At 41.9% G+C, this 135,652-nt stretch overlaps 2 protein-coding genes across 2 annotated transcripts; both read left to right on the forward strand.

The window, feature by feature from the left end:
- Nucleotides 1-19,070: 19,070 nt before the first annotated feature.
- LOC121454767 (secretoglobin family 2A member 2-like) lies at nt 19,071-22,301 on the forward strand. Its single transcript, XM_041662187.1, has 3 exons — nt 19,071-19,125; nt 20,795-20,982; nt 22,260-22,301. Exons 1-3 carry the CDS (start codon nt 19,071-19,073, stop codon nt 22,299-22,301), a joined length of 285 nt encoding a protein of 94 aa, XP_041518121.1.
- A 38,745-nt stretch (nt 22,302-61,046) lies between these two features.
- On the forward strand, nt 61,047-113,456 carry Asrgl1 (asparaginase and isoaspartyl peptidase 1). The gene is made up of 9 exons (XM_041662188.1): nt 61,047-61,150; nt 61,403-61,498; nt 87,757-87,899; nt 88,425-88,625; nt 103,809-103,951; nt 104,437-104,594; nt 106,385-106,503; nt 109,561-109,671; nt 110,720-113,456. The coding sequence occupies exons 1-9, from the start codon at nt 61,047-61,049 to the stop codon at nt 110,929-110,931; spliced, it is 1,287 nt and encodes a 428-aa protein (XP_041518122.1). The 3' UTR covers nt 110,932-113,456.
- The last annotated feature ends 22,196 nt before the right edge of the window (nt 113,457-135,652 follow it).

The following is a 135,652-nucleotide window of genomic DNA, read 5'->3' on the forward strand; positions in this document are numbered from 1 at the left end:
CGGCTTGGGCATCTGGGAGCCACTCTAGGTTCAAGTCTCTTGCCAACCATAAGGTGGCTCCCTTAACTAAGAATTGTGCTTCCGTGCTCCCCTATCCAACCTTCCTTTATCCCAATCCTCCTTTTTCCTCAAGTTCCCCCATTCTCCCATTCTCCCTTTTCTCTCCCCATCTCCCCTTACCCCCATCCCACCCCACCCCCAAGATCTCAATTTTCTCCCCGGCAATTTTGTCTACTTCCCATAGCCAAGAGGACAACTATATGCTTTTCCTTTGGTTCACCTTCTTACTTGGCTTCTTTGGGATCACCAATTGTAGACTCCGTGACCCTTGATTATGGCTAGAAACCAATTATGAGTGAGTACATCCCATGTTCTTCTTTTTGGGTCTGGCTTACCTCACTCAGGATAGAGTGTTCTATTTCCATCCATTTGCATGCAAAATTTGAGAAGTCATAGTTTTTTACCGCAGCATAGTACTCTAATGTGTAGATAATCCATACTTTCTTCATCCATTCTTCCATTGAAGGGCATCTAGGTTGTTTCCAGATTCTGGCTATTACAAATAATACTGCTATGAACATAGTTGAACAAATGCTCTTGTCATATGATAGGGCATCTCTTGGGTATATTCCCAGGAGTGGTATTGCTGGGTCCAGGGGTAAGTTGATCCCAAATTTCCTAAGAAACCGAAACACCGAATTCCAAAGTGGTTGCACAAGTTTGCATTCCCACCAGCAATGGATGAGGGTTCCCCTTCCTCCACAGCCTCTCCAGCAAAGGCTATCATTGGAGTTTTTGATTTTAGCCATTCTGACAGGTGTAAGATGATATCTCAAAGTTGTTTTGATTTGCATTTCCCTGATCGCTAAGGAGGTTGAGCATGACCTTAAGTGTCTTTTGGCCATTTGAACTTCCTCTGCTGAGAATTCTCTTTTCAGTTCAGTGCCCCATTTTTTAATTGGGTTAATTAGCATTTTAAAGTTTAGTTTCCTGAGTTCTCTATATATTTTGGAGATCAGACCTTTGTCTGTTGCGGGGTTGGTGAAGATCTTCTCCCAGTCAGTAGGTTGCCTTTTTGTCTTGGTGACAGTGTCCTTTGCTTTACAGAAGCTTCTCAGTTTCAGGAGGTCCCATTTATTCAATGTTTCCCTTAAAGTCTGTGCTGTTGGGGTTACACATAGGAAGCGATCTCCTGTGCCCATCTCCTGTAGGGTACTTCCCACTTTCTCTTCTATCAGGTTCAATGTGTTCTGACTGATAGTGAGGTCTTTAATCCATTTGGACTTGAGTTTTGTGCATGGTGATAGATATGGGTCTATTTTCATTCTTCTACAGGTTGACATCCAGTTATGCCAGCACCATTTGTTAAAAATGCTTTCTTTCTTCCATTGTATACTTTTGGTTCCTTTATCAAAAATGAGGTGTTCATAGGTTTGTGGGTTAAAATTCGGGTCTTCTATCCGATTCCATTGGTCAACTTCTCTGTTTTTATGCCAGTACCACACTGTTTTCATCACTGTAGCTCTGTAATAGAGTTTGAAGTCAGGGTTGGTAATGCCTCCAGAAGATCCTTTATTGTATAGGATTGTTTTGGCTATCCTAGGTTTTTTGTTTTTCCATATAAAGTTGATTATTGTCCTCTCAAGATCTGTGAAGAATTTTGATGGGATCTTGATGGGGATTGCATTGAATCTATAAATTGCCTTTGGTAGAATTGCCATTTTTACTATGTTGATCCTCCCAATCCAAGAGCAAGGGAGGTCCTTCCATTTTCTGGTATACTCCTCAGTTTCTTTCTTCAATGCCTTAAAGTTCTTGTCCAATAGATCTTTCACTTCCTTGGTTAGAGTTACCCCAAGATATTTTATGCTGTTTGTGGCTATCGTGAAAGGTGAAGCTTCTCTGATTTCCCTCTCTGCTTCCCTATCCTTTGTGTATAAGAGGGCGACTGATTTTTTGGAGTTGATCTTGTATCCTGCCACATTACTAAAGGTGTTTATCAGCTGTAAAAGTTCTTTGGTGGAGTTTTTGGGGTCGCTTATGTACACTATCATATCATCTGCAAATAACGAAAGTTTAACTGCTTCCTTTCCAATTCGAATCCCCTTGATCCACTTATGTGGTCTAATTGGTATTGCTAGAACTTCAAGCACTCTATTGAAGAGGTATGGCGAGAGTGGACAGCCTTGTCGTGTTCCTGAGTTTAGTGGGATGGCTTTAAGTTTCTCTCCATTTAACTTAATGTTAGCTGTCGGCTTGCTGTATATAGCTTTTATTATATTTAGGTATGACCCTTGTGCCCTAATCCCTCCAATACTTTTATCACAAAGGGGTGTTGAATTTTGTCAAATGCATTTTCAGTATCTAATGAAATGATCATATCATTTTTTTCTTTCAGTTTATTTATATGATGGATTACATTGATAGATTTTCGTATGTTGAACCAGCCCTGCATCCCTGGGATGAAGCCTACTTGATCATAATGAATAATTTTCCTAATGTGTTCCTGGATTCGGTTTGCCAGTATTTTGTTGAGGATTTTTGCATCGATGTTCATGAGTGAGATTGGTCTATAATTTTCTTTCTTGGTTGAGTCTTTGTGCGGTTTTGGTATCAGAGTAACTGTAGCTTCATAAAAGGAATTTGGCAATGCCTCTTCTGTTTCTATATTGTGAAATACATTAAGGAGTATAGGTATTAGGTCTTCTTGGAAGTTCTGGTAGAATTCCGCATTGAAACCATCTGGTCCTGGGCTTTTTTTGGTAGGGAGGTTTTTGATAACCTCTTCTAATTCTTCGAGACTACTAGGTCTATTTAGATTGTTCACCTGGTCCTGGTTTAACATTGGTATATGGTACTTATCTAAAAAACTGTCCATTTCCTTTACATTTTCCAGTTTTGTGGCATATAGGCTTTTGTAGTAAAATCTAATGATTCTCTGAATTTCTTCTGTGTCTGTGGTTATGTCCCCCTTTTCATTTCTGATCTTATTAATTTGCAAATTCTCTCTCTGCCGTTTGATTAGTTTGGATAGGGGTTAGTCAATCTTGTTATTTTCTCCAGGAACCAGCGTTTTGTTTCATTGATTCTTTGTATTGGTTACTGTGTTTCTATTTTGTTGATTTCAGCCCTCAGTTTGATTATTTCCAGTCTTCTACTCCTCCTAGGTGAGTCTGCTTCTTTTTTTTCTAGAGCTTTCAGTTGGGTTTTAAGTCTCCAATGTGAGCTTTCTCTGTTTTCTTTAAGTGGGCAATTAGTGCTATGAACTTTCCTCTTCGGACTGCTTTCATTGTGTCCCATAAATTTAAATATGTTGTTTCTTTACTTTCATTGAATTCCAGGAAGACTTTAATTTCTTTATTAATTTCTTCCTTAATCCAGGTATGGTTCAGTAGTTGACTGTTCAGTTTCCATGAATTAGTAGGCTTTCTGGGGGTAGCATTGTTGTTGAATTCTAACTTTAATCCGTGGTGATCTGATAGGACACAGGTGGTTACTAATATTTTTTTGTAACTGTGGATGTTTGCTTTGTTACCGACTATGTGGTCGATTTTCGAGAAGGTACCATGAGCTGCAGAGAAGAAAGTATATTCTTTCCTATTTGGGTGGAATGTTCTATAGATGTCTGTTAAGTCCATTTGATTCATTACCTCCATTAATTCTCTTATTTCTCTGTTAGGTTTCTGTCTGATTGACCTGTCCATTGGTGAGAGAGGAGTGTTGAAGTCTCCTACTATTAGTGTGTGCGGTTTGATGGCTGCCTTGAGTTTTAGTAATGTTTCTTTTATGTACGTGGGTGCTTTTATATTAGGGGCATAGATGTTCAGGATTGAGACTTCATCCTGCTGAACTGTTCCTGTTATGAGTATAAAATGCCCCTCTCCATCTCTTCTGATTGATTTAAGTTTGAAGTCAACTTTGTTAGAGATTAGTATGGCCACACCTGCTTGTTTCTTAGGTCCATTTGCTTGATAAGCCTTTTCCCAGCCCTTTACTCTGAGTAGGTGCCTGTCTTTGTGGTTGAGGTGTATTTCTTGTAGACAGCAGAATGTTGGATCCTGTTTTTGTATCCAATCTCTTAGCCTGTGCCTTTTAATAGGTGAGTTGAGTCGATTGACATTAAGTGATATTAATGACCAGTGGTTGTTAACTCTGGTCATTTTTTTAGTCGTAGAGTTTGTGTGTTTCCCTTCTTTGATTTGTGTTGGTGAAGGGTCTCTAGATGTCTGAGTTATTGTGGTCATTGTTGGACTCCTTGGTTAGTGATTTTTCCTTCTATTACTTTCTATAAGGCTGGATTTGTGGCTGCATATTGTTTAAATTTGTTTTCATCCTGGAAAATTTTATTTTATCCATTTATAGTGAACGAAAGCTTGGCTGGGTATAGTAATCTGGGCTTGCACCCATGGTCTCTTTGTTTCTGAAGTACATCTATCCAGGACCTTCTGGCTTTCATGGTTTCCATGGAGAAGTCAGGTGTAAGTCTGATAGGTTTACCTTTATAAGTAATTTGACTTTTTTCCTTGGCAGCTCATAATATTCTTTCCTTATTCTGTATGCTTTGTGTTTTGATAATTATATGGCGAGGGGATGTTCTTTTTTGATCCAGCCTATTCGGTGTTCTGTATGCTTCTTGAACCTTCATAGGTATATCTTTCTTTAGGTTGGGAAAGTTTTCTTCAGTAATTTTATTAAATATATTTTCTGGACCATTGAGCTGCACTTCTTCTCCTTCTTCTACTCCAATTATTCTTAGGTTTGCTCTTTTTATTGTGTCCCATATTTCCTGAATATTTTGTGATGAGAGTTTGTTGGACTTGCTGTTTTCTTTGATCAGAGTGTTTATTTTCTCTATGGTATCTTCAGAATCTGAGATTCTTTCTTCTAACTCTTATATTCTGTTGGTTATGCTTGTTTCTGTAGACTCTGTTTACTTAAATTTTCCATGTCCAGCCGGCCCTCTGTTTGTGTTTTCTTCTTTGCCTCCATTTCAGTTTTCAAGTCTTGCACCGTTTCCATTATCTGTTTGATTGTTTTTCCTTGGTTTTCTAGGGTATCATTCACTGATTTATTCAATTCTTCAAACTTTCTGTTATATTTCTCATCCATTTCTATAAGGGCATTTTTTACATGCTGTTTAAGGGCGTCAATCACTTTCATGAAGTCAATCTTTTCTACTTCTTCTTGATTAAGGTGTTCATATCCTCCCATTGTGAGGTCGCTGGTTTCTGGTGGCTTCATGTTGCTTTTCAGCTTGTTGGGCGAATTCTTGCCTTGGCGTCTACCCATCTCTTCTTCCAAATGCTCCCTTATGGATCTTCTTTACCGGATCAGGTCTCCTTGCCTACCCAATGCTGGCTCTCCCCAACGTTGTCTCTCCCCAATGCTGGGTCTCCCCAAAGCTGGGTCTCCTGGCGCCGAGAGATCAGGCCTCTGTGCTGATGGGCAGGTGGCAAACAAAGTGCCTACCCTGCTTGGTGCAAGTAGGCCATAGAAACAAAGAGACTCCCGCCCACTTGGGTGCCCCGAGGATTGGGACCCAGTGCCCAGACATGCTGGGCTGGGTGATGTTATGTGCAGAAAGAGGGCAGTTGGGCATAGTCGGGAGGGTTCTGGATGGAAGCTGGGTGGGCTAGGATGAAAGAGGAGGTATGCAGGGTGTGGAGGCCCTGCACAGAGCTCAAGAAGGATAGGGGGCCAAGGAACCTCTGAACTCCCCTTCCCAGGCTGGCACCGCGGGGCCAGAAACTCACCCCAAGGCTGGGTCTCCTGGCGCCGAGAGATCAGGCCTCCATGCTGGTGGGCAGGTCGCAAACCAAGCACCTACCCTGCTTGGTGCAGGCAGACCATAGAAACAAAGAAACTCCCGCCCACTTGGGTGCCCCGAGGATTCGGACCCAGTGCCCAGACAGGCTGGGCTGGGTGATGTTATGTGCAGAAAGAGCAAGGTTAAAGTCCTTAAAATAAAAAAGGAAGAAAGAGAGTAGTTGGGTGTGGTGGTACATACCTTTAATCCCAACACTTGGGAGACAGAGGTAGACTGACCTCTCTGACTTCAAGGTATGGTAGCACACACCTTTAATCCCAATGCCTGGGAGGCAGAGACAGACAGATCTCTGTGAGTTCAAGGATAGCCTGGTCTACATAGGGAGTTCCAGGACAAAGATACACAGAGAACCTGCCTCAAAAAGCCAAAAGTTAAAAGTAAAAAATAAAAGAAATAAAGGTTAAAATAAAGCCACATAAAGGTGAAAAATACACAGAGACTCTTGATACTGTATGTTATTATACTCTCTTTTAATTGTTTGAATGCTTAGGAAGAATTAACAGCTGATAAAAGATATTTGCCTATAAATGCTGCTGAATTAATACAAGATTGCTATTTTGAAAATACCTTGACTTCAAATTGAATTCCAAAGGTATGTTACTTTGGAGAAGAGATTTTGCCTTTGTTTCCACAGGAAATGAGAGGCTGTGAATTCATTCTGAGTTAAGAAAAATCAGGTTTGATCAAAAAGACTACCTGAGAAATCTCTGGCAGGAACAGATGGCCCAGATGTCTGAGTTCTACATCCAGAACAGATTCAAGACTGCTGCCTGAGATGATCAAGTCTCACAGGATACTCCAGTCAGGACTTGATCATAACTCTAAATTTCCTTTAGGTCCCCATAAAATTATCAGTGCCCCCAACCAGCGGGAACTAGCCTGGAATACTATGCCCACATTCAAAAAAAAAATGGACTATGGATATTTTCCTTTGTTAAAAAAAAATATGAGGGGAAGTGGTGTGAGATAATTAATTACCTGTTTTCTGTCAGTCATGTTTTAAATAAACACTGATTGGCCAGGAAGGAAGTATAGGTGAGTCAACCAGACAGGAAGTAGAGGTGGGGTGATGATAGCAGGAGAATTCTAGGAAGGAAGAAGCACTTTCCCTAGTCCTGGCCCATACAGCGAAGAAGCAGGATGTGACCTGCCCACTGAAAAAGGTACTGAGGTATGTAGCTAACATAGATAAGAACAAAGGGTTAATATAAGTTACAAGAGTTAATAAGAACCCTAAGCTAATGGGCCAATCAGTTTATAACTTAATATAGACCTCTCTGTGTGATTTCTTTGGGGCTTACTGGCTGTGGGAACTTGGAAGACAGAAACCCTGACAAGCAGCCCCTCCTGTTACACTAGCAGACTGGTCCTATGATGAGAATAGGATGGTAAAGTCTCCTACTATTAGTGTGTGAGGTTTAATGTGTGATTTGGGCTTTAGTAGTGTTTCTCTTACATACCTTTTTATTTGTGGAATAGAAGTAAAGTTTTGAGATTTCCTCTTGATGTGTTTCTCCTGCAACAAATATTAAATGTCTTTCTTTGTCTCTTTTGATTGATTTTAGTTTGAAGTTTATTTTATTAGATATTGAGATAGCTATACTAGCTTGTTTCTTAGGTCAATTTGATTGGAAAGTTTTCCAACCCTTTACTCTGAAGTCTGTCTTTGAGGTTGAGCTGTGTTTCTTGTATTCAGTGGAAGGATGAATTCTGTTTTGGTATCCAATCTATTAGCCTGTGTCATTTTAGAGGTGAGTTAATTCCATTTATATTAAGGACTATTACTGACCAATGATCACTAGTTCCTGTTATTTTAGTTTTCATTGTTGGTGATGATATTATGTGTGTTTTCACCTTCTTTGGGATTTGCTGCTATGAGATCATCTATTGTCTGTTTTTGTGGATGTAACCTAGCTTCTGTGGTTTGGAAGTTTTCTTTCTAGTACTTTGTGTAGGTCTGTGTTTGTAGTTAGGTATTGGGTAAGTCATGTATTGTCATGGAATATATTGTTTTCACTGTCTATGGTGAATAAAAATTTTGCTGGGTATAATAGTCTGGGTTGACATTTGTGGTCTCTTAATGTCTGCATAATTCTTGATCAGGACCTTCTGGCTCTCATTATTTCCAGGTGTCATGTATAATTATGATAGGTCTGCCTATATATGTTACTTGGCCTTTTTCCTTTGCGGCTCATCATACTCTTTCTTTATTCTGTACATTTATTGTTTTGATTATTGTGTGGTGAGGGGGATTTTTGGTGGTCCAGTCTATTTGGTATTCTGTAAGGTTCTTATATCTTCATATGCATATCTTTCTTTAGGTTGGGAAAGTTTTCTGTGTTTTTTGTTGAAAAGATTTTCTGTGCCTTTTAGTTGAACTTCTTCTATCCTTATTATTCTTAAGTTTGATCTTTTCAAGGTGTTCCATATTTCTTGAATATTTTGTGTTAAATTTGTGTTAGATTTAACATTGTCTTTGACTGATGAGTCTATTTCCTCTATTGTATCTTCAGCAATTGAGATTCTGTCATCCATCTCTTGTTTTCTGCTAATTATTTTTGTATTTGTGGTTCCTGATCATTTTCCCATATTTTCCATTTCCAGAATTCTCTTAGCTTGTATTTTCTTTATTGTCTCTTTTGGTTTTCCAGTATTGAATCATTTATTTCATCTGTTTAATTGGTTTTTCTTGGTTTTCTTTAAGGTATTTGTTGATTTCTTCAATTTTTTATTTGTCTTTTCCTCCATTACCTTGAGGGAATTTTTTTATTTCCTCTTATAGCCTCTGACATTTTTCTAAATATATTTTTATACCATTTTCTTTTGTTTCATCTATATTGGAATGTTCAAATCTTGCTGTTATAAAGGAATTAGTTTTTGTTGGTGTTGTGTTATTCTTTGTGATATTGAGTGTGTTTTACATGGTCTACCCATCTTATTCTATGATTGATATGGTTGAGGCTGTGTCTCTGGTGAGCAATCTTCCTGGTGCTAATAGATTCAAGGATCAGATGGTTGTTCCTCATGGTGCAGTTGGGGCCATGATTCCAGTCACCTGGAGTTCACTTGGCAAATTTTTGTGTGTCATTCCACATTTTGTTTTTTTTCTTTTCTCTTTCTTTTTTATTACTTTATTAATAAAAGGAATCAAAATTTCCACTTCATTCCCTCCTCCAACTTCCCTCCCGCTCCTCCACTCACCCTCCCCTCTCTCCCTCCAGTCTTTTTTTTTAATTTTTAAAAAATTAAAAATAATAATTTTCACTGAATTTTAATTTCTTCATCACTGACCGATCATGTCCTATCCTTGCACAACTATTTTCTTTTTTGTTGTTGTTGTTTATTTTATTTTTTTTTAGTTGTTGCAAAAAAATTTCCCATTTCCCTCCCCCTCCTCGCACACATAGCCCCCTCCTCCCACTCCTCTACCCCCACTCCATTCCCCCTCCCTCTCAAGAATGAAGAGCAGTCCAGATTCCCTGCCCTACAGGAAGTCCAAGGTCCTCCCACTTCTATCCAGGACCAGGAAGGTGAGCATCCAAACAGGCTAGGCTCCCATAAAGCCAGTTCATGTATTAGGATCAAAACCTAGTGCCATTGTCCTTGGCTTCTCATCAACCTTCATTGTCCGCCACATTCAGAAAGTCCGGTTTCATCCCATGCTTATTCAGTCCCAGTCCCACTGGCCTTGGTGAGCTCCCAATAGATCAGTTCCACTGTCACAGTGGGTGGGTGCACCCCTCGTGGTCCTGACAACTTTGAGATACCATCTTACATCTGTCAGAATGGCTAAAATCAAAAACACCAATAATAGCCTTTGCTGGAGAGGTTGTGGAGTAAGGGGCACACTCATCCATTGCTGGTGGGAATGCAAACTTGTGCAACCACTTTGGAAATCAGTGTGGCGATTTCTCAGGAAATTCGGGATCAACCTACCCCAAGATCCAGTAATACCACTCTTGGGAATATACCCAAGAGATGCCCTATCATATGACAAAAGCATTTGTTCAACTATGTTCATAGCAGCATTATTTGTAATCTCCCTCCAGTCTTAAGAAAGGGCTGGATACCCTGATCTGTGGGAAGTCCAAGGCCCTCCTCCTTCCATCCAAGCTTAGGAAGGTATACATCCAAATAGACTAGGATTCCAAAAAGCCAGTACCTGCAGTAGAGACAAATCCCAGTGCCATTATCATTGGCTTCTCAGTCTGCCCCAATTGTCAGCCACATTAGAGTACTACGCAGCAGTAAAAACCAATGACATCTTGAATTTTGCATGCAAATGGATGGAAGTAGAAAACACTATCCTGAGTGAGATAACCCAGATACAAAAATATGAATATAGTATGTACTCACTCATTAGTAGATTCTAGCCATAAACAAAGGACATTGAACCTATGGTTCATGATCCTAGAGAAGCTAAGTAATAAGGTGAACTCAAACAAAAACATATAGATCCTCCAGGAAATTGGAAGCAGACAAGATCGCCAGGCAAAAGTTGGGAGCATGGGGGTGGGATGGAGTAGGGGAAGGGGAGATGGGGAGAGATAAAAGAAAAGGGGAGGGTTGGGGAGAGCTTGAGGGAGTAGGATGGTTGAGATGGAGGAAGGACAGATATGGGAGCAGGGAAGAAGATAACTTAATTAATGGAGGCATTGTGGGGTTGGAAAGAGGCTTGACTCTAGAGGGGGTCCCAGATGTCCACAGGGATGTCCCCAGCTAGGACCCTGAGCAGTAGAGGAGAGGGTGCCTGAATTGGCCTTGTCCCATAGTCAGACTGATGATTACCTTGAATATCACCATAGAACCTTCGTCTGGCGACAGATGAAGATAAAGACAGAGACCCATATGGGAGTACTGGACTGAGCTCACAAGGTACAGTTGAAGAACAGGAGGGAGAATATGACCAAGGAAGTAAGGACCACAAGGGGTTGATCCACCCATTGACACAGTGTGCCTGAACTAGTGGGAGCTCACCAAAGCCAGTTGGAATGGGACTGAATGAGAATGGGATCAAACTGGACCCTCTGAGTGTGGCTCACTTGGCATTTTTAGAGGTCTCTTGGAGCTCCTGGGGGTCACTCTATAATCCAGGTGGTTGTTTGGCATTGCTCTCATGGAGATAACTTGCTTGGGCCTGCTCCCACCGAGGTCACTGGCTCAGGCCTGGTTCTGTGGAGATGGCTGACTTGGGCCTGTTCCCATGGAGGTCGCTGGTTTGATCCTACTTTGGCAATAATAGATCTAATCATCATGTTAGGCTTCCTCTGAAAACAGACAAAAGCAGGTACAGAGACTCCCAGCCAGACATTATGCAGAGAGAGAGAGAGTCTAAACTAAAAAATCCATAAGGTACCTTCCCCAGGAGATCGGTGTACCCATTAGAGAAGGCAGAAAGATTGTAGGAGTCAGAGGGGATGGAAGACACCAGGAGAACATGGTTCACCAAATCAACTAAGCAGGGCTTAAATGGACTCCCAGAGACTAAAGGAGTAAACATGGAGCCTGTATTGGTCAGATCCAGGACCTTTGTATTTGTGTTATGGCTGTAAGCTTGGTGGGGTTTTTCTGTTTGTTTGTTTGTTTGTTTTTTTCTTTCTAACCGTGGGAGCAGATGTATTTCTGATTTTTTTACCTGCTTTGAGATTCTTTTACTCCTATTGAGTTGTCTCCTCCAGCCTTGATATGAGGAGTTTTGCCTTGTCTTATTTTGTTTTGTCCTGCTTGACTATCTTCTTTTGGAGACCTGTTCTCTTCTGAAGAGGAAAGAGAGGAGGAGTGGATCTAGGGAAGAGTGGAGATGGAGGGTAGCTAGGAAGAGTGGAGGGAGGGGAAACTGTGGTTGAGATGAATTGTATGAGAAGAGAATCTATTTTCAATAAACAAAAGTGAAAAAGAACTTCACTGTTCCATCATAGAAGTGTGATTTGTTAGGTCATGATTATGTCAGTTAGGCTGAGTTACACACTTCAGAATCTGTCCATCTATCAACCTATACAGAATACTGCTTATAATTTATATTTCATCTGTCCATTAGTCACTATGTACAAAGAGTGTTAAAGCATTTCAGAAGTGTGGTACCTTGCCACTGTGCTTTGAAAATATTAACAGGAAAGTAGCACACACAATTTTCATAGGAGAAATTACACATTCTATCAACAAAAGCATTTTTCTTTTGAAAAAGAGAAATATCCAGTAAGCATAGATCAAATTCCACTCTCCTTTCTAAATTAATGATTCAGTTCATTTACAAGTATGGCTAAGTTTTGCCTATTTTTTTGTTGTTTTTGTTTGCTTTTTTGAGACAGGGTTTCTTTGTGTAGCCTTAACTCACTCTGTAGACCAGAATGGCCTTGGAGAGCCACCTGCCTCTGCTTCCCAAGTGCTAGGATTAAGGGCTTGCACCACCAGTGCCCCCACTCTGGTTCTTTTTTCTGTAGATTATAAAGCAGAAGCAGGAATTTCAGTGGGATCCTGTCAATTTGATGGTAACTAGATATATTGACCTTAAATATTTTACCTCTTCTTCCTTCCTTCCTCCCTCCTTCTCCCTTCCTTCCATTAAGATGTATATGCTGCACTGTTCAGGTGCAGGTCAGAGGACAACTGTGTCAGAACTTTCCTTCTAAGGTCTGTGCCTCAGGTATTGAGCTTAACATGGTCATACATGGCCACAAATACCTTTCTTTATGCACCACATCATCTCCTTGGCCCCACTTATTTATCTTAACTGAAATTTTATTAAGATTGGTAGGAGCAAAAGTCTTGGAAATATTATGACAAGAGTATTGCCTGCCATCTCTGTTATGTCTATTTATTTATTGGGTGCTGGAGCAAGCACTTCATCTCTGAACTATATTCTAACCAGATGCTTTTTATCATAAAAATGTTCAAAGCACTATCATGAAAATGTGCAAAGCACTATCATGAAAATGTGCAAAGCACTGAGAAAAAGTTCCATGGAGATGTCTCCTACTGTTAAGTGTTGTATGGCATTTTGAGTGGCCAACTCTACTCTTGTGTCAGCGTCTGAGGTCTTTGAGGAGTCAGAGAGCAGGACAGCACCACTGTAATGTCAAACCTTATATCTTTCCAAAGACTCTGATTCTCTTTAAACAGAATCTGTGACTTAATTATCTTAGCAATGTGGTTTTAGAGTATCTGAGACATATACCTGACCCAAACATGTGAAGGAAGCTGGACACCTGCAGTTTCTGACCTACATTTGGAAGCCTGAGACTTCTAGAGAGAGAAAAACTCAGACCAGAAGCACAAGAATCCTGGTCTTTGTGGGTCCTCTCGTTGTCTCATTAAAAGGCTCTACAAACAAGATTTTTATTCACCTGGTGACCCTTGTTCACTCTCAAGAGTATGACCTCCACCAAGTATCCAGGTAAAAATGATGTCACAGTTCCTTCAGAGTGGGGTGGGGTACTTTTAGAATGAAAATCATTTAAGTGTCTTCCAGCCCAGCAGATTACAGGCCATGGACATAAGACTGGGACATCAAGTAGAGCCCCTTTACATCCTGACCAATGATGCAATGGCCCATTTGTCTTTCAGGGCCTTTACTTGACCTTACTTTACTTGCCCGGAGGCTCAGCTTTGGGCACCCAGCTGTGAATACTTGTGAAGGAGAGCTCACGTACACTTTCTGGAGAAGTTAGCTGTGTTCTTGGCAACTTGTTCTGTTGAATGATGGAAAGAACAACATCATTAGTCATCACACAGCAAAGCACACTCACAGAAAATCAAAACACACAACCTTCTTGATACTCATGCTTATTTCTGTTGTTTTGGTTTAACTGTTTAATATATCAGCCAACAAGTGTTCAGGGCTGACCATTGCTATTAAATAACCAATTGGTGTGTTCTTGCCTGGGGAAGACTATTTCTCCTACTCTCAGCATTCCTTAGTTACCTGTACTTCTTTGTGCAGGGTTGAAGTCTCATGCCTTTCCCTTGACCACTTTTATTGAATTTGTTCTTTGACAATTTCATTTATTTCTATATTCCATTAAGATTAAGCTCATCCCCACTCCCCACCCCTGTTCTCTACAGATCCTTTTCTCACATCCTTGTCTCTTTGTTTTGTTTGTGATCCACAGAGTTTAACCAGGATCATCTATGTGACCCTGAGTTTGGAGATATCCTCTGGAGCTTGATGGGCTACCAATGATTCATAACAACTGTCCTTCCTCTAGAATCTACCAGAATCTACCATTTGTAAGGGCTCTGTGAACTCGGCCATGATGCATGATTGACTTGATAGGCAGTCATGTTCAGGTCCTAGGCAGGCCACCAAATCTGTTATGAGACCATGATTGAAATGGCCATGTCATGCCTAGAAGATATCATTTCTCCTTTCTCTCTATATTCCAGCTGTCACATTCTTTCTGTGCCCTCTCCCTAATGTTTCCTTCCAGAAAGGGGGTGATATAAATATCTTGGTTTTTGATACATACTCAACTGTCACTTTTTCTTGGCACCTTAAGCGAGTGATTGTGAGTGGTTGTATTCACCACCATGCACTGCAAAGGGAAGCTTCTTCAATCAAGGATAGGGGTAGAATTTACCTAGGGATAGGAACATAATGAATCATTAGAAGCCAATTTGGGTCCACAGTAATTTAGCTAAACAGCAATAATGAGTTCTTGCCTGTCTAAGGCCTCCTTTCCCATGTGATTTTGAGCAGATTTATAATGCTAGGGATGAATTCCCTCTTGTGAAGGGAGCCACAAATCCACTCACAGAGTCATTGGTTCTACACCTCTAATAAGAAAGCTTTTGTCAAAAGCAATCCTTAACTTTATCTGCAGCTCTCATTTTTATACAGCATTCCTAATTTAGAAAGCCACCCTTTCCCTTTAGAATTTCTATTGTTTCATTTCTTTGTGAAGATGCAACACTTGATGCCCTCCCCTAACTCTGGACTCACCATTCCTTTTTGCTCTCAACACTTCATCCTTTGCATATTCCTTCCTTCTCTATACATTACATTTTTAAATGAGCTGCAAAAAAAAACCCAAATACCTTAATCAAGAGCAGAAATGTAGATATAACAAAATTGATCTTAAATTTGTATCAATAAACCAAGATTTATATCAATGTAAATCTCTATAGCATATTTCCCTTTAAATGTAAACAAACATTTATAAGCAATATTTGGGAATTTGGGTATAGTTTTTTCCAAACTGCTTTATGCTTTTTGTTGAGAGAACTAATTTTAGGGGTGCGCATGTGACCATTTGGGGTACCTTTGTCCATCAAACCACATTAGTCTGGAAGGAATCCACAGGTTCTCATCTTCTGTGAAAACAAAAGAAGAAGCTCTTTTCCAAAGCAACTTGTCCTTAGACCCAAATTTGAAAGTCAAGATACCTTAAAAGTACAAATGTTGGTTTAGTTTAGCAGCCAATAAAATGAAATGTCTCTCTGTACTTAGCTCTTTCACAGTCAAAAAATTCAAAGAAAACACATTAATACATATAATCCAGTGTTTCCATCTTTACATGGCTTATTTTTCTTTACCCCTTTAATCTATAACTGTACTCTGTGTCTTTAAAGACTTTGTTTTAATTTTTAAAACCACTTACTTCTTTTTATAATTGTCTATATTTTTTCTTTTCTTCCCAAAGCCTACATACATTTATCCAACACAGTGGCCCATTTAGAGGTATTTTTTATCTGAACTTGTCTCTATTGTGTATTTGTAATACTTTTTTGACCAGGGCTGCTTTTAAAATGCAAAGCCACAAGGCTAGAACTAACACAGCTTTACCTTTTGGCTCTGCCCAGTCCAACATGGGAGAAATCTGTCCACTGCCTCTGAGAGTGCCCGGGGGGAGCCACGCTCACCACCTCAACTCTGGCAACCAGCTTGCCCAAGATACCCCCACGTAACTTGCAGCACATTGCCTACAAACACATTCAATGCACAGCCTCCTGAAAGAGAGTCATTTGAGATATTTTTAAAGAAGCCACATAGTTTTTACGTCTGTGCTTTCCACCAGCAAACAGAGCAAGAAGCTGATTAAACCCTGTTTTGTTTTGTTTTGTTTTGTTTTTTTACTTCCTGAGCACTAACAGCACACTTTGCTGTGTTAGATAAAGACTTTGTGGTCAGGGAGAGAGTAGAGATACCATTTACCATGATATGCTCTAACCTGGAATCAAAAAAAAAAAATCATCTAAGGTCAGAAGCCTGATTTTGAAACACAGCCAGGGCCAAGTGCCACCTTCTGGCTGATTCCCCTTGGCACCCTCACTGAAACTGAACTTTGCCCAACTTTCCTGGGCCAAGTGTGTGTGGTTAAACCTTTAATCCCCTCACAAAGTAATAGTTTATTTAATTTCTTGGGTGCCTATCCTGACATACTATCCAGTTAGTCAGGGTTGTTCTTCCATTTTAATGACAATAATTTTCTGTGAGCCATAAGGGGAACAATGGTGTGAGGCTTTTATTTTGGTCATTCAAAGATGGGGAGATGAGGGCACTGCTGTCAAGGTCTCCTTCCAGCAGAGCGACAAATATCTGTTAGGATAGATTTGCTCCCCACATCCCCCCACTCCCTGTATTCATATCTGGAGATATATTATTGCTAGAACTACATGATGGCTGCAGTGCTATTGGCTTATCACGTGTGTAGAAGCCTGCTATACTTCCTACCTACGTTCCTCAAACACCATTAGCTTCAGTTAAAGAACAAACTTGTGTCAGAGAAACGATCTCAGGTGCAGACAAGGTGACAACTGGTGAATAGTGCGGATATAGATCTTTCACTCAGGTAATCGAGCCCTCAGTTTAGTAAGTTGAGCAAAGCAACAAGAGCACATTCCTCCTCCAGTGTGTAGGGCTCAGCTTCAGGTCTAGTCCTTTTACCTTGACTTCTTTGCATGCCAAGAATCTTGCTTTCCTCCATCTTCAACTCCATTTTCTTAATCCTTCAAGTGAAAGGTCAAAATTTTCCCCTTCTGAATTTTTATAAGTCTTAATCAATATCTCTCCCCTCAGACAAGCTTCATATGAGATAGTCTTACTTTCGTTTATTTTTCAAAATAAACAGAATTTATTTGTTAATTTTACTTAAAACATGAATAATTTCTCCCTCTTTCTCTTTCTTCCTAATCCTTCCATTCATCCCACCCTATTTCCTTCCCAAATACACTGGGACTAGGGACAGTGTTTGTGTATAGCACAGTAAGACCTGAAACACACAATCAGATTTCAGTTTTCTTCGTTCCTGCAGCTCGTTTATTCAGTCACATCCTGTCCCAACTGTCCTTCTTCTCTGTAATTAGAACTCTTTTCTGACAAGAATAACTTTCAGTTTAAACTAACTTTTATTTAATATACAGAACAGTGGATTGCATTGTAGTAGGCTTAGGCCTATTTATTCTTATTTACCTACTTCAGTCTTGGTATTTGGCTAATAATGGTTGCAGAGAATATGTTTTGTTTTATTTTCACCCTATTAATGTCTAATTTTATTAATTTGGATAATCTCTCTTCTTCTTTCTTTAGTTTGACTTGTGGTTTGTCAATTGTGCTTAGATTCTCAACCATCTCTGATTATTTTACATATTCTTTTATTTTCTATTTCATTACTATCCACTTCAACTTCTATTATTTCTTACTTTGTACTGGGTTTGGCTTCTTTTTTTCTTGAGCTTTCAGTTGTATAATAGATTATTTATTTGAGAACCTACTGAGATTTTATTGTGAGCACTTATACCTTTTTCCTATGGACTATGGACTATGTTGGGCATACCCCAGAGGCTCTACCGTGCAGAGCAATGATCTACATTTGTTTCTAGGACTATTTGAATTTCTTTCATGATTTCTTCAATAATTTGTTGCCAGATTAAAAGTGTTCAGGGCTGGCACAGTGGCTCAGAAGGTTGACCTCTTAGGCTCAATTTGAGCCCCAAAATCTACATAAAAGTGAAAAAAGTGAAGTGATTCCACAAAGATGTTCTCTGACATGCACACATGTGTGCTGTGTCGTGCATGGATCACCCCAGACACTTTTTTTGACTAATGCTATAATAATTACAGATGTGCATGCCATCTGTTGCAATCCATTATATACTCACATGATCTAACTGGATTTCATAGCAATTGGTTTGTTTGTTTTTATTGTTTTTGTTTACATATTTGTTTGATTTTTAATTGAGGGGCCATGATACTAATGTCATAATTTCAGAAGTGAGAAAATCCCACAAATCAGTGGTTATATAAGGAATGTGTGAAGGTTACTTACATGCTGAAGCTGCTGTCCTGATAAAACTTCAGCAGAGGTTTATCTATACTCACTTTACCATGGCTAAAAGGGAGCTCAGAAAGACAGAATAGCTATTCCATTATAAGTCATGGTAAGTCATGAGCAGATGCTATCCCCAGGATTTGAAGTCACATCTGCATGAACCACAGGTCACTAATCATATGCCATCATCCCTCCCCCCCATCATGCAACAGGGATCCCAAATAGTTGACAGTGTCCTTTGATTCAGGAGAAGTAAAACCCTCGATCTTTAACACAAAAGGAGAAATACGTTTAGCTATCTGGAATGAACAGTGAATGTTCATCTAATAAAATGACTCTCCATAAGACTCTTCAGTAAGGATCTATGGGCAATAAACTTCCTCTAGAATTCAAAGAATAGAGGGCCAACAGGAACCCTGCTTACAAAAGGATATGTGGTTGTGCACTGACCCTAGCCACTGGACCCTTCAGAACAAGTGTAAACAAAATGAAGCTGTTTAAAATTAAAAAATAAAAAAGAACAAGAAAAGGGCAAAAGAGAAGAAAGATGAAAAAGGAGAAAAAGGGAAAGAATCAAAGGAGTGGGAAGAAGATGAAGAAGAATACAGAAGATGAAGAGGAGCAAACAAAGGAGAAAGGGTATGAAGGGAAAGAGAATATCATTTCAAAAATCAAACTACAGTGCTGTCCAAAAAAGGAATTTTGGAAGAGCTCGGGAAAGGTCACCAATTGTCATTCTTAATAATTTGTTTCCTTGTTTCATTCTAACAAATCATAGGCTTCCTTGGCTCTGTTTCATGTTCTCTCGTGTTGTCTGCTACAATGCCACGTTGCTCTTATGACTTGCATTTTTATTTCCTGGGTGACACTAAAGGGCCTGCCCAAGAAATAAATAGCAGAATGCTGAGCTCTCAACTGCAGAAAGTTCCCTGATCTCTATCTTGTACCAAAGACCAACCCACAAGGGCTTCCTCAACATGAAGCTGGTCCTAGTCTTCTTGCTGGCCGCCATCCCCATTTGCTGCTATGCCAGTAGTGAGTTCTGTGGAGGGGTGGGTGGTGAGTTCTATGGAAGGTTGGGCAGTGGGTTCTGTGGAGGGTTGGGCGGTGGGTTCTGTGGAGGGTTGGGCGGTGGGTTCTGTGGAAAGGTAAGAGGTGATGACTGTGGAGGAGTAGGCAGTGGGTTCTGTGAAGGCTTGAGAGGTGGGTTCTGTGGAAGGGTGGGCTACATTCAGACCACACACTGTTTCTGTTCTTCAGGAATAAGTCCTAGTGCCTCAGCTCTAGAAGTTGTCAACAATGCTACAAAGAGTCTGACTCAATAGCCCTGAAACTCAACACTAGTCCAGATAGTCAAAGAGCCATCACAGATGCAGCGCTGGGGCTGTGTGTGATGTGTTACTACCACACAGGAGGTCCCAAGGAGATGACAGCTCTCCTGAAATCCATGGCAGGTCATGGATTTGGATACGAGATATTTTACTGAAAATGGGAAAAATATGAATGACATTGGACATAAATGTGTTTCCTAAAAATTGTACATAGGAATCTCTTTAACTGTGGAAGGAGTTACTTCTCAAACTGCAGCATGAGACCTAGTAGTAAACAGTTTCTGAGCCACAATACAGACAGTCAACGCTTGTTCTGACCCCTTCACATTGGGCCACTTACATCCTAGTCCTGCTGGTAGAGAGGAGAGTTCACATTCCCCAAGTCCACTTGAAGTAATGACTGAAGTAAAGCTTTGTCCCTGAGAAGGTAGTCAGTACAAACAGGTCACAAATCTAGACATTATATAATTTGTTTTGTTTAAGTTGTCTGCTTCAATTATCTGAGAGGCTGGTGCAAAATGACAAGAAGGTGGAGTTCTCAGTTAACTTTATAGGAAAATCAGGGTTAAACTTGACCTCTTTCTCTTCCACTGGCTGAACAATGATATCACTTCAAGTACAAGAGTTTATGGTTATGATACTTTTGATGCAGATGATAGAGTTAACAGTGACAATGGCTAATATTTATAAACTACTGTAAAATACTTCATGGGGTTTACAGAGTAGCACTAAGATGCATCATGGCTACAATTAAGAAAGACACAAACAGTTCACTGTGACCCATCAGAACAAAGCTTCTCATTTCTTGCGTGTCATTGCTGACAAAGGTCAGCGAGGTTTGATGTCCCTTGTTGTCTTGTTAGGGGCAAGTTTTTAGGAACTAACGGAATCTTGCAGTCGGCTTCCATTTTCTGCATGAGGTCACTTCAAGTACCAGAGTTTCTGTTTAAGTTGCTCTGTGACTCAGATGCTAGAGTTATCAAATCAAAGTGGATACTCTTCTAGACATGATAGTTATAGGATGTCTTAAAGTATTCCACACTGTTCTTAAAATATTAACAAAATGTGGCAGGTTTTGTCCAAACAATGACCCCAAATGCTTACCATGCCCACCACAATGGCCTGCGATCTCTTCAGTGTCCTTCACAGTGAAGGTTGTATGAGGGTTTGTCTTCTTTGTGCTGGGATGTCAGGCACAGAGTTTGAAGTTTCTAAGTGGAATCTTGTAACCTGTATTTTCTCTCCAAGATTTGGCAGTGCCCATCACCTGTGCATATCTGTGTCTCTACTAGTACTCAACAAGATGTTTGTGATGAGAGGTGACCCCTATTGAGTTCAGACCTCCAGTGATGAATGCCATGTCTTTCCAGGTTCTGGCTGCCATGCAATGGATGACGTCATTGCAAAGACTATTAACTCATCAGTGTCTGTGGCTGAGTATCAGGGCGTGGTTAAGTTATATGCACCTCTTTTTTATGACCAAAAGGCTGTGGCCAAATTGAAACAATGTTTCCTGGACCAGTCTGAGGATACTCTCAACAATGTTAAAGTGATGGTGGTAATTATCCATTTCCCTTTTTTGCATTATATAAATATACATACATATATATGTATTATGTACATACATATATCTTATATATACATATCTGTATATACTTATGTATTTTATATATTTATTTATACTTATATACATACACACATATTTATATATACATATTACATATTTCCACTAAAGAGGAAAATCCAGGTTCCAACTTTGTGAGTAATAAGGTCCAAGCAAACATTGTCTGTCTACTATTTTTTAATGCTACAATTTGATTTACTGGTGACATTTTGTTCAAGAAAGCCATTGAAAGACACAGCTGTTATTCCATATAGTTTTCAGGATTTTAAAATAATTAAAGAAAAATCAAAAACGATGGAGATCACCCTCTTATCCATTACCTCCCAATCACACAAACACACAAACAAACACACATCACATACACATAAGCATATCATGACACAGAGAAATACCTCAAATTCTGTAGTCAGAGAAAAATACACTTGACTCTCAAGTAGCCCTGCTTTGTGTCAGTGACCACGAGCCCTTCCATTTTACACCAATCCAGAGCAAGTGCAGAAAACCCCAGTATAAGAACATCGTGACTAACAGTCTCTTTTTTAAAAAATGTCAGTGGAATAATATAAAACCTTGTCAAGCATAAAAATGTAGCTCCAAGAATTCATCTAATGTGTCTCTGGTCCCATTTTAGCATCCCACACATGCCAAATATTAGAAATCTGCCCAGTTTTAACTAAAATCACAGGAATACATGGGGCCTGAAAGTACTGATGAGGGCTCTCTATTTGCTTCTAACAAATCTCGTTTTTTAGAACACTGAGGAATTTTTAAAAACCACCCTCTTCTGTTAAGCAAGGTTTCAATTGAGCGAGTGGTAAAAGAATAGTAGCAGAGCAGATCAAACTGAGGGTCATCAGATACCTTCAGCCACAGAGACCTCTAGCTTCAGAGTGGGTATAGAATGAATTCCTATGGAAACGGCTCGGAGGGGAGAGGTTGGAAATTAGAGGGAAAAGGTAATCAACTTAAATCTTGGACGAAAAATGCAAAACCGTAGGTTTGTTACAGCTGTTGTTTTCGTGGCTTTTTGTCTCTTAAATGATAAAACACATGCACCTAATCGGATTTTTTCTAGAAGCTTTCTGGAATACTTAATAGTAATCGAAAATGCTGAAAAATAATATTTAAAACAGCCAAGAATTTTTTTCTTTTCAATATTGGGATCTCAGCCAAAGATCATAATGTAAGTCACTTCCTCATTTATTTTTCAGGATGCTGTATACAACAGTAAAGACTGTCCACAGTCTGCCTAAAAGTTCTGCGAGACCTTTGGTTCACAGGAATGAAGAGAATGATCATGAGCCAGCAGCTGATACCACAAATCATAACTTTTCTTTCTTGAATTTATCTTTCTGTCTATAAAATGCAAGACTATTATTGGAATCTCAAAGGCATTTCTTTCTACTCATTAAATTAACTGCAAATACTGATACTTCTTTTGTGTGATCTTTTAAAACTGGGGGCTTAAGAGTCCTGCTACCCTCCACTCTAGGACACACACCCACAGCTGCCTCCCGCACAACCTTAAAGTGAGACTAAGAAAGGAGAGTGTGTGTCCCCGGATATTCAGCCCCCTCTCTGGAGAAGAAAGGAGAGTGTGTGTCCCTGGCCATTGAGTCTCCTGTCTGGATAAGAAAGGAGAGTGTCTCTCTCTGGCCATGCAAAGGCCCCCAAGGATGTTCAATTGTACCATAAGGACATATGTTCATAGCAGCATCGTTTGTCATAGCCAGAAACTGGAAGAGCCTAAATGCCTCTCAGTGGAAGAATAAAGAAGATGTGGTACATTTACACAATAGAGTATTACACAGGAGAAAAAAAATGACCTCTTTAAGTTTATAGGTGAATGAAAGGATCTAGCAGAAATCATATTGAGTGAATTAACCCAGACTCAGAAAGACAAATATAATATGTACTCACTCATAAGTAGCTTGTAGACACGGAGCAAAAGAAAACCAGCCTACAATTCACAATTCCAGAGAAGTTAGACAAAAAAGAGGCCCCTAAGAGAGACATATATAGATCCAAATAGAAAGTAGAAAAAGATAAAATCTCCTGATAAATTGGGAGCATGGGGATCACAGAAGAGGGTAGAAGAGAGGATGGAGGGAAGGAGGGGAGCAGAGAAAAATGTGTAATGCAATAAAAACAATAAAATTTTATTTAAAAAACAGAAAAAATGAACAAAATCTTAAACACATTTTTTCAAAAAAAAATGTCACAATATCTTATTTCCAATTAAATTTCTGAGCTATAATGCCACACCAGCATGGTACTGGTATGAAAAGGGATATAACTAACAGAACATATTAAAAGAGTCAAAAATAAAACATTCAGTGACAGCCTTACAATTACTGTGTATGTGAGAAGAAGAAAAATAATGAATTTGGGCTCAGAAAATTGCATTATTTGTATAGAACATCAAACAAGACTAAGAAACCACATTCCCCAAAAAGTCATTTCAAAATATAACAACAACCATAACATAAGTCCTGAAATAGAAACTAATAAGAGGAAAGCAGAGGAAATAGTGACCCAACCATAGCCTCCTACAGTTCAGGAAGTTAGACCAAAACTGACATACAGAATGACTTGAAGTGTTTATTTTATTTTATTATTTTAAAAAAGAAAACAAACTATCTTTTTTCATTATACATACCAAACCAAGTTCCCACTCCCTCTCCTCCTCCCTTTCGCTCTCCTTATGCCCCTACCACACTGGCATCCAATCCTCAGAGAGGGTAAGGCACAATGCTTTGGGGAAGGTACAAGGCCCTCTGTATTATATCTAGGCTGAGCAAGGTGTCAATTAAAAGAGAATAGGTTCCTAAAAAGCCAGTACAAGCAGTAGGGATAAATACTCGTGTCATTGCCAGTGGCCCCTCAGTCTGCCCCAGCCTTACACCTGTCAACTGCATTCAAAGGGACTAGATTGGTCCTATGCTTGTTCCTTCCCAGTCTGGCTGGGGCTGGTGAGCTCCCATTGGTAGACAGTTTCAGTAGGTGTACCATCATGGTCTTGACCTCTTTGCTCACACTTCCATTCCTCCCACTCTTCAAACAGACTTTGGGAGCTCAGTCCAGTGCTCCGAAGTGGGTCCCCATCTTTGTTTTCATCAGTTGTTAGATGAAGGTTCTATGGTGATATTTAAGATAATCATCTGTCTGACTACAGGGCAAGGCCAGCTCGGGCACTCTCTCCTCTATTACTTAGGGTCTTAGCTGCAGTCATTCTTGCAAATTCACGGTAATTTCTGTAGAACCAGGTTTCTTGCTAACCCCATCATTGCTTCCTCAATCAAGATATCTCTTTCCTTGCTCTCATTTCTGTCCTTCCTCCATCTCAACTATCCATTCCCTCAAGTTCTCATTGCCCCTTTCCTTCACCCCTCCTTGATGGAGGAAGGTCATTGGTTAATTAATAAAGAAACTGATTGGCCCTGATAGGTTAGAACATAGGTGGGTGGAGTAAACAGAACAGAATGCTGGGAGGAAGAGGAAATGAGCTCAGACGCCATGCTCCCCTCCCCCGGGCAGATGCCATGAAGCAAGCCACCAGGTCAGACATGCTGAATCTTTCCAGGAAAGACTGGTGCTACACAGATTACTAAATATGGGTTAAGGCAAGATGTGAGAATTAGCCATTAAGAGGCTAGAACTAATGGGCCAAGCAGTGCTTTAAAAAATACAGTTTGTGTGTTGTTATTTTGGGGCATAAGCTAGCCAGGCAGCCAGGAGCTGGGTGGCAGGAACACAGCCCACAGCTCCTTCAACACCTCTTCTTCCCCTTCTACTCTCAATTTTACCCCACTCATACATTCCCATTTTGTCAGGTGATCTTGTCTATTTTGAAAGAGGGAGCAGAAAGTTTGAAAGAGTTGAAACCAAAAGGAATGTGCTATGAATAGCTGCAAAAACAATATAAGAACAATGGCAATATCAATGGACAAATTAACAGGGAAGGGAGAAAACTCCCTCATCTAGACAGGCAACCAATGCCTGCTGGGAAGGAAGGAGAATTAGTTACTTTCCCCAGAGATGAGCCCCAATACAAAGAGGTCAGACCTGAAACTATGCACAGAAACAACAAAAACAGACTCACTAAGGAATGTAAAAGTTAGTAGTGGCCTAGATGTCACCTGATTTAGTTGGGTCTGATTGCTGCCTCGACTAAACTTCAAAACTTTAATTGAATTTTCATCATAATCAGGCATAAAAGTAAAAATAATTTATATAATTAGAGAACCATTATAAAACAACAAATTATGCTTCCTGAAAATCAATTACACTATCATTGATTACATATTTAATATATGCTAATGCTGTATGAGACGAGAACAGGGAGCCTCATAGAATTTCAAGGAGCATGAAGAAGAAGAAAGTGGCAAGGAATGAAGGTTGTAGAAATGTCAAGAAAAAACTGCTGAGGGAGAGTCACTGTGCCTGGGAATTCAAAGAAGCTCAAGGTAAGGGCCAGGAAGGTACATCAAGTGTGGACTTGAGGAAATGGAGATGATTTTAATATTTCAATTCAAAATGACTTAGATGCAGCAAGAAGAAGGGAACTAATAAGGAGTAAAAGGCTCAAGCAGAAAACTGTGGGCGGTCACTGGCTACAAGCTCCGTGGAGACCAATTCTTGTAGACATAAGAGTTGAAGGAAGAGATGGGAAGGTGCAATGCAAGAACTTGTCCAACATCCTAAAAAGCAACATGGTATCACCAGAACCCAGCAGACACACAACAGGGAGACTTGATCATCCTAACCCAGATGATACAGAAGAAAACAACTTTAAACATTACTTAATGAAAATAATGGAGACCTTTAAAGAGGAAGTGAAAAACTCCCTTAAAGAAATGGAATAGAAGACAAACAAAAGGCTGGAAGAAATTAATAAATCCCTCAAAGAACCCCAAGAAAACCAAGAAAAAACAATCAAACAGATAATGGAAAGAGTTCAAGATTTGAAGATTGAAATAGATGTAATAAAGAAAAGACAAACCAAAGGAACTCTGGAAATGGAAAATCTGGGTAAACAAACAGGAACTACAGAGACAACTATAACCAACAGAATACAAGAGATACAAGAAAGAATCACAGGCACTGAAGATTCTATTGAGGAAATAGACTGATTGGTCAAAGGAAACAGTAAAACCAACTAATTATTAGCACAAAACATTCAGGAAATCTGGGACACCATGAAAAGACCAAACCTGAGAATAATAGGGGTATAAGAAGAATTCCAACTCAAAGGCACAGAAAATATATTCAACAAAATAATAAAAGAAAACTTTCCCAACCTAAAGAAGGATATACCTATGAAGGTACAAGAAGCTTACAGAACACCGAATAGATGGGATCAAAAAAAAATCCCCTTGCCATATAATAATCAAAACACAAAACATACAGAACAAAGAAAGAATATTAAGAGCTGCAAAGGAAAAAGGTCAAGTAACATATAAAGGAAAACCTATCAGATTAACACCTGATTTCTCAGTGGAAACCATGAAAGCCAGAAGGTCCTTAGTGTTGCAGACACCAAGAGAACATGGGTGCAAGACCAGACTACTGCACCCAGCAAAGCTTTCATTCACCATTGATGGAGAAAACAAGACATTCAATGACAAAAACAAATTTAAACCATATCTATCCAAAAACACAGTCTTGCAGTAAGTACTAGAAGGAAAACCACAACCCAATGAAGCTAACTACACCCACAATAACACAGGTATCTGATAACCCCCCACCAGCATAACCCAAAGAAGGGAAACACACAAACACTACTACTGAAATACAACCAGAGCTAACAACCACTGGTCATTAATATTACTTAATATCAATGGTCTCAATTCACCTATAAAAAGACACGGGCTAAGAGAATGGATATGTAAACAGGATCCAGAATTCTGCTGTTTACAAGAAACACACCTCAACCTCAAAGACAGACACTACCTCAGAGTAAAGGGTTAGGGAAAGGTTTTCCAATCAAACGGACTTAAAAAACAAGCATGTATGGCTATTCTAATATCTTACAAAATTGATTTCAAACTAAAATCAATCAGAAGATATGAAGAAGGATATTTTATACTCATAACAGGAACAATTCATCAAGATGAAGTCTCAATCCTGAATATCTATGCTCCTAATTCAAGAGTACCCACATATGTAAAAGAAACAGTACTAAAACTTGAATTGCACATCAAACCCCACACACTAATAATAGGAGATTTTAACACTCCTCTCTCAACAATGGACAGGCCAAAAAACAGAAACTTAACAGAGAAATAAGAGAACTAACAGATGTAATGAATCAAATGGACTTAACAGATATCTATAGAACATTCCACCCAAACACAAAAGAATATACCTTCTTCTCAGAAATCCATAAAACCTTCTCTAAAATTGATCACATTTTCATTAACAAAGCAAACACCCACAGATGCAAAAAAAATGGAGTAATCCACTGTGTCTTATAAGATCACCATGGAGTAAAGTTAGAATTCAACAACAATACTGCTCCCAGAAAGTCTACAAACTCATGGAAACTGAGCAGTCAACTACTGAACCACTCCTGGGTCAAGGAAGAAATAAAGAAAGAAATTAAAATCTTCCTTGAATTCAATGAAAATGAAGACAGAACATATCCAAACATATGGGACACTATGAAAGCTATACTAAGAGGATATTAAAATTCTAAATAACCCAATTAAAAAGTGGTGTACTGAACTAAACAGAGAATTCTCAACAGAAGAATTTGAAATGGCCTAAAGATACTTAGGGACATGTTCTTCTTCCTTCGCTATCAGGGAAATGCCAATCAAAACAACTTTGAGATACCATCTTACACCTGTCAGAATGGCTAAGATCAAAAACACTAATGATAGCTTATGCTGGAGAGGTTGTGGAACAAGGGGAACACACATCCATTACTGGTGGGAATACAAACTTGTGCATCCACTTTGGAAATCAATGTGGCGATATCTCAGAAAACTGGGAATCAACCTACCTCAGGATCAAGCAATTCCACTCTTGGGAATATATTCAAAAGATGATCAATCATACTACAAGAGCAATTGTTCAACTATGTTCATAGCAGCATTTTTTGTAATAGCCAGAACCTGGAAACAACCTAGATGCACCTCTATGGAAGAATGGATAAGGAAAGTGTGGCACATCTGTACTTTAGAGTACTACTCAGCAGTAAAAAAAAAAAGACATCTTGAACTTTTCATGCAAAATGTAGAATTAGAAAACATTATCCTGAGTGAGGTAACCCAGACCCCAAAAAATGAATATGGTATGTACTCACTCATAAGTGTATACTAGTCATAAACAAAGGGCAATGGGGTTATAGTTCAGGACTCTAGAGAAAGTTCAGGACCCTAAGTAATAAGGTGAACCCTCTAAAAACAACATATATAGACCAACCTGCAAATTAGAATCAGACAAAAATTTGGGAGCAGGGGAGCCAGGGAGTAGAAGAAAGGGGAGAAGAGGGGTTGAGAAGAACCTGAGAGAATGGGATAGTCAAGATGGAGGAAGGACAGATATGAGAGCAAGGAAAGAGATGTCTTGATTGAGGGAGCCATTAGGAAGTTAGTAAGCAACCTGGCTCTAGAAAAATGCCCAAGAACCCACAGGGATGACCCCAACTAAGACTCTAAGCAATAGCGGAGAAGATTTCTGAACTGACTTTACCCTGTAGTCAGACTGATGATTATCTTAAGTATCACCATAGAACCTTCATCCAAGAACAGATGAGAACAGAAGCCATGACCCACATCGGAGCACTGGACTGAGCTCCCACGATCCAGTTGAAGAGTGGAAGGAGTGAGAGCATGAGCAAGGAATTCAAGACCGTGAGGGGGTTATCCACTGAGACAGTTTGCTTGAACTAATGGGAGCTCAACAACTCCAACTGGACTGGGAAGGAACTAGAATGGGAACAACCAAGCCCCTCTGAAAGGGGTTGACAGCTGGGGCAGACTGAGTGGCCACTGATAGTGACACTGAGATGTGTCTCTACTGTATATACAGGCTTGATGGGATCCTATTCTCTTTGAATGTAAACCTTGCTCAACCTAGATGTAGTATGGAGGGTTTTGGACTTTCCACAAAGTGGGGTGTATGGCACTCCATTAGGGTTGGAGGGGTGGGGTGGGAGGGTCTGTGGAGGTAGAGGGAGGGGACTGGTAGGAGGAGAGGCAGTAGTAATTTGGATTGGTATTATTTTTAAGTAATAATAGAAAAGAAAACTGTGGCTCTTGCACATGGATCAGCAGCAGGTTCACATGGCACACACTAAAGTCAAGGCCACAGGGCTCCTCTCTAGCCATGCAGGACCATCTCTGGGCATCAAGCTATGGAAGTAAATCTGGAGCCAGGACACTGGGTTTCTGTGATTCTCTTGGTTCCTGGTAATCACTGGGGATTCATCATAAATGCGTATCTCAATTATCTAAAATAATGGGGAGCAGATGACACATACATTGCACCCATGCCTTTACAATCATCATCCTAAGAATGTTGAACACTGTAGCTCATTTATGTCCCACAACCCTGTGCTTTTTGCCTATTTAAAGGAGCAGAGAACAGACAGAGGCGGAGCGGCGGCGCGGCCAGACGCGGCGGAGCCGGCCAGACGCGGCGGAGCAACACCGCATACAGGAAGAGGCTTTCGGGGACCGGCGCAGCGGCAGACCCAAGCGGTGGGGACAGGCATGCAATAAGGAGAGCAGATCGCCCTACTACAATTGAATCAAAGAGGTAGGCCTTTGGTTGGCCAGGTCACTGGCACAAGGGGAGCCGGGTCCTGTCCTGAAGATACTTCGGAGGGGTGAGAGGGTTCTTGGCCTGCAGAAGGAACCACGAAAGAGAGTGAGGGCATTTTGTAAGCGGAGCCCTTGGCCAGCAGGGAAACCTGATCCGGTTTTTAAAGGACCCATTGGATAGGATCAATAGGAGGAGATGGGCAGGCGCCAAGGCAAGAATTCACCCAATAATCCGAAAAACAACATGAAAACACCAGAACCCAATGATCTTACAACAGAAGTATTTGAACAACCTAACACAGAAGAAGTGGAAAAAATCGACTTTATGAAGATAATAAAGTCCCTTAAACAACATGTAAAAAATGCCCTTATAGAAATGGATGAGAAGTATAACAAAAAGTTTGAAGAAATGAGTAAATACGTACATGATACCCTGGGAAACCAAGAAAAAACCATCAAACAGGTAGTGGAAACAGTTCAAGAATTGAAAACTGAAATGAAGGCAAAGAAGAAAATACAAACTGAGGACCAGCTGGATATGGAAAATATAGGCCAATGAGCAGAGTCTACAGAAACAAGCATAATCAATAGAATACAAGAGCTAGAAGAAAGAATCTCAGATGCTGAGGACACCATAGAGAAAATAAACGAACAGATCAAAGAAAACAGCAAAGCCAACAAATTCTCAACACAAAACATTCAGGAACTATGGGACACAATAAAAAAAACCAAACATAAGAATAATAGAAATAGAAGAAGGAGAAGAGTCACAGCTCAAAGGCCCAGAAAATATTTTCAACAAAATTATGGAAGAAAACTTTCCCAACCTAAAGAAAGATATTCATTTAAATATTCAAGAAGCATACAGAACACCAAACAGACTGGATCAAAGAAAAACATCTCCTAGCCACATAATAATCAAAACACAAAATATACAGGTTAAAGAAAGAATATTAAGAGCTGCAAAAGAAAAAGGGCAAGTAACTTATAAAGGTAAACCGATCAGACTTACACCTGACTTCTCTATGGAAACTATGAAAGCCAGAAGGTCCTGGATAGAGGTTCTGCAGAAGCTAAGAGACCATGGATGCAAACCCAAACTACTATACCCAGCCAAGCTATCATTCATTATCAATGGAGAAAACAAGACATTCCAGGATAAGAACAAATTTAAACAATACGTAGCCACTAATCCAGCCCTACAGAAAGTAATAGAAGGAAAATCGCAACCCAAGGAATCCAACACTGCCTACAATAACCCAGGCATCTAATGACCCTTCACGAGCACATCTCAAAGAAGGGAGACACACAATCTCTACTACCAAAAGCAATAAGAATAACCGGAGTAAACAACCACTGGTCATTAATATCACTTAATATTAATGGGCTCAATTCACCTATAAAAAGGCACAGGCTAAAAGATTGGATACGAAAACAGGATCCAACATTCTGCTGTTTGAAAGAAACACATCTCAACCACAAAGACAGGCACCTACTCAGAGTAAAGGGTTGGGAAAAGGTGTTTCAAGCAAATGGTCCTAAGAAAAAAGCAGGTGTGGCCATACTAATTTCTAACAAAACTGACTTCAAACTAAAATCAATCAGAAGAGACCGAGACGGTCACTTTATACTCATAACAGGAACAATTCATCAGGAGGACGTCTCAATCCTGAATATATACGCCCCCAATATAAAAGCACCTACTTATGTAAAAGAAATATTACTAGAACTCAAGGTAGACATCAAACCACACACACTAGTAGTAGGAGACTTCAACACACCTCTCTCTCCAAGGGACAGGTCAATCAGACAGAAACCTAATAGAGAATTAAGAGAATTATTGGAGGTAATGAAGCAAATGGACTTAACAGACATCTATAGAACATTCCACCCAAATAGGAAAGAATATACCTTCTTCTCTGCAGCTCATGGAACCTTCTCAAAAATTGACCACATACTCGGAAACAAAGGAAACCTCCACAGATACAAAAAAATATCAGTGTCCACCTGTGTCTTATCAGATCATCACGGATTAGAGTTAGAAGGCAACAACCACGCTGCCCCCAAAAAACCGACAAGCTCATGGAAACTCAACAATCAACTACTGAACCACACCTGGGTCAAGGAAGAAATCAAGAAAGAAATTAAAGTCTTCCTTGAATTTAATGAAAATAAAGGGACAACATACTCAAACCTATGGGACACAATGAAAGCAGTGCTAAGAGGAAAGTTCATAGCACTAAGTGCCCACTTAAAGAAAACGGAGAATGCATACATTGGGGACTTAACAACACACCTGAAAGCTCTAGAAAAAAAAGAAGCAGACGCACCCAGGAGAAGTAGAAGACTGGAAATAATAAAACTGAGGGCTGAAATCAACAAAATAGAAACACAGAAAACAGTCCAAAGAATCAATGAAACAAAAAGCTGGTTCTTGGAGAAAATCAACAAGATCGACAAACCCCTATCCAAACTAATTAAACGACAGAGAGAGAACACGCAAATAAATAAGATCAGAAATGAAAAGGGGGACATAACCACAGACACAGAGGAAATTCAGAGAATCATTAGATCTTACTACAAAAGCCTGTATGCCACAAAACTGGAAAATACAAAAGAAATGGACATTTTTTTAAATAAGTACCATATACCAAAGCTAAACCAAGACCAGGTGAATGATCTAAATAGACCGGTTTCTCGCGAAGAATTAGAAATGGTTATCAAAAATCTCCCTTCGAAAAAAAGCCCAGGACCAGATGGTTTCAATGCAGAATTCTACCAGAACTTCCAAGAAGAACTAATACCTATACTCCTTAATGTATTTCACAATATAGAAACAGAAGAGTCATTGCCAAATTCCTTTTATGAAGCTACAGTTACCCTGATACCAAAACCACAAAAAGACCCAACCAAGAAAGAGAATTACAGACCGATCTCACTCATGAACATCGACGCAAAAATTTTCAATAAAATACTGGCAAACAGAATCCAAGAACACATAAGAAAAATTATCCATTTTGATCAAGTAGGCTTCATCCCAGAGATGCAGGGCTGGTTCAACATACGCAAGTCTATCAATGTAATCCACCATATAAATAAACTGAAAGAAAAAAACCATATGATCATTTCACTAGATGCTGAAAAAGCATTCGACAAAATTCAACACCCCTTTATGATAAAGGTCTTGGAGAGAATAGGGATACAAGGGTCCTACCTAAATATAATAAAAGCTATTTACAGCAAGCCAACAGCTAACATTAAATTAAACGGAGAAAAACTCAAAGCCATCCCACTAAAATCAGGAACACGACAAGGATGTTCACTCTCTCCATACCTCTTCAATATAGTGCTTGAAATTCTAGCAATAGCAATAAGACAACATAAGGAGATCAAGGGGATTCGTATTGGAAAGGAAGAAGTTAAGCTTTCGTTATTTGCAGATGATATGATAGTGTACATAAGCGACCCCAAAAATTCTACCAAAGAACTCCTACAGCTGATAAACACCTTTAGTAATGTGGCAGGATACAAGATCAACTCCAAAAAATCAGTTGCCTTCTTATACACTAAGGATAAGGAAGCAGAGAGGGAAATCAGAGAAGCATCACCTTTCACGATAGCCACAAATAGCATAAAATATCTTGGGGTAACCCTGACCAAGGAAGTGAAAGATTTACTTGACAAGAACTATAAGTCTTTGAAGAAAGAAATTGAAGAAGACACCAGAAAATGGAAAGACCTCCCTTGCTCTTGGATTGGGAGCATCAACATAGTAAAAATGGCAATTCTACCAAAAGCAATCTATAGATTCAATGCAATCCCCATCAAAATCCCATCAAAATTCTTCACAGATCTGGAGAAGACAATAATCAACTTTATTTGGAAAAACAAAAAACCCAGGATAGCCAAAACAATCTTATACAATAAAGGATTGTCTGGAGGCATTACCATCCCTGACTTCAAACTCTATTACAGAGCTACAGTATTGAAAACAGCTTGGTATTGGCATAAAAACAGAGAAGTCGACCAATGGAATCGAATAGAAGACCCTGACATTAACCCACAAACCTATGAACACCTGATCTTCGATAAAGGAGCTAAAAGTATACAATGGAAAAAAGAGAGCATCTTCAACAAATGGTGCTGGCAAAACTGGATGTCAATCTGTAGAAGAATGAAAATAGATCCATATCTATCACCATGCACAAAACTCAAATCCAAATGGATTAAAGACCTCAATATCAGTCCGAACACACTGAACCTGATAGAAGAGAAATTGGGAAGTACTCTACAGCACATGGGCACAGGAGAACACTTCCTACGTATAACCCCAGCAGCACAGACATTAAGGGCATCATTGAATAAATGGGACTTCCTGAGGCTGAGAAGCTTCTGTAAAGCAAAGGACACTGTCACCAAGACAAAAAGACAACCCACTGACTGGGAGAAGATCTTCACCAACCCTGCAACTGACAAAGGTTTGATCTCCAAAATATATAAAGAACTCAAGAAACTAGACCGCAAAAGGCTAATCAACCCAATTATAAAATGGGGCACTGATCTGAACAGAGAATTCTCAACAGAAGAACTTCAAATGGCCAAAAGACACTCAAGATCATGCTCAACTTCCTTAGCGATCAGGGAAATGCAAATCAAGACAACTTTAAGATACCACCTTACACCTGTCAGAATGGCTAAAATAAAAAACACCAATGATAGCCTTTGCTGGAGAGGTTGTGGAGAACGGGGTACTCTCATCCATTGCTGGTGGGAATGCAAACTTGTGCAACCACTCTGGAAAGCAGTGTTTCGGTTTCTCATGAAATTCGGGATCAACCTACCCCTGGATCCAGCAATACCACTCTTGGGAATATACCCAAGAGAGGCCCTATCATACAACAAAAGTATATGCTCAACTATGTTCATGGCAGCATTGTTTGTAATAGCCAGAACCTGGAAACAACCTAGATGCCCTTCAACGGAAGAATGGATGAAGAAAGTATGGAATATATACATATTAGAGTATTACTCAGCAGTAAAAAACAAGGACTTCTTGAATTTTGCATACAAATGGATGGAAATAGAAAACACTATCCTGAGTGAGGTAAGCCAGACCCAAAAAGAGGAACATGGGATGTACTCACTCATATTTGGTTTCTAGCCATAAATAAAGGACATTGAGCTTATAATTCATGTTCCTAGAGAAGCTAAATAAGAAGGTGAATCCAAAGACAAACACATAGGCATCCTCATGAATATTAACCTTCATCAGGCGATGAAAGGAGACAGAGACAGAGACCCACATGGGAGCACCAGACAGAAATCTCAAGGTCCAAATCCGGAGCAGACGGAGACGGAGCACGAGCAAGGAACTTAGGACCACGAGGGGTGCACCCACACACTAAGACAATGGGGATGTTCTATTGGGATCTCACCAAGGCCAGCTGGCCTAGGTCTGAAAAAGCATGGGATAAATCCGGACTAGCTGAACATAGCGGACAATGAGGAATACTGAGAATTCAAGAACAATTGCAGTGGGTTTTTGATCCTACTGCACGTACTGGCTTTGTGGGAGCCTAGGCAGTTTGGATGCTCACCTTACGAGACCTGAATAGAGGTGGGCAGTCCTTGGGCTTCCCACAGGTCAGGGAACCCTGATTGATCTTGGAGCAGATGAGGGAGGGGGACTTGATCGGGGGAGGGGGAGGGAAATGGGAAGCGGTTGTGGGGACGAGGGAGAAATCCTTAATAAATAAATAAATTTTAAAAAAAAGGAGCAGAGAACATCAAGTCCACGAAGATATTCTGACTGAGTTCTCACACATGCACCTTCTCTCTTCAGACAGTGAGGGGAAAGGGCTGCAGACCTCTCAAAGACCAGAAGCAAGCTCCACCCACATCTTCCAGGTGTCCTGGGAATGGCACAACAACTACCTAAGACAACAATTCCTGTAGTGAGAGGTTTCTGTCCTCTGGAGCTTGCCCCCTGTTTTAATGAGTATATGTTCTGTTCCTAAATGCGGCACAGCAAAGGCATCCCTATAGCTTTAATTGCAAACACTCAAAGATTATTCCTTTTGCTTACAAGATTTTTAATAAAGAGGTTTAAAGTTGTAAAACAAATTATATTTGTTTTACAACTCTCTTTTGTGTAAGTTTTTTCTATAATATACAACTGGCTTGAATTGATGAGTTTTCATTTTTTCACATTCCATTAAGTATGACAAGTACTTTCAGTTGCCAAAACTGCTACTGTGACTATTTCTTAAGTCATCTATGAGCCAATGGACACATAAATGTCATTCTCATGTCACAACCTTTATTCTCTCTGAGAAAATGAGTTTCTCCAGAGTACTACCTTGATATTTCCAATTGCACCAGGCTTTCTTCTAGAAGGTGCCCTGTAAATACTTGGCTCAGGATGTGGGACATTCTGTGGCCATACCACCCTGAATGTCCCCAGCTGTGGCAGGATGTTTAGACATTGAGGAGTGCTAGAATTCTCTAGTTTCAGATCATATTTTGAAGCTTGAAGACCACTGATTGTAGGGTGGGGGTAAACGGCACTGTTATTCTGCCATGTTTTGCACCCTATATCTCTAATATTCTCTTTCTGGAACAAATTATTATCATTTGAATCCTCAGAGATAAAAGTACCAACAGGAGCCATGAAAATTAAAGTCTCTTCGGGACACCTGCACCTCATATGGGGTGCTTCTAAAATGAATGAGAAGCCTCTAAAGGGATTTCAGTAGATGTCAAGCTGAGTTCATTAAGGTCTGAGGCACCATGCATGTCATCATTAAGTCTTGGGCAAGAACAAAATGTTACATTTTATTGTCAGAATTCATGCTTGACTTTGAACTAAGGACTCTGGCCGTGAACCAGGAGATGAAAGCACACACCTAGGTAAACACGTGGCTCCTTTCTGCCCTCTCCTAAATGAATGTTGGTCTTGGCATCCTCTGCTCCCTTTGACTGACAGGAAAAAAGATGTCAGGTATAATCCTGATATTAAATAGTGCACTCATTAAGAATTGTCTTGAGCCAGAGAAATAGCTCAGCTTGTACTGTGCAAATGAAAACTGCTTTCAGATTCCATCTCACCACAGTCAGATGACTGTCATCAAGGCATGAAATAAAATGAAATTATGGCCAGGATGTGGGGAAAGATTAATCTTTATTCAATGTTAGTGAAATGACAAACTGGTGGAACCATTATGAAAGTTCATGTGAAGGCTTCCTCACAAATACTATGAATATCAGTGTGCAGGCTTCCTCACAAACACTATGTCTGTCAGTGTGTAGGCTTCCTCACAAACACTATGACCGTCAGTGTGAAGGCTTCCTCCCTAAACTGTAAATAAATCTACCATATGACCCAGCTATCCCTCTCCTGGCCATGTAGACTGGAAGGGTCTACAACCTACTCCATTGCCCACTCATTGCTGCTCTGTTCACAATAACTAGGAAATGGAAATAACCCAGATGTATACAAACTAATGACTGAATCATGACCATGTGGCGCTTATGCACATTGAAATTATATTTTGTGCAAATTTTATTTGGTGAAAAGAAAAATAAAATTTTGAGCTACCTAGGCCAGAGTGGGCCTAGGAAAGCAAGCTCCATGGGAGTGGGAACAAATCTAGCCCAGGGACATTTGCAGACCAGGATTGAGCCAGTGACCTGGGCTAGAACAAACCTGAGACAGCTAACTCTACAGAAATTCCCTCAAAGAAATGGAGAAAAAGACAAACAAAAAATTGGAAGACATCAGCAAATCCCTTAAAGAAAACCAAGGAAAAACAATCAAACATATGGAAAAAAACTATCCAAGACATGAAAACTGACATAGAGACAATAAAGAAAGCACAAACTGAGGGAATTATAGAAACAGGAATCATGAGAAAATTATCAGTAACCACAAACACAAGCATGAACAGCAAAATACAAGAGATGGAAGAGAAAACCTCAAGCACTGAAGATACAATAGAGGAAATAGACTCATAAGACAAAGAAAACATTCAATTTAACAAAAGCTTAACACAAAACATCCAGGAAATATGAGACACCATAAAAAGGACAAAACTAAGAATAATAGGTATAGAAAAATGTCTAACTCAAAAGCACAGAAAATATATTTAACAAAATCATGGAAGAAAACTTTCGCTTTTCGCACGACCCAGCACCCCCAGCACCCCTCCCCAACCCTGCCCTGCTGTATGCTAGGACCAGTGCTCAAATACAGTCTTAAGCTCCTAAACTAAGGCGACCCACCCAGAGCGGTGAGTGCCTGCCAGCCGGGCAGGCCTCAGGGTCCCCTGTAAGGGAGCTGGGCACCTTCAGCTCTGGCACCAGGCTTCCTGCGCACTCCTGAATACCACCCCCCCCCCCCCCGCTCCATTCATCCTGTTGGCCCTGGATCATTGGGCTACCGGCGGCCCTGTTTAGTTGCTGAGGAATCCCATCAGGACGGATGAGTGTGTGCTACCCAGGGTGGACTGTCCCGGAAGAGAGCACAAACCCCCGCCCCCAGCTCCTTCTGCAGGGCTGTCTTTCTTTCACACGACCCAGCACCCCCAGCACCCCTCCCCAACCATGCCCTGCTGTATGCTAGGACCAGTGCTCAACTACAGTCTTAAGCTCCTAAACTAAGGCGACCCACCCAGAGCGGTGAGTGCCTGCCAGCCAGGCAGGCCTCAGGGTCCCCTGTAAGGGAGCCGGCACATTCAGTTCCAGCGCCAGGCTTCCTGAGCGCTCCTGGATACCACCCCCCCCCCCTTGCTCCATTCATCCTGTTGGCCCTGGATCATTGGGCTACTGGCAGCCCTGTTTAGTTGCTGAGGAATCCCATCAGGACGGTTGCGGAGGAATCCCATCTGGACAGGAACGGTTCCTGCTTCTACACTGAAGAGATATACCCTGAGAGTCAATCACAGCAAAGACTGGACCAAGAGACCAGGCCTCTCCTGGCTCCATTTGAAGGAAGAGATGGGAAGGCGCCAATACAAGAATTCCTCCAACAATCTGAAAGGCATCATGACACCACCAGAAACCAGGGATCCCGAAATAAGAAGAATTGTACACCCTACTCCTGAAGAAATAGAAGAAATCGACTCAAAAGTGAACTATATGAAAATAATAGAGGACCTTAAACAGGAGGTGAAAAACTGTCATAAACAATTAGAGATTACAAACAAAAAGGTAGAGGAAATGAATAAATCGCTCAAAGACACGCAAGAAAACCAAGAGAAACAAGAAAAAGCAATCAAACAGGTTAGGGAAGCGGTTCAAGACATGAAGAATGAAATGGAAGCAATGAAGAAAGCACAAACCGAGGGAGAATGGAGATGGAAAATCTGGGTAAACGAACAGGAATGACAGAAACAAGTACTAACAACAGATTACAAGAGATAGAAGAGATATCAGACACTGAAGATACCATAGAAAAAATAAACACACTGATCAAAGAAAACAGCAAAACCAACAAATTCTCATCACAAAACATTCAGGAAATTTGGGACACAATAAAAAGACCAAACCTAAGAATAATTGGAGTAGAAGAAGGAGAAGAAGTGCAGCTCAACGGTACAGATAATATACTTAATAAAATTATAGAAGAAAACTTTCCCAACCTGAATAAAGAGGTACCTATGAAGGTTCAAGAAGCATACAGAACACCAAATAGGCTGGATCAAAAAAAAACATCCCCTCGCCATATAATAATCAAAACACAAAATATACAGAATAAAGAAAGACTATTAAGAGCCGCAAAGGAAAAAGGCCAAGTTACTTATAAAGGTAAACCTATCAGACTTACACCTGACTTCGCTATGGAAACCATGAAAGCCAGAAGGTCCTGGATAGATGTACTGCAAAAACTAAGAGATCATGGATGCAAGCCCAGACTACTATATCCAGCCAAGCTTTCGTTCACTATAAATGGAGAAAACAAAATTTTCCAGGATAAAAACAAATTCAAACAATACGTAGCCACAAATCCAGCCTTACAAAAATTATAGAAGGAAAATCACTAACCAAGGAGTCCAACAATGCCCACAATAACTCAGTCATCTAGAGACCTTTCACCAGCGCAACTCAAAGAAGGGAAACACACAAACCCTATTACTAAAAAAGTGAACGGAGTTAACAACCACTGGTCATTAATATCACTTAATGTCAATGGGCTCAACTCACCTATAAAAAGGCACAGGCTAAGGGATTGGATACGAAAACAGGATCCAACGTTCTGCTGTCTACAAGAAACACACCTCAACCACAAAGACAGGCACCTACTCAGAGTAAAGGGCTGGGAAAAGTCTTATCAAGCAAATGGACCTAAGAAACAAGCAGGTGTGGCCATACTAATTTCTAACAAAGTTGACTTCAAACTTAAATCAATCAGAAGAGATGGAGAGGGACATTATATACTCATAACAGGAACAATTCATCAGGACGAAGTCTCAATCCTGAATATCTATGCCCCAAATAGAAAAGCGCCCACGTATGTAAAAGAAACATTACTAAAACTCAAGGCAGACATCAAACCACACACACTAATAGTAGGAGACTTCAACACTCCTCTCTCACCAATGGACAGGTCAATCAAACAGAAACCTAACAGAGAAATTAGAGAATTAATGGAAGTAATGAAGCAAATGGACTTAACAGACATCTAAAGATTATTCCACCCGAAGAGGAAAGAATATACCTTCTTCTCTGCAGCTCATGGAACCTTCTCGAAAATTGACCACATACTCAGTAACAAAGCTAACGTACACAGTTACAAAAAAATATTAGTAACCACCTGTGTCTTATCAGATCACCATGGATTAAAGTTAGAATTCAACAACAATGCTACCCCCAGAAAGCCTACAAACTCATGGAAACTGAACACTCAACTTCTGAACCATACCTGGATTAAGGAAGAAAAAGAAAGAAATTAAAGTCTTCCTTGAATTCAATGAAAATAAAGAAACAACATACTCGAACTTATGGGACACTATGAAAGCAGTGCTAAGAGGAAAGTTCATCGCACTAACTGCCCACTTAAAGAAAACAGAGAAAGCACATATTGAAGACTTAACAGCCCACCTGAAAGCTCTAGAAAAAAAAAGAAGCAGACTCACCTAGGAGGAGTAGAAGATTGGAAATAATCAAACTGAGGGCTGAAATCAACAAAATAGAAACACAGAAAACAATCCAAAGAATCAATGAAACAAAAAGCTGGTTCCTGGAGAAAATCAACAAGATTGATAAACCCCTATCCAAACTAATCAAACGGCAGAGAGAGAATACGCAAATTAATAAGATCAGAAATGAAAAGGGGGACATAACCACAGACACAGAGGAAATTCAGAGAATCATCAGATCATACTACAAAAGCCTGTATAACACAAAACTGGAAAATGTAAAAGAAATGGACACTTTTTTAGATAAATACCATATACCAAAGTTACACCAGGACCAGGTGAACAATCTAAACAGACCTGTTGGTCGCGAAGAATTAGAAGCTGTTATCAAAAACCTCCCTACCAAAAAAAGCCCGGGACCAGATGGTTTCAATGCGGAATTCTACCAGAACTTCCAAGAAGAGCTAATACCCATACTCCTTAATGTATTCCACAATATAGAAACAGAAGGGTCATTACCTAATTCCTTTTATGAAGCTACAGTTACTCTGATACCAAAACCACACAAAGACTCAACCAAGAAAGAGAATTACAGGCCAATCTCACTCATGAACATCGACGCAAAAATCCTCAACAAAACACTGGCAAACCGAATCCAAGAACACATTAGGAAAATTATCAACTATGATCAAGTAGGCTTCATTCCTGAGATGCAGGGCTGGTTCAACATACGAAAATCTATCAATGTAATCCAGCATATAAATAAACTGAAGGAAAATAACCATATGATCATCTCATTAGATGCTGAAAAAGCATTCGACAAAATTCAACATCCATTTATGTTAAAAGTCTTGGAGAGATTAGGGATACAAGGGTCATACCTAAATATAATAAAAGCTATATACAGCAAGCCGACAGCTAACATCAAATTAAATGGAGAGAAACTCAAAGCCATCCCGCTTAACTCAGGAACACGACAAGGATGTCCACTCTCTCCATACCTCTTCAATATAGTACTTGAAGTTCTAGCAATAGCAATAAGACAACATAATGGGATCAAGGGGATTCGAATTGGAAAGGAAGAAGTTAAACTTTCGTTATTCGCAGATGATATGATAGTGTACTTAAGCGACCCCCAAAACTCCACCAAAGAACTTTTACAGCTGATAAACAGCTTTAGTAATGTGGCAGGATACAAGATTAACTCCAAAAAATCAGTCGCCCTCTTATACACAAAGGATAGGGAAGCAGAGAGGGATATCAGAGAAGCTTCACCATTCACCATAGCCACAAACAGCATTAAATATCATGGGGTAAATCTAACCAAGGAAGTGAAAGATCTATTTGACAAGAACTTTAAGGCATTGAAGAAAGAAATTGAAGAGGATACCAAAAAATGGATGGATCTACCTTGCTCTTGGATTGGGAGGATCAACATAGTAAAAATGGCAATTCTACCTAAGGCAATTTATAGATTCAATGCAATCCCCATCAAGATCCCATCAAAATTCTTCACAGATCTGGAGAGGACAATAATCAACTTTATTTGGAAAAACAAAAAACCCAGGATAGCCAAAACAATCCTATACAATAAAGGATCTTCTGGAGGCATTACCATCCCTGACTTCAAACTCTATTACAGAGCTACAGTAATGAAAACAGTGTGGTACTGGCATAAAAACAGAGAAGTTGACCAATGGAATCGTATAGAAGACCCGGATTTTAACCCACAAACCTATGAACACCTCATTTTTGATAAAGGAGCTAAAAGTATACAATGGAAGAAAGAAAGCATCTTCAACAAATGGTGCTGGCACAACTGGATGTCAACCTGTAGAAGAATGAAAATAGACCCACATCTTTCACCGTCCACAAAACTCAAGTCCAAATGGATTAAAGACCTCAATATCAGCCCGAACACACTGAACCTGATAGAAGAGAAAGTGGGAAATACCCTACAACAGATGGGCACAGGAGATCGCTTCCTATGTATAACCCCAGAAGCACAGACATTAAGAGCAACATTGAATAAATGGGACCTACTAAAACTGAGAAGCTTCTGCAAAGCAAAGGACACTGTCACTAAGACACAAAGGCAACCTACTGACTGGGAGAAGATCTTCACCAACCCTGCAACAGACAAAGGTCTGATCTCCAAAATATATAGAGAACTCTAGAAACTAGACTTTAAAATGCTAATTAACCCAATTAAAAAATGGGGCACTGATCTGAACAGATAATTCTCAACAGAAGAAGTTCAAATGGCCAAAAGACACTTAAGGTCATGCTCAACTTCCTTAGCAATCAGGGAAATGCAAATCAAAACAACTTTGAGAAATCATCTTACACCTGTCAGAATGGCTAAAGTCAAAAACACCGATAACCTTTGCTGGAGAGGTTGTGGAGGAAGGGGTATCCTCATCCATTGCTGGTGGGAATGCAATCTTGTGCAACCACTATGGAAGTCAGTGTTTCGGTTTCTTAGGAAATTCGGGATCAACCTACCCCTGGACCCAGCAATATCACTCTTGGGAATATACCCAAGAAATGCCCTATCATATGACAAAAGCATTTGTTCAACTATGTTTGTAGCAGTATTATTTGTAATAGCCAGAACCTGGAAACAACCTAGATGCCCTTCAATGGAAGAATGGATGAAGAAAGTATGGAATATCTACACATTAGAGTACTACTCAGCGGTAAAAAACAATGACTTCTCGAATTTTGCATGCAAATGGATGGAAATAGAAAACACTATCCTGAGTGAGGTATCCCAGACCCAAAAAGATGAACATGGGATGTATTCACTCATAATTGGTTTCTAGCCATAAATAAGGGTCACGGAGTCTACAATAGGTGAATCTAAAGAAGCTAAGGAAGAAGGTGAACCCAAGGAAAAGCATATAGTTATCCTCTGGGCTAAGGGAAGTAGACAAAATTGCCGGGGAGAAAATTGGGATCTTGGGGTGGGGTGGGTTGGGGGTAAGGGGAGATGGGGAGAGAAAAGTTAGAAGGGAAGGAGATCGGGCCTTGGGAAAGCAGGAGGATTGGGATAAAGGAAGGTTGGACAGGGGAGCACGGAACCACAATTCTTAGTTAAGGGAACCACTTTAGGGTTGTCAAGAGACCTGATCCTAGAGGGGCTCCCAGGTGCCCAAGCTCAGGTCCTCAGTTAGTTCCTTGGGCAGTTGAGAATAGGGAACCTGAAATGACCCTATCCTTGAGCAATACTGACGAATATCTTGCATATCATCATAGAACCTTCATCTGGTGATGGATGGAGATAGAGACAGAGACCCACACTGGAGCACTGGACTGAGCTTCCAAAGTCCCAATGAGGAGCAGAAGGAGGGAGAACATGAGCAAAGAAGTCGGGACCACGAGGGATGCACCCACCCACTGAGACAGTGGAGCTGATCTATTGGGAGCTCACCAAGGCCAGCTGGACTGTGACTGAAAAAGCATGGGATAAAAGTGGACTCTCTGAACATGGCGAACTATGAGGGCTGATGAGATGCAAAGGACAATGGCACGGGGGTTTGATCCTTCGTAATGTGATGGCTTTGTGGGAGCCCAGCCAGTTTGGATGTTCACCTTCCTAGATATGGACGGAGGTGGGAGGTCCTAGGTCTTACCACAGGGCAGAAAACCCTGACTGCTCTTTGGACTGGAGAGGGAGGGGGAAAGGAGTGGGGGGAGGGGAAGAAGGGTGGGAGGAGGGGGCATAGAGGGGGAGGAGGATGAGGGAAATGGAAGGCTGGGAGGAGGTGGAAACTTGTTTTTTTTTCTCCTTTTCTCAATAAAAAAAAGAGGTACGCATGATAATATAAGCAAAGAGTTCACGACCATGATGGGGATACCCATAGAAACAGCTGAGCTGAACCAGTGGGAGCTCACCGACTCCAGACTGACAGCTGGAGAACCAGCATAGGACCAAAGTAGTCCCTCTGAATGTGGGTGACAGTTGTATGGCTGGGGCAGACTGAGGGGCCACTGACAGTGGGACCCGGATTTATCCCTACTGCTTGAACTGGCTTTTTTGGAGCCCATTCTCTTTGGAGGGATATCTTGCTCATCTTAGATAAAGTGGGGAGGCCCTTGGTCCTGCCTCAAAGTGATGTGCTAGACTTTGTTGACTCCTCACAGGAAAGTCTTACACTCTCTGAGGAGTGGATAAGTGGTGGGGTAGGGGAAAGGTGGGGTATCAGGAGGAGGGGAGGGAGTGGGAACTGGGATTGGTATGTAAAATGAGAAAAGATTGTTTTTAAAGAAATAAATAAATTTAAATGTAATTTATTTGTAAAAAAAAAAAAGAAAAAAAAGAAAACTTTCCCAACCTAAAGAAAGATATGCCTATGAAGACACAAGAATCTCACAGACCATGAAACTGACTGGATTCAAAAATAAGTCCCCTCGCCACATAACAATCAAAACACTAAACATACAGAGGAAAAAAAGAATATTAAGAGCTACAAAGGAAAAAGGACAAGTAAAATATGAAGGCATATCTATCAGAATTACACCTGAGTTTTCATTAAAAACAATGAAAGCCAGAAATTCATGGTCAAGCGTTATGGAGACATTAAGAGTCCACGGATGCCAACCCAGACTACTATACCCAGCAGAACTTTCAATCACCATAGAAGGACAAAACAAGATATTTCATGACAAAACCAGATTTAACCAATACCTAGCCACAAACCCAGCCCTAAACAAAATACTAGAAGGAAAACTCCAACCAAAGAAAGTTAGCAACATCAACAAAAACACAGACAATTGATGGTCTCACAGCAGCAAATCCCATAAAAGGGAAAAATGCACAAATTGAAATCACCAACAATGAAAACTAAATTAACAGGAGATATAGCAATCACTGTTCCATTTAATATAAATGGACTCCACTCACCTATAAAAAGGTACAGGGTAACCAATTTGATACAAAAACAGATTTCATCTTTCTTCTGCATACAAGAAACACACCTCAACCTCAAAGACAGACATCATCTCAGAATAAAGGTTTAGAAAAAATATTCCAATCAAATGGACCTAAGAAACATGTGGGTATACCCATTCTAATATCTAGCAAAATAGAGTTCAAATTAAAATCAATCAAAAGAGACAAAAAAGGACATTTTATATTAGTCACAGGAAAAATCCATCAAGAGGAAATGTCAATACTGAATATCTATGCCCCAAATACAAGGGCACCCTCATATGTCAAAGAAACACTTCTAGAGCTCAAATCATACATTAAACCCCACACACTAATAGTGGGAGACTTCAACACTCCACTTTCACCACCGTACAGGTCAGTCAGGCTAAAAATGAACAGAGAAATAAGGGAAATAACAGATGTTATGACTCAAATGGACTTAACAGACGTCTATAAAACATTCCATCCAAATAAAAAAGAATATACCTTCTTCTCAGAACCACATGGAGCCTTCTCAAAAATTTTCCACATACTCGGTAACAAAACAGACCTCAACAAATAAAAAACAATGGAATAATCCCTTGTATCATATCAGATCATCATGGTTTAAAATTAGAAGTCAACACAATACTAATTCCAGAAAGCCACAGACACATAGAAATTAAACAGTGCTCACCTGAATAATCAATTGGTCTTGGAAGAACAAAAAGAGAGAAATAAAAGATTTTCTAAATTCAATGAAAATGACCACACAACATACCCAGATTTATGGGACACAACGAAAGCAGTGTTAAGAGGAAAGTTCTTAACACTAAATGCCTACATAAAGAAGCTGGAAAATCCCACACAAGAAAATTAACAGAACATTTGAAAACTTTAGAACAAAAGAAACAAACTCACCCAAGAGACCTAGATGGTAGGAAATAATTAAACTGAGAGCTGCAATCAACAATAGAAACAAAAAATACAATACAAAGAATCAATGAGACAAAGGAACAGGGGTATATAGCAACAGTCACGGAGGAAATCCAGAGAATCATCAGGTCATTTTTCAAAAACCTGTACTCCACAAAATTGGAAAACTTAAAGGAAATGGACAACTTTCTGGAAAATATCACTTACCAAAATTAAATCAAGAACAGATAAGCAGCCCGGCAGTGGTGACACATGCCTTTAATCCCAGCACTTGGGAGGCAGAGACAGGCGGGTCTCTGTGAGTTCGAGGCCAGCCTGGTCTACAAGAGCTAGTTCCAAAAAAGCTATGGAGAAACCCTGCCTCAAAAATCAAAAAAAAAAAAGGGACTGTCCCGGAAGAGAGCACAAACCCCCGCCCCCAGCTCCTTCTGTAGGGCTGTCTTTCTTTCGCACGACCCAGCACCCCCAGCACCCCTCCCCAACCCTGCCCCGCTGTATGCTAGGACCAGTGCTCAACTACAGTCTTAAGCTCCTAAACTAAGGCGACCCACCCAGAGCGGTGAGTGCCTGCCAGCCAGGCAGGCCTCAGGGTCCCCTGTAAGGGAGCCGGCACATTCAGCTCTGGCACCAGGCTTCCTGCGCACTCCTGGATACCTCCCCCCCCCTTGCTCCATTCATCCTGTTGGCCCTGGATCATTGGGCTACCTGCGGCCCTGTTTAGTTGCTGAGGAATCCCATCAGGACAGTTGCGGAGGAATCCCATCTGGACGGGAACGGTTCCTGCTTCTACACTGAAGAGATATACCCTGAGAGTCAATCACAGCAAAGTCTGGACCAAGAGACCAGGCCTCTCCTGGCTCCATTTGAAGGAAGAGATGGGAAGGCGCCAATACAAGAATTCCTCCAACAATCTGAAAGGCATCATGACACCACCAGAAACCAGGGATCCTGAAATAAGAATTGTACACCCTACTCCTGAAGAAATAGAAGAAATCGACTCAAAAGTGAACTATATGAAAATAATAGAGGACCTTAAACAGAGGTGAAAAACTGCCATAAACAATTAGAGATTACAAACAAAAGGGTAGAGGAAATGAATAAATCGCTCAAAGACACGCAAGAAAACCAAGAGAAACAAGAAAAAGCATCAAACAGGTTAGGGAAGCGGTTCAAGACATGAAGAATGAAATGGAAGCAATGAAGAAAGCACAAACCGAGGGAAGAATGGAGATGGAAAATCTGGGTAAACGAACAGGAATGACAGAAACAAGTACTAACAACAGATTACAAGAGATAGAAGAGAGAATATCAGACACTGAAGATACCATAGAAAAAATAAACACACTGATCAAAGAAAACAGCAAAACCAACAAATTCTCATCACAAAACATTCAGGAAATTTGGGACACAATAAAAAGACCAAACCTAAGAATAATTGGAATAGAAGAAGGAGAAGAAGTGCAGCTCAACGGTACAGAAAATATACTTAATAAAATTATAGAAGAAAACTTTCCCAACCTGAAGAAAGAGGTACCTATGAAGGTTCAAGAAGCATACAGAACACCAAATAGGCTGGATCAAAAAAAAAAAAAACATCCCCTCGCCATATAATAATCAAAACACAAAATACACAGAATAAAGAAAGATTATTAAGAGCCGCAAAGGAAAAAGGCCAAGTTACTTATAAAGGTAAACCTATCAGACTTACACCTGACTTCTCTATGGAAACCATGAAAGCCAGAAGGTCCTGGATAGATGTACTGCAAAAAATAAGAGATCATGGATGCAAGCCCAGACTACTATATCCAGCCAAGCTTTCGTTCACTATAAATGGAGAAAACAAAATTTTCCAGGATAAAAACAAATTCAAACAACGTAGCCACAAATCCAGCCTTACAGAAAATTATAGAAGGAAAATCACTAACCAAGGAGTCCAACAATGCCCACAATAACTCAGTCATCTAGAGACCTTTCACCAGCGCAACTCAAAGAAGGGAAACACACAAACCCTACTACTAAAAAAGTGACCGGAGTTAACAACCACTGGTCATTAATATCACTTAATGTCAATGGGCTCAACTCACCTATAAAAAGGCACAGGCTAAGGGATTGGATACGAAAACAGGATCCAACATTCTGCTGTCTACAAGAAACACACCTCAACCACAAAGACAGGCACCTACTCAGAGTAAAGGGCTGGGAAAAGGCTTATCAAGGAAATGGTCCTAAGAAACAAGCAGGTGTGGCCATACTAATTTCTAACAAAGTTGACTTCAAACTTAAATCAATCAGAAGAGATGGAGAGGGACATTATATACTCATAACAGGAACAATTCATCAGGATGAAGTCTCAATCCTGAATATCTATGCCCCGAATATAAAAGCGCCCACGTATGTAAAAGAAACATTACTAAAACTCAAGGCAGACATCAAACCGCACACACTAACAGTAGGAAACTTCAACACTCCTCTCTCACCAATGGACAGGTCAATCAAACAGAAACCTAACAGAGAAATTAGAGAATTAATGGAAGTAATGAAGCAAATGGACTTAACAGACATCTATAGATTATTCCACCCGAAGAGGAAAGAATATACCTTCTTCTCTGCAGCTCATGGAACCTTCTCGAAAATTGACCACATACTCGGTAACAAAGCTAACTTACACAGTTACAAAAAAATATTAGTAACCACCTGTGTCTTATCAGATCACCATGGATTAAAATTAGAATTCAACAACAATGCTACCCCCAGAAAGCCTACAAACTCATGGAAACTGAACACTCAACTTCTGAACCATACCTGGATTAAGGAAGAAAAAGAAAGAAATTAAAGTCTTCCTTGAATTCAATGAAAATAAAGAAACAACATACTCGAACTTATGGGACACTATGAAAGCAGTGCTAAGAGGAAAGTTCATCGCACTAACTGCCCACTTAAAGAAAACAGAGAAAGCACATATTGAAGACTTAACAGCCCACCTGAAAGCTCTAGAAAAAAAAAGAAGCAGACTCACCTAGGAGGAGTAGAAGATTGGAAATAATCAAACTGAGGGCTGAAATCAACAAAATAGAAACACAGAAAACAATCCAAAGAATCAATGAAACAAAAAGCTGGTTCCTGGAGAAAATCAACAAGATTGATAAACCCCTATCCAAACTAATCAAACGGCAGAGAGAGAATACGCAAATTAATAAGATCAGAAATGAAAAGGGGGACATAACCACAGACACAGAGGAAATTCAGAGAATCATCAGATCATATTACAAAAGCCTGTATAACACAAAACTGGAAAATGTAAAAGAAATGGACACTTTTTTAGATAAATACCATATACCAAAGTTACACCAGGACCAGGTGAACAATCTAAACAGACCTGTTGGTCGCGAAGAATTAGAAGCTGTTATCAAAAACCTCCCTACCAAAAAAAGCCCAGGACCAGATGGTTTCAATGCGGAATTCTACCAGAACTTCCAAGAAGAGCTAATACCCATACTCCTTAATGTATTCCACAATATAGAAACAGAAGGGTCATTACCTAATTCCTTTTATGAAGCTACAGTTACTCTGATACCAAAACCACACAAAGACTCAACCAGGAAAGAGAATTACAGGCCAATCTCACTCATGAACATCGACGCAAAAATCCTCAACAAAATACTGGCAAACCGAATCCAAGAACACATTAGGAAAATTATCCACTATGATCAAGTAGGCTTCATTCCTGAGATGCAGGGCTGGTTCAACATACGAAAATCTATCAATGTAATCCAGCATATAAATAAACTGAAGGAAAATAACCATATGATCATCTCATTAGATGCTGAAAAAGCATTCGACAAAATTCAACATCCATTTATGTTAAAAGTCTTGGAGAGATTAGGGATACAAGGGTCATACCTAAATATAATAAAAGCTATATACAGCAAGCCGACAGCTAACATCAAATTAAACGGAGAGAAACTCAAAGCCATCCCGCTTAACTCAGGAACACGACAAGGATGTCCACTCTCTCCATACCTCTTCAATATAGTACTTGAAGTTCTAGCAATAGCAATAAGACAACATAAGGGGATCAAGGGGATTCGAATTGGAAAGGAAGATGTTAAACTTTCGTTATTCGCAGATGATATGATAGTGTACTTAAGCGACCCCCAAAACTCCACCAAAGAACTTTTACAGCTGATAAACAGCTTTAGTAATGTGGCAGGATACAAGATCAACTCCAAAAAATCAGTCGCCCTCTTATACACAAAGGATAGGGAAGCAGAGAGGGAAATCAGAGAAGCTTCACCATTCACCATAGCCACAAACAGCATAAAATATCTTGGGGTAAATCTAACCAAGGAAGTGAAAGATCTATTTGACAAGAACTTTAAGGCATTGAAGAAAGAAATTGAAGAGGATACCAAAAAATGGATGGATCTACCTTGCTCTTGGATTGGGAGGATCAACATAGTAAAAATGGCAATTCTACCTAAGGCAATTTATAGATTCAATGCAATCCCCATCAAGATCCCATCAAAATTCTTCACAGATCTGGAGAGGACAATAATCAACTTTATTTGGAAAAACAAAAAACCCAGGATAGCCAAAACAATCCTATACAATAAAGGATCTTCTGGAGGCATTACCATCCCTGACTTCAAACTCTATTACAGAGCTACAGTAATGAAAACAGTGTGGTACTGGCATAAAAACAGAGAAGTCGACCAATGGAATCGTATAGAAGACCCGGATTTTAACCCACAACCCTATGAACACCTCATTTTTGATAAAGGAGCTAAAAGTATACAATGGAAGAAAGAGAGCATCTTCAACAAATGGTGCTGGCACAACTGGATGTCAACCTGTAGAAGAATGAAAATAGACCCACATCTTTCACCGTCCACAAAACTCAAGTCCAAATGGATTAAAGACCTCAATATCAGCCCGAACACACTGAACCTGATAGAAGAGAAAGTGGGAAATACCCTACAACAGATGGGCACAGGAGATCGCTTCCTATGTATAACCCCAGAAGCACAGACATTAAGAGCAACATTGAATAAATGGGACCTACTAAAACTGAGAAGCTTCTGCAAAGCAAAGGACACTGTCACTAAGACACAAAGGCAACCTACTGACTGGGAGAAGATCTTCACCAACCCTGCAACAGACAAAGGTCTGATTTCCAAAATATATAGAGAACTCAAGAAACTAGACTTTAAAATGCTAATTAACCCAATTAAAAAATGGGGCACTGATCTGAACAGAGAATTCTCAACAGAAGAAGTTCAAATGGCCAAAAGACACTTAAGGTCATGCTCAACTTCCTTAGCAATCAGGGAAATGCAAATCAAAACAACTTTGAGATATCATCTTACACCTGTCAGAATGGCTAAAGTCAAAAACACCAACGATAACCTTTGCTGGAGAGGTTGTGGAGGAAGGGGTACCCTCATCCATTGCTGGTGGGAATGCAATCTTCTGCAACCACTGTGGAAGTCAGTGTTTCAGTTTCTCAGGAAATTCAGGATCAACCTACCCCTGGACCCAGCAATACCACTCCTGGGAATATACCCAAGAGATGCTCTATCATATGACAAAAGCATTTGTTCAACTATGTTCATAGCAGTATTATTTGTAATAGCCAGAACCTGGAAACAACCTAGATGCCCTTCAATGGAAGAATGGATGAAGAAAGTATGGAATATCTATACATTAGAGTACTACTCAGCGGTAAAGAACAATGACTTCTCGAATTTTGCATGCAAATGGATGGAAATAGAAAACACTATCCTGAGTGAGGTATCCCAGACCCAAAAAGATGAACATGGGATGTACTCACTCACAATTGGTTTCTAGCCATAAATAAGGGTCACGGAGTCTACAATAGGTGAATCTAAAGAAGCTAAGTAAGAAGGGGAACCCAAGGAAAAACTTATAGTTATCCTCTTGGCTAAGGGAAGTAGACCAAATTGCCGGGGAGAAAATTGGGATCTTGGGGTGGGGTGGGTTGGGGGTAAGGGGAGATGGGGAGAGAAAAGTTAGAAGGGAAGGAGGTCAGGCCTTGGGAAAGCAGGAGGATTGGGATAAAGGAAGGTTGGACAGGGGAGCACAGAACCACAATTCTTAGTTAAGGGAACCACTTTAGGGTTGTCAAGAGACCTGACCCTAGAGGGGCTCCCAGGTGCCCAAGCTGAGGTCCTCAGTTAGTTCCTTGGGCAGTTGAGAATAGGGAACCTGAAATGACCCTATCCTTGAGCAATACTGACGAATATCTTGCATATCATCATAGAACCTTCATCTGGTGATGGATGGAGATAGAGACAGAGACCTACACTGGAGCACTGGACTGAGCTCCCAAAGTCCCAATGAGGAGCAGAAGGAGGGAGAACATGAGCAAAGAAGTCGGGACCACGAGGGATGCACCCACCCACTGAGACAGTGGAGCTGATCTATTGAGAGCTCACCAAGACCAGCTGGACTGTGACTGAAAAAGCATGGGATAAAACTGGACTCTCTGAACATGGCGAACTTGAGGGCTGATGAGACACAAAGGACAATGGCACGGGGGTTTGATCCTACGTAATGTGATGGCTTTGTGGGAGCCCAGCCAGTTTGGATGTTCACCTTCCTAGATATGGACGGAGGTGGGAGGTCCTAGGTCTTACCACAGGGCAGAAAACCCTGACTGCTCTTTGGACTGGAGAGGGAGGGGGAAAGGAGTGGGGGGAGGGGGAGAAGGGTGGGAGGAGGGGGCGTAGGGGGGGAGGAGGGGGAGGGAAATGGGAGGCTGGAAGGAGGTGGAAACTTGTTTTTCTCAATAAAAAAAAATCAAAAAAAAGAACAGATAAGCAAATTAAACAGACCTATAACTGCTGAAGAAATAGAAACAATCATCTAACCAAAAAAGCCCAGGACCAGATGGTTACAGCTCAGAATTCTATAAGATTTTCAAAGAACTAATAACAATACTCCTCAAATTTTTCTACACAATAGAAACAGCAGGAACATTGCCAAACTCTTTTTGTGAAGCTACATTTACCCTGATACCAAAACCACAGAAGGACATTACTAAGGAAAAGAATTAGAGACCAATCTCATTCAAGAACATTGATGCAAAATACTAAATAAAATACTGGCCAATCGAATCCAAGAACACATCAGAACCATCTTTCACCATGAACAAGTTGGCTTCATCCAAGAGATGCAAGGATGATTCAACATGTGAAAACCTGTCAACATAATCCACCATAAAAACAAACTACAAAATAAAAACTATGGTCATCTCATAAGATGTCAATAAAAGCTTTCGACCAAATACAATATCCCTTTATGAAAAAGGTTTTAGAGAGAGTAGGGATACAAGGAACATACTATACATAATAAAGCCAATATACAGCAAATCAACGAAAATCATCGAACTAAATGGAGAATTTCCCAGTGACCCCACTGCAATCAGGAACAAAACAAGGTTGTCCACTGTTTTCGTATCTATTCAACATAGTTCTTATGGTCCTAGCTAGAGCAATAAGATACGAAAAGGATATCAAGTGGATACAAATCAAAAAAAGAAGTCAAACTCTTACTATTTGCTGATGATATGAGAGTTTACATAAGCAACCCCAAAAATTCTACCAAGAAACTTCTACAATTCATAAACACTTTCAGTAATGTAGCAAGATACAAGATTAACTCAAAAAAATCAGTAGCCCTCCTGAAACATCGCCATTCACAATAGCCACAAATAGCATAAAATATCTCAGAGTAACTTTAACCAAACAAGTGTCAAAAACTTTAAATCTTTGAAGAAAGAAATTAAAGATGACAGCAGAAAGTAGAAATATCTCCCATGCTCTTGGGTAGGTAGAATTAACATAGTAAAAATGGCAATCTTACCAAAAGCAGTCTACAGATTCAATACAATGCCCAGCAAAATTCTTCACAGACGTCGAAAGAATGGTACACAACTTAATATGGAAAAGAAAAAAACCAGGATGGCCAAAACAATCCTATACATAAAAAGAACTTCTGGAGGCATCACAATCCCTGACTTCAAACTCAACTACAGAGCTCCAGTACTGAAAACAACCTGGTATTGGAATAAGAACAGACAGAAGGACCAATGGAACTGAATAGAAGACCCAGATATCAATCCACACATCTTCAAATACCTGCATTTTGACAAAGAAGCAAAAATATCAAATGGAAAAAAAAGCATATTTAACAAATGATGCTCGCATAACTGGATATCAACATGGAGAAGAATGAAAATAGATCCATATCTATCACCACGCACAAAACTCATGTCCAAATGGATCAAAGACCTCAACATAAAGCCAGAACCTTACAGAAGAGAAAGTGGGAAGTACACGTGAACACACTGGCACAGGAAACCACTTCCTAAATATAACCCCAGTAGCACAGACACTGAGAGAAACAATTAATAAATTAGAGCTTCTGAAACTGAAAAGATTCTGTAAAACAAAGGACATGGTCAACAAGACAAAATGACAGCATACAAAATCAGAAAAGATCTTCACTCTCCCCATAACTGACAGAGGTCTGATCTCCAAAATTTACAAACCCCATCAAATCCCAATACAATTCCTCACAGACCTAAAAAACAATACTCAATTTCAGATGGAAAAACTGAAAAACCTAAGATAGCCAAAACAATCCTGTACAATAAAGGAGATTCCAGAGGCATCACCATCCCTGATATCAAGCTCTATTATAGAACTGCAGGAATGAAAACAGCCTGGTATTAGCATAAAAACAGACAAGTGAACCAATGCCATCGAATTTAAGACCCAGATATTAATCCACACACCTATGAACACCTGATTTTTGACAAGGAAGCTCATATTATACAATAGAAAAAAGAACACATCTTCAACAAATAGTGCTGGCATAACTAGATGTCAACATGTAGAAGACTGAAAATAGGTGCATATCCATCCCCATGTAAAAACTCAAGTGCAAATGGATTAAAGACTTCAATATAATTCCAACCCCATTTAACCTGATAGAATTGATAGTGGGAAATAACCTTCAATGCATGGGCACAGGAGACCACTTTCTAAATATAACACCAGTAGCACAGACACTGAGAGCAACAATAAATAAATGGGACCTCCTGAACCTCAGAAGCTTCTTTAAGGCAAACAACACAGTCAATAAGACAAAATAGCAGCCTACAGAATTGGACAATATCTTCACCAGTGCCATATCAGAGGACAGAAGACTGATCTCCAAAGTATATAAAGAACTTGAGAAACTAGATATTAAAATACTAAATAACCCAATTAAAAAGGGGATACAGATTTAAACAGAGATCTCTCAACAGAAGAATCTCAGACTGTGATGTGGGAGTCCCCTTTTTGTGCTGTGATTACCATTAATGAATAAAGAAACTGCTTTGGTCCCATAGCAAGGCAGAACTTAGGTAGGCAGGGAAAGCTAGGCTGAATGCTGGGAGATAAGAGGCGGAGTTAAAGAAAGACACCATGAGGCCACCAACAGAGATAGATATGCTGGAACTTTGCTGGTAGGCCATGACTTTGTGGTGATATATAGATTAATAGAAATGGGTTAAATTAATATGTAAGAGTTAGCCAATAAGAAGTTACAGCTAATGGGCCAAGCAGTGTTTTAATTAATACAATTTCTGTGTGATTATTTTGATTTTGGGCAGCCAGAACAAACAGCTCCTCTTCCTACAATTGGTGTACCAACATGGTGAACTAAATCCATGTAAAACCTGAGAGAGCTTGAAAAGGAATTCTAGACACAAAAATACAGAGTTTAACACAGCTTCTTACTGTTTATTGGTGGCCTGCCACAGGTACTTTGAGAGAGGTCTTACTGATTCAGTGATAGCAGCTGCACTGTTTCAAAATGGCAGCTTTCCAGCTGTAGGCCCTGCTGTTAGCATGAACTCTGGCTCTTTCAGAAGATGGAGCATTTGGATGGGGTTTATGAGCAGATTGCTACAGCTTGCATAATGGTGACATGGATTGTCTGTGTGCCTGAGAATGGGGCAGTGTGCATGGCTCTCAGGGCAATGAGTAGCTCTACCATGCTTGACTGTGCCATATATATCATAGTAATGGTGCAGCTTAAGTTTTTAAGAGGCACTTAGCATTTTAAAAAGCACTCCTGGACAGTAAAGAATTACAGATATGCAATAAAGACAAATCCAGATGAGTCGTAGTGATGGACAATGTATGTAGGCTTGAAAGAGAAAAGAAAAAGAGTATAGAGAGTCATAAAATAAAGTTAATGCTTTTAAAAAATGTGAAGTCTTTAAAGAGATAAAGTAATAAAATAAAAAAATAATAAGCCATGTAAAGATGGACTATACACAGAAAGTCTGAATTATGTATATTATTGTGTTTTCTTTGAATTTTTAACTGTGATGGAGCTAAGTAAAGAGAGACATTTCATTCTATGGGCTGCTAAGCTAAACCAGCATGTATATTATAAAGGTATCATGACTTCTAAATTTGGGTCTAAGGATATGTTGTTTTGGAAAAGAGGTTCTTCTCTTGTTTCCACAGATGATGAGAACCTATGGATTGCTTCCAGTCTGGTGTGGTGTGATAGACAAAGAGCTCCTGAAAGGTCACCTTGAACACCCTCAAAAAATTACTTTGCCCAACTGCTGACTGAGATGAACCTAGCACACAGGATACACCATGAAAGTCCTGATTAACAGTGCCCCCAATCAACAAGAAGCAGTATGGACAAAACTACACCCATATTCCCAAATATTGTTTGTAAATGTTTCTTTATGTTTAAAGGAGAATATGATATAGACATGAATAATTTGCATTGGTTTATTGGTACAAATTTAAGGTCAATTTTATTTATTTCTGATCTTGATTAAGGTATTGTGTTTGTATAGCTCATTTTAAAATGTAATGTATTATTAAGAAATATAAGTTAATAGATAATCATCTATAATAATCAAGTTTGTAGTCATGTTAGTTAGATTTTTTTTAGATATATAGAGATATATTTCAGTTAGATGGGTATTCTTTAATACCTATCTTTTCAATAGGACTTTTCATGACAGTGAGACACACCTGCTCCTGGAAGCACAAGTACCTTCAAGAGAAAGATGGGTATCGAAGAGGCTCTTTATGGAGCTTGCTAGCCATTTGGGTAAGAAACTGCTCTTGCCTGGACTGCTTAACTGGACATGCAGAACCCACAGAGAAATGAATGCTGAACTTGCCTAAAGATGAAATGATCCTTAGAAATTCCTACTTCATGAAAGAGTCTGTGAGACATTCTGTAGAACACAGAAGAAAGTGACTGATAAACTTCCAGTATAGATGGAACTGTCTTTGAAATGTCTTGTTTCATGGAAAAGTCTGATGGATACTATGGGCCTATAGGCTGAAGATGGATGCCCCAACAGTGCAGAAAAACTTTGGTTGACTGTCCATGCAGCAAGATGTCTCTGTCATTTTTAGAGTTTTGGAAGTTGCTTACAATGCACTTGCTGTTTACTTAGGTAATATATCCTTCTGGAGTCTTTGATGAAGTTAAAGAATTTATAGTAATAGTTATAGTTTTCTTTAGTTATGATAAAAGATAAAGTAGATATAAATATTGTAATATAATTCTTACTTGATACCTGTTTGGTTATATGTAATTTTACTAAGTTAAAGTTAAAACCTTTCTATTTATTTAAACAGAAAAGGGGAGGTGATGTGGGAGTCCCCTCTGTGTGCTTTGATTACCATTAATGAATAAAAAACTGATTTGGACCTATAGCAAGGCAGAACTTAGGTAGACAAGAAAGGCTAGGCTGAATGCTGGGAGAAAGGAGGCAGAGTCAGAGAGAGATGCCGTGTGTCTGCCTCCAGAGATAGACGTGCTAAAACTTTGCTGGTAGGCCACAACCTCGTGGTGGTATACAGATTAATAGAAATGGGTTAAATTAATATGTATGAGTTTAGCCAATAAGAAGATAGAGCTAATGGGCCAAGCAGAGTTTTAATGAATACAGTTTCTGTGTGATTATTTCAGGGCTAAGCTAGCCCAGCATCTGGGAACTAACAAGCAGCTCACAAGTGACCTCTCTCCTACTACAAAATTGCTGAAAGACACTTAAAGGATTGCTCAACATTCTTAGCCATCAGGAAAATGCAAATCAAAATAACTCTGAGATACTATCTTTTTTTTTATTGAGAAAAGGAAAAAAAGTTTCCCCCTCCTCCCAGCCTCCCATTTCCTTCCCCCTCCTCCCACCCTTCTCCCCCTCCCTCTCCAGTCCAAAGAGCAGTCAGGGTTCCCTGCCCTGTGGAAAGTCCAAGGTCCTCCCCCCTCCGTCCATGTCTAGGAAGGTGAACATCCAAACTGGCTAGGCTCCTACAAAGCCAGAACATGAAGTAGGATCAAAACCCCGTGTCATTGTCCTTGGCTTCTCATCATCCCTCATTGTTCGCCATGTTCAGAGAGTCCAGTTTTATCCCATGCTTTTTCAGTCATAGTCCAGCTGGCCTTGGTGAGCTCCCAATAGATCAGCCCCACCGTCTCAGTGGGTGGGTGCACCCCTCGTGGTCCTGACTTCCTTGCTCATGTTCTCCCTCCTTCTGCTCCTCATTGGGACCTTGGGAGCTCAGTCCAGTGCTCCAGTGTAGGTCTCTGCTGAGATACCACCTTACACCTGTCAAGATGGCTAAGATAAAAATACCAATAATAGCGTATGCTGGAGAGGTTGCAGAGTAAAGGGAATATTCATCTATTGCTGGTGGTAATGCAAACTTGTACAACCACTCTGGAAATCAGGATGGAGGTTTCCCAGAGAAATGAGCACAGTATGTACTCACTCATAAGTGAATACTAGCTGTAAAGCAAAGGATAACAAACTTACAGTCCACAACCCCAGAGAAGCTAAGCAACAAGGAGAGCCCCAAGAGAAATATATATAGATTCCACCTCCCCATGGAAGGGGTAATAGACAAGATCTCCTGAGAAAACTGGGAGCATGGGCTGGGGGAAGAAGGGAGAGTGGAGGGGGAAGAAGAGGAAAGAAGGAGAAGGGGAAGGAGAACTTGAGGGAACAGAATGGTTGAGATTGGAGAAGGACAGAGATGGAGAGCAAGGAAAGAGATATCTTGATTGAGGGAGTAATTGTGGAGATAGCAAGAAACCTGGCACTAGAGAAAGTCCCAGGAATCCACAATAATGACACCAGCTAAGACCCTAAGCAATAGTGGAGACAGCAAAAGTGCCCAAACTGGCCTTGCCCTGTAGTCAGACTGATGACTATGTCACCATAGAATATTTAAGATAGAATGTTCATCCAGCAACTGATGGAAGCAGAGGCAGAGGTCCACAGAGGAGCACTGGGCTGAGCTCCCAAAATCTAGTTGAAAAGTGGGAGGAGTGAGAATACAAGTAATGAGGTCAAGACCATGATGGGGATACCCACTTAAAGAACCTACCTGAGCTAATGGGAGTCCACCAACTCTGGCATGGCAGGGAAGGGACCATTATAGGACCAAACTAGGCCTTGTATGGCTGAGGCAGACTGAGGGACCAGAATTTATCCCTACTGCTTGTACAGGTTTTGGAACCCATTCTCTTTAGAGGGATACCTTGCTCAGCCTAGATACAGAAGGGAGAACCTTGGTCCGTCCTCAAAGCAGTATACTAGACTTTGTTGACTCCCCATGGAAAGGCTTACCCTCTCTGAGGAATGGATGAGGGGTGGGTTTGGGAGAAGGTGGAGGGACAAGGATGAGGAGAAATGAGTGGGAACTGGGAATGGGATGTAAAATGAGAAAAGGTAGTTTTTTAAAAAATAAAAATAAAAATGAAAGGGAAAAAACTCAGATTGCTGGATGGAAAAAACAAAGCAATATACTATGGGACACAGGCCTAGGAAACGATTTTCCCAGAGGACTGCTGTCACTCCAAACCCTACTCACATAGACAGTACTGGTTCAACTATGTGGTTTACAAAACAAAACAATAAGACATGAATACAGGAGAGGAACTTGCAGGAAAGATGGAGGACAGAAGTGAGGAGACGAGATAGTGTAGGGAGGCCAGGCAGAATGCATTATACACATCTATGTGTGTCTACAACAAAGAACAATTTTAATGGAAGCTTTTTTGAAAAGAAATAAAATGCAGAAGTTTGTTATATTTTGTGCTTCAGGTTTATATGAAAGTGTAAAAAGCCTTGCCTATTTTTAGCTCACAGCACACTTCTTTCAGTGAAAATAAAATAGTGACATGATTTTGCCTTTAAAATATATCCAACACAATGATTTCAACAATGAGGTGATCACTGCGAGAAGTTCAGGGGCCCAAGGACAGTTGCTACTCGCCAAGGTCAAGTAAGGAATGGAACATGGACACAAGAGATTAACAGACTGACAAGACAAAATCTTGTGTCTGAAAAGATATAGATCAGTTAAGGACAAGGGAAAAAGTTCAAGGAACAAGGAACAAGAAAAGAATAGTTGGCTGATATACTAAAGAATTAAAACAGCAGAAATAAGCAGGAGTGTCAGGAAGGAGGGCATGTTCTGATTATCTGTGAGTGTGCTTTGCTGTGTGATTACTAACGATGTTGTTCTTTCCATCAGTCTGCAGAACAAGCTGCCAAGAACAAAGCTGACATCTCCAGAGAGTGCATGTGAGCTCTCCTTCCTGGTTGCCCGAGGCCGAATCTTCAGTCTCCAGTAAAGTAAAGGCCCTGAAAAGTAAATGGCACACTGCATCATTGGTCAGGATGTAGAGAGGTTCAACTCAGTGTTCCAGACTTATGTCCCTGCCCTGGCACCTACTGCGCTGAAGGACACTTAAAAGATTTCCATTTCCAAAAATAATCCCACTCCACACTGAAGAGACTGTGACTTCATTTTTACTTGGGTACTTGGTGAAGGCCATTCTCTGGAGAGTGAACAGTGGTCATTGGGTAAAGAAAAAGCTTCTTTGTGAAGCTGTTTAATAGACAACCAGAGAAGACACAAGGACCAGGGCACTTGTGCTTCTGCTCTGAGTTTTTCTCTCTGCAGAAGTGACTTGTCTCAGGCTTCCAAATAGAGGTCAGAAACTGCAGGTGTCCAACTTCCTTCACATGTGTGGGGCAGGTTTATGTCTCAGCTGCTCTAAAACCACATTGCAAAGATGATTCAGTCCCAGATTCTGCCCAAAGGGAGCCAGAGTCTTTGGAAAGATATAAGGTGTGGGGTAATAGCCATGGCTGTCCTGCTCCCAGACTCCTGGAAGACCTCAGATACTGACCCAAGGGTAGAGTTGGCCACAGGAAATGTCATACAACTCTTAACAGTAGGAGACATGTCAAGGGAACTCTTTTTAGTGCCTTGTACAATTTCATGATAAAAGCATCCCAAAGCTCCCTAGAAGATAGACAGAGGACTAGAATATAGTTCAGAGATAAAATGGTTGTCCCAGCACCCAATAAATAAATAAACCTGGCAGAGATGGCAGGCAACACTCTTGTGTCATCATATCTCCAAGACTGTTGGTCCTTGCAGTTAATAATTTAATTTCATTTAAGATAAATAAGTGGGACCAGCGGAATGACTCGGTGCATAAAGGTATTTGTGGCCGAGTCTGACCACGTGAGCTCAATACCCGAGGCACAGACCTTAGAAGGAAAGAACTGACACAGTTGTCGTCTGACCTGCACCTGCACACTGCAGCACACATATACGTACGACCTATGGTTGGGATAACTTACTGTTAGCGTTTACTGACACTGCTGCTTTATGAGCTGGTTTGCAACTGAGAGCCGTGCTCAGTTGACTTATAAATTGCAACTGGTTTTTGGTGAATTATTTGTGTACATATAAGATCATGGCATCTTCAGACACTGATGGCATTCTGTCCTCTTTCCATATTGCTGCCTATGACATTTCTGGGTATGGTTGCTATGGGTAAGACTCCCACATTTTGAACCAGCAGTGAAAGTGGACACACTTTGTTACACAATGTCCTTGGTTTATTATATGCACTTTTTATATTGAGACACATTTTGAATGCATAATTCTGTCCATGTTTTTACAGTTAATTTAAAAAAATTATTATTGTCAGGCAGTGGTGAAACACACCTTAAATCCCAGCACTCAGGAGGCAGGAGCAGGCAGATCTCTGTGAGTTCAAGTCCAGCCTAGTCTACAATGTGAGCTCCTGGAAGCCAGAACTTTTATACAGAGAAATCCTATATTAAAAAAACAGAAAAAATATTATTATATTACTTAAATGTTTGTGTATGTGTATGTGTGGGCTTGCATGTATCTGGGCAAGCACATGAAGGTCAGAGGGCAATCAGTGGGAGGCAGTTCTCTCCTTTCACCATGGGGACTACCGGGATTAACTCAGGTCAGAAGGCTTGGTGGCAAGCATCTTTATTCACTGAGCTATCTTACCAGCCCATAAATAGGTTCTTGCTGAGTTTACATGATGTAAACTTCAGCTAGTAAGAGGATGAAGGGATTTTCTTCGGATTATGCTGACACAGCAAATGTGCATTGATCTGCACATGCTGAGTCATCCTTGCAACACGGTTGACAACAGCAGATAACCTTTCCATTGTGCTGCTGGATTTTGTTTGCTGGAATTTTGATGAGTATTTGTACAAAATTTTCATTGAGAATACTAGAGTTTTGTGCGTTTCCTGTGTGTGTGTGTGTGTGTGTGTGTGTGTGCACGTGCACACACCTTTGTGTGATTTTGAATCAGAAAAATGCTAACCTCATAGAATGTTTTAGGAACAATTCCCTACAGTGTGGTTTTGGGAGAAAATAGCAATAAATAATCTTAGGTCTCTGCATGTTTGATAGAATTCAGTAGTAAAGCTATTTTGTTCTGGTCTTATTATTCTTGGTTTGTGAATTTTTGTTACATATGTACTCCAAGCACAAATTTTTGTCTATTCAGGTTTTTAAAAATTCTTCATGGGGCTGGAGAGATGGCTCAGAGGTTAAGAGCATTGCCTGCTCTTCCAAAGGTCCTGAGTTCAATTCCCAGCAACCACATGGTGGCTCACAACCATCTGTAATGGGGTCTGGTGCCCTCTTCTGGCCTGCAGATATACACACAGACAGAATATTGTATACTAAATAAATAAATAAATAAATAAATATTTTGTAAAAATTCTTCATGATTCCATCTTGATAGAATAAATAGGTTCAGAAAGTGCTCCTGTATTCTGTCACATTGGTTGGGATGAAGTTGATTATAAGGACCTCTGCAAATCTTTTGTTTCCTTTCTGTGGTATAATTGGTGATTTCTCTCTTTCCATTTCATATTTTCATTCATAGTTTTTCATTTTCTACACTAGTCTAGATGTGCCTTTCTTGGGTTTGTTCATAGTTTCCAAGACCTGTGTCTTTGTTTCATTGGTTTTCTATGCTTTCTGCTCTGTAATTTTTTACTTTCTTTTATTCAGTGTTTCCTTCCTTAATGAATTTGAAGTCTATTTTGTTTTTTGTTTCCAGTACATTGAAGTTATTTCTTTCAGGTCTTCTTCATATTTTGATGTAGTTAAATGCTAGGGTTTGTATGAAATGTTGGCAAGGTCTAAATGCAAAGCTCTCATTTCCAGGGCTGGTATTTGGAGGTTTTGTGTCCTAGGAGTGTCATCCAATTCTCAGAAGCCACTTGTTCCTGTTGAGAAGGAGGGAACTCAAGTGTAATAATCAAAAGCTCAAAAGTAAATTGAAACTTCACAAATTGCTTCCTGGGTATGTGAAAAGTCACCTGAAGGAACAGTGACATTCCCATGAGGCTGTTCTCCTGGACTCCAGCCCAACAGGATGAAGGGAGGTGAGGGGATCTGCCCTCAGTGATGTAGGTGTTGAAAGCTGCCTGGACCAGTAAGGCTCACCACATATAAATACCCCTGGTCTCCAGGGGCTCAGGTAAGAGTTCATTTGAGTCTGCGAACAAACTGAGCACCATGAGGCTGATCCTGTGTCTTCTTCTAGTCATCCTAGCTGTTTGTTGCTATGAAGGTGAGAATCACTTATGATCAATCCAGCCACAGCTCCTAGAAAGATGACCTCTTTGAACAGTTGGTAAGCTTATGTGTGACAAGGTTGAGGTCACAACAGACAATCTAAAACTTCTCCCACCCCTTTTACTAGCCCTCCTAAAAGCCCAGATACATTCAACTAATTTTCTGCTGCTTAGGAAGTTTGATGGGATAGGGGTGGTAGGGACAAGAAGGCCATCAGAAACAAGGTTCAGGAAAGATTTTATTAGAGGGACTGTGTTGGTTGTGCTATTTTTCAGTTCATTGTCTTTGTGTCTGGGAAGGTGACTTGAAAGAGATCTGTTCACAGTCAGTATTTTCCCAGTCTGTGAGTAATACATCTCAAATCTGTCCACTAGACTCTGAGGACAAGCAGGCTCATGAAGTCCAATCAGTTTCCTGGGGGTCCTCCAATAACAGGGATAGAAACAGTGCAGTCATTACTACTAAGATGTCTACTTTTCTAAAATTAACCATTTTTTTTGCAAACAATCCATTTATGTGTAAACAGAACGTTCCTACATACTCTGTACCTTCAAAATGAACCAAGTTTCGTAGGCAGTTACTGTCTTTCCTTTCTGCGTCTCCTCCTGTCTGCCTAAATACCCCTCTTCTAATAGTCTATAACACATCCCTACAGACTGATGGGACCTGCTTTAGGCCCACATCAGATGCTGTTTGAGCACCTCCTAAGGGTAGTATCGTCATGTCCTTGGAAAAACTGGGTCTGGTGACTCATCCCAGTGTTCCAAGTTAGGTGAAGCTGAAACAAGGAACTTTGGACTGAGGTCGGACAAGGCCACCTCTGGAGAATTGTGAGGTTTGTGCTATTGCTGTTGTTTTGTTTTTGTTTTTGTTTTTAAGAGTCTTGAAGAGAATGTGGAACCTAGATTAGGAAAGTTGATTTCTTCAGCTCTACCCAAATATTCATCATAGATCTTTAGAAACCATAAGGTGACATCAGCTTCCTTTGTCACCCTCCCTATAAGTAAATCTGAGCATCACTGTGGAAGGACAAAGCTTTTCACAGGTTCCTAGATATGCTTTGGTGTGTAACAAAACCAATAAACTCAGCTAGATGGTGGTACATGCCTTTAATCTCAGTACTCAGAAGACAAAAGCAGGCAGATCTCTGAGTTCAGTGCCAGCCTGATCTACAGATTGATTCCAGGGCAGTCAGAACTACAAAAAGAAACCCTGTCTGGAAAAAAAACTTATCAACTTTGTAACATTACATTAGCTTTTACTTTGCTGCGTGACCTAATTCCATCAATTTCAAAATGTGACCTTTCTACACATAAGCACTCTGCTTGCTTTTTTTTTACTTTTTCTGTGTCTTATAAAATTCTAGCTCTGTCATTTATGTCAAAGTTGAATGACAGAAAAATTCCTTTTTCAGCTATTGAAAACTCATGAAAATGCTACTGAAGATGCAGTCAAAACTCCAACTTTTAATGCTAGAAAAGATAATTTCTCCAGCCATAAAAGCTTTGGGGTCGTAAATGTGGATTAAAATACAGAAACACAGAGTCAATAATTCTCTTTCCTCAGTCCCTTGCTGTGTGATCTTGAGGAGGTCATCTGTCTTGCTTCAGTGTCGTCACAGGAGGGAGCCATAAGACTGGTTATGCTGTCCAGTCTGCAGCCCTAAGTCAGTGACACTCATGCAAAAAAAAGAATTAATTAAATATGAGCAGTAATCTTGACTAACTGGATTCTTTCTCCTTACACTCCCCAGCTAATGCCGCCCCAGTCTGTTATGCAGTTAACCGTGAAAGCTTCATCTTCCTACTGAAGAGTGAGGAAGATCTGAGGGCGGAGCTTGAGAGATACAATGCACCTCCAGAGGCTGTTGAAGCACAATTGAAAGTGAAGCGATGTGTAGACAGCAATATGAGCTACCTAGAAAAAAATGCCGTAGGGGCTGCATTGGTATGTTCACTTTTCTTTACACACTCAGGAGGCCACAAATGAAACTGGCCTGACATTCTATAGAAAACACATGGATGGGGTGAGGCAGTGGAATTTGAGGTCACCAACAACAGGTTGGTTCAGGCATACACTGCTGATTTGAATTCAATTATAAACAGTGCCTGGCATATGTGCCTCCTTCTAGACTTCCACTCTAGACATAACACTTCTAAGGCACCCTAAAAGGAATAATGGGGCCCTTCAAAGGGAGGACTCAGAGATAACTCTATTTTCAATCTACTGGGAACTTTGCTGAAACTGAATCTGCACAATGAGGAAATATTATCTCTATCCAATGCTGTGGGGAGTGTTGGTGGATGATTAGTACACATATGGGGGAAAGGAGCTGGAGACAACCTCCTTAAGAGCAAAATACCAGCAGGATGCATTTCTCTGCCACCTTTGCTGGCCCTGCCAGGAGCCTGTGCACCTCCTGTTCCCAGTACTTCTTACTGGGTCCCCCCTGGTTATCCCATTGAAATGAAGGTAGAGTTCACAATTGTAAACCACCAGAGGGAGTTATACCTGGGAGCTGTGATGTGTTCTCTAACCCTCCTGATCACAGAGACAGAAGGACTTGAGCCACACTGTTGAGCCCATTCAGAGTGTATTTGCCTGAATTTGAAAAGAGTTTCCACTCTTAGGCATTATTTGATGTAATTTCCTCAGAAGAATTCAGAACTTCCCCCAAGCACACTTTGTGGGTCTTTCCAGACTTCTGTCTCATGGAGCACTAGTTTGTTAACATTTCTTCTCCAGAAGCTGCCTGACTCTGCTCACCTTTCTTCTCTTGCTTTCTGTTTATTTCCAGACACAAGTTTTAGTATATTGTGGTATACGTCCATAATGAAACATGGTTCTTCTCAACTCCTTTGGTTCTCACGGATAAACTGACTTTCCCTGCCCAATGTGAAGATTCCAATGTCTTGCACTAATAAATTACTCTTCTTGCATGTTACCATCTGTCTGTTGTCGTCCTAATTCTTGAGTCTTTCAATGAGTGGGTTTTGATTAAAATAATTGGAATTTTAGTGATGGTAATAAGTTACAGAATAATCCCTATCAGTATGACTAGCAATCCTGGGGATCAGGCATCAGGAACTCTGGTGCTTGGTCAAAAACCCTCTTGCACTGCCCTGCAAGTAAGTTTTCTGTAGCCATAAATGAAAATTATCAAATATGATAACGAAAATTGGCCTCTCCTGTGGCCACTGTACTAAATGGTCTGATTGCTACCCATGTACAATGTGCCTGTCACTTTCTAAGTACTCCAACTCAGTATCTTCCCCATTCAGCCATGGTACTACTTATGACAAGCTCCATATTCTGAAAGAAAAGCCCTGACTGCCATAAGCTTCACTGAAGTGGATCCACCGTGCTCCCCATTCCTTAAGGAAATGCAGCACAATGTAGGCAAGCTTGTGTCCTGATCATATTAACTTATAATTTCCTTCCTTATGTCTCTGAATATTCCCACATTTTCCCCAGTAAAGCAGCCATAGCTTTGTACCACATCAGGGCACAGGAGAAATTGAGAGAGAAAGAAAAGGGGGATTTAGTGATGCCTACGCCCTACAGTTCTATTCTTGTTCCATATCCTTGAATCTGGTGGGTGTTTGTTTACAGGACAATATGAAAATGCTTCAGAAAGTTCAGGTCACTAAAACTCTGCCCATTATGGCTGACCAAATAAACAAGAAAAGCAAGAACTCTTCCAAAAATGTAATACAACCACCAGCAACACACACACAAAAAAAAATTCATACACCAGCATAAATGTTCAAATAAAACTGATGTCCCAGCTGCATTACATTTAAGGGGAAAGAAACTGAGATAGAATGTAGTTGGTTGTTTTTTTATTCTTAGGCTCTTTTGGGGGGACCTGCCACCTAGTTCCCAAATAAATCTCAATCTTATTACTACTTATAAATGCCTGGCCTTAGCTTGGCTTGTTTCTAGCTAGCTTTTCTTTTTTTTATCTTTTTCATATTTTTCTTTTTAAAATTTACTTTTCGGTTCCCATAGCCTGCCTGCAGCAAGCAGGGTGGGCCCTTTGTTCACGAGCTAACCAAGCAGCACGGAGTTTCGATCTGGGCACCGAGTGAAACATCATTGTGGTGAGTGAGTGCTGCGGCAGTGGGGAACATACCTCAGCCCGCCCACACTTCCTGGCCATCCTACAGGGGCTATACTGCCCGATACCTCCTCTCTCTTCCTATCCCATCCAGCTTACATCGAGATCCCCACACCCCCTGTCTCCCTCCCTCCCTCCCTCCCTTCTTTGGTGGCATAGCGCCTCCCTGCTCAACCTGCTCGGGCACTGGGACCGAACCGAACCGGGAGGGCAAAGGGGGGGGGGGGCGGTAGCGCCTTTGGCCCCATAGCCTGCCTGCAGCAAGCAGGGTGGGCCCTTTGTTCGCGAGCTAACCAAGCAGCACAGAGTTTCGATCTGGGCACCAAGTGGAACATCATTGTGGAGAAACATCTCTGGGGAGTGACATCACTGGGAAGGTACATCAGTGGGCAAGAAGACCTGATCCTGTAAAAGAAGATCCATAGGGGAGTATTGGGAGGAAGAGATGGGCAGACGCCAATGCAGGAATTCTCCAACAATCTGAAAAACAACACAAAACCACCAGAAGCCAGCGACCTCACAACAGGAGGACATGAACACCTTAATCAAGAAGAAGTAGAAAAAACTGACTTCATGAAAGTAATTGACACCCTTAAATAGCATATAAAAAACGCCCTTATAAAAATGGATGAGAAGTATAACAGGAAGTTCGAGGAATTGAGTAAATCAGTGAATGATACCCTAGGAAATCAAGGAAAAACAATCAGGCAGATAATGGAAACAGTTCATGACTTGAAAACTGAAATGGAGGCAAAGAAGAAAACACAAACAGAGGGCCGGCTGGACATGGAAAATCTAGATAAACGAATAGAGACTACAGAATCAAGAATAACCAGCAGAATACAAGAGATAGAAGAAAGAATCTCAGATTCTGAGGATAACATAGAGAAAATAAACGCTCTGATCAAAGAAAACAGCAAGTCCAACAAACTCTCATCACAAAATATTCAGGAAATATGGGACACAATAAAAAGACCAAACCTAAGAATAATTGGAGTAGAAGAAGGAGAAGAAGTGCAGCTCAACGGTACAGAAAATATACTTAATAAATTATAGAAGAAAACTTTCCCAACCTGAAGAAAGATATACCTATGAAGGTTCAAGAAGCATACAGAACACCAAATAGGCTGGATCAAAAAAAACATCCCCACACCATATAATAATCAAAACACAAAATATACAGAATAAAGAAAGAATATTAAGAGCCGCAAAGGAAAAAGGCCAAGTTACTTATAAAGGTAAACCTATCAGACTTACACCTGACTTCTCTATGGAAACCATGAAAGCCAGAAGGTCCTGGATAGATGTACTCCAAAAAACTAAGAGACCATGGATGCAAGCCCAGACTACTATATCCAGCCAAGCTTTCGTTCACTATAAATGGAGAAAACAAAATTTTCCAGGATAAAAACAAATTTAAACAATACATAGCCACAAATCCAGCCTTACAGAAAATAATAGAAGGAAAATCACTAACCAAGGAGTCCAACATTGACCACAATAACTCAGACATCTAGAGACCCTTCACCAGCACAAATCAAAGAAGGAAAACACACAAACCCTACTACTAAAAAAGTGACCGGAGTTAACAACCACTGGTCATTAATATCACTTAATATCAATGGGCTCAACTCACCTATAAAAAGGCACAGGCTAAGAGATTGGATAAGAAAACAGGATCCAACATTCTGCTGTCTACAAAAAACACACCTCAACCACAAAGACAGGCACCTACTCAGAGTAAAGGGCTGGGAAAAGGCTTATCAAGCAAATGGACCTAAGAAACAGGCAGGTGTGGCCATACTAATCTCTAACAAAGTAGACTTCAAACTTAAATCAATCAGAAGAGATGGAGAGGGACATTTTATACTCATAACAGGAACAATTCATCAGGAAGAAGTCTCAATCCTGAATATCTATGCCCCTAATATAAAAGCACACACGTACGTAAAAGAAACATTACTAAAACTCAAGGCAGTCATCAAACCGCACACACTAATAGTAGGAGACTTCAACACTCCTCTCTCACCAATGAACAGGTCAATCAGACAGAAACCTAACAGAGAAATTAGAGAATTAATGGAGGTAATGAATCAAATGGACTTAACAGACATCTATAGATTATTCCACCCAAAGAGGAAAGAATATACCTTCTTCTCTGCAGCTCATGGAACCTTCTCGAAAATTGACCACATACTCGGTAACAAAGCTAATTTACACAGTTACAAAAAAATATTAGTAACCACCTGTGTCTTATCAGATCACCATGGATTAAAGTTAGAATTCAACAACAATGCTACCCCCAGAAAGCCTACAAACTCATGGAAACTGAACAGTCAACTACTGAACCATACCTGGATTAAGGAAGAAATAAAGAAAGAAATTAAAGTCTTCCTTGAATTCAATGAAAATAAAGAAACAACATACTTAAACTTATGAGACACTATGAAAGCAGTCCTGAGAGGAAACTTCATAGCACTAAGTGCCCACCTAAAGAAAACAGAGAAAGCACATATTGGAGACTTAACAGCCCACCTGAAAGCTCTAGAAAAAAAAGAAGCAGACTCACCTAGGAGGAGTAGAAGACTGGAAATAATCAAACTGAGGGCTGAAATCAACAAAATAGAAACACAGAAAACAATACAAAGAATCAATGAAACAAAAAGCTGGTTCCTGGAGAAAATCAACAAGATTGATAAACCCCTATCCAAACTAATCAAACGACAGAGAGAGAACACGCAAATTAATAAGATCAGAAATGAAAAGGGGGACATAACCACAGACACAGAGGAAATTGAGTTATTAGATCTTACTACAAAAGCCTGTATGCCATAAAACTGGAAAATGTAAAAGAAATGGACACTTTTTTAGATAAATACCATTTACCAATATTAAACCAGGACCAGGTGAACAATCTAAACAGACCTGTCAGTCGCGAAGAATTAGAAGAGGTTATCAAAAACCTCCCTACCAAAAAAAGCCCAGGACCAGATGGTTTCAATGCAGAATTCTACCAGAACTTCCAAGAAGACCTAATACCTATTCTCCTTAATGTATTCCACAATATAGAAACAGAAGGATCATTACCAAATTCCTTTTATGAAGCCACAGTTACTCTGATACCAAAACCACACAAAGACTCAACCAGGAAAGAGAACTACAGGCCAATCTCACTCATGAATATCAACGCAAAAATCCTCAACAAAATACTGGCAAATCGAATCCAAGAACACATCCGAAAAATTATCCATTATGATCAAGTAGGCTTCATTCCTGAGATTCAGGGCTGGTTCAACATACGAAAATCTATCAATGTAATCCAGCATATAAATAAACTGAAGGAAAAAAACCATGTGATCATTTCATTAGATGCTGAAAAAGCATTTGACAAAATTCAACATCCCTTTATGATAAAAGTATTGGAGAGATTAGGGATACAAGGGTCATACCTAAATATAATAAAAGCTATATACAGCAACCTGACAGCTAACATCAAAGTAAACAGAGAGAAACTCAAAGCCATCCCACTTAACTCAGGAACACGACAATGCTGTCCACTCTCGCCATACCTCTTCAATATAGTGCTTGAAATTCTAGCAATAGCAATAAGACAACATAATGGGATCAAGGGGATTCGAATTGGAAAGGAAGAAGTTAAACTTTCGTTATTTGCAGATGATATGATAGTGTACATAAGCGACCCCCAAAACTCCACCAAAGAACTTTTACAGCTGATAAACAGCTTTAGTAATGTGGCAGGATACAAGATTAACTCCAAAAAGTCAGTCGCCCTCTTATACACAAAGGATATGGAAGCAGAGAGGGAAATCAGAGAAGCTTCACCATTCACGATAGCCACAAACAGCATAAAATATCTTGGGGTAAATCTAACCAAGGAAGTGAAAGATCTATTTGACAAGAACTTTAAGACATTGAAGAAAGAAATTGAAGAGGATATCAAAAAATGGATGGACCTCCCTTGCTCTTGGAATGGGAGGATCAACATAGTAAAAATGGCAATTCTACCTAAGGCAATTTATAGATTCAATGCAATCCCCATCAAGATCCCATCAAAATTCTTCACAGATCTTGAGAGGACAATAATCATCTTTATATGGAAAAACAAAAACCCAGGATAGCCAAAACAATCCTATACAATAAAGGATCTTCTGGAGGCATTACCATCCCTGACTTCAAACTCTATTACAGAGCTACAGTAATGAAAACAGTGTGGTACTGGCATAAAAACAGAGAAGTCGACCAATGGAATCGTATAGAAGACCCGGATTTTATCCCACAAACCTATGAACACCTCATTTTCGATAAAGGAGCTAAAAGTATACAATGGAAGAAAGAAAGCATCTTCAACAAATGGTGCTGGCACAACTGGATGTCAACCTGTAGAAGAATGAAAATAGACCCACATCTATCACTGTGCACAAAACTCAAGTCCAAATAGATTAAAGACCTCAATATCAGCCCGAACACACTGAACCTGATAGAATAGAAAGTGGGAAATACCCTACAACAGATGGGCACAGGAGATTGCTTTCTATGTATAACCCCAGCAGCACAGACATTAAGGGCAACATTGAATAAATGGGACCTACTTAAACTGAGAAGCTTCTGTAAAGCAAAGGACACTGTCACTAAGACACAAAGGCAACCTACTGACTGGGAGAAGATCTTCACCAAGCCTGCAACGGACAAAGGTCTGATCTCCAAAATATATAAAGAACTCAAGAAACTAGACTTTAAAATGCTAATTAACCCAATTAAAAAATGGGGCACTAAACTGAACAGAGAATTCTCAGCAGAAGAAATTCAAATGGCCAAAAGACACTTAAGGTTATGCTCATCCTCCTTTGAGATCAGGGAAATGCAAATTAAAACAACTTTGAGATACCATCTTACACCTGTCAGAATGGCTAAAGTCAAAAACACCAAGGATAGCCTTTGCTGGAGAGGCTGTGGAGGAAGGGGCACACTCATCCATTGCTGGTGGGAATGCAAACTTGTGCAACCACTGGAAATCGGTGTTTCGGTTTCTCAGGAAATTCGGGATCAACCTACCCCAAGATCCAGTAATACCACTCTTGGGAATATACCCAAGAGATGCCCTATCATATGAAAGAGCATTTGTTCAACTATGTTCATAGCAGGATTATTTGTAATAGCCAGAACCTGGAAACAACCTAGATGCCCTTCAATGGAAGAATGGATGAAAAAAAATGTGGAATATATACATATTAGAGTACTACTCAGCGGTAAAAAAACAATGACTTCTCGAATTTCGCATGCAAATGGATGGAAATAGAAAACACTATCCTGAGTGAGGTAAGCCTGACCCAAAAAGAGGAACATGGGATGTACTCACTCATATTTGGTTTCTATCCATAAATAAAGAACATTGAGCCTATAATTCGCGATCCTAGAGAAGCTAAATAAGAAGGTGAATCCAAAGACAAACATATAGGCATCTTCCTGAATATTAACCTTCATTGGGCGATGAAAGGAGACAGAGACAGAGACCCACATTGGAGCACCGGACTGAAATCTCAAGGTCCAAATCAGGAGGAGAGAGAGCACAAGCAAGGAACTCAGGACCGCGAGGGGTGCACCCACACTGAGACAATGGGGATGTTCTGTCGGGAACCCACTAAGGCCAGCTGACCTGGGTCTGAAAAAGCATGGGATAAAACCGGACTTGCTGAACACAGCGGACAATGAGGACTACTGAGAACTCAAGAACAATGGCAATGGGTTTTTGATCCTACTGCCCGTACTGGCTTTGTGGGAGCCTAGGCAATTTGGATGCTCACCTTACTAGACCTGGATCGAGGTGGGTGGTCCTTGGACTTCCCACAGCGCAGGGAACCCTGATTGCTCTTCAAGCTGATGAGTGAGGGGGACTTGTCCGGAGGAGGGGGAGGGAAATGGTAGGCTGTGGCGGGGAAGAGGCAGAAATCTTTAATAAATAAATAAATTTAAAAAAAACGAAAACACTATCCTGAGTGAAGTATCCCAGACCCAAAAAGATGAACATGGGATGTACTCACTCATAATTGGTTTCTAGCCATAAATAAAGGACATTGAGCATATAATTTGTGATCCTAGAGAAGCTAAATAAGAAGGTGAACCCAAAGAAAAACATATAGTCATCTGCCTGGATATGGGAAGTAGACAAGATTGCAGGGCAAAACCTGGGAACTTGGGGGTGAGGTGGCATGGGGCTAAGGGGAAATGGGGTGAAACGTGAGAAGGGGAGAATAGGGGAGTTTGGGGGAATGGGGTGGTTGGTATAAAAGAAGGGTGGACACGGGAGCAGAGAAATATATATCCTAATTAAGGGAGCCATCTTAGGGTTGCCAAGAGACTTGACTCTAGAGGGGCTCGCAGGTGTCCAGGGAGATGTCCCCAGCTAGTACCTTGAGCAACTGAGGAGAGGGAACCTGAAATGACCCTATCCTATAGCCGTACTGATGAATATCTTGCATATCACCTTAGAACCTTCATCTGGCGATGGACCGAGATAGAGACAGAGACCCAAATTGGAGCACCGGACTGAGCTCTTAAGATCCAAATGAGGAGCAGAAGGAGGGAGAACATGAGCAAGGAATTCAGGACCACGAGGGGTGCACCCACCCACTGTGACAGTGGAACTGATCTATTGGGAGCTCACCAAGGCCAGCGGGACTGGGACTGAATAAGCATGGGATGAGACTGGACTCTCTGAACATGGCAGACAATGAAGGCTTATGAGAAGCCAAGGACAATGGCACTAGGTTTCGATCCTAATACATGAACTGGCTTTGTGGGAGCCTAGCCTGTTTGGATGCTCACCTTCCTGGTCCTGGATAGAAGTGGGAGGACCTTGGACCTCCCGCAGGGCAGGGAATCTGGACAGCTCTTCATTCTCGAGAGGGAGGGGAATGGAGTGGGGGGGGAGGGAGAGGAGGAAGGGGAGTGGGGTGAGGGGGAGATGTGTGCGAGGAGGGGGAGGGAAATGGGAAACGGGGAGGAGGCGGAAATTTTTTTTGCAACAACTAAAAAATAATAAAATAAACAAAAAAAAGAATACATTCAACAACCTAAAGAGCAATATGACTACACCTGAACCTAGTGGGCCTGCAAAAGGAAGACCTGAACATTCTAACCCAGAAGAAGCAGAAGAAAACCACCTTAAATATAACTTCATGAAGATGCTAGAGAACCTTAAAGAGGAAATGATAAACCTTTAAAGAAATGGAGGAAAAGACAAACAAAAAAATGGGAGAAATTAATAGATCTCTTCAAGAAAACCAAGAAAACAATCAAACAGATGAAGCAGACAGTTCAAACAGTTCAAAACTTGAAAACTGAAATATAGTCAATAAAGAAAACAAAAACCAAGGATATTCTGGAAATGAAAAATATGGTAAATGAACAGGAACTACAGATACAAGCATAACCAACAGTTTATAAGAGATAGAAGAGAGAATCTCAGGAGTTAAAGATACAGTAGAGGAAATAGATACATCATCAGTCAAAGAGAATGTTAAATCAAACAAATCCTTAAAATCAAAGCATCCAAAAAGTCTGGGACACTGTGAAAAGACCAAACCTAAGAATAGTAAGGATGGAAGGAGAACTCCAGATCAAAGACACAGAAAACAAAATCATAGAACAAAACTTTTCTAACCTAAAGAAGGATATCCCTATAAAGGTATAAGAAGCTTACAGAACACCAAATAGACTGTACCAGAAAAAAAAGTCCCCTTGCCATACAATCATCAAAACACTAAATATACAGAATAAAGAAAGAATATTAAGAGCTGCAAAGGAAAAAGGCCAAGTAACGTATAAAGACAGACCTATCAGAATTACACTTGACTTCTCAATGGAAACCATGAGTCAGAAGGTCCTGGACAGATGTGTTATAGACATTAAGAGACCATGGATGCCAGCCTAGACTACTATATTCAGCAAAACTTTCAATCACCATATATGGAGAAAACAAGATATTCCAATGCAAAACCAGATTTAAACAATACATATCCACAAATTCAGACTTACAGGAAGTACTAGTAGGAAAACTCCAGTCCAAAGAAGTTAGCTGCACTTACAAAAACAAAGGCAACAGATAATCTTACCCCTCACACCAGCAAACCCCAAAGAAAGGAAACACACAAACACTACCACTGAAAAGTGAATTAACTTTTAATTAGTCATTAATATCTCTTAATAGCAAAAGACTCGATTCACTGATAAAAAGACACAGGATAACAGAATGAGTATGAAAACAGGATCCATTCTTCTGCTGCATATAAGAAACACACCTCAACCTCAAAGACAGACATTACCTCAGAGTAAAGCACTGAGAAAAAAAATTTCAATCAAATGAACCTAAGAAACAAGCAGTTGTAGTTACCCTAATATCTAACAAAATAGACTTCAAACTAAAATCAATCAAAAGAGACATTTTTAAAATTCATAAAATCAAATTAAAATGAAGGAACAATGAGCCAGAATGTTTTGGACACAACTAAAAATGTTTTGAGAGGAAAGATTACAGCAATGAGTGTGTACATTAAAAAAATCAAAAACACCTCAAATAAATAACCCAATTATTTACACAAATACAAAACCAAGTACAACTGAAAAGCAATATGAATCAGGAAATAATAAAGATCATGGCAGAAATTAATAATTGATAACATAACAACTTTTTTTGCTTTTTCGAAACAGGGTTTCTCTTTGCAACTTTTCTGCTTGGCTACTGGCCAATCAGTGTTTATTTAAAATATAATTGACAGAATACAGACCACTGTCTGATACAGAACAAATTCTGGGGCTGGGGAGCTGGCTCAGTCAGTAGAGTGTCTGCTGCACAAGCTGGGACAGAATTAAATGTGAATACCCAGCACCCACATAAAGCTACTTGTGATGTTGAAAAACTGGCAACTGTAGCACTGGCAAGGTAGAGACAGAAAAAACCCAGAGTTAACTGGCCTACCAGCCTAGGCAATTGGTGAATACCAGGTTCCTTGAGAGATGAATGAACAGTTAAGAGCCCTTGTTACTCTTACAGAGGACCTGAATTCGTTTCTTAGACTCATGTTGGATGTCCCACAACTACCTGTAATTGCAGCACCAGTGACCTCTTCTGGTCTCCATGGTGCCTGCACACATATGCACAGAGACATATAAACAAAATCAATAAAATAAACAAACCCTTATCCAAACTAACCAAAGGGCAGAGAGAGAATATCCAAATTAACAAAATCAGAAATGAAAAGAGGAACATACCAACAGACACTGAGGAAATCCAGAGACTCATTAGTTCATACTTTAAAATCCTGTACTACTCAAAATTGAAAAATGTAAACGAAATGGACAATTTTCTGGATACCAAAATGAAATCAAGACCAGATGAACAACTTAAATAGACCTATAATCCCTAAGAAAATAAAAGCAATCATTAAAAGTCTCCCAACCAAAAAGACAAAAGCCCAGAGGCTTTCAACTCAAAATTCTACCATAACTTCAAAGAAGAGCTAATAACTATACTCCTCAAAGTGTTCCACACAATAGAAACAGAAGGAACATTGCTAAACTCTTTATGAGGCTATAGTTACCCTGATACCAAAACAACACAAAGACTCATCTAAAAAGAGAATCACAGACCTCATGAACATTGAAGCAAAAATACTCAATAAAATATGGGCAAACCAAATCCAAGAATACAGCAAAAAAAAATCATCCACCATGATCAAGTTGGCTTCATTCCAGAGATGAAGGGATGGTTCAACATACAAAAATCAATCAATGTAATTCACCATATAAATAAAATTTTTTAAAGACATATGATCATCTCACTAGATGCTTAAAAAAAGCCTTTGACAAAATCCAATACCCCTTCATGATAAAAGTCTTGGAGAGATCAGGAATATGGGATAAAAGGAACATATCTAAACATAACAAAGCAATCTACAGCAAATCTACAGCTAACAACAAATTAAATTGAGAGAAACTCAAAGTGACTCCACTAAAATCAGGAGTAAGAGAAGGTTGTCCACTCTGTCCATATTTATTCAATATAGTATTCGAAGTTCTAACTAGAACAATAAGACAATAAATCAAGGGGATACAAATTGGAAAGGAAGAAATCAAATTTTCATTATTTGCAGATGATATTATAGTTTATACGTGACCCCAAAAATTCTACCAAGGAACTCCAACAGCTTATAAACACCTTCAGGATTGTGACAGGATACAAGATCAACCCAAAAAAAAATCAATAGCCCTCCTATATATAAATGTAAATGGGATAAGAAAGAAATCAAGAGAAACATCACCTTTTCAATAGCCAAAAATAACATAAAATATCTTGGGGTAATGCTAACCAAAGAAGTGAAAGACCTGTACAAAAAGAACTTTAAGTCTTTTTTAAAAAAAGACATTGAAGAAGGTATCAAAAATGGAAAGATCTCCCATGCTCTTGGATAGGTAGGATCAATATAATAAAAATGGCAATCTCACCAAAAGAAATCTACAGATTCAATACAATCCCCATCAAAATCCCAACACAATTCTTCACAGAAAAAGAACAATACTCAACTTCATATGGAAAAATAAAAAACCTAAGATAGCCAAAACAATCCTATACAAGAAAAGAGCATCACCATCCCTGACATCAAGGTCTACTATAAAGCTAGAGTAATGAAAACAGCTTGGTATTGGCATAAAACAAGACAGGTGGACCAATGGAATCAAATTGAAAACCCTGATATTAACCCACACATCTATGAACACCTGATTTTTGACAAAGAAGCTAAAATTATACAATGGAAAAAAAAGCATCTTCAACAAATGGTGCTGGCATAACTATATGTCAATGTGTACAAGAATGCAAATAGATCCTATCTATCCCCATGCACAAAACTCAAGTACAAATGGACCAAAGCCCTCAATAAAAATCCAGCCACACTGAACCTGATAGAAGAGAAAGTGGGAAGAAGCCTTGAACACATGGGCACAGGAAACCACTTCCTTAATATAATATCAGTAGCATAGATACAGAGAGCAACAATTAATAAATGGGACCTCCTGAAACTGAGGATCTTCTGTAAGGCAAAGAACACAGTCAATAAGACAAAATGGCAGCCTACAGAGTGGGAAAATATCTTCACCAGCTCCATATCAGAGGACAGATCTCCAAAATAAAGAATTCAAGAAACTAGACATTAAAATACCAAATAATCCAATTAAATTGGGGTACAGAGCTAAACAGAGATCTCTCAACAGAAGAATCTCAAATGGCTGAAAGACACTTAACGGATTGCTCAACATCCTTAGCCATCAGGGAAATGCAAATCAAAATGACTCTGAGATACCATCTTATACCAGTCAGAATGGCTAGGATAAAAAACACTAATGATAGCTTATGCTGGACAGGATGAGTAGTAAGGGGAACTCTCCTGCATTGCTGGTGGGAATGCAAACTGTACAGTCACTTTGGAAATCAGTATGGCGGTTTCTCAGAAAATTGGGTATCAATCTACTTACTGCAAGACACAGCAATACCACTTTTGGGAATATTTCCAAAGGATGTACTCTCATACCACAAGGCCATTTGCTCAACCATGTTCATAGCAGCATTATTTGTAATAGCCAGAACCTGGAAACAATCTAGATGCCCCTCAACCAAAGAACAGATAAAGAAAATGTGGTACATTTACACAATGGAGTACTACTCAGCAGTTAAAAAAAAAGACATCTTGAAATTTGCATGCAAATGGATAGAATTAGAAAAAACCATCCTGAGTGAGGTAACCCAGACCCAGAAAGACAAACACAGTATATACTCACTCATAAGTAGATATTAGATGTAAAGCAAAGGACAACCAGCCTATAGTCCTTGACCCCAGGAAAGCTAGGTAACAAGGAGAGCCCTAAGTGGGAAGGGGAAATAGACAAGAATTCCTGAGAAAATTGGGAATTTGGAGGGGAGGGTAGAAGTAAAGGGAGAGGAGAGAAGGGAGGGAGAAGGAGAACATGAGGAAAGAAGATGGTTGATATGGGGAAAGGACAGAGAGGAAGAACGAGGAAAGAGATATCTTGATTGTGGGAGCCATTATGGGGATAGCATGAAACCTGGCACCAGGGAAATTCCCAAGAGTCCACAAGGATGACCCCCGGTAAGACCATAAGCTCCAGTGGAGAGGGTGCCTAACTGGCCTTTCCCTGTAATCAGATTGATGACTACCTTAATTGTCATCATAGAGCCTTCATATAACGATTGATGGAAGCAGATGCAGAGAACCACAGCTAAGCACTGGACCAAGCTTCCAGAGACCAGTCCAGAGAGAAATGAGCAATAACATGAGCAAAGAGGTTCAGACCATGATGGGGATGCCCACAGAAGCTGCTGACCTGAGCTAATGGGAGCTCACTGACTCTGGACTGATAGCGAGGGAACCTGCATAGGACCAAACTAGAGACTCTGAATATGGGTGACAGTTGTGTGGCTTGGGCAGTCTGTGGGGCCACTGGCATTGGGACCAGGACTTATCCCTAGTGCTTGAACTTGGCTTTTTGAAACCCATGCTCTTTGGAGAGATACCTTGCTCAGCCTAGATATAGGAGGAAGGAGTAGGACTGGGATAGGTATGTAAAAAAAATTAATTAAAAAAGAAAAAAGAAAGCCCCAAAAAAGGGTGAAATCGTGTCCTTTACAGAAAAATAAACGGTTCCATAGGACGTTGTGTTAAGTGACATAATCCAGACACAGGAAACTTCATAACTAAATAAAAGCAATACTGCCTGTTCTCTATCACACAAAGAAGCTAAAAGGAAAAAAGAAGCAATGTGAAGATAAATGTAACTAGAGATGGGAAGGGTGAAGGTGGATAAGGAAGAATGAATTTGATCAGTATTTCACCATCCTGAGCCCCCCAATTACTGATAATCTATTGCTCTATCAATCATGTGGCCCTTGTTTGCAAAGATTAAAGCCTAATAACTCTAAGCTCCCAGCTATCCGTTACCAAAGTATTACACACGGTCAGCAAGCTAAGAGATGGGACTCCTGGCTGCCTCTGTTCTTGAAGCCATGTCAACACCCCAGATGATCTTGGGATCCTTCTAATTTCATTATAGTAACAAAAGCATACCCACCAATGCTATGAACCAACGCAACCATGCCCAGAGAGGAAAGAAAATGGGTAGCATCCTCCTTCCCAAGACTCCCATCTGCACCTGTCACTGGGTTTGCGGGCTCTCAACTCTGTACTCTGGGCAGTTTGGCAGCAGGCAGGAAAATATCAAATGACCATGAACAGAGAAAAGATGCTCAGGGTCTAGCAGCACCTTCTCCCCAAGCAGGTCTAAGGTTCAGATTCTTAGGGTTCATTTCTGAGGGGTGCAGTTGTCATCTGTGTGCCACCATGCCTGCCTGGCTATTTTATGTTGTCTTTTTTTTTTTTTTTTCAAAGCTGAGGACTGAAGCCAGGGCCTCACACTTGCTAGGCAAGTGCTCTACCACTGAGCTAAATCTTAAACTCCTATTTAAAAAATTTTTAAATTGCTATTGTGGACCTGTTTCTACTCTGCTATGCCCCAGCCTTGCCGTGACCCCGCCAGGAGCATGAATTCCTAACATGTCCATGGAAATTCAGTGTTCACTCTCTGCCATGGAAACAAGTCATACTCATTGGCCAACTCACAAATATCTGAATTACCTCAGCTTCACTCATCCTAAGAGTCCTCGCCCCAGACTTCTGGGAATTAATGGGGAGAGGTGTTTGCTTGTTTATCCGTTTTGTTTGAGGGTTCCGAACTGTGTGTTCTTTAACCAGCAAACATTCATTAAAATCTTGACAACTGAGCACTGCATTCAACTTAGTGGTACCATCAACACAAGAACACAGTTCTTATCTCAAAATGGGGGAAATAAATAGTGATGGGTCCCAGGAACACAGATTTAGGCTACCCCAAATTCCATATTCCAACATGGAAAGTCTCATGACTTTGTAGTAACAAAACAAGGAGAGGCATAACCATACTTTTCAGATACATTAGTGGCTACATCAGGTGGACCATTTATAACAAAGCAGGAATGTCTTCCATAGGTCTCAAGTACTATCTGATGACATCCTTAGCTTTGGTCTGTGGGAGCCAGGGGTCCGTTTGTGTATTCCATTTCTTACCTAACAGTCACAGGGTGTTAGGCTAGACGCAGAGATGGCAATGAGCAGATATCAAAGGAGCTAAAGACAGGCTAAGATAATCTGTAATTTAAGCTCTGGATCTACAAATTGCCAGCTTCTCCACGGTCCTGGAAGTTCTAATGAGCCTTTGTAAACACATGGCTTCTTTATGAAAACTTCCGTTCACAGTACCAAGGGAACTGTTAAGGTTCTGTTCATTAGCTGCTCTAGGCCCAGTGTGTGACACAGACAAGTTCAACAGAAGTCACAACCTCCCCAAAAAAATATCCTTGGAGCAGCCTCTCCCTCGGGAACACCTATCAGGTCTGCAAACTTACTTCTGGGCACTGATTTTATTTATTCCTGGTCTGCTTGCAAATCTCCCTAGCCTACCCACCGATGGGCTGAATTGAGCAGTCCAATACCCAGTGTTTAAGAAACAAACGAAACTCATTCATCATTCATCAAGCACTTGAATGGAAAGAGGAAAGTTAAAAGGACTCACATTCCCTCTGGTTTACTCTGGATCCCACGAGGAAAACTAGGCCAGCCTCGGATTAAATGTGTTTACAAAGATCTGCTGAACAGGAAATGCTGAGGGTGGGACCCAGAAAGTTGCATGCTGCCTCCAAGTAATTCTCATGCCAATGTCTGAAATCACAGACTTAGGCTCCAGCTCCATCATATAGGTTCCCCTTCTTCTCACTGTGAGGAGAAACCAGGGTCAGGGCTGACAGTTGGCAACATCTTCCCAGAGAGACCTAATTAAGGTTGTGATAAATCAAAGTTTTTTTTAAAACCAAAATATCTCTGAAATAAGAGGGCTAATTATACTGTTACAAATGCTAGCCCAAATTGAAAGAGTTGATCCTGAAACTAACTCCATAAGCCACTGGCTTCTTGGTGAAATTGTCAGATCTGGACTAGGAAATACTGAGGCTTGTTCTAATGTAGCAGGCTCATTCCCATGGCTGCCATCAAAAACAGCAAGCATCACACCAGGATGTAGGCGGAGACTGCTCATTGGTTCTCAGCCGCCCAAACTCAAAATAATCACACAGAAACTATATTAATTACAGCACTGCTTAGCCAATAGTTTAGGCCTCTTATTAAGTAACTCTTGCATCTGTCTCCTTTGGCACCTACATGGCATCTCCCTGAGTCTGCCTACTCTCTCCAGATAGTTCTTCCAGCCCGGCTATATTCCGCCCTGCTATAGGTCATAGCAGACCAGCAAGCAAACATCCATGTATATATAGCAGACCCATGGAGTCTGCTATAATCTTCAAAGGCCTACTCCTAATGATATTTTTCTGCCAGCTAAACCCTACTTCCTAGCAAGCATGTTAATCCATGACCCATATGGGGCTGGGGTGGGAGGTCCTTCTGTCTATGTGTTGCTTTTATTGGATAATGGATAAAGAACTGCTTTGCGCCTATGGCAAGGAAGAACAGAACTAGGAGGGGAAAGCTAGGCTGTTATGCTGGAAGAAAGAAGGGCAGAGTCAGAGAGAAACCATGGAGCCACAGGAAACAGATGCTGGAAACTTTACCCCATAAACCACAGCCATGTGGTGATACACAGATTCCTAGAAATGATTTAAATTAATATGTAAAAGTTAGCCAATAAGAAGCTAGAGCTAATGGGCCAAGCCAATGATTTAATTAATAAAGTTTCTGTGTGATTATTTCAGGGTTGAGCAGCCGGGAACCAACAAGCAGCCCCCTTCTTCCAACGTGGGGCCAAGGACAGCTATAAATCATAAACTTACTTAGAACTTCATGAGGGTTTTATGGGTTTTTTTAAATTGTTTTTACAATTATTGATTGATTGAGGAGGTGGTAATTTATTGGAGGGGAGTAATTTGGACACACATGCCACGGTGCATGTATGAAGTCAGATAACTTGCAGATCTATAATCCCCGCACTCAGGAGGTCGAGACAGGAGAGTCAGGAATTCAAGGCAAGCTTCAATGACATAGTGAGTTTGAGACCAGACTGTAATACATGAAATCACTTCAATTTCTTTCTAATTAGAGCAAATTCAAAGTCATCTCTGTAGCAAAGCTACTCTTAGAGTGTTACAGTCTGACTTTACAACCCTCAAAGAGAATGAAATGAAGCCATCACTAGCCAACAGCAAAGTACACCGTAGAAGGAGGTAGGTAGGCAACCGAGGGAAAGGCCAGAGTTTGACTAGGCCTGACACTCTGGTTTCTAGAATTAAAGGCTGGTCCCTTCTCCAGCGTCTCTTTTGCATAAGGATCTCTATTTCTGTAGCAGTAAATTAAACCCACCCCCAATAAGAACAAGGCAAAGCTACTTAGAGCTTGCTATCGCAAAGTAATCAACCAACCACTTGCTTTGACAGAGACTCAAAAGCAGGCAAGAGTCTCCCGGGGGTATCAAGAAGGCTTGGTGTGTCCTGTTTGGGTGCTGTTGGCTTAGGGAAACCAGGGGTAGACTAACTGGGAGGGATTGCCCTTTGTGATGGTTAGAAGAAACCAATACAGTTTTTCTCTAATTAGTGGTGAGATGGGAACGAGGAAAACGATCGGGGAAGTTGGCACTTACCCACCCTGTACTGAGCATTTGGAGCCATCATTACTGAGGTTGTGGTTTATTTTTCCGGACTGCAGAACTAATGATTGGGAATTCTTACAGAAAGGCAACCCTTGTATTAGTATATATTTAGTCTCTCTGTAACACATGAGCCTGTGCTGCCCCGGCTTGAAGGAAGAAAGGCTTGCAAAGTGAAAGACTATCTTTGACATCAATTCATCTAGTTAGTAAATGTACAAATCAGACTGATAATGAAAATAAAATATTCCTAAAACTGCTATTTAAAAATTATGAAAAAATGAACTCATTCAAATAAAATTGCTTCACATTGTAAAGAAGGTGTTCTTCCCATGCATAATTTGTAGTTGCCGCCCCGGCTGATCTGTTCTCGCTCCTTTTGAAAGACCCTCGACGAGGACCTCTTTTCGGGAGGAGACCTCCCCAACGCCAAGTAACAGGCCGAGACTGCACGGATGCAAATCGCAAGAGGTTTATTGAGTAGACACAGGTACCTGTGGGCAGCAAGATCTCTCGGAAGATTTGCGCACCTGCCAACTGGAGGGCGGGCTTTTTATAGGGAAGAGCAAAAAGCAAGTTTACAGAAGCAAAAGCGTGGTTATCGATCGACCGGAATGAGGCGGGGGCATGAATGGTTTCCCCTCTCAGCATGGGTGTCAGCAAGAAGCAAGTTTATAGAAGCAAAAGCGTGGTTATCGGAATGCGGCGGGGGGGGGGGGGGGGGGGGGGGCATGAAAGGTTTCCTCTCTCAGCAACAATCATCCTGTTCCTATCTTATAGCTAACCTGCTTTGTTGACATCCTATCTTATTGACATCTTGCCTTGCACTCTTCCTATCTCTATCTCCTGTTCTCCCAGGCACCTGGGATGTTCTAACGGGAGCAGGCTGGCTGCTGATCCGGAGATTTGTTTAAGACAAACAGGACGTTCCCCCGGGAGCATGCTAGCTGCGGGTTTTGAGGAGGGGGTCTGTAGGGTCTTTCACTTTGACTATTAGAAGGACAAAACTAGAATCTAGAATCAGCTTGGTGAATACAAGGTTTTTGGTCTTCTCCCCGTGCTGTAACTGAAAGACCCTCCAAGAGTGTCTTTTTGTACGGATGCAAACAGCAAGAGGTTTATTCAGATACACAGGTACCTGGGGCGACAAAGTCTCTCGGAGGACTTGTGTGCCTCCAGGTCGGGGTAATGGGTTTATATATGTTTTGGGGAGCAAAAAGTGCGGTACAGAAGCGAGAAGCGTAGTTACAGGGTTTTTATTGGTTAGTTTGAATGTGGTCGAGTTCAGGTCGGGACAAGGTTCCTAGTTCCCGAGAATTCAGATATGGGCTGTCTTGGCTCTTATCTAGGGCAGACAAGGTGTCTTTCTCGGTATTCACCGTTCCTCCCCGCCTGGGACAGACGAGGCCCAGCCACATTCCCCGTTCCTTCCCCGGCCCAGCCACAGGTGTCTCTATCTCGTTTTGGCAGCTTCTAAACTGCCCTTTGTTCAAACCCTGAATATTCAGTGCAAGCCTTGTAAAATGGCATTACCGGTGCTAAGTTGTTTAACAAGCTGGGGGGTGGGGGGTCTTTCATCTGGTGCTAAGCTGCTTAGCAAGCTGGACGGGGGTCTTTCATAACAAATTTGGGGAATGCTGGCGGCAGGGAAAAAAGACAAACATCAACAAAATAAGGGCACTGGGAAATGAAGGGATTTAGAACTGGAATCCTGAGGCTTGAAGGAGGAAGTGAGTGTGTTTTTCAGCTTCTTGAAGCATCTAATGCACAGAACCAGGCGAGTTACTGACGGTTGTATACTTTATATTTTGCTCTTCACGAAAGATTAGAACGGGTGCACTTAAAGGGAAGAGACTTTAATTTAGAATACTAGCTAGCAAGACTTAAGAGCGTGCAATAATTGTAAGGCACAGGAAACAGAGGGTCCCGCGTGCTGCTAGTGAGTAGAAGAGCAGTATTGCTGGGTGGATCTGGAACTCCGGGAGGAGGCTAGTGCGCATCGGAAGGGACCACAGGGCTTTACGGTAACTCTGTGGCTCCTTGGCCTCACCCTCGTGCGCAGGCGTGGAACCGTTGCCAGCGGAGCGGTTGCGGTGGCCCAGCAGTTTGCTGCCTGGTGGCTTGGCCAGCCTGACATCCTGGCGACCGCCCCGCACCGAGAGAGTGTTCCGTGCGCCCGCGGCTCCATGGCTGCGCCAGCCCGAGGTACGGGAGAGTGACCAAGAACGAAAATGTAGGATTTACCAAAGGCAGGAGCTCAGGTCCGAAGGACGTGGGAAGGTCCAGTCCTCAGGCTGCCCCGGACCCCTGGGCGGAGGGAACCCGAACAGGGAGCATCTACCCTGGAGACACTGAGGCACAGAGAAGCCTGGGAGAGCTGGAGCTGTGATACACGCGTCCTGCGTACCGGCGGCCCAACAGGGGATGGAGACTGGTGATCTTCGGGAAAACTGAGGCTGAGGGTCAGAGCTGTGGCACAGGCGCGGGCTCAGAGTCCTGAACCCCAGCATTCTGAGCCACAGATGCCCAGACCATACCCTGGGGTCGGAGTGCGCGAGTATGGGAGAATTGTTGGGGCCAGGGGTCGCTTCGGGCTTTTCGTGCATAACTCACGCCGAGCTGACCCTCCCTCTTCACAATCTAAAAAAAACTGAACTGACTGTCACCGCTCACTCAGGTCGGTTCTTTTGGACCGGTTTGAAATGACGCTTGCCTCCTCCTGATGCCTAGGCTCCATCGACGTGAGTCTCGTGGTGGTAGTCCATGGTGGCGGAGCCAGCAACATCTCGGCCGACCGGAAAGAGCGGGTGCGCGAAGGCATAGCCAAGGCAGCCACCGAGGGCTACAAAATCCTCAAGGCCGGAGGGAGCGCGGTTGATGCTGTGGAAGGAGCCGTGACTGTCCTGGAAAACGACCCGGAGTTCAACGCAGGTAAACTGCGCTTTGCCTAGTGAATAATGCCAAATCGGAGCAAGCTCCTTCCCAAATAGATGCAGTATCGCTGAGTCTGGCTGGCTTTGTAGTCAAACAGTATGCTAGGACAAGATGCAATATTGAATTTATTCATTCAGCAGTAAGCAACATGTTTTTAGAATTTTTAATCTATTAATTCACCTTTTATTTAACCTGATCCCCAAGAATTCAATACCAAAAACAAAGCATGTTACTGGGTAACCCTCCATAGCCTCAAATTCAAGTGCTGGGGTTACAGATGTAGACTTTTTATTTTTGTGAAAATGTGGCCATTTTGATTTTAAAAAGTGTGTGTGTGTGTGTGTGTGTGTGTGTGTGTGTGTTCTCTACCTTCCCCTTTTAGGCTCAGAAATCCTGAAACAGATATTCTGGGAGAGTTCTTTATTATAATATCTGGTCCCTAATAAATAACAAAGTCCCTAATTATCTTTTTAACTAGTAAATTGACTTTGGATATGTCTCTAGGTGGAGAGGGGTTTGTTGTTGTTGTTTTTTTTTAACAGACTAAGCCATAAGTGGAAGCTTGGGGTTTGCAGCCCCCTTTATCCTCTGGGAAAGAGAAAAGGGCCCCCTCCAAAGCAATCCAAAAAGCATCCCTGAATTTGGGAGTTGGGAGAACTTCCAAGTTGGTGAGTATGGCCATGTGCCAGTCCCAACTCCGCACCAAAAGTAAACCCTGCATCTGGTACTCCTCCAGACCCAACTTCACAGCTAAAGTAGGCCTAGCACCTAGCACCCTTCCTGACCTGGTATGTGTGTGTGTCTTCATCTTGCTTCTTGACTGCTCCTTTATATAACATGCTGGTAATATGTCTGACTGAGTCCTGTGAACTGCTCTAGAAAATTAAGGCTCACAGTCATCTGGCAGAAGTTGCGGATTAATCTACTGCTTAGAATCAGCATCTGAAGGAAGGAAGGAATCTTGGGGGACTAAACCCCTAACCTGTGAGGTCAGGCCCTTCAGGTGGCTAGTATCAGGTCGTCAGTGTCTGCCAGAGCACTGACATGGGGAGGGAGCTCACACATCTCTGTCAGAAGTGAAGTGCTGAGGATGTAGGACATCCCAGAGCTCTTTCCTGCCCCCTTGGAGTCTCTCCCCTCTTTGTCGCCAGCTTCAGCCTGTTGACTTACTTTTGTCAGAGTAAAGTAGCTCTTTGTTTCCTAAAAACTCATATAAATGCAATCAGAATGAATTATTTTGTGTTTGGCCATGTTCTAGGGTAATAATCATCACAATTAGTGTCTCTGCACATCCCAGGTAGGTAGGAGTATGTTCTAAAAAATTCAGATTAATTCGAGACCAGCCTGGTCTACAAGAGCTAGTTCCAGGACAGGCTCCAAAACCACAGAGAAACCCTGTCTCAAAAAAATAAAAACAAAAAAAAATTCAGATTAACTCACGCAGTCGGCACTGTAGTGCTGTGATGTAAGCCGAAATATTTTGCTCATCTCTCAGAACCCTTCAGACCCAGAAAGATTAGCTTACTGGGAAGACATTTATTTCTTTTGTCTTAAAATAGAAAATCTAAGATCTTAAGATTAAAATACTTCTTAGAACTGCACCACTCATACACCATCTGTCATGGGAAAAAATTTCAGGATAGCATAACCAATTAATCATCAGTTAGTCACCACGTATGTACGGAGTGTTTGCTCTGTGCCTTGACTCTGTTGGATGCTCTGACTCTTAATGAAAAATGCCATAGGTCGATCCGCCTATCTATAGATTGAGACATTACAGTGCACTTTCACAGAAGTTTCTGGAGACAAAATTTTTTTTTTTTTTTGGCAAATAACTTTATTTTTTTTTTGTTCTTTTTTTTTTATTGCGAAAAGAAGAAAAAAAAACAAAAACAAAAAACAAGTTTCCACCTCCTCCCAGCCTCCCATTTCCCTTCCCCTCCTCCCACCCTTCTCCCCCTCCTCCCACCCTTCTCCCCCTCCTCCCACCCTTCTCCCCCTCCCCCCACTCCTCTCCCCCCCCCTCCCTCTCCAGTCCACAGAGCAGTCCGGGTTCCCTGCCCTGTGGTAAGTCCTAGGTCCTCCCCCCTCCGTCCATATCTAGGAAGGTGAACATCCAAACTGGCTAGGCTCCCACAAAGCCAGCACATTAAGTAGGATCAAAACCCCCTGCCATTGTCCTTGGTGTCTCATCAGCCCTCATTGTTCGCCATGTTCAGAGAGTCCGGTTTTATCCCATGCTTTTTCGGTCACAGTCCAGCTGGCCTTGGTGAGCTCCCCGTAGATCAGCTCCACTGTCTCAGTGGGTGGATGCACGCCTCGTGGTCCCGAATTCTTTGCTCATGTTCTCCCTCCTTCTGCTCCTCCTTGGGACCTAGATTCTATGATGATATGCAAGATATTCGTCAGTATTGCTCTAGGATAGGGTCATTTCAGGTTCCCAATCCTCAGCTGCCCAAGGAACTAACTGGGAACCTCATCTTGGGCACTAGGGAGCCCCTCTAGGGTCATTTGTTCAACTATGTTCATAGCAGTATTATTTGTAATAGCCAGAACCTGGAAACAACCTAGATGCCCTTCAATGGAAGAATGGATGAAGAAAGTATGGAATATATACACGCTAGAGTACTACGCTGCGGTAAAAAACAATGACTTCTCGAATTTTGCATGCAAATGGATGGAAATAGAAAACACTATCCTGAGTGAGGTGTCCCAGACCCAAAAAGATGAACATGGGATGTACTCACTCATAATTGGTTTCTAGCCATAAATAAGGACCACGGAGTCTACAATAGGTGAACCTAAAGAAGCCAAGTAAGAATGTGAACCCAAGGAAAAACATATAGTTATCCTCTTGGCTAAGGGAAGTAGACCAAATTTCCGGGGAGAAAATGGGATCTTGGGGGTGGGGTGGGATGGGGGTAAGGGGAGATGGGGAGAGAAAAGGTAGAAGGGAAGGAGGGGGGACCTGGGGAAACAGGAGAATTGGAATAAAGGAAAGGTGGATAGGGGAGCACGGAACCACAATTCTTAGTTAAGGGAGCCACTTTAGGGTGGAGACAGAATTTATAGCTGCTTGTCAGTCAGTGTGCCAGCAGGGTGGGCCACAGCCATGCCTGTGAGGGTCATTCTAAGCTGTGTCTACTTGCAAGAAAGACCAGGCATGCTTGAGACATACAAATATACATGCAGGCAAACACTCATACACATAAAATATAAATTTAAAAAAAACACAACAGAACAGAAAACAAAGCAAAATCCTGCTGCATATTAGGTGGCTAGAACATTGAAACTTGATACACACTTTGAAGCACACAAAATTTTATTTGAAGCACCTAAAATTTTTAGAAGAAACTGTTTAGGAAAAGGGGCTAGAAATTGACTTTCTTGCCCTTATTTTGAAACCTCCAAGTGATTGTGAAGTGTCACCAAGTTCAGAAGCCACTATCAGAGTGCCTTACACTTTTAATGTTTTAATCTCATGTATTTACATGCAACAAAATCTCCGTTCCTAAGGGATAGTTTTGCCTGCCAAAGATAGTATGCTAACCACTGCCACAATGAAGATCAGAAAGTCCCATTGTCCACATCCCTTGGATTATGTACTTCATGCAGCCATATACCCTGCTAGCAACTATTTCCTGCACCTGTGGTTTTTGCCACAGTGTCACAATGAAATCTTGTGACATGGTAAGTTGTTGCATCTGAGTTCCGCTTACCGTGATGTGTTAATGATCTCCAGAGCCACAGGGATCCATGATGTCGTCCTTTTATAGCTAACAGCATTCCGATATCTAGTAAGTGCATCACAGCCAAGGAGAGCCCAATACAGAACCATTAACTTGCTTAAAACCTGAATTTCTACATTTTTATTAACTCAAGTTATGTGGCTCTTGAGTGTGAACTTCGGAAATAAGTATTATAGTATCAAAAGATTGGACCCTACCCCTACCCCAGTAAATATACCACCACTTGTATAGCTGTTTGCCAGCTGAACATGGTCCACCTGGAGGCACCTTAAATTAAATCACTGTAAACACAAGGAGAGCATTTGCACATAAACTCAAGTTTTACTTCTTGGCCATTCAAGAGAGGTTGTGGTCTCATTTGACAAGAGTGTGCATAGCTTTATTTGGAACTTGCAAACGTTGTGGTTGTTAATGTCTTCTTCTGTTTCCAGGAACACACAAACACTCCAGTGGACTGTTGGGTTTTTTTTATTTTTTATTTTAACTTTAGCCAGCCTGACAGTCAAAGTAAATATGTGTTGTAGTGCTCATTTGCATACCCTAAAATGGTAATTGTTAAACGTTTTTTGTATGTGAAGTATCTATTCATTCAAGCCCTCTGTATGTTTTTATTGGGTTATTTTCCTCCTGAAGAGTTCTGGGGATTCTTTTTATATTTGAGCTATAAATCTCTCATCAGACATATGAATGTGATCAGCAGATGTTCCTCCCTCACTCTGACTTTGTCTCTTCTGTCTTTTGTGCATGTCTTTCAAAGAGTGTAGAGTAGAATAAGGTAGAAAAGACTGGTTATGAGATAGTGGCTTCTTGATTTGTTTAGTGAATCACTTAAAGCACTGCCCGTTTGTCAAGCCTGACGACTCCACTGTTAACTGGAGCAGAATGACCTGGAGAGTTAGCTGAAACAATGGCCGTTGCCCTTAACAACCTGCGGGCTGCCACGATGCCGCGGTAAAATCCGGGTTTGCTTGCCAGCCCCACCTTGTGGTTTCTAGAGTTTAAAATGAAAATACGAACTGCACCTAAGCCCGTGCTGGCATCAGCCCACCACTGTCACCTCCTCTTCCATTCCCCTTGGTGCGGGAGGACCTTCTCCAGAAAGAGCCCTGCATCGAGTGCATGGTCTTCATTTTGTAGAAGCACAACTTAGCCATTTTTGTTGTTGTAACAAAGCATGTGTTTCCTATCATAGCTTAAAGAATATTACCTAAATTTTTTCTTTTTGGTTCTTGTCTAAAATTTTTAAATATATTTGGTTATGAATAAAATTTTGTGTGCTTCAAAGTATGTATCAAGTTTCAATGTTCTGTATAAATCATTGGAAAAATATGTAGGAAACCCAAACTGTGTTTCCTTTTCCACATTCATAGAACACTCTGGCCCTTTAACATTTAGCAGGGTTTTGTTTGGGTGTTTTATTTGGGGGGGGGGAGTTGTTTGTTTTGTTGTGGTTTTTTATTTGTACTTTACGAGTGTTTGCCTGCATATTTGTGTGTCTCATGCATGCCTGGTGCCCTCAGAAGTGAGAAGAAGGTGCTGGACCACCTGGAAATGGAGTTTCCAGACAGTTGTGAGCCACCATGTGGATGCTAGAAAATGAACCTGGGTTCTTTGGGAGAGCAGCCAGAGCTCTTAACCACAGAGTCGTCTCTCCAGCCTGAAGCAGGGCCTTTAGGACCACCAATTCTCTAAATCTCTGGATTCTATCAACTATTTTTTTCTACTTCAGTGGTTCTCAACCTATGGATCATGACCCTTAAAGGAGTCACATATCAGATATTTACGATTCATAACAGTAGCAAAATTACAGTTATAAAGTAGTAACAAAATAATTTTATGGTTGAGGGGGTAACTGCAACATAAGGAACTGTATTAAAGGATCGCTGCACTGGGAAGGTTGAGAACCACAGCTCTGCCTGGAGTTAGTATAGACTCAGCACACATTAAGGGCTCAGTTGCACAATCCTGCCTACATCAAACACTAATCACAGATATTGAGTCCCCAGTTAGTTACACCTTTACCTGTAGTCAGGTTTCTTCATCAGAATGGTTAAAGATGGAAGTTACAAAATAATCCCACACTAGCTCATAATTACATATAATAAAGGGTTATTTATTTAGGAGTAGATTCACAGATATCAGTCCTCTGCACAAACAGGGAATAAGAACCGAATCCAGAAGCCAGGAGAGAGCGAGCAAGCATGCACTTTACATCAGCATTTATAGTATAATAGACCACGCACAAGTAGGCTGGTATCTTCTTCTTTTTTTTTTTTTTTTTTTTTTTTTTGATTTTTCGAGACAGGGTTTCTCCGTAGCTTTTGGTTCCTGTCCTGGAACTAGCTCTTGTAGACCAGGCTGGCCTCGAGCTCACAGAGATCCGCCTGCCTCTGCCTCCCGAGTGCTGGGATTAAAGGCGTGCGCCACCACCGCAGGGCTAGGCTGGTATCTTAAAGACTACTGCTGAAGGAATTCCTCCAGCACCTCCCCTTTTGTTTAAATAAAAGAGTTCTAAGCCTAATACAAAACTATATATAATAAGAACAAATATCAAGTATAAAAATTAGGATTACAACCAGCATAAACAATATTAAGCAAGGAACATATGCTAAATATTTCAATAATCATTCTATCCTAAGGAGTCTAAGTCTTGTATAGGAAATGGCTTGGCTAAATCATAAGAGGAAAGTAACTACGACTATCTAATCTTCAGCCCCATCAAAGGCCTGGGAAGGGATATAGTATTACTTGAGTAAGCAGGAAGTGCAACCAAACAGCTTCCAAAATGTGCAGTAGATGTGACAGAGACAACTGCTACCTGGGCAGTCACCCAAAGTCTCATTTGCAATGTTGAGGCACCAACTTTGGCTAAGGCCTAGAGTAACTAACAGACCATTTTCCGAGGCAGGAAAATTTTCAGAATTGTCTTACCCTGTCTTGGCAAGTTTTGGCAGTCTTTTTTCTTGTATCCTGCTTGTCCTGTCCAGACATCATGCATTCTGGCAGTGGTCGAGGCATGGATGGTTCCTTGCCCAAAGGCCAATTTTGCCAAGAAGAAACAAGCTCCAGATACAATGTCTTTGGTGCTCAACATTCTCTCAGGAATAGATCGGTGCTACCAGGAGCAATCGTGTCTCACATCAACAGAACCCTAAGTTATTTAAATGCCATGTTCTACAGCTCTTTGAAGTGGTTGAAGATTGCCTATTTATGCATAATTCAATCTCTATGTATCTAAAGAACCTGATTAGTCTAACTATAAGTATGACAAATATGGATGACTATTGACCTATAATACTTAATACCTGTATAACTTAAAGACTAAGACTTCATATTAGAATATTAAACAATTTTTAAACAACTGTGCGGCAGTTGAGGACAATGACCTCAAAATGTAAACAGCATACAAGTATCTTGATCAGAGGTAGAAATGTATAATGCAATATGATAAATATATCCTAAAATTGTATCAATATACAAAATGTTGAAACAGAGGTAGAAACATGTATGCATACAGTCTGACAAAATAACTTTGCATAGATGTGCAAATATTGTAAACAGAAATAGGAATATATTCAATATAACAAATATAATTTGAACTTGTTTCAATATACAAGAATCTATACCAATGTAAATTGCCTATAAATAATAGCTCACAAGTATTCACTATTACTCACTATTAGTGTGAATAAGCTCACACTAATCTGCCTATTATCCCATCCAATATCTCTTTTTTTCCAAAGGGATCCCTGAGCCTACATAATTTCTACCCCAACCCCAAACCCTATACCAGTTATAATCAACCCCTAATTGATGTCCCTAACTCTGAGGACAAACTTTGTTGGAAGAGGAGATGTTGTCTTCTAGAATTATTTCCAGTTGTCATGGGGTTAATGTTCTTTCTATGGGATTCTGTAAAAGTAAAATGATAATTAAGTTTCAAGATTACTGTTTGGTATAACTGCAAATAGTCCCCAAATAGTTGATAGGGTTTTTCTGAGGTTCCTATTTGGAGTTCTGATCAGAACGTTGCAAAAAGACACTATTTCAGATAACCAAGTTAAAACCATCTTGAGCAGCTGGTACCCAAAACCAGTCTTAAAGTAGCACTATCAGCATCATGATGTCATATCAACTAGGGGAAGTCATTGTTGTGGAGCCCCATCTTCTTCCTGGAAACTTCAAAGATTACTGCAGAAAATCTACTGTTCATTGTGGAAAACTTAAACATTATTCTTATAGATATATATTCAACAAAAGATATGATATAGACAAAATAGGTATGGAGAAAAGTAAAATTTTTTTAAGATCTTTCTTCTTTCTGTCTCATATCAGATGACTCCTGACATGAGACAGAAACTATGAATTTTTCTTTTAACAACATGCTTGGATTTAGAGAAGGATAGCCATTGTCCAACTCCAAAGCCAGCTTTGATTTTTAAGTGAGTTATATTTCTACTGGGTATTAAATATTTAACAGAGAATGTATATATGAAATTTTCCCTGCAAATGACCTGTCCTCATAAGTCATTTTCCTCTTTAGGCATCCAAATGTCCAAGGTCTCATGACTTTTTGAAGATGTGTATTTTCCTGGAAAGACAAGAACATAACCCTGCCCCAACCCCTATGAGGTTTCCTTACCACCTATATGATTGTCACCTCTGTGGATGAGCTGTCATTTATCTGTCTCAAGGGGTTTCTCCTTTTCAGATCGAATGTTTATTAATTTTGATGTTATCGTAGCTTGCCTTCTCCTGTGGAAACAAGAGCAAAACCCCTTCCCCAACGTAACACATCTCCTGGTTTTCATTCTGAGGTCAACACATCCTTGAAATACATACACCAGATGATTTAATTCAAAAGTCTTTTCTATTATCCAATGTCTCTCTGCTGCCATTGTTCCTTTCTCACTAGCATTAAGAAAATTCAATGTTAATAAAGCATTATGTAATCTATTTCTGTAGGTATTTTCTATCCTTTCTGTTTATTTAACATGTTCTTTATAGTTTTATCTGATCTTTTCATAACTGCCTGACTTGTAGGGTTCTTTGGTATACCTGTAATATGTTTTATACTATAATAAGCAAAAAAACTTTCACTTTCTTAGACACATACGCTGGACCATTGTCTGTCTTTATTTGTGCAGGCTCCCCAAGAAGTTTCCTGATGGTATTGGGTTGCCTTGTCTGTCTTTTGTCGATCTACAGTCATTGGTCCAATGTCAACCTTTGCCACACCTCCTACATATTCCCGAAGGCTGAGACTGCCTATTTTTGTCATTTCCAGAGCAGACTTTATTCCTAGGAATTCCTTGTCTACAATCTCTTTTCAGATGTCCTATTCTACCACAATCAAAACATTTGGCATTTTGATGTCTCCTCATACCTTTGGAAATTGCTTCTCCTACACAAACCTCAGTATTATAGTCAAATGTCTCAACGTTCATTGTATTCAGGATCCATTCATCCATTACTGCTGATCTAACCTTTAAAGGCCCAAGTATCTTTTTGCATTTTAAGTTGGTATTTTCAAAAGCCAGAGATTCAATTAGTACACATCTAGCTTCTTGGTCTGCTACTCCTACTTGTGCAGCCTTTGTTAATCTTTGTAAAAAGTCACTAAAGGGTTCTCTCTGACCCTGTTTAACCCTAAAATATGACTCAACTCTCTTTCCTAGTTCCTGAATCCTGTCCCAAGCATTTAAAGCTACTGTGCTGCATAGGGACAAGGTGTGTTTGTCGTAGACAGCCTGGTCCTGAGGATCGGAGTAATGACCCTCACCAAGAATTTGATCATGGGAAGTCTCAAATCCTTTTACTTTTCCCTGTTGTTCTAAAATGTTTGCCTCTTCTTGACAATAATATTTCCATAGCAGCTGGAGTTCATTTTCTAGGACTTCTGAGATTAACTGAAGCCTGAAGCCAATTGTGTAGAGTAGCCTTATTGCTTGAAGCCCACTTTTTCACCATTTCCCTAACAAATGGTGAATGCAGGCCATAGGATACTATTGCTTGCTTAATTTCTTTTAGATTGCTCATACCTATAGGTTGCCATTATATTCTTTGACTACCTTAGGGTATTTTGTGCCAAATGGCTTCTCAGAGTATATTACCAGATAGGCAGCTAAAACTCTGGGTAAGTCATCCCGGACTCTGACACATACTGATGAGGCTAAATCCTGTCCTTGTACCTTTTCTCCCTGCTCATCAGTTTTAATAATTTCTTCAATCTTCAAATCTCTTTACTTTTGTAAAGTCTAAATCTCCTGTCCAGTGTTCTGTTCTAATGCCATCATTGATAATTCCAAGGAATAAAATTTGTCCAATAACAATAACATCTCATCCTTGGACATAATTTTGATGGCATGCATATTGCCTTCCTGGAGAGATATCTTACCATTAACCTATCATAACTTTTCAACAGATTCCGATGGTTAAATTCAACAGCACAAATTCTTTCAGATAATGTCTCAGCAGCCTTCAACATTGCTTGGATTTTGTCTGTCAAATTAATGTTAACCTTTTCAATCGTATTATTTTTTCAACTAGTTGTTCATTATTAGTCTGTAAAGACTGTATTATTTCTAAAACTGCCTCATTCTTGGCTCTGTTATCAAACCATTTTCTTAGTGATATAATATGAAAAACAGAACTAATTCCCAAAATCAGATAAATGGATGTATAAGGAAAATCACATAAGCCTTGCAGCAGGAAAAATGGCAAGCGAGGGGGAAGCATGCAAAGGCCACATAGTAGCTCTGCTGTGACTGTGATGAGGTTTGGCAAAACCACTTAGAAGGTGAAAGCAAGCCAGGCGGGCACAGGTGGGAGACCTTCTGGGTCATGGACCTTTTGGGTCTTTTTTGGCCTATATCCGTAGGTGTGGAGTTGGGATTCATGGCTGCCAGATGAAAATGGAAATTACAAAATAATCCCACATTAGCTCAGAATTGCGTATAACAAAGGATTTTATTTTTCAGGGGTAGACTCACAGATCACAGTCCTCTACACAAACAGGGAACAGAAACTGAGTTCAGATGCCGGGAGAGAAAGAGCAAGCACATGCTTTACATCAGAATTTATAGTATAAGAGGCCATGTTCAAGTGTGCTGGTATCTTAAAGGCTATTGGCTATAGGAATTCCTACAGAAGATGGTCAGCTCCCTAATAGTGACTTGAAGACTGATTAATTATAAAAGATTGGCCGATAACTTAGGCTTGTTTCTCACTTGCTCTTATAATTTAAATTAACCCATATCTTTTGATCTTCATTCTCTTATGTTGCTTGGCTACCTATACTTTGTATTGCCCATTCTGCTTGCTTGCATCCTCTAGCATTTCCTAGCAACTCGTCCTTCTTCTCAGTGTCCTCTGGAAATCTTTCCTAGCTATTGAGCTTTCATTTTTTCATTAAACCAATCAGAGTGACAGTTCTTCACGTGTACAAAAAGATTATTCCACAACATTTACCTATTGTGGCTACAAACTGGGCTTCCTATATTGCCCTGCTCAGGTTCAGTCATTTTCTATGATGACTTAAAAATTCAGAGAAATTATTACTTGCATTTGCTCATTTGTTATAAAGTAAATAATGAAGAATAATAATGATCAGCCAAGCCAGACATGGTGGCACACACATTTAGTCCCAGCATACAGGAAGCAGAGGCAAGTGTATCTCTGTGAATTCAAGGCCAACCTAGTCTACATAGTAAGTTCCAGGACAGCCAGGACTGTGTAAAGAGACCCTGTCTCAAAACGAAACAAAAACAGATCCCAGCCACACAAGAGGGAATGTGGTACAAGGCCTGGTTTCTGACACTTAGCACATATCTACCGTGGCTGAACTGAAATTCTGCCACTGTGTCTGCAGCTTTCCTGCTTGTTACCACATTCAAATAGACAATTGTGTGTTGGGGTGGGGTGTTAAGTGACCAATGAGTGAAGAAGGGGATTTCACACTCTAGAGGCATGGTCCTTCCTGAGCAAAAGTCCTGGTGGGCTGGGCTGGGCACTGGGGGTGCTATAATGCATACTGTCACAAAGAAGGGAGATCTTTAGTGGCCAGGCTGCCGCTTCTTGTCTACCTAATTTAGATGTGGTCGGATCTACTCTGGCACCTATGTGTTTTATCATTAGAAGATTATAATGATGCCAAGGTCACATGGAGTATCAGTATGATGTCCAGCTGGTCTTAAGAGCCACCACATCAGTGTGCAGGAATATGTAATGACATCTGGGGGTATGTGATCAGCTGATGGGACAGGCCAGTGACTTGAGGGCTCAGACTGGTTCAGTCCTACAAATTCAGGACCTGGTCTCCACACAGCATCCCATGTGCCTGCCAGAGCAGCTGGTAAAATCCAGGGAACATATTTACCAACTTCTGATCAAGGAGCAGACTGCCTGTGTGTCTGCTAAACGTGTTTCCCCCTATTATAAGGTGTCATAAGTTACTTGTATATTCTAGACAGAAATCTTTTATTACATACATTAGTTTGGTTTGTAAAATTTTATCTCTCGGGTGGGCCAAAGATAAGTTGTAACCGCACTGCCTTTCAATGAGTCCACTTAGAAAATTTGCATTTTATACAACTGCTGATAGGTTAAGAGCTTACATCCGCTATTATGTTTTGGGGTCTATTTACCCTCATTTTTCTTTTTGTTCTTTCTTCCTCTAAGTTATTTGAACATCGATTTTAGAAATTTATTTTGCTTTATCGATAGTAATGAATATATATCTTTGCATATCATTTTAAGAGTTTGCTCTGGAGACTGATATTGATATATGTATCAACTGTCTAATAATATACACATCTTACCAATGGAGGCAAAATGCAGAGACCTTACCTCTATGCTCAGCTGGTGCTAATTTAAGTTTCAACTTCCAGTTGTTTTCAGTTTTCTTTTCTGTATACATTGAGAACAGTTTCAGTATCTTGTTACTTTTTGCAACAACCAACAACATAAACCAAGAAACCATGGAGGAGAAGGCAAGTCCACTGTATTTGCCCAAATTTTCACTCTCTCTGCAGCTGGTTCTTCTCTCTCTCTCTTGGTTTTGCAGGATTCCTCCTCTTTTTGTTGCCTCTCTGCTCCAAGGCCTCTTATAGCCATCCTTCCAGGTTAGGTCCACTGGCACCAGACTGTTTTCCTCCATCTGTATTACATGGTACACCGCCATACATGCAGCAAAACACCCACACATATAAAATAAATAAATTTCAAAAACAAAGGAAAAAACTGGGGATGGCTCCCCAGATAAAGTGCTCAATTGTGAGAACCTAAATTTGGATCCCCAGAACTCACACAAGTCCACAGTAGACCACATCTGTAATCCTAGCACTCCTGCAGCACCACGGGAGGTGAAGACAGGAGAATTGGCAGCTGCTCATGTGCCAAACAGCCATGTGTGTACAGCGGTGAACACTCGATCCTGTCTAAAACAAGATGGAAGGTGGTTCCCTTGGCCTCCACGGCTATACCATGATACACAACACCAGCACTCCTAAGAACACAGATGATGATCTTTATTAACTGACTAGCGTTCACACTCCCTGTGGCACCAGGAGAGAGCACTGGAATGCAGTGAGTTGGTGACTACCTATAAACCAACCTCAGAAAGGGTCAACCTTTCAGGCACTGTGACCGTGAGCTTCCCAGCCTGCAGATTGAGAATTAACTTTCCATTGTGTAAGCAGCCTAGTCTGGAGTATCTTGTTACAGAGCAGTACAGTCCTGGTTTCATAAGCACAAAGGATGGGCGCTTTGTTAGACACGGAATTCTGATTTGGTAGTTCTTTTCTTTCAGCTCTTGGAAAATGCTGTACCTCTTTCTGGCCTCCATAGTTTCTGCTGAGAAATCCTGTGCTATTATATTTGGTTTTCCTCTATAAGTAAGGTGTCATTTCTTTCTTGCTACGTTCAAGACTGTTTTTCCAGTGAGTGGGATTGAAGCCTTGCAAAGCACTCTACCATCCCTGGCTTCTCAAGATGTTTTTATATTGATTATGATGTCTTACTGTGAATATCTCCGGATTTAATAGTATTGGGGATTTGTTCAGCCTCTTGAATTTGTACATTTAGACCATTTGTCAGTTGTAGACAATTTTCAATCATCATGTCCTTGAATGCTTTTCAGACCTAGGCTTTTCCTGCCCTTTAGGGACTCGAGTGAATTAGGTGTTAGACCTTTTGTTAGGCCACCTCACCCAGCTGACCCCTATCTACTTTGTACCATTTGTTCAGTGTGGACAATATCTTTATTCTTTCTCTTGAGTCAACTATTCTTTTTATTAATTCATACCAATTACTCAGATTAATAAAGTTTTCTGTATCATTTGCTTATGATGCAATACTACTGATTTTTCTATATTTACTTAATCTATTTGGTTGCTATGAAAAGAAACAAAGACTAGGTTGCTTTTATAACCGACTTTTATTTTGTTATCATTATTACTGTGCGTGTGTGAGAGTGTGCATGTGTGTGAGTGTGCAAATGGGTGCACATGGACAATTTCCAGAAGACAGTTCTCCTTCCACTGTGGGTTCTAGGAATGGAGCTTGGTTCCTCTGGCTTCCATGGAAAATGCTTTCAGCTGATGAGTCATCTTGCCTGCCCCTGGATTGCTTTTAAACTGAAATTTGGGGTTGTTGGTTTTTTAACTTTTAGTAGCATATGGTAATTAAACATTTTAATAATTTACTCCCTCATTACCCTTTCTCTTCCCCCTCCAACTTTTCCTAATCTTCTTTTTTTTGCAAACTAGTCTCCTGCCCTCTGTTTTTATATCCTTTAGTCTTTATATTTTGGGTTGTTTCAGGGGACAAGCTCTCACAGGGCAGCTCAAGCTGGCCTAAACTCACTGTGTAACCCAGGCTGGCTTCTAGCATATAGTCTCTTGTGTCTGTTTCCTGAGTGCCAAGGTTACATGAGATTACACATATATGCTGCCCACCAGCCCACAATGTATCTCCTATATAATGTAGAATGTATTGGCCAGGCCATTCAGTGGTATGAGTCAGTATGAATAAAGAGATCAAAATACTTATTGGTGACCAGCTACAGAGAGAGACACTTGGGCTCTCACCATAAAGTATGATATAGGCTATAGGATTTTATAGATTGTCTTTATTGGATTGAGAAAATTCCTTCATATGAGACCAGCATTAATCTATGCATGAGGGTGGATCCCCATGACCTAATTATCTTCCATTAGGCCCTACCTCTTAAAGGTTCTGCTACCTCAATGCTATTGTCCTGGAGACCTGTGGGAGACAAACTGAGTCCAAACCAATAGGTACCAAGTCAAATGTGTTTCCACCATGTTCCTCTAGCAGTAGAACAAAAGATGGGTTGAAAGAGGTAAGTCGATGGAACTTCTAAGTCTTTTATAAATTTTCACTTTTGCTTTTCAACTTCTTCTTGGTTTAGGTTGTGGGTCTGTCCTGAATGTAAAAGGTGACGTTGAGATGGATGCTAGTATCATGGATGGGAGGGACCTGTCTGCAGGAGCAGTGTCTGCCGTGCGCTGTATCGCAAATCCCACTAAGCTTGCACGGCTTGTTATGGAAAAGGTACGTGCGATGGATGCAGGGCTTCCTGAGAAGCTGCTCCTGCTGCACTTCTGGGGTGAACGGGCCAGGTTGTGAGCAGTGCTGGAGCTCGCTGTTCCAAACACGCACAGGAAACACACATAGTGCCGTTGGACTGTCGCAGGTCAGCCACTGCGTTAGTCCTGTATGATAACTAATAACTGTGTGATGCATGCTGACTTTGTAATCTCCTGGCCTTCCTTAAGTCAGCTGGGGACAGATCATTTAACTAGAGCTCACCAAAGCTCTGAGGTTGACTGCCAACACAGAAGAAAAGGGAGAATACAGTTCAACTTTCACTTTGGGGCCTTTTAATGCTAAAAAATAGTTATTATTTCCCCATAATAGAACAGGCATACACATATATATATAATTGTTATTAATTATTTTATAATTAATTATATTTATAATTATTTTATAATTTATACTTTAAAAAAGCTTCTTTCTCCCTTCCCACGCTGATTTAGACACCTCATTGCTTTCTGACTGGCCATGGTGCAGAGAAATTTGCAGCAGACATGGGGATTCCGGAGACTCCTTTAGAAAAACTGATAACGGAGAGAAGCAAGAAGCACCTGGAAAAAGAGAAGCTTGAGAAGGGGGCCCAGAAAGCTGACTGCCCTAAGTAAGTTCCAGATGCCACCCAGACTTCCAGAGCCGAAGAGGTGGGGAGTTTGGCCGTGTCCCCTCACCTGTGTTCCCTGAGTGATCCAAACTCTGTGGAGGGAAGGCAGCTCCCCTTCATCGTAACTTCACCCTCACTTATTCCTCCTGTGCCGTGAAGCAGAAGGTTGCCAGCCAGGCTTCATGGCACACATGATCCCAGCCATCGGGAGACAGAGGCAAGAGGACAGGTTTTAAGACAGTCTAAGCTGTAGAGTGAGGCCCTAGCTCCAAAATTAGAAATAATTCAGTAGAACCCAGGAGCTCACAGGAGAGTAGAGTTCAGTCTCATAACACTGCAAAGTTGCTAGAGTTTACCAGGCATCACCCTTCAAATAACCTAGGCAGACTGCATTTATTCAAATACATATTATATGTTACATATATAATAGATCATGTATTATATCTATTAAATTATAATTTATAATTTTTATAATTAATTTATGCCCCCTTTTCCTAAAGAATTGGTTTTGACGGGTCTAAGACAGAGAGGCCAGGCATGTATAATGTGCGAATCTCTGAGATAACTCTGATGCCTTTCCAGGTTATGGGATTGAAGATGTTAACATACTATTATTCTCTCACTTACTCTCAGAAAGGATCATGCTATTCAGCTCATGCCAGGCCTGGAATTTGCAATCCTCCTGCCTCAGCCTCCCAGGCACTAGGACCTGAGGCTCTAATCTCTGTGGACTAGAGTCAGTGGAATGTGGCTGCTAAGCAGTGCTTCGTGTTCATTTTCAAAGCTGTCTTCCTATTGCTTTCTGAAAGTTGTGTGTGAGCTGAGAGTGTGGTTCAGCGGGAGAGCATTGCCTAGTGTGCACAAAACCCTGTGCTCAATGCCCAGCACTAAGAACAAAGCACCTCGAGCCGTCCATCCGCACCAGCCAGCACTGCTCTTAGATATAAATGTGTGGCCCCTTACCCTGGACCTTGCAATTTAGAGAGGTCAGACAGTTTATCACAGAATGCGTTGGCCACTTCGTCACTCAGCATTGGCCCAGCATGACTTCCCGTGGCCTCTGTCCTTGTCACTCACACTCTGCAGCCTCAAGGAAGGAAAAGCTTTTCTGCCTGTCATGCTGTCCCCTCCTGGAAGCAAAGGCTTCCTGAGCCCAAAGTCTGGGCTGTGCCATTGTTGACATCAGAAATGAACACTTTGGAGGAAGTTTGTATCTGGGAAGATACAAACAGCAGACTCAGGTGGAAAGTTATCTACAAAGTGGCTTGTATCATACTTGCACCGAAGCATGTTCCCTCACAGGGGCAACAGTCCACTTCTTTGCCGCCACGCGTTTCAGTGTAAGCTTCTGAAGGGACTCATGAATTAGAGCCATCTCTCCAAGAGTTAAATGTGTGTATGTGTCCACCTCAATAAGAAGCACTTAGGCCATTGAAATCTTTCTGGTAGCCACATAAAACAGTAAAAGAAACATATAAAATGAATAATTTTTTTTGTTAAGAGTCTACTAGCTGGCCTGGAACGCACTATGTATACCAAGCTGACCTCAGATTCACAGATTCCCCTGCCTCTACCTCCTGAGTTCTGGGATAGATGGACTCTTTACAGTAGAGATTTAATGTACCAGGTAGAAATTGGCCTGCTGGTGGCATGTAGAATAAGCAACAAATGTTCCTTGAGCCTAGAATGTTACCATGTAATGTTTGAATTTAAGTGAGTCTAAGTTCCAGTCTCACTTGGGGACCGTTCCTCATCTTTACTCTCTTCCTTTTTGTGCTTATTTTTGGCAGAAACTCGGGAACCGTGGGTGCTGTTGCCTTGGACTGCAAAGGAAATTTGGCCTATGCCACCTCTACTGGAGGGATTGTCAATAAAATGGTCGGCAGAGTTGGAGACTCACCTTGCATAGGTAGGGCTGAGAGGTAGCTCATGCTCCACCCTTGCCTCCCATGTCCTCAGATTCTCATCCTTTTCTGTGTCATCAGCTCCTGGAAGTGGCTGTTGGGTTGGTGGAGGTTGTTGGGGACCGCTGCTTTGGGGTGTTCACATCTAACAAGCACATTGGTTTCCCCTGGATTACATTTCAGGGACATGTTGGGAAAGAAAGTGGAGGTAAGGATTCTGCAGTCATACCTGTCTTCTCTGTAGCCCCAGTTTCAGGGTCCTCGGGTCGCTTGCAGAAGGCTGAACACATACTACCTCTTCCCAGGCATGAGTCACGTTAACAATAAAAGTTAAAAACTGGAAAATTTGGGCTGAAGAGATGGCCCAGGGGAAAATACCTGCTGTGTGTGTATGAGGACCTGAGTTCAGATCCCCAGCACCCAGGTAAAAGGGCTAGTGCAGCAGTGTGCATCTGTAACCCAGCACTGGGAGAGGCAGAAATGTGTGGATCCCCAGAGCTTCCTAGCCGGCTAGGGAGCTAAACCATCAAGCTCTGGAGTCCGTGAGTGGTGAGAGATCCCATCTCTGAAAATAAGGTGGAGAGAGATCAAGGAAGATGATGGAAATCTACCTCTGCCCTCCACATGTGTACCTGTGTATGCACACACCGTGCACACACCCATGTACACAGAGAACTTCATATCTCCAGGTACTGCATGTGAGTAGCACACTCCACTCCTGTAGACTGAAATGCCCTCATAGCAACACCTCATGCAGAACAAAAGCATCATACATCTCACTCTGTTTGCTCTGTGAGGTTTGCACTTTGTCTGGTGGGAATTCCCACAAACCCCTGCAGCTGGATGACAGTTTAAGAAACAGCTAAATTGTTCGTCTGCCCAGAGGAGCAGCTTATACTTTTAATAGAAAACTTGACCTTGTGTGTATGTTGTGATATGCCTAGTAATAAATTACACTCTTCAGAGTTCTTTTATCCTATATAGTGATGGCCTCAGAGGAAATGCATGAAGCCTCTTTAAAAATCAGAGGCCTGTGCTCTCTCTCCATCTGCTCCTGATTTGGAACCTTGAGATTTCTGTCCGGTGCTCCAATGTGGGTCTCTGTCTCAGTCTCCTTTCATCGCATGATGAGGGTTAATATTCAGGAGGATGCCTATATGTTTTTCTTTGGGTTCACCTTCTTATTTAGCTTCTCTAGGATCACAAATTATAGGCTCAATGTCCTTTATTTATGGCTAGAAACCAAATATGAGTGAGAACATCCCATGTTCCTCTTTTTGGGTCTGGCTTACCTCACTCAACTCAGGACCACGAGGGATGCACCCACACACTGAGACAATGGGGATGTTCTATCGGGAACTCACCAAGGCCAGCTGGCCCGGGTCTGAAAAAGCATGGGATAAAACCAGACTCACTGAACATAGCAGACAATGAGGACTACTGAGAACTCAAGAACAATGGCAATGGGTTTTTGATCCTACTGCATGTACTGACTTTGTGGGAGCCTAGGCAGTTTGGATGCTCACCTTACTAGACCTGGATGGAGGTGGGTGGTCCTTGGACTTCCCACAGGGCAGGGAACTCTGATTGCTCTTTGGGCTGACGAGGGAGAGGAACTTGACCGGGGGAGAGGGAGGGAAATGGGAGGCAGTGGCGGGGAGGAGGCAGAAATCATTAATAAATAATTAATAATAAAAAAAAGAAATCTGAAAAAAAAAATCAGAGGCCTGCTTGTTGAGGTGCTTCAGTACTCAGAAGCAGACACGAAACACTCACTTTTTTGTTCCTTAGCAAAAACCCTGCTAAAATATGGCTGTTGGGCACTACAGCCTGCATCCAGCTGGGATCAGACCAGACCCCAGGCTCCAGGCTCCAAGGCCAGGCAGGGACAAGAGCCTAGGACTAAATTCAGGATTTGCGAGTCTTTATGGCAAAATACTGAGAGGGAAAATCTGGGATCTGAAGTCCCAGAAGCCACTGTCTTGGTTGGGCATTGGGAACCGAATGTGGTCATCTTGACCCTTCTGGTCAACATTCCCCAGAAGGGTCCAGCTGTCCCTCAAAGACCTTCTGTAGGTGACACTAGGCACTCAGCAACATTTACTTCAGCAGTGCAATTATCATACTGAGAAAGGGGGTGCCCATGCCAGGATCCATGGAGTCATCTTGGCCTTTTGTGACTCTAAAGGTACTGAAGAGAAAATGAAGACTTGGCAGCTTCTGAACAGGAAGGCCCTCTTGACACAGGGAGTCAGACTGCTTCACCCCACAGCAAAAGCTTGAAGGAAAGGGAAAAGCCTACTCCTATTGGAAAACTTTGTATTCCTTTCCTAATCTCTGCCCCCTCAGAACCAGACCATGAAGTTACCTGCTTTCAAACACCCTGGGGAACTAACAGCAGAAATCTGCCCTCCTGAGCCCTTTCCCCATACGCAGCATCATTGCATAAGGCAAATGCCAACATGATGCTCTGTAGCAGCCAGAGCAGGGTAGGGAAAGCCTTCCAGGCTGTGGGGCTCAGACTGGTGGCTCTGTGTGAACAGATAAAGAATAACGGAGAGATGACTATAGAGCTGCTTAGAGTAAGATTAGGGGAGAAATTTTATCAAAATCCCTTTGGCTCTAGAACCCTTTTTATGGATAGCCCAGAATAGTTTAAGCTACTTTCAACAGATAGAATTACTTTCTAAATCATCATGGCGTGCGTGGAGGTAAGCCTTGGAAGGCTTGGTTTTGTCAAATTATTTTAATGTCTAATGGCTGTCCTAGTCATCCAGGTGACACCTCCAAGATCTTCTTCATCCTGTGCAAAAGGAATGGCACCACTGAGAGAAAAACGGTGGCTGTCCTTTGGGACAAAGGAGGCGTTGCCCTGGTGCCCCTCCTCTGTGAAAGGCCACACCTGCCTCCTGTGTGTTTGCTTACAAGTGCCCCTCTTGTCCACTTTTATGTCACGGACCATGAATAGGAGGGATCTGACCTCTGTCTACACCTCCAGGATATAACATTATGTAGCATGAGCCTTGTGTTTGGACTTCTTACCAGTCACCTTTTTTGAGCAGGAGCTGGAGGTTACGCAGACAATAACGTTGGCGCCGTCTCAACCACAGGACATGGAGAAAGTATCCTGAAGGTGAATCTGGCCAGACTCGCCCTCTTTCATGTAGAACAAGGTACGTGGGCTGTGATCAAGTGCGTAACTGGTAAAGACCAGTTCACAGATGCTGTTTGCTCACTGATGGGGTAGCCTAAAGGTAGTTCATACTATTCTAACACATGCCTACATTCTGGTAGGATCTGGACTAGAAGAACCTTTAGAATACTATTCTAGAATATCATTCTCTGGGCTGGGGAAATATCTCAGTATGTAAGAGCACTTGCTGCACAAGCATGAAGACCTGAGTTCAAATCCCAAGGATGTGTAAAAATGTACAGGTGCCTATAGGCACCTCAGCCCTATGGAGATGGAGACAGGTGGACTATTGGGATTTGCTGTATGACAGTATAAAAGAAAGAAAGAAAGAAAGAAAGAAAGAAAGGGAAAGGAAAAGAAAAGAAAAGAAAAGAAAAGAAGGGAAAAGAGAGGAGGGAGGGAGGGAGAGAGGGAGGGAGAAGAATGAGAAGGATGGAAGAAAGGAAGAAAGAAAAGTAGCAAGCCCCAGGTTCAGTGAGAAACCCTGTCTCAAGGGACTAAGGCAGAACAAAAACATGGCCACCTATGTCCTCTGACTTCCATGCATAGGTGTGGGCACACATGGGCATGTATATAATATATAATATATGCCTGCTGTTCTCTTTCCATCACAAAAGAAAGGCAACAGAAGTGGGTTGACCTTGACCATGGAGTAAAAGGGAAGGTGTCTCCGCCCCATTCTTAAATGCATGTTGTGGTACTTTGCTGGTCAGTATGACCAGGTGCCTGACAAGGAGCACCTTAAGGACCTTTGTTTTGCTTCACACTTTGAGGACGTATGGGCCATAGTGATGGGCAGCTTTGTGGCAGTGGAACGTGCAGTAGTTGCTTGCTCATATCTCAGTGGACCAGGATATGAGGCAGGGCCAGTCCCCTCCCCTTTTCCCAGAACCCACTTTCTCCAGTGAAGCCCAGCCATAGATTTCACAATGTCCCAAAGCAGCGACACAGCTGGAGTCCAGGTGTCCAAACCTGGGAGCTGTGAAGATTATTGCATGTGATGTTTCTCAACCTCTCCTTGTTTTCAGGAAAGACCGTAGATGAGGCTGCTGAGTTGGCATTGAATTATATGAAATCAAAGCTCAAAGGTCTAGGTGGCCTCATCTTGGTGAGCAAAACAGGAGACTGGGTAGCAAAGTGGACCTCTGCCACCATGCCTTGGGCAGCGGTGAAGAATGGCAAGCTGCAGGCCGGCATTGACCTTTGTGACACCAAGACCATGACCATGGACCTGTGCTAAACCCCAGAAGATTGTAATCTGCTTGCTAGCCTGGAAGTGAGGTTGAGCTGCCTGGTGTGGAGACCTAGCTCAATCAATTAGATGTAGACATGGAAAACTTACGCAGTCTGTCCCTCCTTTTGTTCCCTTGCTCAGTAAGGCAAAGAATGTTTGGTGGAGGGTCAGATTCTGAAGCGATGAGATGCCTGTGTTAAGACCAGTAAAGATGGGAGCCTTAGGGAGCCCCTCTTTCCCAGTCTCCATCATGCAAGGCTAGAAGGGAGCCGCTAGATTTTGACCACAGAACTGCTTTTGGGCTGGGAGAACAGTAACTTGCAGAGGCTAGCTTGGGAGGGTATGGGAGGAAGCGCTGAAGAAAGGTGTTGGAAAGAAAGACCCAAGTCAGTTGAAGCTCAAAATGTTACAGAGTTCATTCAGAGACACAAGAACACCTAGCAAGATGTGCAGGGAGGAGTTCTTTTTCTGTGTGGGGGATTGGATCTTTCCAGAACAGAACACTCAAACTTCTCCAACACGTATCTGGGTACTTGAGTCTCCATGGTTGCCTGAACTGTAGTCTAATGAAGTCTGTGAAGTTTTGTTTATGGGGTTTTTTTTGTTTGTTTGTTTGTTTGTTTGTTTGGCTCACAGGTGAGCTCCCAAGGCCAGCCCCACCCGACCCCAGTTCAAGTTGTCTTCACACAGGCTTGGTTAGGCTCATGACCTTTCCCAGTTCTCCAGCAGCCGGTTGGCAGGTGGCTGGAGAGATGACACTGACTCACTGAGGGAGTAGACTGCCAATACTTGGGGACAGTCCCACACACGCTGAATCAAATGCTCAGGGGGGTGAGAATGACGCAGAGAGCAGTCTCCTCAATGGAGAACGCCCCATGCACTCGTCATCACCCTGGAAATGGCATGTCTGCTGGGCTATGTCGGCTCAGCTTTTTAGTCTATCGGAGATCCCCTTCTCTCTGGGAAGAAACTGGTTAACTTTAAATCCCACATGCCACTAATAAAATGTATTTTTGAAAGAATAAGTGTGGTTAGGTGTCACTGTTGACCAAGACCAGAACAGATACAAGTCCCCCTCTTGGTCCCTCAGTGCAGGCAGGTATAAGAGATGAGGGGACCTTTTAAGGGTGATGTGGAAGTGTGGTATATTCTGCCACGTGGAGTTGAGTGGGGACTTTTTTAGAAGCATTGAACTTGCTCTGAGTGTTTAGGGAGAAACAAAACTACCATTTCCAAGCCTCAGCTAAGCTCATGACTCTCTGCCCAACGCTTTGCCCAGGTTCACAGCAGCTCCTGACCCAGGGCCCTCTGGTGAGCCTGAGGCTCTGCCACATTAAGGAGAAGGGGAGGCACTCAGAGTCAGAACTGAGCTTGCCGCTGCCCCTCCTCATTACCAGGGGACCCAGGGAATGTTAACATTCCAGAATTTTTTCATCTATGAAAAGCCTCTAGGACTCTGAAGTTTAAAATTTAGTGCATCATAAGGATCCTCTGGACAAATTCAGGAACTATAGCCAGTCTCCAGTGTGAGGGCAGCTATGGCTTTAGAAACCCCAAAGGCCCCAGCATGCAGTACCTGCTGATGTAGCAAGAGGCATTTTCTTAAGACGCATATTTGTTTGCTAATGCTGCTGTAACAAAATGCCGTAGGCTGGGCAGCTTAATTATCAGATTTTCTCAGTTCTGGACTAGAAGTTCAACATCAAAATATGGGATTTTTGTTTGCGTTTTGTTTTTGTTTTTTGCTTGTTTCTGGTTGGTTGGTTGGGGGTGTTGTTCTGTTAGGGGATTTTTGTAGTTTGTTTTGTTTTTTGAAACAGAATCTCTCTGTATAGTCCAAGCTCGCCTTTGAGTTCTTAATCCTTCATCTTCAACCTCCCAAGAACAGAGACTACAGGCCTATAAACATGTACTACCCCACCTGGCCACCTACTGTGAGGTTTTCTCTGAACACACAGAGCCCTCTTCTTACAGGGACACCAGTCACATGAATTCAGATTTTCCCAAACCCACAATACCCTCATTTCAAGTTCATCACTCCTTTGGTGTCCCTGTCCCCAGATAGAATCACATTCTGAGTTACTGGAGAAACAAGGGGTTTAGAGACCCATCCTGTGAACTGAAGGGGTTACAGTAGACAAGCAGAACCTAGGGAGATAATAACAGCCACTGGATACCTGGAAAGGGGGGATGGGAACAGAGAAGCCAAACGGAAGGTCTGACCTTGAGCGTCTGTGTTCTGCCCTTGCACAGGGAGGTGGCCCCGGTTAAAAGGCACTCGATCCTTTCCCACTCTGCAGCTTGCCTTTTTGTCTTCTTGGCAGTGTCCATTGTCTTACAGAAGTTTTTCAGTTTCAGGAGGTCCCATTTATTAATTTGTCCATCTCAGTGTCTTGCTACTGGTATTCTATACAGTTGTCTCCTGTGCCAATGCATTCAGGATCAAAATATATAAAGAATTCAAGAAACTTGACATCAAAAAACCCAATAATTCAATTAAAAATGGGGTACAGAACTAAACAGAATTCTCAATAAAAGAATCTCAAATGGCTGAGAGACACTTAAAGAAATGTTCAACATCCTTAACCATCGGGGAAATGAAAATCAAAATGACTCTGAGATACCATCTTACATCAGTCAGAATAGCCAAGATCAAAAGCACAAATGACAGTTTATGCTGGAGAGGATGTGGAGCAAGGGGAATATTCCTCCATTCCTCCATTGCTAGGGGGAGTGCAAACTTGTACAGCCACTTTGGAAATCAATATGGAGATTTCTCAGAAAAGTGGGAATCAGTCTACCTCAAGACCCAGCTATACCACTTTTGGGCATATACCCAAAGGGTGCTCAACCATTCCATGAGAACATTTGCTCAGCTATGTTCATGGCAGCTTATAATAACCAGAACCTGGGAAAAAAAAACCTAGATGCCCCTCAACCAAATAATGGTACGTTTATATAATGAAGTATTACTCAACTATTAAAAACAATGACATCAGGAAATTTGAAGGTAAATGGGTTGAACTAGAAAAAAAAAATCCTGAGTGAGGTAACTCAGACCCAGAAAGACAAACATGGTATGTACTCACAAGTGGATATTAACTATAAAGTAAAGGATAACCATGCTACAGTCCACAGACCCTGAGAGGCTAGGTAACAAAGAGCACCCAAGGCAGGATGCATGGAACTCCCTGGGAAGGGAAAATAGAAGAGATCTCCTGCGTAGACTAGGGACTGGTAGAGATGAGAGATTGCGTTGGGGAGATGGAAGGGAGGGAGTAATGAGAGACATGTCTTGATGAGGGGAAGAGTCAGGTACAAACCTGGTACAGGGAAATTCCCACAAATTTACAAGGACGACCCCAGCTAAGACTCCTAGCAATAGTGGAGAGGGTACCTGAACTGGCCTTCTCCTGTAATCACATTGGTGACTACCCCAATTATCATCAGAGAGGCTTCATCTAGTGACTGATGGAAGCACATGCAGAGATCCACAACCAAGCACTGGGCCGAGCTCAGGGAGTTCTGATGAAGAGAGGGCAGAAGGGAGCCCGCAGAGGCAGCGAACCTGGGCTCCTGGGAGCTCACAGCTGGGGAGCCTGCCTGGGACTGACCTAGGCGCTCTATGTGTGTGTGTGGGGGGGGGGGGGGGCAGCTGTGAGACTCCTAGTGGTGGAAGCAGGGCCTGGCTTCCAGGCTTTTCCTCATACAGGGTTGCCTTGCCCAGCCTTTGCAAAGGGAGGAACTTGGTCCCACCTCAACTCAAATGTGCCGTGCTTTCTGTGTTGGCCCCCATGGGAGGCCTTCTCCTTTATGAACATAAACAGGAGGAGTGGATGGGGGAATTAAAGGAGAGGAGGGAGGGGCGACTGCAGTAGGGATATAAAATAAATGAATAAATTAATAAAATAAAAGACCACTAGATACTAGGCTGTGATTCTTGGGCTAAGCAACTCTGATCCTGGGGTGCCTTATGGAGGAAGGTCATTGGCTAAAAAGGAACTGCCCTGGCCCATTTTATTGGTTAGAAGATAGGTGGGAGGTGGAAACAGAACGCTGGGAGGAAGAGGAAGTGAGGTCAGACTCCACAGCTTTCCTCTCAGGAGCAGAAGCCTGAGAGAGACGCCATGCCCCGCTCCCGGCATGAAGCTCCGACCCAGGATGGACTAGGCTAGAATCTTCCCGGTAAGACCGGTTCTCACAGATTATTAGAGATGGGTTGATCGGGATGTGAGAATTAGCCAGTAAGGGCTAGGGCTAAAGGGCCAAGCAGTGATTAAATGAATACAGTTTGTGTGTTGTTATTTCGGGGCATAAGCTAGCCGAGCAGGCGGCCGGGGTGCTGGGAACGCAGCCCCGCCACTCTTATTACTTCATATGGCGCCCACGTGGACAACTGCTTCCACATAAAGCCTGAGACAGCTTGGGAAGTAATTCTAGAACAAAATGAAAGCATTGTGCCTGGTTTCTTGGTAGCAGCAATTTCTCGGTTCTACTCTGCTTGCTAGAGGCAAGCAAGGGCCTCATCTAAGAGAGGCTTCCTGACTCAGCTTTAGCTGCAAAGCCTGCAGCTCATTAAGAGGTCCTGCCACGAAACACTTAAATGGTGTTGACGAAAAGCTGAACGCATGCTTTTCGATTTTCAGCCGTAGCAGGAAAAAAGCTGCGCCGTTTAAAAATGCCAGCTTTCTGGGCTGTCCTGCCAGGGCAAACTCTGACTCTTTTATGCAGGCGGTTCGTGCGGTTTGCAAGCACAGGCTGCTGAAGCTCGCTTGCTGGCAAGGACCTTGAAATGCCATAGAGTTGTCACAGTAAACATGGCTACAGCCAGTACCTCAGCCAGGAGGCTGGAAAGCTAAGGAATGGGCTGGATCCAGCCGACAAAGCCACGCCTTTAATCCTACCCATATTGCTTGGTAAATTAAAGACTCGTGTGGTCAGAAAAAGAGAGATATACAGTAAAGAGAGATTCAAAGACAAAGAAAATTTCTAAATGGTTTACTGTGTGTTAAAAATATATGCAGACTAAAAGTTGAAGTTATTAAAGTAAAAAACAAAAAAAAGGAAGAGAGTTGTTGTGTGTGGTAGCACACGCCTTTAATCCCAGTGCCTAGAAGGCAGAGACAAACAGATCTCTGTGAGTTCAAGGTGTAGTAGTGTACACCTTTAATCCCAATGCCTGGGAGGCAGAGACAGGCAGATCTCTGAGAGTTCAAAGACAGCCTGGTCTACAGAGTTACTTCAGGTCAAAGATACAGAGAACCTGCCTCAAAAAGCAAAGAGTTAAAAGTAAAAATAAACAAAATAGAGGTTAAAACACAGCTGCACAAAGATGGAAAATACACAGAGAATTTTGATACTGTATGCTATTATGCTCTCTTTGAATTGTTTGAATGCTGACGAAGGACAAACAACTGCTAAAAGATATTTGTTTATAAATGCTGCTGAACTAATCCAACATAGATACTTTGAAAATGCCTTAAATTTGAAATTTGGATCTAAGGACATGATACTTTGGAAAGGAGTTTCTTATTTTGTTTTCACAGAGGATGAGACGCTGTTCATTTCTTCTATTCCGATTTGGTATGATGGACCACGCCCTCCTGAAGGGTTGGTGTGAACGCCTTCAAAAAATTGCTTCACTCAACTGCCAACTGAGATGAAACTAGCACACAGGTTATACCATAAAAGACCTAATTAACGACGCCCCCATTCAGCAGGAAGCAGTTTGGAGAGAAAAAACTGCGTCCATGTTCCCAAATATGGTTTATAAACGTTCTTTTACATTTAAAGGGGGATATGATATAGGTATGAATAATTTGCATTAGTATAGATTTTGCTTTATTGATAGAGATTTAAGGTCAATTTTGTTATATGTATGTGTTTCTGATCTTGATTAAGGTACTGTGATTGTGTAGTTCTTATAAAAATGTAATGTATAATTAGGAAATATAGGTTGTTGATGGATAATCATAAATAATAGTCAAGGTTGTAGTCATGTTACTTAGATTTACTTAAATATAGAGATATGTTTCAGATAGGCATTCTTCATATCTCTCAAAGGCTACAGAATATGGCATTTTAAATGTTTTAATAACTTAAGAGCTTTTCATGACAATGAGACATGTCTGCTCCTGGCAGCACCAATCTACTTCAAGAGGAAGGTGGGCATTGAAGAGGCACCTTATGGAATTTGATAGCCATTTGGGCAAGAAACTGCTCTTGCCTGGATTATTGCATAAACTGGACACAGAGAACCCGCAGAGAGAGGACTACTGAACTTGCCTAAGGTGAGATGATCTTTCGGGGTTCCTGATTCATGAAAGAGTCTACGAGACATTCTTCAGGACAAGCAGATAGTGACTGCCTTTGGAATTTCCTGCTTGATGAAAATGTCTGCTGGATACTATGGACCTGAAGGCTGAAGATGGATGCCCCAACGGTACAAAAGAACTTTGGGTGACTGTCCAGGCAGCGAGATGTCTTTGTCATTTCTAGAGTTTGAAGTTTCTTAGTTCTTGTTTACTTAGGTAATATTATATCTTTCTGGAGTCTTTGATGGAGTTAAGAATAGTTAGTTATAGTTATAGTTTTCCTTAGTTATGATAAAGATTATTGTAACTTTTACTTGATAACTGTTTTGTTATATGTAATTTTGCTATGTTAAAGTTAATGCCTTTTTTTTTTTGTTTAAACCGAAAAAGGGGAAATTATGGAGGAAGGTCATTGGCTAATAAAGGAACTGCCCTGGCCCATTTTATTGGTTAGAAGATAGGTGGGAGGTGGAAACAGAACAGAACGCTGGGAGGAAGAGGAAGTGAGGTCAGACTCCACAGCTTTCCTCTCAGGAGCAGAAGCCTGAGAGAGACGCCATGCCCCGCTCCCGGCATGAAGCTCCGACCCAGGATGGACTAGGCTAGAATCTTCCCGGTAAGACCGGTTCTCACAGATTATTAGAGATGGGTTGATCGGGATGTGAGAATTAGCCAGTAAGGGCTAGGGCTAAAGGGCCAAGCAGTGATTAAATGAATACAGTTTGTGTGTTGTTATTTCGGGGCATAAGCTAGCCGAGCAGGCGGCCGGGGTGCTGGGAACGCAGCCCCGCCACTCTTATTACTTCAGGTGCCTGATGGTCAACCCCTTTGTGTAAAATCCCAGTGTGTATTTTTGCCTTCAGACCTTGTTTCTAGTGAGATCCACCAGGATTCCCTAAGTGGAAACCACAAATGGTTCTCGTTTTTGCTTCACATGTTACTAACAAACTAGCAAGACACTGTCCAGGAGAGAATGACAACAGGCTGCATGAGCACTTCTAAGCCACAAGAGGGCAGCAAAGTACACCATGTGGGCAGCTTTCAGCGCCCAAGCAGAGTCTGGCTCAGAGTAGCCTACCCTACGCAGAACATTTGGAACTGACGGGGTTCCCGATCCCAACCTTCCTTTCCACCCAAACACCACAATTATTTTCGAGCAGAGCTGTCCACTACCCAGGCTTCCTACTGGCCACCAGGGTCCAAGGGTCAAGCTGCCCAGCCCCTGCCTTCAGTTGTACCTTTCAGCCAGAAAGACAGGTAAACTGCCATTTGGTCACTTCCAGCCAAAATGATGGGATAATTAGGACCAGGAGAAGACAAGCACCTAGGAAACCATACAACAAGAGACATGGGAGCCAGCCCCTGTCAAGTGGCTGAGAAAAGTCTCAGGTAAGGAAGGGCCTCTGCCTGGTAACAACTGCTTAGAAAATGGTTTTGTGTTTTCAGCTAAGCTCTAGGATGTGGTCCTTGTTGGCACAGTGGGGTGGGTGTCCCTGTCATCAGAAATGGAGGACGAAGGGAAGCTAGGCAAGGCCACTCCTCCCAGGTCTCCCATTAGTCATCTTTGTGCAAAATCCTCCCTGTGTTTGGATTCTGTAGCTAGTCTAGAGCAACAGGTAGTGACGGTGGCCCCAGGAAGCTTGCCCACCTGAGAAGAACACAGGTGTCCTGCTCCCTGCAGAGGGGAAGCTGTGATCCTGGGAGGAGCGGAGGCCAGCAGAAGTCAGAAGCAGCCCCAGGTCAGAAATGAGGCTGGGAGGATGTTTGGGCTGTGGGTAGGACTGGGATGGGTGGGTATGGAATATGGGTGCCATTATGACTCCCTCCACAGCATAAATGCCACAGGTGGACATCCAGGAAAGGTTGAGCCACAGTGAGTTCTGTGTCTCCTGAGAAAACATGAATGTGAAAAAAAAAAAAAACATGAATGTGTAAAAAAAAACTCGGGCACCGTCTAGATCTTGTGAAAAATGATTAGGAGGGGGGCGAGAAAGAGGAGAAGAGGAGAGAGAGGAGAGAGAGGAAGAGGAAGCAGGGGGGGAGAGGAGAGAGAGAAAGACAAAAAGAGAGAGAGAAAGGAAAGAGAGATAGAAAGGGAGGGAGGGAGAGAGAGAGGCTAGAATGTCCCTCAGGTCATGTTAGACCTATTTGTCAGTTTTCCCATTTACAAGTCCTGTGGCCCCTACTGCGATGTCATCCAGATCTAGGGGCACCCCAAAGCACTATGGGCCAGAGGTTAGGAAAACCAGTGCATGCTGACATCTTTAAGCTTCAAATCCTGTTTTCCTTCAACCCAACATTAAAGTGAAATTGGATTCTCAGAACCCAGGCCCCTGAGTTCTGTGCAGAATCTAGAAAGTGCCGATAATTGCACAGTAGTAGGGGTCAGACATGATTAGAATAATAAATAAAACCAGTATGGGAGAGAATTTAACCAATATCTCAAGAGTTGACATCTATTATGCAATTACCAGAGCTTTGTAGATTCTGTCCAGAATCGGGAACTTGGGTTCTAAGTATAACAAGAAGCAAAGAGGGGCTGGAGAGATGGCTCAGCCATTAAAGGCTCACAACCAAAAATATAAGAAGCAAAGAGGTTGGCGGCAGGTACAATGGCACACACCTGGATCCCAGCACTTGGGATGCTCAAGCAGGAGGCTTGGGAGTTTAGGGCCAGCCTCAGCCACATAGTAAGTTTGAGGCCAGCCTGGGCTACATGAGACCCCATCTGATAAAACAAAATCAGTAGGTTGAGTCTTCTCATCCTAGAAGACAAAGGCTCAATGGTCACCACTTAGTGCCTGGATGGCACTATGTATTCTGGATGGGCCCCAGATTCTTATCTTAAAGGTCAGCAATCTTTCACTAAATACTTTTTTTTTTTTTTTTTTTTTTTGGTTTTTCGAGACAGGGTTTCTCTGTGGTTTTGGAGCCTGTCCTGGAACTAGCTCTTGTAGACCAGGCTGGTCTCGAACTCACAGAGATCCGCCTGCCTCTGCCTCCCAAGTGCTGGGATTAAAGGCGTGCGCCACCACCGCCCGGCTTACTAAATACTTTTAAGAGAAAACTTTCTTTGAATCTGAGCACGGTAGTGCACGTGTAGTCTCAGCTTCTTGCATGGCTGAGGCAGAATTCTTTGAACCCAGAGTACAAGGCTATCCTGGATAACAGCAAATCCTATCTCAACAAAAAATAACCTTTAGGGACTGGAGAGATGGCTCAGAGGTTAAGAGCACTGCCTGCTCTTCCAAAGGTCCTGAGTTCAATTCCCAGAAACCACATGGTGGCTCATAACCATCTGTAATGAGGTCTGGTGACCTCTTCTGGCCTGCAGGCATACACACAGACAGAATATAATATACATAATAAATAAAAAAATAACCTTTAATGCAACTAAGTTAGTGTATGTGAGGTGTAGAAATTTTAAAAGGGGTAAAGTAAGAACAGTAAGCTTGAGAGATGATTCAGTGCCAATGGGGCATTTAACCCCAGATCTAGAAGGCAGAGACAGGAAGATCCCAAGGGCCTCTGGCAACCAGTCTAGCCAAAATGGCAAGCTCGCTCATCTGACAATGAGCGACCCTCAAAAATCAAGGTGGAGGGCTGGAGAGATGGCTCAGAGGTTAAGAGCATTGCCTGCTCTTCCAAAGGTCCTGAGTTCAATTCCCAGCAACCACATGGTGGCTCACAACCATCTGTAATGGGGTCTGGTGCCCTCTTCTGGCCTGCAGGCATACACACAGACAGAATATTGTATACATAATAAATAAATAAATATTTTTAAAAAAATCAAGGTGGAGTCTAATAGAACAAGACACTCAGCATCCACCTCCACACTTAGTCAGGTACACACACTTTTCTTACTTAGAATACATAGTTTCCCCAAAATGAGACCATCCATATTTACTACAGGTAAATTTTTAAAAACTGATATGCGTTTGAATGTTTTGCTTGTATGTATGTAATCACATCACATGTGCCTGCCACCCACAGAAGCCAGAAAAGAGGGTCAGATTCCCTGGAATTATAGTCACAAACAGCTATCAGCTGCCAGGTGAATGCTGGGAACTGAACCCAGAGCTTCTGCAAGAGCAGCCATCTCTCCAGCCCCACGAAACTTGGTCAATATTCTCTACCTTCCACGTCAGTAAACTGTCATAGAATATTCTGTCCCCGTTCAAATATCCCTATCTTTAAGTGGGGTTATCCAATTTCACCACCATTTTTTAGAAGTATCACGGACTTGGACAGAATCCTGCACCCACAATGCGATGCTTTCTCCATTGGTTAGGTTGCCTTGAGTGGTTGAGAGAGGCTTGTGACTTAGGATCACAGCCCAGGGGTGCTTGCTGGCTATGTGCCAAGTAGACCATTCCCAACAGAAAGGCTGGCTTCCTTGCACCACAGAAGCTGAGCAACGCCCGGACTGTGAGACGGGACCTGGGCAGAAGGCTGGGAAGGAAAGTGTCGGTTGTGCCAAAGCACAGGGCTCCACCCAAAGTCTGGCAGATCGTGAGCTAGGGTGAGAAGAGCAGGTGAGAGTGGGTCCCCCCCAGGTCAGCTACCAGGAAAGGACTGCACCACCTCCTTCCTCCCCAGGTCACTGCCCCTCCCACAAAGGGTCTGTTTGTTGTACTTCCTAACTACTCTCACCTCCAACCTTTCCCAGGACCCTGGGCCCCAACACAATAGCCAGGCCACCGATGGACCCCAGAGCATTGAAGGCAAAGGGCATCTTCAGAAGTGTTTACAAAGCTGTGCAGCTGAACGCCACTCACTCCAAACCCAGGAATATTTGTCTTGGGCTAAGAATTCGGCAGTTCTGCTGGTCTTCGAGCACAGCCTAGCACTCCCTACCCTGTGCAGATCCCCAAGGACTTGAACTCCTGAACCCTCGGCATTCTAGTCAGAAACCAAGTATTTAAATCTTAAAAGCAAGAAAGAACAAGGCCAAGTTTTCCTTCCTCCGGGCTTGTCCAGGCTCCTCCTCTGCACCCACTGAGTGAGGTGTGGGCCCCACATACCTTCGGGCTGACCTCACCCTGATCCAGCCTGTCTGTCCCAGCCTCCCGGAGTCCTGGCCATTTCATCTTATCTCTAGCATAAATCATGCAAATATCACACCATACATGCCTCATGACTAAAACTTGTGCCACTTTCCCAAGCCCTTTCCCACCCTGTCCCTGTGGTAGTAGAAATTCCAACATATTTGTTGACCGCTCTCAAGCAGAAAGGGCCAGGACCTGGGGTGGGTCACTGTCACTTGGGTAAAGCTCCCCCCACCCAGCCCTCAACTCTGTCTCCAGGTTCCCAGCTGAGCTGGACTGAATGTGTGCTGCGGAGACCGGCTCCCAGATCTGTGGGTGCAGCTCCTCTGCTTTGATGCACCCCTCCCCTACCCCCAAAGCTTACAAAAGGATAAACCAATGTCCTGACCAAGTCTTCAGTGGCCTCCCAGGCAAGGGCTTCCTTGTATTTGAGAAAAGAGGTATCAGCCTTGTTTTCCGGCCCCTACACAGTCTGGTGAGGGGTGCTGAACAATCCACGCCCCTCTAACATCAGCAGGCAAGGTTTCCCTGCCCTTCACCAGGGCTGTTCTCAGAACACCATGTAATCAGTCCCAGGAGAGCTACCTGCCTCTGAGGCCTGGCACACCGGGCACCAAGCCATTTGCTGCTGCTGGTCTCTGAGGCCACACCACACACAGCCCACCTTCTGAGTCCATTTCTGTCTCAAGGCTTCCTAGGAGCCACATGGGAGGCAGCTGGGTCCCAGCTCAAAGAAGAAGCCTGAGGAATGAGGAAACCCCACCTATTTTCTTGGAATCTGTGCTTCTCAGCCAGTCTGGCGTGGACTCTCTCTCCCCAGAGCCCCATTCTGGAAGGCAGAAGGACGATCCGTAGTAAGCTCTCCCAGAAGAGTGGTGGGGCTAATTACTTAGTGCATGGAAAATCCTTGACAAGTGCCTGACACAGTGCGTGTGTTAGCCATTGTTCAATAGTATTGTCATCCCAAACCACACCAACCAGACAACCCTTTGTTTTCTGAGCCCCTGAGACTCATGAGGGTCATCAGCCTGTATCTTTACAGTGGGCCTCTGGCTGGGTCAGTGGTGCAGGCCTGTAATCCCAGGACCCAGAAAGCTGAGGCAGGGAAAGCCCAAGTTCCAGGCCAGCCACACAAGAGAGTCAGAGTCTTATCACATAAATAAATAACCAACCAAGCAAAGGGCTAAGGCCGCTCTGTGGTCTCAGGAGCTAACGCTGACTATTTTGGCCCATCCCCTAAACTGGCAGAGACTCCGTTGTTCCCTGCATGACGCCCACACAAAGGAGAATGCCAGTTTCATGTTCTACAGTTTACAAAACATTTCCACTTCTGCTTCTGCAATGTGGAGTAGACAGGGCCATAACAGTCACTCTCTAGTTCTAAATGAGCCCGACCAGGGAGAGCATGGTTGGAGTTAGGATTCGAGACCTGACATCTGACACGCTGTGGAACTGCAGTGTGAAGACTTCCACACCAGCTCTGCCTGATTTCAAACCCAGTTTGATTTTATTCCCCCTCAGCAATAAGCTCGGTCACAACCAGTTAAGTGTGTCCTACTCCGAAAAAGAAGCTCAGATGCCAAAATAATTAGAGACAGTCACACAATGAAAAGCAGATGTCCTGCCCCTTGTCTCTGCAGCAGGGAAGGGAGGACAACTGGCTGATGGGTGGCCCCTACAGCCACTTTGCCCATGAGCTCAGCTGCTGGCAGAGAGTTCGAGCCTCCTGGGCCCAAAAAAAAAAAAAAAGACGCACAGCAGAGCTGGGGCCAGACCACAAGGCTGCTTCAGTCTGGGGGTCAGAACAAGGAGTGTCCAAGGCTGGCCACATTTTCATTAGCTCTCTCTAACCTTACCACCCTGGAAGGCGGATGCTATGCCTGTTTTTCAGAGAATTCTTTCTTTGTTTCTTTTCTGAGACAGGGTCTCACTATGTAGCCCCAGTTGGCATGGAACTCAGTGTTACGTTGACCAGGCTAGCCTGATCTATTCACATTGGTCTCCTGCCTTCTGCCGCCTCCCAAGGGCTGGAAGGACAGATGTACACCACCACACCCAACTATGTGGCTTTCCAAACTAGCAAGCAGGGACACAAGAGTATGAGCCAGGGTCTGTGGGACTCCAGCAGTCAGGCCAGCCTGCAGATGCAATCTCCACTTCGGGAGCTTTACCTCTGACAATCTGGCTAAACCAGAACGGAGCTGTTGTGAGAGCCGAGAGCACATCATCCTTGCCAATTCTGTGTGTCCAACTCAGAGGGTAGGACCCTTCCCATCCTGGTCTCTAAGGACAGGATTAGCATCTAGTCACTATGCAGGCTCTAAGATAGCATTACCAGCAGGTCAAGGCCCTTGGGGAGGAAGACAGAGCAGACAAGACTCATGAGGATGGGGTGGGGTTGGGTGGCAAGAAGGGGTAACAGGCGCAGACCATGACTGTGAGGGTTCTATGTCATGTACCCCACTTTACAAGACCCCCGTGGAGGGCTCTATTTCCATAACTGATGTGGCTGACCATGAAGCTGTGAGTGAAGAGCGACCCTGAGGCCAAGCAAGGAGAGGCAGAGGCCCAGCCAAGGCCTGTGTCTACCGGGGCGGGTTCCCGAGCCCCGGGAGAGGCACTGCTTTCATTCATTTAACAAACCACAGCTGCTGCCACAAAGCAGGAACAATGCAACCCAACTCCACCCAAAGCCCAGGCCTCCCTCCAGCTGGTGAGAGAGAGCACAGAGCACAGTGCAACTTTCGAAAAGACCCAGCAGGCCGAGCAGCACGAGCGCCTGGCTTTGTCTTCACACCCGGAACCACCCTAACGGCCCCAGGTGCCACGCTGGTTTCTCTTGTGTGTCCTGCCCACAAACTGTACACCCTCTCCCTTCTGCCCACGATGCTTCTTCCGCCCCACGGTGCATGTCAATACATGAAGCCATGTAGAGGGTAGGGAGGGTACACTCAGCAAGATGGCTAAAGACGATAATGGCATTTTCTGTGCAAGCCTAGTGATCTGCGTTAAATGCCTAAAACCCACCAAAAAAAAAGTGGAAAGAGAGACTAGGATCCACAAAATTGTCCTGTAACTTCCACATGAATGCTGTGGCACACACAGGGAAGTGGGGGGAGTATCCCCCAGCCTGTCCCAGCTCCATCAGACCCAGCAGTAGAAAGGAGAAAACTGATTCCCAAAAGTTGTCCTCTGAACTCCACATCATGGCAAAGGCACAGAGAATAATAACAATTTAATTTTTTTAAGTGTCTACCTGTTCAGTACAGACACAGTTTCACTTTTTGAATGGTTTTGCTCCTTGGATAATTGATACCACATGTACAAACCTGGTAATGCAGAGGTCTGGCTGCAAGGGTCTGACTGCAAGAGGGCTGACTGCTGAGGATGGCTGCAAGGGACTGGCTGCAGGGGACTGGCTGCAGGAGGCTGACTGCAGTGGGCTGACTGCAGGAGGCTGGCTGCAGAGAGCTGGCTACAGTGGGCTAGCTGCAGGGGGCCAGCTGCAGAGGACTAGCTGCAGGGGGCTGGTTGCAGAGAGCTGACTACAGGGGGCCGGCTGCAGAGGATGGCTACAGGGGGCCAGCTGCACCAGTGCTGGACAGACTGTGGAGGGACAAAGTCTCAGAGGTGCCCTGCTCTAAGCCACAAGACTTTTCACACAAAGCTCCAGACCTTTGAAGGAAAGGAAGAAGAGAGGGTGTAACTTCCCATCAGGAGTGAACTGTAGAGGGCCTCCTTCAGCAGCTCTGACTGTGAGTGGTCGCACTGAAAGTGACGGTGACATTTTACGGTAACTGCTTTCTGTTTGCCAGAGTTCTAACATTACCTTCCAGAACGAGTTCTTTTCCTTTCGAACTCTGTAAATCCAAATTCTGTTGGCAAAGAAAGATGCAGAAATAAAGAGTGACTTCTCAGCTGGGTGTGGTGGCTCACACCTGTATCCCAACAGTCAGAATGCTGAGGCAGGAGGATTTCCACAACCTCAAGGCTAGCCTGGGCTACATAGTGAGCTCCGGCCAGCTACAGAGTGAGACACTGTCTCGAAAAGAGGAGAGCGCAAAATTGCTGTGCTGGCTGGTTCCATGTCTACTTGACACAGGCGAGAGTCGTCAGAGAGAAAGGCGCCTCTATAAGAAAATATCTCCATGAGATTGGGCTGCAGCAGGCAAACTTGTAGTGTATTTTCCTTATTAGTGATTAACTGGGGGGGGGGGGCAGCCCATTGTGGGTGGTGCCATCCCCAGGGTGGTAGTCCTGGGTTCTGTAAGAAAGCAGACTGAGGAAGCTATAAGGAACAAGCCAGTAATCAGTACTCTTCCACGGCCTCTGTATCAGCTCCTGCCTCCAAGATCCTGCCCTGTTTCAGGTCCTGTCCTGATTTCTTTCAGTGATGACCAGTGCTGTGGAAGTTAAGCCAAAGAGACGCTTTCCTCCACGTATTGCTTTGGTCATGGGGTTTCACCACAGCAATAGTGACCCTGACTAAGACGGGCTCACTGGGGGAGCGTGCCTGCCATCCAGCTGAAGAACCTAAGTTCTACTCCCAGGATCTCTCTGACGGAAGGAGAGAACAGAATCCCTCAAGTTATCCTCTGACCTTGGGCATGTGCTCTCTCTCTCTCTCTCTCTCTCTCTCACTTAGATCGAATTTTAAAACAAATTTATTAATTAAATAAAACATAAAACAAAAACAAAAGTCTGCCTGCTTCCATTACCACATCCAGAGAGGAGAGCACAAAGAGCTGCTTGGAATAGGGACGGGGCCAGTAGTCTGCTTGGCTCGGGCCAGCAATAGCCACTGAGCACCAACTGTGAGCAGAACACAGGGCATCAGGATGAGGATGGCAGACAGACAGACTCTCTACTAACCCCAGGCCAGGTGACAAGGGGACCTGGGGCTGCAGGGGGAGGGAAGAAAGGCTGTCAACGGTAGAATCAACAATGAGGCGCAGACCACGGTTGGGTCCAGGCTCCTGTGCTGAAATCCCAGCTTCCCTACTCAATGACTCTGAGGGTCAGGGTGACTTTCTAATGCCCATTTGGCTCAGTGCCTGGCAGAAGGTAGATGTTAGTTATGGCTGTTGCTGCCGTGACTAATGGCACTCCAAGAGAGGGGGAGGAAGCCGTGTAGGAGTTGCCTTCGGGCTGGGTCTTGAAGGTAGTGAGGATTCCAGCAGGTGGTGACAGATAGAAAGCAGAGGGGTAGAGAGGCAAGACAACTGAGATGGAGAATTCCCTGAGGCCAGGCCTTGGGAGTGGCACTGGGTACAACCGTCAGATTGCAAACATGAAGATGTCACACAAGCCGGGCACTGCCCCTGGTGCTGAGCATGTCCCCCCCACTGATGTTCACAGACACCTGGAAATGCGGCTGAGGGGAAAAGCTCAGAGGCCTGTTCCTTCGTCCAATACTTAACAAGCTTCTGCTGTCTAGGCCCTCGGAGCAGTGAACTGGGAAGCAGGCAGCATTGAGTAAATATATAAAGAAGGCCACTTCACACAGCGACGAAGCCACACCCTTCGTGACAGGGTGAGTGACTCTGGGTGATCAGGAAAGATCGTCTACGGGGGTGTGGAGGTGGATAAGTGACATTGATGGCCAAGAGGTAGAAATAGTCCTGAGAACGCCTGGGCTGAGGGAAAACAAGAGAAAGGCCTAGACAGGCACATACACCTTCCAGCGGCAGGGCACTGAGGCCAGGAAGGGATGGACCAGGTGAGGTCAGGGAAGCACATGGAGGTAGGGTCCTGTGAGGGCTTGAGTTGAATCCTCAGTGTTGTAGGAAGCCCAGGAGGATTTGAAATGACTAAGGTAATGCCACCCTGTTCTGACGCCATTTTGTGTCTGCTTGGACAGTTCCCAGGCCTCTACCCCCTCCCCACACAGTCATGTCTGCCTTGGCAAGACATTTGAGATTTTTATGGCCTTGACTTGTAGTCCAGATGTATTAGCAAAATAATTGGTAGGTTGTGTCTCAAATAACTACCATGTTCTGCCAGGAATGAACATTGCAAGGTTACTCTGACCCTCATCTCACTTTGATGTATCGTTGTGGGTTTTGCCATTAAAAAACTCTCTATCTCTGGAGTTGGACACCAAGAGACTTTTCAGAGGCACAGGCCTGCTCTTGGTCTGGCCATCAATAAAAAAGACTTAAAACTCTTAACTGACTTAGTGTTGTTGTCAATAACTACCTTGCATGGATCAGTACAGAGATGCAACATGACCTGGTGTATGTATTCATAAAGAGCCGTGCCAGGGCTGGGAATGAAGTTCAGCTGGTAGAGAGACTGCCTGCTGTATTAATAACTTCTCTGCTGCTGTGGCCAGACACTGTGACCGGAAACAACTAACGGAAGAGTTCGTCTTCTGCCAGACTCTATCCTGGTGGGAAGCACAGCAGCAAGTGGCAGGCAGAGACAGGAGCAGCAAGCTGAGAGCCCCATCTTCATAGGCAAACGCACAGCCGAGAGTAAACTGGACATTACACTCTCAAAGCCCTCCAGAAGGGTTACACCACCTAAACATCTCCCCTTGGGGGCCAAATCAAATGCTTATGGGGAGCAGTTCTCATTCAAAGCACCATACCTAACATACAGGAAGCCGTGGATCAAACCCTAGTACCCCATACACTAGGTGTAGTGGTGTATACCTGTAGTGCCGGCACTTTGGGAATAGAGACAGAAGGATCATCCTCCACTAACCACATAATAAGGTTAAGGCTACATAAGACCTTGCTTTCCCCCACCCCCCAAAAAATCATTCCAGCTATTGTGGGGAAACCAGGATTCAAAGCAACACTAACTGGACTGAACTAGAGCACTACAGTGGTTTGGAAGAAAATGGCCCCCAAAGGGAGAGACACTATTAGGAGGTGTGGCCTTGTTGGAATAGGTGTGGCCTTGTTGGAGGAAGTGTGTCACTATGTAAGCAGGCTTTGAGGTCTCATGTATACTCAAGATACTGCCCAGTATCTTAGATGACTTCCTGTTGCCTGCAAGATGTAGGACTCTCAGCTACTTCTCCAGCACCATGTCTGCCTGCACACCTCCATGTCCCACCATGATGATAATGGACTAAACCTCTAAACTATAAGCTGCCATCTCAGTTATATAATTTCCTTTATAAAAGTTGCTGTGGTCATGATTCTTTTCACAGGAATAGAAGCCCTAAGACAAGGACTCGGGGCTCCCGGGCATGCAGCAGTTCCTTTGTTTCTGTGGCCTGCCTGCACCAAGCGGGGTAGGCGCTTTGTTTGCGAGCTGCCCAACCAGCACTGAGGCCTGATCTTTGGGCGCCAGGAGACCCAGCATTGGGGTGAGTTTCTGGCCCACGGCGCCAGCCTGGGACGGGGAGCTCGGGGGTTCCTTGGCCCCCTGTCCTTCTTGGGCTCTCTGCAGGGCCTCTACTCCCTGGGTGCTGCCTCTTTCTTCCTGGCCTACCCAGCTTCCGTCCAGAGCCCTCCCCACTTCGGCCCCACCGCCCTCTTTTGGCGTGTGGCATCGCCCAGCCCAGCCTATCTGGGCGCTGGGTCCGAGTACTCGGGGCTCCCAGCGGGCAGCAGTTCCTTTGTTTCTGTGGCCTGCCTGCACCAAGCGGGGTAGGCGCTTTGTTTGCGAGCTGCCCAACCAGCACGGAGGCCTGATCTCTCGGAGCCAGGAGAGCCAACATTGGGGAGAGCCAGCATTGGGTAGGCAAGGAGACCTGATCCGGTAAAAGAAGATCCATAGGGAGCATTTGGAAGAAGAGATGGGCCGACGTCAAGGCAAGAATTTGCCCAACAAGCTGAAAAGCAACATGAAGCCACCAGAAACAAGCGACCTCACAACGGGAGGACAAGAACCCCTTAATCAAGAAGAAGGAGAAAAGATTGACTTCATGAAAGTGATTGACACCCTTAAACAGCATATAAAAAACGCCCTTATAGAAATGGATGAGAAATATAACAGAAAGTTTGAAGAATTGAATAAATCAGTGAATGATACCCTAGAAAACCAAGGAAAAACAATCAAACAGATAATGGAAACAGTTCAAGACCTGAAAACTGAAATGGAGGCAAAGAAGAAAACACAAACAGAGGGCCGGCTGGACATGGAAAATCTAGGTAAACGAATAGAGACTACAGAAACAAGCATAACCAGCAGAATACAAGAGATAGAAGAAAGACTCTCGGATTCTGAAGATACCATAGAGAAAATAAACACACTGATCAAAGAAAACAGCAAGTCCAACAAACACTCATCACAAAACATTCAGGAAATATGGGACACAATAAAAAGACCAAACCTGGGGGCTGGAGAGATGGCTCAGTAGTTAAGAGCACTGCCTGCTCTTCCAAAGGTCCTGAGTTCAATTCCCAGCAACCACATGGTGGCTCACGGCCATCTGTAATGAGATCTGGTGCCCTCTTCTGGCCTGCAGGAATGCATACAGACAGAACACTGTATACTTAATAAATAAATAAATCTTTAAAAAAAAAAAAGACCAAACCTAAGAATAATAGGAGTAGAAGAAGGAGAAGAAGGGCAGCTCAATGGTCCAGAAAATATATTTAATAAAATTATAGAAGAAAACTTTCCCAACCTAAAGAAAGATATACCTATGAAGGTGCAAGAAGCATACAGAACACCGAATAGGCTGGATCAAAAAAAAACATCCCCTCGCCATATAATTATCAAAACACAAAGCATACAGAATAAAGAAAGAATATTAAGAGCCGCAAAGGAAAAAGGCCAAGTTACTTATAAAGGTAAACCTATCAGACTTACACCTGACTTCTCCATGGAAACCATGAAAGCCAGAAGGTCCTGGATAGATGTACTGCAGAAACTGAGAGACCATGGGTGCAAGCCCAGATTACTATACCCAGCCAAGCTTTCATTCACTATAAATGGAGAAAATAAAATTTTCCAGGATAAAAACAAATTTAAACAATACGCAGCCACAAATCCAGCCTTACAGAAAGTAATTGAAAGAAAATCACTAACCAAGGAGTCCAACAATGACCACAATAACTCAGACATCTAGAGACCCTTCACCAACACAAGTCAAAGAAGGGAAACACACAAACTCTACGACTAAAAAAAAATGACCGGAGTTAACAACCACTGGTCATTAATATCACTTAATGTCAATGGACTCAACTGACCTATAAAAAGGCACAGGCTAAGAGATTGGATAAGAAAACAGGATCCAACATTCTGCTGTTTACAAGAAACACACCTCAACCAAAAAGACAGGCACCTACTCAGAGTAAAGGGATGGGAAAAGGCCTATCAAGCAAATGGACCTAAGAAACAGGCAGGTGTGGCCATACTAATCTCTAACAAAGTTGACTTCAAACTTAAATCAATCAGAAGAGATGGAGAGGGGCATTTTATACTCATAACAGGAACAGTTCATCAGGATGAAGTCTCAATCCTGAACATCTATGCCCCCAATATAAAAGCACCCATGTACATAAAAGAAACATTGCTAAAATTCAAGGCAGCCATCAAACCGCACACACTAATAGTAGGAGACTTCAACACTCCTCTCTCACCAATGGACAGGTCAATCAGAAAGAAACCTAACAGAGAAATAAGAGAATTAATGGAGGTAATGAATCAAATGGACTTAACAGACATCTATAGAACATTCCATCCAAATAGGAAAGAATATACCTTCTTCTCTGCAGCTCATGGAACCTTCTCGAAAATCGACCACATAGTCAGTAACAAAGCAAACATCCACAGTTACAAAAAAATATTAGTAATCACCTGTGTCTTATCAGATCACCATGGATTAAAGTTAGAATTCAACAACAATGCTACCCCCAGAGAGCATACAAAGTCATGGAAACTGAACAGTCAACTATTGAACCATACCTGGATTAAGGAAGAAATAAAGAAAGAAATTAAAGTCTTCCTGGAATTCAATGAAAATAAAGAAACAACATACTCAAACTTATGGGACACTATGAAAGCAGTCCTAAGAGGAAAGTTCATAGCACTAAGTGCCCACTTAAAGAAAACAGAGAAAGCTCACATTGGAGACTTAACAGCCCACCTGAAAGCTCTAGAATAAAAAGAAGCAGACTCACCTAGGAGGAGTAGAAGACTGGAAATAATCAAACTGAGGGCTGAAATCAACAAAATAGAAACACAGAAAACAATACAAAGAATCAATGAAACAAAAAGCTGGTTCCTGGAGAAAATCAACAAGATTGACAAACCACTATCCAAGCTAATCAAACGGCAGAGAGAGAATTTGCAAATTAATAAGATCAGAAATGAAAAGGGGGACATAACCACAGACACAGAGGAAATTCAGAGAATCATTAGATCTTACTACAAAAGCCTATATGCCACAAAATTGGAAAATGTAAAGGAAATGGATACTTTCTTAGATAAATATCATATACCAAAGTTAAATCAGGACCTGGTGAACAATCTAAATAGACCTGTTAGTCGCGAAGAATTAGAAGAGGTTATCAAAAACCTCCCTACCAAAAAAAAGCCCAGGACCAGATGGGTTTCAATGCAGAATTCTACCAGAACTTCCAAGAAGATCTAATACCTATACTCCTTAATGTATTCCACAATATAGAAACAGAAGGGTCATTACCAAACTCCTTTTATGAAGCCACAATTACTCTGATACCAAAACCACTCAAAGACCCAACCAGGAAAGAGAACTACAGGCCAATCTCACTCATGAATATCGACGCAAAAATCCTCAACAAAACACTGGCAAATCGAATCCAAGAACACATCCGAAAAATTATCCATTATGATCAAGTAGGCTTCATTCCTGAGATGCAGGGCTGGTTCAACATACGAAAATCTATCAATGTAATCCAGCATATAAATAAACTGAAAGAAAAAAACCATATGATCATTTCATTAGATGCTGAAAAAGCATTTGACAAAATTCAACATCCATTTATGTTAAAAGTCTTGGAGAGATTAGGGATACAAGGGTCATACCTAAATATAATAAAAGCTATATACAGCAAGCCGACAGCTAACATCAAGTTAAACGGAGAGAAACTCAAAGCCATCCCACTTAACTCAGGAACACGACAAGGCTGTCCACTCTCGCCATACCTCTTCAATATAGTGCTTGAAGTTCTAGCAATAGCAATAAGACAACATAATGGAATCAAGGAGATTCGAATTGGAAAGGAAGAAGTTAAACTTTCGTTATTTGCAGATGATATGATAGTGTACATAAGCGACCCCAAAAACTCCACCAAAGAACTTTTACAGCTGATAAACAGCTTTAGTAATGTGGCAGGATCCAAGATCAACTCCAAAAAATCAGTCGCCCTCTTATACACAAAGGATATGGAAGCAGAGAGGGAAATCAGAGAAGCTTCACCATTCACAATAGCCAAAAACAGCATAAAATATCTTGGGGTAAATCTAACCAAGGAAGTGAAAGATCCATTTGACAAGAACTTTAAGGCATTGAAGAAAGAAATTGAAGTGGATACCAAAAAATGGATGGACCTCCCTTGCTCTTGGATTGGGAGGATCAACATAGTAAAAATGGCAATTCTACCTAAGGCAATTTATAGATTCAATGCAATCCCCATCAAGATCCCATCAAAATTCTTCACAGATCTGGAGAGGACAATAATCAACTTTATATGGAAAAACAAAAAACCCAGGATAGCCAAAACAATCCTATACAATAAAGGATCTTCTGGAGGCATTACCATCCCTGACTTCAAACTCTATTACAGAGCTACAGTAATGAAAATCGTGTGGTACTGGCATAAAAACAGAGAAGTCGACCAATGGAATCGTATAGAAGACCCGGATTTTATTCCACAAACCTATGAACACCTCATTTTTGATAAAGGAGCTAAAAGTATACAATGGAAGAAAGAAAGCATCTTCAACAAATGGTGCTGGCACAACTGGATGTCATCCTGTAGAAGAATGAAAATATACCCTTATCTATCACCGTGCACAAAACTCAAGTCCAAATGGATTAAAGACCTCAATATCAGCCAGAACACACTGAACCTGATAGAAGAGAAAGTGGGAAGTACCCTACAGGAGATGGGCACAGGAGATCGCTTCCTATGTATAACCCCAGAAGCACAGACATTAAGGGCAACATTGAATAAATGGGACCTACTTAAACTGAGAAGCTTCTGTAAAGCAAAGGACATAGTCACTAAGACACAAAGGCAACCTACTGACTGGGAGAAGATCTTCACCAACCCCACAACAGACAAAGGTCTGATCTCCAAAATATATAGAGAACTCAAGAAACTAGACTTTAAAATGCTAATTAACCCAATTAAAAAATGGGGCACTGAACTGAACAGAGAATTCTCAGCAGAGGAAGTTCAAATGGCCAAAAGACACTTAAAGTCGTGCTCAACTTCCTTAGCAATCAGGGAAATGCAAATCAAAACAACTTTGAGATATCATCTTACACCTGTCAGAATGGCTAAAGTAAAAAACACCAAGGATAACCTTTGCTGGAGAGGCTGTGGAGGAACGGGTACCCTCATCCATTGCTGGTGGGAATGCAATCTTGTGCAACCACTGTGGAAGTCAGTGTTTCGGTTTCTCAGGAAATTCAGGATCAACTTACCCCTGGACCCAGCAATACCACTCCTGGGAATATACCCAAGAGATGCTCTATCATATGACAAAAGCATTTGTTCAACTATGTTCATAGCAGTATTATTTGTAATAGCCAGAACCTGGAAACAACCTAGATGCCCTTCAATGGAAGAATGGATGAAGAAAGTATGGAATATATACACGCTAGAGTACTACGCTGCGGTAAAAAACAATGACTTCTCAAATTTTGCATGCAAATGGATGGAAATAGAAAACACTATCCTGAGTGAGATGTCCCAGACCCAAAAAGATGAACATGGGATGTACTCGCTCATAATTGGTTTCTAGCCATAAATAAGGGCCACGGAGTCTACAATAGGTGAACCTAAAGAAGCTAAGTAAGAAGGTGAACCCAAGGAAAAACATATAGTTATCCTCTTGGCTAAGGGAAGTAGACCAAATTGCCGGGGAGAAAATTAGGATCTTGGGGGTGGGGTGGGATGGGGGTAAGGGGAGATGGGAAGAGAAAAGGTAGAAGGGAAGGAGGGGGGACTTGGGGAATCAGGAGAATTGGGATAAAGGAAAGGTGGATAGGGGAGCACGGAACCACAATTCTTAGTTAAGGGAGCCACTTTAGGGTGGACAAGAGATTTGACCCTAGAGGGGCTCCCAAGTGCCCAAGATGAGGTTCCCAGTTAGTTCCTTGGGCAGCTGAGGATTGGGAACCTGAAATGACCCTATCCTAGAGCAATACTGACGAATATCTTGCATATCATCATAGAACCTTCATCTGGT

Source organism: Microtus oregoni, unplaced genomic scaffold (genome assembly GCF_018167655.1).
Source record: "Microtus oregoni isolate MIOR12 unplaced genomic scaffold, Mior012 000012F_ref0000307, whole genome shotgun sequence".
Lineage (NCBI taxonomy): Eukaryota > Metazoa > Chordata > Mammalia > Rodentia > Cricetidae > Microtus > Microtus oregoni.

Bases quoted from the DNA above. Each gene is read 5' to 3' on its own strand.
- LOC121454767 (XM_041662187.1), top strand. From the start codon at position 19,071: ATGAAGCTGGTCCTAGTCTTCTTGCTGGCCGCCATCCCCATTTGCTGC. The intron at 19,126-20,794 runs GTAGTGAGTTCT...ATGTCTTTCCAG, and splicing joins CCCCATTTGCTGCTATGCCA to GTTCTGGCTGCCATGCAATG. The intron at 20,983-22,259 runs GTAATTATCCAT...TTTATTTTTCAG, and splicing joins ACAATGTTAAAGTGATGGTG to GATGCTGTATACAACAGTAA.
- Asrgl1 (XM_041662188.1), top strand. From the start codon at position 61,047: ATGATTTTGCCTTTAAAATATATCCAACACAATGATTTCAACAATGAG. The intron at 61,151-61,402 runs GTAAGGAATGGA...TCTTTCCATCAG, and splicing joins TTGCTACTCGCCAAGGTCAA to TCTGCAGAACAAGCTGCCAA. The intron at 106,504-109,560 runs GTAGGGCTGAGA...TTTTTTGAGCAG, and splicing joins TGGAGACTCACCTTGCATAG to GAGCTGGAGGTTACGCAGAC.